The following is a 141,301-nucleotide window of genomic DNA, read 5'->3' as shown; positions in this document are numbered from 1 at the left end:
AACATATTCACAGGGATTAAGCTGTAGATATCTTTTTTATTTTCTTTTTTGGTGGTGGGGCTATTATTCAGCCTATCACCACAGCACAGGAAATTTGGAAAGCACAGAGCAGGTTAAGAACACCCAGGGGCATCCAGCCCTTGTTGTGGAATAGATTTTGCCCTCTGCTCCCACCTTTCTTCCTGAAGTCACTGGAGGAATAGGATGTACAGGGGTAAGGACAATTGTCTCCCCCTTTCTGCTGCCTTTGGAGAAGAAATACTTGTGGGAGCAACCCTGGACCCACTCATTCAGCACAACCTGAGATTCTTAAGTATGGTTTGATTACCGAGTACATAAGTTGGCGACAGACAGCACCTTAGAAAACACGATTTAAAATTGCCCAGGTTCCAATGAGCGTTGCTTTACTTCAAACAGATCGCTACCTTGGGGCCCCATCTCAGATTTGCACTGTATTTATTTAAATTGCTTTTGAAATGTTAATCACCGCATGTTAATAAACAAAGTAATTATTTTTGATTTTCTTATGGGTTCCATTTATCAAAGGAAACCGATATTATTCATGATTTCATGAGGAAGCATGCGATCTATAAGTAGGCTAATGTGCTCTTCTTATGAAATTACCGAAGACATTTTCGTATTGCATAATCAGTAAATTAGAAATGGGATTATCGCGTTTCAAGAAAAGGTGCTGTAACAACTTCTCGCTCAATATGATTATTATATTCACAGCCAGAGCTTTCTCTGGGGAGTTTTTCTGGAAGGAGGGTTTATCAACTCATGTAATTCAGCAAGTTGAGTTCAAGTGTGCCAATGAGGCGAGTGGGAGAGCTTTGATCAGACCGGGCCTGCTCACCCTCCCCCCCACGCCCACCACCCACCCTCTGCACATCTGCACTGGCCTATAATTGCTCTGATTCCAGTGGCACCAGCAAGTGATGTCTACTTTGGCCTAGCAGACAAGAGCAGACCAAAGGAGCTGGAAAGCTCTGAGAGAAAGGCATGCCAGCCTGCAGCTGGCGAGAAGAGGGAGCCAGAGGAGTGTTTAGCTCTTTCTCAGAGCAAAGCCCTCGGAACCTTGGCAGGGAAGCTTGTTCCAAGCACACCCAAAGGTGTGGCCTGACAACCCTTCTTCAACACTGCTCTTCTTCGGGCTCACTAGGGTGAATGAGAAATGTTGCCTCGGCTTCACAAGAACGGATTCCCATTAGTTTTGCACTCGGCTCTTGTTTCTTACTGATCCTGATTCAAATCTCACTATAGTGTCTTTTCCCTAAATGAAGTCCTTTTAAATAAAAGATGCACGCATTGCTAGAGAAGATGAAGTCTTTCGTTAAACACAGCACAGACCTCCTCAAGGAAAGAGAATGAAGTCAGACAGAGGCCGGCGTCATAGGTTTCAGAGAGATGGAGTTCCAGTCAGAGCTGGTCAGAGACTTGAGGGGAGGGACACCTTGCTGGTTTTGTTCACAGGACGTTTTACTGGTGACCGATAGTTAGAAGCAATAAAGAAAGGTGTCAAAAATAAAACCGAAAAAAAAAAAAAAGAGAGAGGAGCTTAAATGTGACTCCTAAGGGCCCTTCTGGTCCTCCAAAGCTGATTCTTTTATGATTCACTTACGCATTCTTTGGGGATGGAACCACAGGGTGGACAGAACGTGAGCCCTTGCATTAGATAGCCCTGGTTTGAATCAAATCCCACAACTCTTAACTGTGTGGTCTTGGGTTTGTCGCTTCTCTGGGTCTCTCGTCCTCATCTACAGAAATGGAGATACCACCTTCCTCATGAGACAGAAGGGCTAGGCTCCCAAGTCGAGCTATTCTTGACAAGTGGCTCCTCCCCTGATATTGGTCCACAGAGCAGATATTCCATCACTCCGATGTGTACACGGAAGCTCCTGGTCATAATCCAGCTTGAGCCTTCCCGTCCTTTCTTCCCGTTCCTGGCCTCGCTCTGCTTCTGCTTTGCTTTTGCAGGTGGTCACTGCCCCGGTGCATTGGGGCACGTAGGGTTTTAGAGGCAGGAATCCAACCAGAGAATTTCCACCATAGGGAGGGTGCAAGAGAAATCCCAAAAGAAGTCTGAAGCGACCTGGCCACATGAATCCAAGAGCCTTGGACCACTTTGCTTGTCACACCAGATATGCCTCCTGTCTGCGCCTGACATCAATGCGTTTCCTCCATAGGAATGGAGAGTGACCACGTGTGATCAGAGGGGAGGAATCCGTGAGCGCCCCCTAGTGGCCATCACCAAGGGTGGTTGGTGTCCCCATCTAGGCGCCCACGCCACACCCCTTCTCAGGGCCTTGTGTTCTCTTAGTCTGCATTCAAAACCTGGCCACTGCTCTTTACACAAAGGCAGAGACTATAAATTAGAGATCCATGGCTCTAATTTACTTGACCAGCATCATGTTAAAGAAAAATAGCAGTTTACAAAACAAGCAAACATCCCTGCCCTTGTGGAGTTTCCAGTCTAGAGGGGGTGGGGCGAAACAGCTACTTAATAAAGTCAATTATGATGCCTATGAAGACAGGGGTCAGACCATGCAGGACTTATAGGCAACTTACAGGACATTGGCTTTTCTTCCGAGTAAATAGGAAGGAGGCTAGGGACATAATCTTATCTACATTTGACTAGATTGTTCTGGCTGCTGTGTAGATTGTAGGGCACGGGAACATAAGCAGGAGGTCCCATTAGGAGGTTGTCGTTCCCATTCAGGTGGGAATTTAGGGTGCCTTAGACTGGGGTGGTGTTAGCAGAGGAGATTGGAAGTGGTTGCTACCATAGAGAATTAATGTCCCCCAATTGTGTACAGAAGGCTGTTCCCTTCTTCATTTCTCCCAATTTTCCACACAGATAGAGGGACCCTGGGTGCAGCCTCATCAGCTGTTGCCTGAGCCATTATCCACTGGAACTGATAGGTTTCCCTCCACTTTTCCACAGAGGGGGAGTCCCCACCCCTGTTCTTCATGGGTAGTCCATATTTTTATAGTTCCAGTGGGTCACTCACCACCCAGGAGAATACCAGTTCTGTATCATACCATTTAGAAGGCACGAGCAAATGCCAGACCCCAGTGAGACTAAGGGAACAGTCAGCAACCATTCAGTCCTGCTAATGAGCCAGGCTCTGTCAGGTCTCTGGGAGGTTCTACATTCTATTCTCTTTCCTTAGAAGACTTTCTGCCTCCACCTGGCCAGACGTCTCTCAGACATCTCTCTCTCCAAAGAGCTTCCTTGACCCAGAGGCTTTTGCTACTGTTGCTTTCCCAAATCAGGACGTAGTTCCAAATCCACCTTACATGGGACTGGGACTGGAACTGGGGAACAAACTTTCGGGAGGCAGTCCTCTCCGGGTTGTGCAAGTGGAGGGGTGGCTTGAGGGCGCCTCCTTAAATTCTGCATGCTAGGATCCTCCCTCACCTCACCGTAGTGCGGGCTCTGGTCACAATTCTACTTGTGGGGACACAGAGAAGGAGCCTCTGCCTGGTCCTTCACATCCCGGAATCCCTTGTCAGTATGGTTCCCTTTCCAGGATGTGTCAGTGAAAGGCACTGGAGTGAGATTTGGAAGAGAAAAGAGCAACAGACAGCATCACTGACCAACAGCACTGGACTCGTCCCGCAGCGACATTCCTTTTTCCCTTCACCTTCCCGAGCTCGCCCACTTGGGTGCTGCCAGCTGCTGAGAAGGTTGGTGAGACCATCCCCTGTAACCCCTACACTTGGGCATTTCCTAAAGGACCTTCCTTCCCACACATCTGTTTCCCTCTAATAAACTTTTTGGTCCCCTACATATCTTGAGTGGCTTCCACTTTCCAGGCTGAGCCCTGACGGACCCCACAGTCCCCCATGAGGAAGACAGTAACATTCTCACGTGTCACCTCAACGAGCCCCAGCCTGCCAGGCCTGTGCACTCTGCCCACCAAGGCCAGGCCTCCCTGGCTTTCCTTGAGTGGCTCCACGGGCACAGGGCTCTTAATCTCCCTCCTCAAGCAGATTCCTCAGGGAAGCCCTCTCTGGCCACGCCCACCCTGCAATGTGAGCCGTTCACTTTCTGCCCTGGTAAATAGTCAACTTCTAACTCCATGCCTTCGATCCCCCCTTCACAATTTATGCCATTGCATTTCTTTGATAATTCAGTAACTGCTGGCCTCTCTCTGTAAGCAATAGTGTCCATGAGAGCAGGCAATCGTGCCTACTCCAGTGTCCTATGCCTGACACAGTGATAAGTGCTAGGTTGTGCTCAGTGAGCAATCTGCAAAATGAATGAAGAGCAGGTACTGCATAAATAGTTTGTTGCATGGAATTGCATGAAGTAGTCAGCATCCACTGAGCACTTCCGGTAATGTCAGCTCAGTGACAGGCCCTGTGGGAGAGGTAAAAAAGAAATACTCAATAAGCAGATATGAAAGGCTAGGGTACTGTGATGGCACTTGCTCCAGTGCGGCCTTTGGCATCTCTCTCATCCCAGGAGCTCTTCTTACAATGTAACCTTGACTTTCCTTCCATCAAAAGGTGTGTCTGTGTCTCCTTCTCTTGCAATTAGGTGGGATTTGTACTGTTTTGATCACTAGAGGATGGCAGAAAGGTGATAACAAACCCTACAGCTATCATCTGTATGGAAAACTCGCTTCCGAAGTGTTCAGATATGAGAGGTGCCGCTGCCCTGAGGCTGCCATGCTGTGAGAAAGGCCAATGTCCCCAACATGGAGAGGCCCTGAAACTCCTGGAAGCAAGATGCCCAGCCAGCCCCCAGCTGCTCCTGCCACTGTCTGATTGCAATCGCATGAGACCAAGGCCAGCACTGCCCACCTGAAAGCTTCCTGAATTCCCGACCCACAGAAATGATGAGAGATAATAAAATGATGATTTTTATTTTAAGCCACTGAATATTGGAGTGATTTGTTATACAGCAAGAGATCTCACTCGAATAGCTCTTGACTTCAGGGAACTTCAAATCAAGTTGGAAAGCCAAGAAGTGAGTGAACTTAACCAAGTTTATTAGGCAGTGACAAAGGCTCAGGCTGTAAGGTCCCATCTTTTCTCACCCATCTATTCCTATACCTGTCCCCTCCCTCTGCCAATCATAATCTTGATTGGCCTTCCACATCTTTGATTCCCATGATATGTCTGCAATTCACTGCAGGGCTGACACTTTCTCAATTTCTCAACCTGCTAGAGCCCTAAATTAACAAGCTACCTGGTCTCCCCGGCTTCATTATGGATACACTGCAGAGAGTGGAGTCAAGGATGTTTAGACTACACATCCCTGGTCCTGGTTCTTGGCAACGGTTATCACATAAATTTTCCAACAAGAGACACATCCGCATAATTAGACCAAAGATATCGCAGACTCAGACACATGCAAAGAGGGCAGGGCTGGGAGAGGGTACTATTCATCAAAACCTCATCATAAATTCAAGTTGAAGGACTGAAAAGATACAAAACGTGGACACTTCCCAAACCCGGCAGCTGAACCTCTCACTGAAATCCTGAAATCAATGGGGCTCAACCCAACATCTGGGAGAGAATAAAAAATAATACAGATTTAAAAAGAACAGACGCTGAGCAATTACCAATTGAAGTGTGGATCGGGACTATAAATTCTCTGAGAGCCTAAAGACAAAAATATACGTTGGCACGTGGGTCTTGGACTGTGAATTTCATCCAGCTGTCACCTCCATTCTTTTTCATTATGGCTAATATTTAGTTAGCAAGTGCACGTTCTAAGCAATGAACATAATTATGTTCAGGTTGACATGACCTGAATTAGGGTTACCAAATTTTTACTCGTTCAACATTGGCAGTGGAGTAAAATGCCCATAAGGGTTTTGGTGCTGAGCAATACCACCAAAGAACATTGGGAAGAACATTGTATTTAGATTTGGGAGACCTGGATTCAAGTCCTGACTCTTCTGTTTATTAATTGTGTCCAATTGGCATTATTTAACCTTCTAAACTTGTGACGAAAACTGTACATAGAGATAAAACCTACCTTATAGAGTTTTTATGAGGATTAAATTAGGTTACATATCTTTAAATCTCCTGTCACATTGCTTTCAGCTTCTTCACCTGTGAAGTGGAAGCAATACTTCTGCCACAGGGCTGTGTTATGCTGTAAGGATTTCTTAGCTTACAATATTACTTAAGCTACTTTTTAAACACATACAATACTTTGGTTATAAGTAACAGAAACTAAAACTTATAGTAGCTTTAAAATGAGAGGTATTGAATTTGTCCTAGTTAAACAGAAGGCAGGAAGAAGGTGGTTCCAGGGTAGGATTACTGATCTCAGTGATCAGTGATACAAGGCATCGAGTATAAGTCTCTGCAATCCATGTGACTCTTCCCTCATGGTGGCAATAAGGCTGCTTCAGCTCCAAGCATCACATCTTTACACCAAAACACCGAAAGCGTGGAAAGAGAGGAATCTTTTGGCACATCTCTCTTATCAAGGAGGAAACATTTCTTAGACAACTCCCACAGATTTCTCTTTCCTTCTCATTGGCCAGAACTGGCCCATGGCTATCTTTTGCAGGGAGGGAGTCTGGGGAAATGAATTTCCAGCATTTCTGAAAGCTAACATGGGAAGCCACTTCTAACAGCAAGGAAGAAGGGTGAGAAAAACGACTTTGGGATGTGTGAGAGTGCTTGACATGATAGGACGCATTTATTTAGCACTTACTGTATGATAGGCAGCATTTTTTTTTTAATTAAAATTTATTGGGGTTACAATGGTCAACAAAACTACATAGGTTTCAAGTATACAATTCTATAATACGTCATCTATATATTGCACCCAGAATCCATTCTTCCATTACCATATATTGGATCCCCTTCTACCCTCTTCTACCATACCCCTTCCCCCCTTACCCTCTGGGAATCACTAAACTGTTGCCTGTGTCTATGAGTCATGGTTTCTTTATTTGTTTGTCTTGTTTCTTTGTTGCATAAGCATCCTTTTAAGTGTTTTACATGTAATCACCTATTCTATCCTCTCAATAACCTTTTGAAGAGGTAGCACTATTATCCTTGTTTTATTGATGTGGAAATTGAGGCACAGAGAAATGAATTCACTTGCCCAAGGCTACACAACCAGTGAGTGCGGGGGGGCCAAGATATTTGATCTGAGTCAGGGCAGACTGAGTCTTCAGAGAAGGACAAAGGTGGATGCTCGCTCACCTCTAAGGTCTTGTTTGTCCTGATTCTCACCTCAAGCTCAAGTGGGTTAGTTGTCATGTGGTTGTTTGATTGTCTACCTATACTCATCTATCTCAGTGATGAACGTGTTCATGAAGCACTACCCGGAAGTAATCAGATCTTTTAGATTGTCCAGAATTACATGTTCAAATTGTGGTGGTCGTTGGGGAATGGGGGCTTCACGGTCAGATTCACCAGGACTGTGAGACCAGTGACCCTGACTCATCCTAGGGCTGATTTGCGCCCATCACTTTACCCAGGGGCTGAGAAATTATCTCGAGACAGGACAACAAGCTATGGGACAACTGGGGTTTAGTTCTACCCAGGAGAGTCTAGTGAACTGGGCAGGTAGGCCATTGGAAGGAAGACCCTCGGCACAGACCAGGGGGCTGTGGGAAGAGAATCGGAGTCTGGCCTGGGAGCTGGGCTCAGCGACAGGGCCTGAAGTTTCTGAGTGCAGCACAGTGGCTCTTCCCTGAGGAAGAAGGTCATATGTGAACTGCAAAGAAGCATCTGTAACTTTGCATGACCCCAGAACGGTGAGGAGGAGAAGCTCTTTCCCAAACCAATCTGGAGCTGAGAAGCAACCTCCAGTGTACCAGGGCAGAGCAGAGCAAAGCCGGGGTAGCGCCTGGAGTGGGGCAGGGCCTTTCGTACTGACTGAGTCTCCTGGAGCCTGGAGAGAGACAGCCCAAGGCACATTGTGGACAAAGGACTTTCTCTGGCTTCCTTTTGTGTGTCAAGGCTGTGGTGGCTCAGTCTGTGCCCTCCACACATTCACTGACAAGGAAATTAAAATCAGTGCGCTAAGTTCCATGATGGTGGAAGTGCAGGGGGCCAAAGCACCCCCAGGAGAAGCAGGCCCCTAACGGGGCTTCTGGAAGCTTTTTTAATAGCTCCTTCTTTATTTATTGTACTGCTTTCAAATGCTTCTGCTCTCATTCTTTCCCACAGCACTCCAACCAGCACGGGGCAGCCAGATTTGTCATCCTGACACAATGTTTGCTCAACCTTTGTTTCTTTATCACCCCTTCCCTACCCCATGCAATTTTAATAGCAGATATATTGTGTATCTGTTTGAGTATTCTACACATATCTGTGCTTTCTACATAAAAAGGATACAATTCTTTTACCTCCCATGACCCAGTTGTTACCGCCTTGTTGGCAAAATTGCCCCCAGTTGAGAATGTACTTTCTAAAAGAATAAGCCCATTTCCCACTGATTGGCAGCGTAATCGCCCTCGGCTGTGCTCTAATGTATCTTTGTGTAAAGATGTTCAGTCTTTCCTGAGGAGCTTTTAGTAGAGACTTCAATCTGGTGCTGGCAGGGTAAGGCACAGAGGAAGGCTACACCTCGGGAAGACGGCAAGGCAGTGGTTGCATCAGTTACTTACTGAGTGTAACAAGTGCTCTGAAATGTTGTGACTCCAGTTGCTGTGAAGTCAGGCGTCCCAGTGAGGCTTGGCTGGATCCTCTGGCTCAGGGTGTCCCACGGACTTCAACCAAAATGTTGGCCAGGGCCAACGTCATCTCAGGTGCAGTAGGGAGAAGGTCTGCTTCCAAGCCCAGCCACTGATCATTGGCAGGAGATTCTGTTCTTTACAGCCTGTTGGACTCAGGGCTGAGTTCCTCGATGACTGCTGTCTGGAGGGAGCCCCCCCACCCCGCCTCAGTTCCTTGCCATATGGTCCTTTCCATAGGATAGCTTTTAATATGGGAACTTGCTTCATCACTGTGTGTGTGTGTGTGTGTGTGTGTGTGTGTGTGTGTGAGTGTGAGAGAGAGAGAGAGAGAGAGAGAGAGAGAGGAGGGCGAGGAGGGAGAGGGAGAGGGCAAGAGGGAGAGAGAGAGAGAGTGTCAACAAGACCAGTCACAGTCTTCTGTAACCTGTCTCTAGAGTGACATCCCACCACTTTGGCAGTGTTCTATTCCTTAGGAGTTGCTGGGTGGGTACGAGGGGGTAGGGTCCTTGGGAGCCATTTCAGGAGCTGCCTATTGCAGTGGTTAAGCTGAAATCAGGGAACATAAAGGTCACAAAAGTCAGGCCATGGATGGTCTAGGTAGGATGGATGGTCAACAATGAGGCAAGCAGCAGGGGACCTGTCATGAAGGGAAAGCCATAGGTTAGGACCAGGAGAATGGCAGGGAATCAGGCATCTGCAGGAGGCAGAATTCCAAGCAAGGTGTTAGGTCAAACCTGGAAGGATGCCCCTGACCCTGGGAGCCACCTTTGGCCAAGTAGCCCAGGCAGCGGAGATGGCTCACGGCCGCAGGAAATGTCTAAAACTCACTAATGGTTATCTCAGCCAAATAGCCTCTGATACACCATCACCCTGATAAAGGTTGACCCCAGATCTTAATGGGTCCACGGCCTACAGGTGGGAGCAGAGATACTTTCTAGGAAGGAGGAGAATTGGGCAGCCTAGAGGCAGAGCTTAGAGCAGAGAGGGAAGCAGCTCAGGGAAGGCTCTGGAACCGGACAGATGGCTTAGCATCCAACCTCAGTCAAGTAAATTGACCTCAAACCTGAATTTTCTTTAAGATAATACATAACTCATGGTGAGGTGGAGAAGATGAGGTGAGGTATTAGTACAGTGTCTGCTGCAGGACAAGCACTCCATACATCGTCGTCATCATCATCGTCATTGGTATTTAAAAATAATACATTCAGGAACGCGAATGAGTCCATTCCTTAAAATCAAAACAACAACAAAATGAACCTAATTTTCTCTGGTTGAGAAGATGCCAGTTCAAGATCTAACCCACTTTCCTGTTTCCTAATAAAAGGTGGCAGGCAGGGTGGGGACCACAGTTGTGGCAAGGCTAGTTCATGTCAGACATTGAGTTAGGTGCCTTACAAATCTATCTTTGTGCCATCCTTTCAGCCCATCTATAAGATAGGAGTGATTATGCCCATTTCACAGATAAAGCAGCAGAGACCCAGAAAGGCCAAGTATGCTGCTGATGGTTGATGCAGTTCAAAAGAGTCAGAACTGGGAATTGAACACAGGCCCCTTGGGACCCAAGCCCAGGGCTTCCTAAGACCACTGATCCTAGTTTACATTAAGAACCGGGCAGGGTGAAGATGTGAACAAGAGCCTACCTAGCTTATTCCAGGTACCAGGAGGAGCTGGTATGTCAGTCCATTGCTAAGGATATGACAAAAGAGATGATGAGACAGCCAACTCCCGAGGGCAGGAGGGATGATGATTTCACCCACGTCTATTCAGGGAAGGAGGCAGGTTCCTCTTCAGGGACTCAGACTCCGAGGGAGTCAGAATCCAAGACAATAGAGCACCATGTTCAACCTTATGAATAGGCATCTGTTCTTTATTATTGGGGCTTCCCCTAGGAAGGAATGCCCCCTCCTCCAATCCATCCTCACCTATGAACAGACTTAAATTTACACATGGTCTCCAGAAGGCTTCTGGGCTTCCCAGGAGGTTTTCATTAAGGACGGAAAATTCTCGGACACTATTTTTTAGACACCACAGCTCCATCAAAACACCTTCTGTGGATGACTACGCACTGAACGTCAATGCCAATTGTGGATACAACAGTTGAGATTCTTAGTCGCAGAAAAATTTAAGCAGAAAAGGATTTACTATGAGGTATTACGCCATTTGCAACATGCCCAAGAAAGCTGAAGAGCCAAGTTTGGATGCCACACAGCTAGGAACAATGCAACCAGCTAACCACACCATGGGATTTTTCTGGCTTTAAATTCTGTATTACGAGATGTCTGGGATCTGCTTCAAGATAATATGGGAGTAGGGGAAGAACACGTGAGAGTGTAGCTCCAAGAAATTGGCCTCAAATTAATAATTGTTGAAATTGGTGCAGACAGATGCGTGTTCTTTTCACCAGCCTGTCTATTTTAAAAACAGATTTATTGAGATATAATTTACATATCATAAAATGCACCCATTTAAAGTGTGCAATCTAATAATTTTTAGTATCTTTACCGAGTTGAGTAACCATCACCACAGTCTAAATTTAGAACATTTTTATCAATACCTAAAGAAATCCTGTGTCCATTAGCAGTTACACCCATTGCTATCTCTTTTCCCAGTCTCTGGCAACCAGTAATCTCCATTATGTTTCTATAGATTTGCCTAGTCTAGACATTTTATGTAAATGGAATCATACAATATGTGGTCTTTCATGACTGGCTTCTTTCACTTAATATAATGTCTTCTAGTTTCATCCATGTTGTAGCACGTATCGGTCTGTCATCTTTTTCATTGTCGAATAATATTCCATTGTACGTATACACCACATGTTGTTTATCCATTCATCTTCTCATGGACACTTGGGTTGCTTCTACCTTTTGGTTGTTGTGAATAATGCTTTTATGAACATTGGTATAAAAGTATCTGTTTGAGTCTCTGCCTTTCTTTCTTTTGGATATACACCTAGGAATGGAATTGCTAGACCATATGCTAATTCTATGTTTAACTTTTTAAGGAATAGCCAAACTGGTTCCCACAGCAGCTGCACCATTTAACATTTCCACCAGCAATGCACAAGGGTTCCAATTTTTCCACATACTTGCCAACACTTGTTATTTTTTATTCTAGCCATTCTAGTGGGTATGCAGTGGTACCTTATTATGGTTTTGATTTGCATTTCCCTGATGGCTAATGATGTTGAACATCTTTTCATGTGGTTATTGGCCATTGGTATACCTTCTTTGGGGAAACGTCTATTCACATTTTTAAAATTGGGTTTTAAAAAATATTTTTAATTGCGTTGTAATACTTTTTCATATATTCTGGGTACAAGTCCTTTATCAGGAAAATGATTTGCAATATTTCCCCCATTCTGTGGGTTGTCTTTTCACTTTCTTGAGAGTGTTTTTTAAGCATAAAATTTTTTAATTTTGATGAAGTCTAATTGATTTTTTTATTTTAATGCTTATGCTTTTTGAGTGATATTTAAGAACCAGGATATTGCTATCTGTTTCAGCATCTCTACATGTGGCATCTATCCTCAAGGTTGTGTCATGGTCACAAGGTAGGTGCTTGAGAACTAGCCAACACCTCTACATTCTGAGCAGGAAGAAAACAAGGCGAAGAGGGACTCATCCCTCTTTAAATAACTTTCCCTGAAACTAATTTAAAAACTTGGGGTTGTAATGCAGCTTTACAAGGGTTGTAATGTATGCTTATGGTAGGGAGATGGGGCATATCAACATTTTTGTCAATATCAGGGTTGTGACAGTAAAGTTAAATGTGTATGCGCAGATATCAATTACCAAAGCAGCAGGCTGTGCTGGAGAGTGGCAGTTGCCCACCCAATATCCATTCTTTAGTATCCTTAGTGGCAAGTAGGACTGTGGGATCGTGTTCCCAGAGCTTCCAAGTTTTAGAGGCTTGGATTTCACATTTTACATGAGCCCTCCAGATTTTTCATTGTTGGCAACCAACCAAAAAAAATATTCGACTTTTCCTAGGCCAAGCACAATACATCTGTGGCCTATGTTCCATCTCTGTGCTGCTTGTTGGCAACCTCTGCTTTCAGGTGAACATCAGAGCCCTGTAAACACCTGAAGGGCATGGGAGCGATATTACAATTCCTCTGTGTGGCTCTGAGGCAGCGGGTGGAAGTCAGGAGGAAGGAGGTTTTGGCTCAACTTGAGGAAGAACTCCATCCACGGAGCTGTCAAAAACAGAAGGAGCTGGCCGGGGAGGTAGGAAGTTCCCTGTCACTGGAGGTGTTTGAGCAGATGCTAGAGAACGGTTTGGCAATGACTTCTAAGGTCTCCCCAACCCTAGGAGTCTCTGAGGCTATAAAAAAAATTACCATGTGACTACCGCAGCTGAGATGACTTGCTGAAAGGAGACCCCGTAGGAGGTGAGAGGAAGGCGAGATGCTATGCATCTGGATTGTTAGGGAGCTCGCAGCCCACCAGCTGCTCCTGTGTCCCTCCTTTCCTTCCCCCAAGTGACAAGACAGTGGGAAATGGGATATGCCCTCAGCATCAAAATGACCTCTATTAAGTTTAGCCTTTAGGGACAGCAAAGATTTACTTCTTAAATATTCACAAGCATGATTTGATTTCTCTCTACTTAATGGCATAAGAGTACACACCAGATATGTGGCTTTTCTTATGAAGGATGATTCAGGCTATTCAATTCATTTATTTATTCACTTTCAGGGCTGGCTTCATGGGTGTGTGAGCTGTGCCGGTGCAAGGGATCTGCATTTAGAAGGACCCCATGTTTGGTTTAATGCTCTTTTGTCATCTTCTTAAAAGTCTTAATCGTTTTTGAACAAGAAGTCCTACATTTTTTATTTTTGTATTGGGCCCTGCAGATGAAGTAACGGGTCCTCCATACTTTTACTCAAAACTGTATTCAATGTCTAGTAAGTGCCAGGCATTGAGGATACAGAGCCACACCCAATGTGCTCACAGTCTAGCTGCGGGCAGGGGGATGGGTAAAGCCGAGAGAGAAACAACCACTGAGATAACTGCTATATAATGCACTAAGTGTTTGCAAGAGGGAGATCTAACCTAGACAGAGAGATTAGGGGACAGAGATGGCTATCCAGAAGACTCAAGGTCTGAACTTCAATTGTTTGTTGAAATTCATTCTTCCATTATAAGGGAAGTATAGGCAGCCACCTGGCTGCTTAACTAGGGACTACATTTCCCAGCATTCCCAGCAGTTAGTTGTGATCATGTGACTAAGTTATCACCAGTAGAATGAGTGGACATGATGTGGACCACTTCTGGGCCTGGACTTCAAAACATCCCAGTGTGCATTCTCCTTCTTGCACGTGGAATCTGCATGTGGTGGTGAACCAGCTGCAGTCCTATAGATGACCACGAGGGCCTGGAAGCTGGCAGAGCAATGACTGAAAGCAATCTGGGTTTCTTAATGACCAATAGAGCAGAGCTTCCCAGTCACCTGGGCTGCTCATCTCAGAACTGCTACGTGAGCAAAAAGAAACTTCTATTTTTTAATCCACTGCATTCTGGGATCTCTTTGTTAGCCTGCTCTACCCAATACAATGAATAAATGGGATTCAGCCATGTGACAAAAGGGAGAGAAGACAGACTCCAAAGCACCCAGCTGAGATAGAAGATGACACATTCAGGGAATTGGGAGTAATTCAAGATGCCTGAAGTGATGGCTGTGGGAGGGAGGGTGGTGTCTTAGCTCAGGCTGCTATAATAAAATACCTCAGATTGGGTGGCTTCAACAATAGACCCTTATTTCTCACAGTTCAGGAGGCTGGGTAGGAACTCTAACACCCAGGTGCCTGTAGATTCAGTTGCTGGTGAGACCTCTCTTGCTGGCTTGCAGATGGCTGCCTTCTCACTGTGTCCTCACGTGACAGAGAGAAAGCTCTGTTCTCTCTTCCACTTCTCCCAGGGACAGTAATACCAGTCATGGGGACCCCACCTTCATGAACTCATTTAACCTTAATCGCCTCCAAAAGACTCCACCTCCAAAAATAGTCTCATTGGGAGTGAAGAGTTTCAATATATAAATTCTGAGGGGCTGGGGGACACCCACATTTATTCCATACCAAGTAGGAAGAGGGAAGACTGGGCCATATTGTGGGCCTTGTGTGACAGGCAAGGAGCTTGGATGTCATCTTGTTGGCTGTGGGGAACCAAGGTGGGGAGTGACATGATCAGATTAGCTTTTTGGTTTGTCAATTTCAGTTGCAACCTGCAAACTTTTTAACTTATAAAGTATTTCAGAAGACCATCGAGTAATAAATACAATGAACACTCACATACCCACCAGTGAGCTTGAAAAATACATTACAAAGTCCCCAGTATTTATTCTTTCTAGACTGCATCTTCAGCTTAGTTACTTTTATTAAAACAAAACAAAACCAAACCCTTTTATTTATTTAAGTGTGTTTTTCCAGGACCCATCAGCTTCAAGTCAAGTAGTTGTTTCAATCTAGTTGTGGAGGGCACAGCTCACAGTGGCCCATGTGGGGATCAAACCAGCAACCTTGTTGTTAAGAGCACCGCATGCTAACCAACTGATCTAACCGGGTGCCCCCAAAAGAATACTTTTTTTATTTGTTTGTTTTTTAAAGATTTTATTGGGGAAGGGGAACAGGACTTTATTGGGGAACAGTGTGTACTTCCAGGACTTCTTTCCAAGTCAAGTTGCCCTTTCAATCTTAGTTGAAGAGGGTGCAGCTCCGCTCCAGGTCCAGTTGCCGTTGCTAGTTGTAGGGGGCGCAGCCCACCATCCCTTGCAGGAGGTGAACCGGCAACCTTGTGGTTGAGAGGGTGCACTCCAACCAACTGAGCCATCTGGGAGCTCAGAGGCAGCTCAGCTCAAGGTGCCGTGTTCAATTTTAGTTGCAGGGGGCACTGCCCACCATCCCTTGTGGGACTCGAGGAATTGAACTGGCAAACTTGTGGTTGAGAGCCCACTGGCCCATGTGGGAATCGAACCGGCAGCCTTCGGAGTTAGGAGCATGGACCTCTAACCACCTGAGCCACCGGGCCAGCCCAAGAATACTTTTTAAGGATACTTTTTAAGGATACTTATAGGGCAAGAATGCAAACAGGACATGCATCATTAAATATCTTAGAGTGTCCTCAGCACCATACCAGGTAATTTAGTGTATACACATTGAAGAAATGGCCACAACTGGGTGGGAAAAAAAATCCTTGTGCATTCCCTGAATGTGGTGACTCCCTTCTGAGACCAGCTGTGTTCTTGGAGGGGCACTGTGTTACTGGAGCCCAGAAATACCATGTGATGGAATATTTGCATGGAATCTCCAGCCATTGCCTGCTTCTTCTGAGTCACGTGCAGATAAATGGTGCCGTCAAAAGAAATCTGAGATATATCTCTGGAAGTTTTAAAGTTCTGATAAAGACTTTGAAGGATTCAAAGATACAGGTGGCATTCCATCTTTTCACCCAGCTAACGGCTGTGACTTTGGAAGAGAAAGGAGAGAATACTGGGAGTGAACAGCTGGTGATGTTGACGGTGTTGAAGAGGATTTCATTTCCTGGGAAAGAGCCCAAGATACCAGAATATGAGGAAACTGACAAAGGACAGAGTGCCACAAAGACGAGGAAGAATGTGTTTAGCAGGAGATTTCCGAATGGCATCAAAGGGCATTAAAAAGGTTGTAATGGGATGCAGAGTGGACAGCTGTACTTTTTGTTTGCTCAGCATCCATTGGCTCTCTTCTTTTAACAGCCTCTTTATCTTTGAAGGGAAACCATCCATCTTCTACTTATACTCTATGTGACCAAAGAGCGTGGATACCATCCTTTGGCTCCAGAAAGTCTATCAAAATCTCAATGACTGGTTCAGAGATGACCGCATGACCCAATCTGGACTAAGGAGAACTGTGTCTAGGACTTTGTTCAAATGATTGGGGAAAAGGTGTGCTTTCTTTCTTTATTAGAGTCGCTAAGTGATAGTTTATAAGCTTGGAGCTGCTGAATGCCACCCTGCCTTCATGAGAGTGACAATGAAATCAACACAGCAGAAAGCAGAGCCTAACGATGGAGAGAGACAAATTCCTGAAAACATTAGAACACCTGGATTTAGCCATGTCTGAAGCTCACCCTAGCCCTTCAACTTTCCATTATGTGAGCCAACATCCTCCCTCCTTCCCTTGTTATCTCTCTAGTTTATTGTAGTTTCAGTTGACTTACTACCACTGATAGTTGAGAAGAAAATGGAAAACAGCATCTGTGATAAAGAGAGAAACAGGATAACGGAGCTAACGCTATTATTCTTGAGTAAAAATAAAGACAACTGGACCAGAGCCTTATTTATGGTCTTACATTGTCTATTTCCAAATGCAAAGGGTATAAGGAATGGATAAGGAAAAATTTTCATGCTATTGGAAGAAGAAAAATATAATTTCATAAGCACCACTTGGAGAAGATTCATAACTAGAAAGTGACGATGAATTGATATATGTTATTTAAAGATGCAAATCTAAAGAAAGGGAAGATTATGTAACATCATCTGCAAAGAAGGTCTGTCCATTCGGTGGACGGTGGGGAGCTTTTGGGCCAGGAGTAATGAGGAGAATCACAGAAGCAAGACCCCACTCTACCCCCTGCCCAGTCCCCCAGGCCAGAGGAAGCGTCCAGAGGACGCTTTCCTAATACGTATCACAAAGCATGAAACTGGGTTTTCATGGGGAATTCCACACACCCAGACATAAGCGGAAATTCTCCTTTTGCTAAAATTTAGAACATCTGATAAACTATTAACTTACTTTGTTAACATTTTCTCGGAACACAAAAGTAGCGATGGAACAAGCTGTTCTTTTATTTTTTTAAAAAATCATTTTCCTCCTTGAATCAAAAAAGAAGACATCTCTTTTGTGGAAAATTGGATAATATGGTGGTGCAACAACAACCGCTTATAAATGTATTGCCCAGATATAAGTTGGGACTTATATTGTGTGCCAGGTGCTGGCTAAGTATTTCATAAATAGGCTCATTTAATCACCACAGCAATTTTATGATGTGCATTCTAGTATGATCCTCATGTTGTAGATGAGGAGACTGAGGTTAGTAAAGCTGAAAAATTTTCCCTAAGCCAAGTCGGTGTTATAGCTAGAATTCGAACTCAGCCATCTGGATCCTAACCACTATACTACATTCATTACATATTTCCTTCAAGTCCTATAAATTCCTCATTTTATTGTATATTTATCATTTTGTATCTTGCTTTTTCCCCATTCCACTTGATAATATGAGTTACTTACTTTCCCATGTTGTTAAAAACTCTTAATTTTTTCGTTAAAAAACTTTACTAGCATGTAAAGTGGAGAGACTAATCTAAAGGATGTCCATGAACCCATCACACAGCTTCAACAGTTATCAACCGGTCTTCTTTCCTCCATCCACTCCCCCAGTCCATTAACTAAAGCAAACCGCAAACATCATATCATTCTATCGGTAAATATTTCAGTATGCAATTTTAGTAATTCCTTAAAATGATCAGATATCCAGTCTGTGTCAAATTTTCCCGATGTAAACATTATTATAAATGCTATTCTAAATTTGGTTCTGAGAACACATCAGAAAGAATTGGTGGGTGATATGGAAGTATCAGAAAGCTTGAACCTGTCTTTTGGGAGTTTGCCATAGAAAACAACCAAACAAAGATGTGCCCCAAGTTTAGGAAACCAGATTTCCAAAAGTTCAGTGGAAAGAAATAGGTACAACTCCATCTCAAACTGCATTGTCCAATGCTGTAACACTAACTACATATGGCCACTTACATTTAAACTAATTAAAGTGAAATAAAACGTAAAAGTCATTCTCACAGTTGCACTGGTTATTTTTCAAGTGCTTAGTAGGCAGCTTAGAAGTAGTTTAGTGTGATGAGTGGCTATTATATTGGACAGTGAAGATACAGGATGTTTCCATCATCACAGGGATTTCCATCGGACAGCTGGTCTAGAGTCAAAGAAGGAATAGTATTTACAAGGAGCAGGAGATTCTAAACAATTAAAAAATAATTGTATTTATAATTATGGAAGGTCTTGAAAGAGTGCAGTATGCCTGCACAGGGGACTTGACCAGCTTAACATTCAAGAGGAAGTAGAATATATGCCTCAGGTCTCATTGCTCATTTATTTACAGCTTTAATTGAATAGACCCCACTTAGCCATGCACCAACAAGAGGTCTGCTTTATTTTTATAACTTACTTCCTTTTCTCTAAAAATCCCCTATTTGTGCTCAGCGGTGGAAAGACTGAAGTTAGCCCAATCTTATAAATATCAGTTGTGTTTGGCCACTTACAATTTAAAATAGTTTCGTTTCGAGGAAACATTCCATCACATTCACATGTTGTTATTTTCTATCACCATCCAGTTCAGAGCCCTTGCCCTGGGCTTGGGGAACAGAAGACAACTTTGTCTGTTGGTACCCATTCCTTTCCTTCTCGCAGCCCTCCATGCCTGTTCCAAGAGGCCCATTGTGGGAAGTGGAGAAGTCAGACCTTTTCTTTCTCTGCCAGGCCATGCTTCTCTGTTTGCCTAGGCTCTTAGGGTCTGTTGGTAGCTGCATAGTTGGCTGGATCCACCTATGTGGGGTTCTAGGTAGGATTCAGCTGCTCTGCCATGCTTGGTATATAGGTGAAGGCCCAGGCAGTCTGTCTCTGTCCAAGGTCCTAGGCTGGGTGGACCCTTGAAGATAGGTTGTCAAGCTCTCGGAGACTCAGCCATTGCAAACACAGCAGGACACTTGGTCAACTGGGATCGCTCTCCTGAGTCAGCCCACCTTTACCCAGGAGGGTGGGACTTTTCTGGGTCTCCTTTTATGAAATCCCAGAGGAGGAGCCACCATCCCCTCTGTGCCCAGGTGTGTCACCCCACAACAGTTTGTAATAGCACTATGCTGGGCCTCTCTGTGAGTTGTCAAATGCCAGTAAGTTAACTCCAGAAAAGGAGGGAGTACATGCTCCAGGTTCTAGAGTCACTCGCCTACCTCACGGGCACTTCTGAGACTATTTTTTGAACAGTCTCCCAATTTGGGAAGACAGGTCAAGAGTCTCCATACTACATGGGATATGGGGAATGGTTGAAGATATAATTACTTCATAAGGAAATCTGCTCCCTCCGAAAGATGTTCTCTTATCCCCTTTTGTCCCTTTACCCTTTTTCTTATCTCTTCCTGGTGCTAAAAGCCACTAAATAGTTTAGAAAGGTTTATTAGTCATCTATTGCTGCAGATCAAATTACCCCAGAACTCAGCAGCTTAAAACAAAACTAATATTATCTCACACAGTTTCTGATAGTCTGGAATCCAGGTGTGGCTTAACTGGTAGGTTCTGGTATAAGTTCTATCATGTGGTTTCACTCAGGATCTCGTCATCTGAAGCTGCTTCTGGGGCTGTATCATCTGAAAGTTTGACTGGGGCTGGAGGAGCTCCTTCCAAGATGGCTCATGCCCGTTAGCAAGAGGCTTTAGTGCCTTGCCACACGGGTCTCTCCATAGGGCTGCTCACAATATGGCAGCTGGCTTTCCTCAGAGCAACTGATACAAAAAAGGGAGAATGACCAAGATGGAAATGTCTTTTATAACCTAATCTCAGCAGTGACATACCATCTCTTCTGTGATATTCTGTGGTCTCACAGTCCAACTCTTACACGATGTAGGAGGGGAGCTACATAAGGGTGAGAATACCAGGAGGCAGGGATCCTAGGTGTTGATGGAGGCTGGCTACCATGATGAGGTCGTGGGTTGTGAGGATCTGGCTGGGACTCAAGCTCTCTTTTAATTTCATCTTTTAGAATTTAGCCAAGTTGTTTTCATCATGCATTAAATTTTCCAGGAAAGATCCAGGAAGTGTCTTTGCTGTAATTACCCTTATACATCTACTTATAAAATTACATTTTGTTTTTATTACACAAGTAACGTATTAATTGTAGAAAAGGAAAAAAAAATAGATAAGTAAAAAGGGAGATAAAAATCACCTTTTAGTCCCTCATTCAAAAGTAAGTTCTTTTTTTTTTTTTAAGATTTTATTGGTAACAGTGTGTACTTCCAGGACTTTTCCAAGTCAAGTTGTTGTCCTTTCAGTCTTAGTTGCAGGGATTGCAGCCCACCATCCCTTGGATGGGGGTCCAATCGGCAACCCTGTTGTTGAGAGCCCACGCTCCAACCAACTGAGCCATCAGTCCCCCCAGGAGCTGAGCAGCAGTTCATTGACTTCATTCTAGTTGCGGAGGGCGCAGCGTGCTGGCCCATGTGGGAATTGAACCGGCAGCCCTGTTGCCCAGAGCTCGCACTCTAACCAACTGAGCCATCCATCCGCCCTCATATGTAACTTCTGACCAAAAACAAGAAAATAAAAAGGCAAAAGATAAATTTAAAAAACAAAATAACACAAAAAGAAAAAAGAAAAAAGTAAACTCTGACACATGATTTTAAGAATTTTCTTCTGTATGAATGTTTACTTCTACAGAATTTTCTCTGTACATTCATGTTTTTTAAAAAAATTATTTTTTTAACAGGACTTTATTGGGGAACAGTGTGTACTTCCAGGACTTTTTCCAAGTCAAGTTGTTGTCCTTTCAATCTTAGTTGTGGAGGGCGCAGCCCAGCCCCAGGTCCAGTTGCCGTTGTCAGTTGCAGAGGGCGCAGCCCACCATCCCTTGCAGGAGTTGAACCAGCAACCCTCTGGTTGAGAGGACATGCTCCCACCGACTGAGCCATCTGGGAGCTCAGTGGCATCCCAGCTCGAGGTGCCCTTGTGGGATTTGAGGAGTCGAACCGGCAACCTTGTGGTTGAGAGCCCACTGGCCCATATGGGAATCGAACTGGCAGCTTTTGGGGTTCGGAGAAAGGAGCTCCAACCGCCTGAGCCACAGGGCCAGCCCCATTCATGCTTTTAACAACTATTTTTTGAACATCTATTATGTGTCAGTAATTCTACTTTGAAGAATTTGCTTAAGGAAATATTCAAGGCCAGGAGCAAAGAATCAATGAATTTGATCCAATACATTTGATCCAATAATCTTGATGTTGTTTTTCATTTGTTTGTATTTCAGATCTAGAAATCTTTTTATTTATGCTTTCTGGTTCCAGAAGTTCTTATCCTCATCGGAGATGACATAAATTAATATTTAAGCCGTGGAATTAAAAAAAACAAAAAACTGTTTCTATTTTTTTTGCATTATAATCAGAAAAGGTATAGTTATGGCCATTCAGTGTCCTCAATAGCTACACTTTTATTTCATCATTTTTTGTTTCTTTGTTCTTTTCCTCTGAATTTTGGAAGAATTCTTAAAACTGATCCCTACCACTAACTCTTCACTTTTTTATTTTAAAATTCCTTGAAAACATTTAATTAAATAATTAAAGCATGTTGTGGATGACAAAAAAGGGTTCTATGGAAAGGAACTTCCCAGGGTGATCTGATCAGAATTCCTAACTGGTAAGTCACGGTGGGTAGTCATGCCCCAGGCATATAACTTCTTCAATGAAAGTTTTTAAGCCAACCCTGCCCATTGTTCTTGTGCATCCAGGTTAACACACCTTTGAAATACCAGAAGTAATACCCCTCAAAGGGGGTACTAACCCTCCAGAGAGCAGTAATCTCATTAACTGTCCTGTAACCCAATCCTCATTTTGCTTTCTCCAATCTTCCTCAATCTCTACCTTAATTTCAAATGCATAAAAGAAGCTGCAACACTGTTATTCTCCAGCGCATTTGAAATTTTGCTCTCTGGCATATGTCATCAGTTTGGCTCAAATAAACGCTTATAAAAATTCTCTACAGGTTCGGCCATTCTTACATTGACAATTTGAAATAATATTCATAGCATGTGTATAAGATATAAGCTACCACCATTGGTTTAAGAAACAAAACAACACCAGTATCTTAGTCGCTTCGTCCTCCTCTCTGCTCATCACTATCCTTTAGTTTGTGGTTCTTATTCCCTTGCATTTCTTTATAGTTTACAACAAGCTATGTATCCTTATACAGTGTATTGTCTAGTTATGCAATTTTTCCCCTTATGTAAATGCAAGCAAGTTGTATATGATCTTCTGTGAAGTGTTTCCCTTCCCTCCCCAACCTTATGTTTGTGAAATTTATTCATATCGATGGGTGTGTCTGCAATTAATTTTCACTGTGCTGTAGTATTTCATGGTGCGAATACATCACATTGCATCAATTCTGCCCTTGGACAATGGGAAATTTCTGGATTCTCGCAATTATAAACAATGCTGCTGTGAACATTCTAGTAGAGGTCATCCAGTGCACACACACAAGGATTTCTCTAGAGCAGTCATTCCCAAACTTGGTTACAAATTGGAATCAGGCAGGGATCTTTAAAAACTACCAATGGGTGGCTCACAGTCCCAAGAAATTCGGATTTAATTGGTACAGGGTCTGACTTGGGCATCTGGACGTTAGAAAGCAGGTAGTTCTGATGTTCAACAAACTTTGAAACCGTTGTCCCAGAGTATCTGCCTGGGAGTCTGCATGTACATGTTCTGTGCTACTGGATATTGTCAAATTGTTTCCCATAAGAAATGTGCAAGAATTCCAGTTGCTTATTGCTTCAGGTCTTCAACAATATATGGTTCCAGCTGATTCGGATGTTTTTGTAATGTCAATTTTACCACTTGTGAAGGGAGTTGTGAATTCTAACTTGCTTTTGTTTTTAGTCTCCCTACATTCCTCCTTTATCACCCTTTTAATACTACCCTTATTTATCTCAGTTTATTGCTTTTTCATCTGAGCTTGTTTTCTCTCTATGACTTCATATTTCAGAAAAGCCATGTCTTCTCGAACCCTACGGTGGATGCAAGAAAGTTTTTTGACGTCTTATTGATCCAGCAATGGATGGTTGGTTATCAGTGGTTTGCTCTTGTTCTGGGTCTTCTTATTGTGCCTCTGCTTTTTTCCCCCTTCTGTATTTTTTCATAAACCCCATGCTGGTTTTGTTCTCTTAATTTGCTCTTGAACAAAATATGATCTGATGCTTGTCGACAGGTAGAAGGCGAATTCCCTGTGGTCTCATGGGGGCTGGCTCCCATTTCCTTCCCAGTCTAAAACTGAAGCGAGGCTTGATGAACATAGGTCCTGGTCCACTGCCTTGAATAAAATAGGCTCTCACTTGGGATGGCACTGCTCTATGATGTGGCATCTTCCTTTTGCTCCCATCATAGGCTCTGGGGAGGGGTCAGATTTAACCAATTCAGCACTAGATCTGCCATAATTAATGGTGAGGCAGGAGAAAATGAGTGTCGGTAGCCTTTCTGAAAAATGGAGATGATAATAACATCTGAGGATTTATTGCACAGAATGGGCTTAGCATAATGCTTGACAGATGGCAAACATTTAATAAGTAGCTGCTGCCATCATTATTATTTTATTATTGGTATATTATTTATATATTGTATGTTGTGTATATATTAGGGACATGTGGTATTATTACTATTCACCCCACTGAAATGTAAGCTACAACGAAGGCAGGTATTTTTGTCTATTTTGTTCATTTCTTTGTCCTTAGCAGCTAGAACAGTGCATGCCATATGGTAGACACACAAGAAATATTTGTTGAATGAATGAAGTTTGGGGAATTTAGAGAGGCTGTAGTAGGAATTACTCACCACATGCCATTTTGAATCAGAAGTTGGCAGTGTTATTTATAATAGCAAATAATTTGAATCTACCTACATGTCAAGTAGCAAGGGTTGGTTGAATAAATTACAGTATATCATAAACTGGAATGCCCTATCCCTATTGCAAAACATATTGTGCAATACGTTTTGATGGGAGAAATGTTTAGTTATATTGTTGGAATGAAAAAAGGGGAGTTATACAATAGTATGTTCAGTATAATCTGAAATGTATAAAAAGTGTGTGTGTATAGAGAAAGACTGAAAGTGATAAAACAAAACGTTCATAGTAGTTGTCTCTGGAGGTGGGATTAAAGATGATTGTGAATTTGTTTCTTTGAGCTTCCTGTATTTTACAAGTATGTTTATAATAAGCATGTATAGTTTTAAAGACAACAGAATGGGTGCTGGATCAGTCTGCATTCTCAATTGCAAGCAATAGAAATGAACTCTGGCTGATTTAAGCAGTAAGACAATCTAGTTATAGGATACAGGATAGCTCACAGAATCACCAGGAGGGCTGGAGAACCAATGTCAGCAGCTACCCAGTGAGAAACGAGGCTCCAAATCCCAGCACAGAACTGGCCCAGCTTCCCTTGCTGACATGGGGTGCATGCAACCCTGGTAACCCATTCTGTCTCCTAGGAACCACCATCTCATCGCCAGAGAGGCTGCTCTAGTGCGACTCAAAGTGTGGTCCTGGAGTCAGCAGCTTCAGCACCACTTGGGAGGTGTCACAATGCAAATTATCCTACCCCACCTCGGACCTACAGAATCAGATGCTCTGGGGTTGGACTTAACCATCTGCATTTCAATAGGACTTCAAGGTGATTCTTAAGGTCATGAAGGTTGGAAAAGCACTGCTTCGTAATTGCTGATGAATCTTTGCATTCAAAGTCCAAGACGCATGTGTCTGATTGGCAGATCCGGGGTGATGTGTGCGCATCCTTGATGCGAGAGAGCTGAGAAACTGTGTCAGCCCTGATCAGCTCTGCTTTGTACCAAGGCTTATGGGGGTGAGGAGGGCTCAGGACATAGAGAAGAGGTTCGGATGCTGACCCACCGAAAGGTATGGCTGGTGTCTACAAACTATCCCAATGTTTGGAGCAATCAGAGAAGCAAGGTGGGATAAGGTCACTGTGTCAGATGACCACAGAGACAGCAGCATTGCTTGATAATTATTTTGCTCTGGTCTTTGTCAGAACCAAGAACCAATCTTCAAACTGAAAAATGCACAACAAACTTCTTTAACAATAAATTATAAACAAAAAGTATTAGGAAAGAAGTTGTGGCCGATTCAATTCAATAACTATTTCCAGGCTGATTAAAGAACTAAAAGTACAAAGATAAGTTTTAAAACATTTAAATGAAAACATAGAAGACTATCTTTTTTATCACTGAGGCAGTAAAGGATTTTTTAAGTCGAATTCGAAGAGCTTAAACTGTAATGGAAAAAAAATGGTGAATTTGTTATATTAAATGTTAAACCTTTGTTATCAAAAAGCACCCTAAATAAAGTGAAAAGACAAACCAAAGTTTGGGAGAAGACATTTGTACCCATATCACTAACAAAAGATTAGTGTCAAGAATATATATATATATTTTAAATTGGGGAATATTGGGCAACAGTGTGTTTTTCCAGGATCCATCAGCTCTAAGTCAAGTTGTTGGTTTCAATCTAGTCGTGGAGGGCGCAGCTCACTGGCCCCTGCAGGAATCGAACCAGCAACCTTGGTGTTATGAACACTGCACTCTAACCACTGAGCCAACCGGCCGCCCTTGCCTAGAATATTTAAAATAATTTCTTCAAATCAGTAAGAAAGAGAAAAACAACCCAATAGAAAAATGTTTCAAAAATGTTTTAGTTATTTGTTGCTACATAAAAATTACCCCAAACTGAGCAGTTTAAAATAACAAATATTTATTATCTTCAGAGAGTCAGGAATTCAGGATTATCTCAGCTCCGTGGCTCTAGCTGATGATGTCCCCAAGGCGTCAGTCACCTGTATTCACTTCCAAATTCATTCATGCAGCTGTTTTCTGGGGGCTTCGGTGTCTCACTGGCTGTTGGCAGGACACCTCAGTTCCTTGCCATGTGGAACAGGGCTGCTCACAACATGGTAGTTGGTTTCTCCCAAATTTAGTGATCCGAAAGAAAGAGAATAACCGAGGTAGAAGCTGCAGGGTCTTGTATAACATAACCTCAGAAGTGACATGCCATCTCTGCTGCCAGGGTTTCATAGATGACCCACTGTACAATGTGGAAGAGGACAGCACAAGGATGGATTACTGGGGCCATCTTGGAAGCTGGCTTCCAGGTGGGAACACACAACTCACAGGTGAAGAAACACAAAATCACCAATAAACTTATGAAAAGATGCCCGCTGTCACTGATATCCAGGGAAATACAAATTAAAATATCGAGGAACTATTTCATACCCCAGAGTTTGGCAACGGTTTGTCTGACAATACCAAATGTTAGGGAGCATGTGGGAAAAAGGAACTCATGCAGTGCCGGTAGGAAGAAACGATGCAACTAACTGGTAGACTGCCTCGCAGAGCAAGTGGGTAACTCAGAGTTGAAGATGCTCACACCCCATGACCCAGCAATTCCACTACGTGACCGTCTTAGGGGAACTCTGGAATATGTCCACAGGGCTGGTGCTCAAGGTTCTTCATTGCACTGGCCTTTGTGGAAATCGTCCATAGTCCTTCAGCAGGGGATTTGTTTAAAAAAATGGATATTATAAAGCAGTTAAAATAAATGAATTATACCTATATATTATCAAGGTGGATACACTTCAAAAACAATATTGAGGAGTCTTAGGAAGACACATACATGTAATACTACGTATGCAAAATTTTCACATAAAAAGATCAGATATGCATTGTTCATGGATACATGTAAGTGGACTAAAAGTACAAAATGCAAAGGAATTACATAGTACTTCTTTTGGGGGTGAGAGGGGAATGGGACTGGGGCTTTAGCTATATTTGAGATATCTTATTTCCTCAAAAAAAGATATCTGAGACAAATATGACAAGCTATTAACCTCTGTTGCATGTTGGACGTGGGTATGTGGAGGCAAGGATGATATTGGCAATATTTAACTACTGACACACCCTGGGTATTGAGCAGCCAGAACAGACACTGATGGTAGTTTGAAGCCCCATCCTTCTGTCAACCATCACCTCATTAGTTGCTGGATTGTGGGTGGGTCTGAGAGGGATCGGGTGAGATGTAACCTGCCACCAGAGCTGAGAGGTAGGTGTGTAGACGATTATCTCTCAGGCTGAAGACACACCTAGTAGATTGCCCTGGGGCCCAGCTCTTGGCTCTATTCTATTAAACAATGTTATTTGTAATTCCGATGAAAACATGGCAGAGACATTAGTCAGATGTGCAGGTGATGCAAAACCAGAATGAATGAATAATCCCACACTTGACTGCATCTCAAGACTCTCAGGAGCAAGGCCGAGTCTCTAATGTAATAATCTCCGCAGGTGGAAAAGAGACATTACAGCCAATTAAAAAAAATGAAGGAAGTATAAATACAGTATTTCATTTAACTAAGAGTCAATTACTACTACAGGATGGGAGACACCTGGGTAGGCAGGTTTCCTTGTGAAAATTCCAGGAGTCTTAAAGCCTTTTATAATCCGCCATTGGGAATTTCAATTGGTTTCTGGATGGTAATTAGGTGATAGATAATTAAAAGCCTCAAAGAAAACACATATCCTTTGACCTAGCAATTCAACTTGTAGAAAATATTAAGAAGTATGCTAAGTGAAATAAATCAGACAGAGAAAGACAAATACTGTTTGATCTGACTTATATGTGGAATCTAAAAAAGCCAAATTCAGAGAAACATAGAGTGGTGCTTACCAGGGACTGAGGGTGGAGAAAATGAAATGGGGAGATATTGGTCAAAGGGTACAAACTTCCAGTTATAAGATTAACCAGTTCTGGGGATCTAATGTAGAGCACCATGGTTATAGCTAATAATACTGTATTACATGCTTGAAAGTTGCTGAAAGAAGATTTTAAGTGTTCTCCCCACAAAAAAGAAATAATAATTATGTGAAGTGTTATCTAAGGTGGTGATCATATTGCAGCATGTAAATGTATCCAACCAGCATGTTGTCCACCTTAAACTTATACAATGTTATATGTCACTTATGTCTCAATAAAACTGGAAAAATAACAAATCCTCAGAGAAACATACAAAGATGGATGTATAGCAATATTTATAAAAGCATTGTTTATCATAGCAAAAACAAAGCAAAACTGTAAGGAATCCATCCAGAGGGTACTAGTTATGCATATAACATACCTTGGAATATTATACAACCAATAGAAGAGGCAGTATAATAAATATAGAAAATAGTTTGGAAGATTTTATAAGAATATATTTACGGTGATTATCACTGGGTGGTGGGTTGTGAACGTTTTTAAAAACTTAGCTGTTGTTTGTTTGTATTTTCTAATTTTCAAAGATTATGTGCTGCTTATATGATGAAGAAGAATGAGTTTTAAAAATTAGTTTTAGTTGAAAATACATCTAATATAATCCAACAATGTCATGTTGGTGCTAAAAAAAAAAAAGTGGCCATTTATGTAATTAGTGATGAGGTTGAGAGAAATGACCCCATTATACCCTTCGTGTTCCCCTGATGGAGGTCACATTTTAAGTGCTCAGAGGACCCATGATGTTGATGGATTTGGAATTATGTTCTACAAGTAATTGTTGAGAAATCACAGCTCTTTATCCCAGAAAACAGATGACTGAAGGAAAACATACTGTCCTCCAATGTTTGAATGCCCATCGTAGGTAGAACATTGGTTCAAAGTTGCTCCGGAAAACAGGAAAGAGTTGCTCCAGAAAACAGAGACAGAGTAGAAGTTACATGGAAGAAGAATTGGGTTTGCTATAAGGAAGAACTTTCTAATAACTAGGGATTGTTACTATTGCTATAACGAGTTAGACCAGTTGTGGTTCTTTGGTTGCAAAAAATAGAGTCAATGAACACAAACAGGAAAAAATTATTTGAGGTTTTGGGGCATCTTATAGAGATAAGCCTGGGAAAACAGACTTGGAAAAATGAAGGAAGCAAGAGATGTCTAGGATTCTAGATAGAAGGGACAACTCATCAGGATAATACTGTTGGAATAAATTGCACCCCCTTCTTTTTAAAGGTCTTGGCAGCACCACTACATTCAAGATCTAAAGTTCCTGGAGTGAGACTCGAATAAGCCTGGCTTGACCAAGGGAAGGCAGGACATTTTCAGTGACAGTCCCCCTAAGGTCTCATACAATGGACAAGAGATCATTTCAGAGAGAGAGGAGGGGGCGGGAGAGAGAGAGAGAGGTGCTTCTGTAAGAAGGGAGGATGAATCCTGAATCTGAGGGATGAAAACAACCAACGCCAATACATCATTGTACTGGGCCGACCCTTTGCTTCATCACTGAAGGACTTTAAGCAGAGGCTGAATGGCCAGTGACTAGCTGTGGGGACAGAGCCCCAAAAAGCAGTTTCCAGGCTCTCGGCCTCACATAGAAAGGTGCTGGCTCAGGTAGTAAATGGCCACCGACTGTGATCAAATGGCCATCAGCTGTGGCTAGTTGGCCATCAGCTGTAACCAGTGAGCCATTGGCCATGAATATAACTGCCGTGGCTACGCTAGCAGAAAAAGGGGGAGCTAGCAAGAAGATGGTGGCTGAGTCTGCAAGCGGCACAGTGAGGGTTGAGAATTGTGTTGCTCCTGGTTCCTGTGTCTCCAACCCAGCCACCAGCGAGAGTATAGTGGTGACTCCCCTACCTATGGCTCCGTGGGTGTTCCTTTTTGGCCTCACCATGTCCTGCGTTCTTATGTGGGGAGCGGGAACAGAGACCCCGCCTGACACCCCGCACGACACTAGCTATCTGCTTATGCTGCTGTGGGGGGATTCTTACATTGGACTGGGGGGGCACTGTAGGCTGAGTTCTGTGGCCCCTCAGTAACCGGTCAGCCCAATACTCTATCTCGGAGTCATACTTAGAGTGCTTTGCGGCAGCCAGCGCCAATTTTCATTCAAGAATGTGAAGGATGTACTTCTTAGACTCCTCAGGGTCCTCTTGACCATCTGATATGATTTTATTACCCATGAATTAAGCAAAGCTTTCATGAACCCATATATTTTGTTATGCTCTGCGTCTTCTGGGTACTTAATTAGGTCCATCAGTTTGTGAAACCCAAAAGACCATTACCATGTAAAGGAGTACTTCTGTTTCTTTGTCCCTCGGATTCTACTTCTAAGCATTCACAGATGTTCCCTAGGGTCACGTTTTGGGGTTTGGTGAACAAGTTTATGTTTGCCCTCAAGACACCTTTTGTTTTAAAAATTGAGGGCAATTTAAAAAATTGCTCTGCTGTTCACTCCCTCTCCACCAGCCCCCACCCCCAGGTTTGCTTTCCTGTGAAATGAGCTTCCATGGGAAATAGTGAAGCAAATGATTATAGAATGGAGTGACTCCATGTTTTCTTTGCATGGGAGAGGTTCCCCCCCCCCCCCCCGATCAGAGCGTGATGTAATTAGAACAAAACTTGGGTGGACAGAAAGAAGCTGAGAATAAGGGAGTCAGAAGGGGGAAGGAACCAGTATGACCTTCCTACTCCATGTGGAGTCAGGACTCCTACTTATAATCACAGAAAATTACTGAAGCAGATTAAAGCAGAAAAGAAAAAATTGAAGCTATTAGGTAGTTCACAGAAGTCTCAGAAAGATTAGATAACCAGATGGAACAAATAAGCAGGAACAAAATGGGGCTTTGCAGTCAGAGAACAGCAAAAAGCATACCACAGAACTAGTTCAGTAGAAAACAAAACAAAACGAACAAAACAAAAACCTGCTGCCAGCACCATTTAATTCCAGAGGCCAGAGCTTGCACGGTTGACTGCTGTGGTTTGGACACTGGACACCGATGCTGGCACCATTGCCATTTGCACCTCACTGTCACCCCTAACCCCACCCTATTCTTCTTTCCTAGCTTCCATTGCCCTCCCCACCCTCATTCAAAACGTAGGAGCGTGTGCATCTGACTGATGAAATCTGGATCACCGGCCATGCCTGAGCTTTGGGGGAGGGTAAGAGGGGAGGGTCAGGATTTTCTACTTTACTGATTACAACAGGACTCTTCCTCTCATTTGGGCAGTCAAAACCCACCAACGCTCCATGTTAGCACCTGACGTATTTTTCTAATCCAATTCTCTTAGAAATTCCATGAGCTGGTATTACCCCCACCTTACGGATGAGTAAATTGAGCTTCAGAGAGGTGCAGTAATTGAACTAAGATCATACAGTGAGTGACCTAACTAGGGCTAGAACCCTTATGTATTATACCACGACGTCTTTTATATGCTGGGTACTATATTTAGCACTTGACACAACAACCCTATGAGCTATGCATTATTATACCCATTTTGCAGATGGGGAAATAGAAGCTTACTCAAGTTCTCAGCTCATAAGTGATGGGAAACAGGTAGCATGACATTAACGTCAGCCCTTCAACTGCTACGCAGTGCCAATTCTTGGAAAAAGAGAGAAGTTGGGTGAGTCCTCTCTTTCTCATGCTTTTAGTCTTTGTCAGGCAGGTCTTGTGGGGCTATGCCAAGCCACCACCCAGACACCCAGCTCAGGCAATAGGACCTGTCACCTAAGATTCACACTGTCATCAAAGATTCAAAGCTTAGAGCGTTCTCACCTCCTGGTTTGTCACTTCACTTACGATGAGTTGCCAAGTTCTTTTTCACATGCAAGATGTGTCTTCACTTTATCCTCCTCCTTCATGCCCACAGCCACATACATCTCTGGACCAAGTCTCATTACCTTATGCCAGTAATCTTGCACTATTTTTTCAATTGGTTTCCATGTCTTCAGTCTCCCCCGTGGGCCCATCTGCATGCTGGTAGCCAATGTCTTTGTGGTGGACGACGTGTTTGACTCTCCAATGTCATTCCATCTCAGATGATTGGTCTAGGCCAGCCATGTCAACTGCCTCTATCCTCTGACAGGGCCATGTGACCCAATAAGACATGGAGAGGGGTATCTGCTGGAAGGATGTTTTAGGATCTGGTCGTGCCTGAATGTGCAACCACCCCAAGAATAAAGTAATTTGTGTTTGCAGAGTAGAGACATGGAATGATCATGGGCCTTTGGGGAGCTGATTCTATAATGCCTGCAGCCTGCGTACCCCTAAATTTCCAGTTAGGTGAGATAATAAATGCCCTTATTGTTTAAGGCACTTTTAATTGGGTTTCTGTTATTTGCCATGGAAAGCATTGTCACTGATAGCCATTTAGCTGAAATACAAATCTAATAATTTCCTTCCTCTGTGGTTTTGCATTGCCTTTGCAATCAAGTCCACATTCCCTAAGGGGGTTCACAAAATCCTTAGGTTGCAATCAGACAATCCTGCTTCCTCTTCCCCAACACACCCTGCACTTCTATGCTGTTTCCTCCCTAGAATGTTCTTTTCCTCTTTCTCCATCTACGGGATGTCTACTCACCTTTCCGGGTCAGCTCAAGCGATAACTCTTCTTTAAAATTTCTCCTAATCCTTCAGGCAAAATGAAAGAGTTCCTTCAGTCTCTGAGTACTTTGTGTCTGTGTTACGGTGCTCTCTGCAGCCTCACACACAGTGATAGGCACTCCTGTTTCTGCTCCTTGGCCAAAATAAAAGCTCCTTGAAGACAGGGACTATGTTCTATCCATTTTGCACAGGACTTAATCTTTCTGTGAGTACTAATGAAATGTTTATTGAGTGTATTCTTATTTCATTTAGATGAACAAGAACTTAGCATATGGCTATTACTTTTATTCATTTTCATGAAAAATAAAGCAATATTACCATCAATAATAATGTCTTTAGGTCTTTGCAGTTTAAGAAGTTCTTTGCTATATACCATCTCAATGAAACCTCACGGTATTCCTTTAACACCAATATTATCCCCACTTCACAGACTAGGGAACTGCACACCCAATCAAAGTACGTTTGTTAAGTGCCTGCAATTTGCATAATGTTATACAAAAGGCCAGCTGTGGAGGGAGCTTGCAAAGACATAAAAACCATAGTCTCTCTTCACAGAGTGTACAATTTACTTGGAGAGATAAAAAATGCAGAATAGTTCAGTCGCAAGAGACAAGAGCAATGCACTACAACAGTAAAGAGATGTTGAAGGCAGTAATTTATTACATAAAGAAAGAGAGATACAAAACATAAGTACCATAACAATTGAGATGGAAGATAACATTGAGGGCTTACAGTGGAGCTCCATGTAAGAGCTTATAAAACAGAATTGACCCTGGATTTGAAAGATCAGTGGGATTTCCTAAAATGGAGAAGGGAGAAGAAAGGCATTCCTGTGAAAAATGAAGTCTTACAGACAATAGTTTAGTGGTTACCAGAGGGTAAGCAGGGAGCAAGGTGGTAGATGAGGGTAAAGGGGGTGAAATATATGGTGATGGAAAGAGAACTGACTCTGGGTGGTGAACCCACAATGTGATACATAGATGATGTAATACAGAATTGTACACCTGAAATCTATGTAACTTTACTAACAATTGTCACCCCAATAAACTTTAATTAAAAAAAAAAAGAAAAATGAAGTCTTAATAGGGTGAAAGCGCATCTCTGCTAGGCAAGGAAGAAAGGATGATAGTGAAAGCCCCAAGGAAATGAAGGAGTGTTGGATGAATGAATGGGTGAATGGGTAGATAGATGAATAGATAGATGAACAGATGAATAGATAGGTGGATGGGTGAATAGAGGCTGGGGCTCATTTTACTGAGAATGTCTCCAGACTGCAGTGTAATGATGAGTTGTGTTCTCTTCACAAAGCAACTTGGTATAACTTGCCAATATGAGAGAAAAACACTGTGATATCCAAAATCACTCGTTGAATTAAAACATTTGAATGTGGTAAGAGATACAAGGACAGACCTTGGCTTAAGATGTAATCACTCAGTGTGGCCTTTTTTTTTTTTTTTAAGATTTTTATTAAAATATAGCTAACATACAAAATTATATTAGTTTCAGGTGTACGCTATAGTTATTCAACATTTACATGTCTAAAGACGTGATCATCGTGGTAAGTCCAGCAACCATCTGATATCATATCATGCTATCATTATATTATTGACTATGTTCCCTATGCTGTACATTATATCCCCATGAATGACTTGTTTCATACCTGGAGATTTGAATATCTTGTTCCCTTTCACCTTTTCCCCCCTTTTTGAACTTTTCAATTACAGTTGACATTGAATATTATTTTTTGTTAATTTCAGGTGTACAGCATGTGGTTAGACATTTGTATAATTTAAGAAATGATCCCCCTGACTAGTTCTCACCTGGCACTATACATAGTTATTACCATATTATTGACTATATTCCCTTTATTTTATCTTACATCACCGTGACTATTTTGTAACTATCAGTTTGTACTTCTTACTCCCTTCACCATTTTCACCATGCTCCCAACCCCCTCCCATCTATCACCCAACAAATCTAGTACCCATCTGACACCATACATACTTATTACAATATCATTGATTATATTCCTTATGCTATACTCTACATCCCCATCATTACTGTGTAACAACCACTTTGTACCTCTTAATCCTGTCCCCCTTTTAAACTCATCTCTAACCCCCCTCCCATCTGGCAACTATCAAGATGTTCTTCTTATCTATGTGTTTGTTTCTGTTTTATCTGTTAATTTTGTTTCTCAGATTCCACATATAAGCAATATTTCATTGCATCTGTCTTTCTCTGTCTGACACTCCACTCAGCACAATACCTTCCAGGTCCATCCATGATGCCACAAGAGACGAGAACCCATTCCCTTCCCTGGCTGAGCAATATTCCATTGTATGTATGCATCACCTCCTCTTTATCCACTCATCCATTGACAGACACCCAGGCTGCCTCCACATCTTGGCCATTGCAAACAATATTGCAATGAACATATGGATGCACACATCTCCTCAAAGTAGCATTTGGGTTTCTTCAGATAAATACCCTGAAGTGGGATTACTGAGTCCTTGTTTGTCTCTTGTTATATAGCCTTTGTTATGAAGTCTGTTTTGTCTGGTATAAGTATCACTACCACAGCTTATTTTGTTTGTGTGTGTGTTTGTTTGTTTTCATTTCCATTTTCATGAAATATCTTTTTCCATTCCTTTCAGTCTGTGTGTGTCTTTCAATCTGAAGTGAGTTTCTTGTAGGCAGCATATGTAAGGGTCTTTTTTTTTTTTTAATCCATTCAGCCCTCCTTTATCTTTTGTTTGGAGCATTTAATTCATTTACATTGAAAGTAATTGTTGATAGATATGTAGCTATTGCCATTTAATTATTCATAATTTTGATTTCTTCCCCCAATCTTAAAGAAGTCCATCTAACATTCCTCATAATACTGGTTGGGTTGTGATGAACTCCTTTAGCTTTTTCTTGTTTGGAAAGCTCTTTATCTGTCCTTTGATTATAAATGATAGCTTTGCTGGGTAATCTTGGTTGTATGTCTCAGTTATCATCACGTTAAATATTTTGTACCAATCCCTTCTGGCCTGCAAAGTTTCCGTTGAAAAATCAGGTGACAGTCTTATGGGAGCTCCGTTATAAGTTACTAGTTGCCTTTCTCTGGATGCTTTTAGGATTCTCTCTGACTTTAACCTTTGCCATTTTAATTATAATGTGTCTAGGTGTGAGCCTGTTTGGGTGCATCTTGTTTGGGATTCTCTGTGCTCCCCGGACTTGTATATCTGTTTCCTTCACCAGGTTAGGAAAGTCTTGAGTCATTATTTCTTCTAATAGGTTCTCAATGCCTTGTTTTCTCTCTTCTCCTTCTGGTACCTCATGATGTGAATGTTGTTATGCTTGATGTTGTCCCAGCGGTCTCTTAAATTCTCTTCATTTTTTAAGATTCTTTTTCTTTTTGCTGTTCCAATTGGGTGTTTTCTGCTACCTTGTCTTCCAAATCATTGATTCAATCCTCTGCTTCATCTCGTTTGCTGGTGATTCTTTCTAGTACATTCTCCATTTCAGTCATTGTATTCTTCACTTTTGATTATTTTTAATGGTTTCTATGTCCATTTTTATGCTCGTTATTTCTTTGTTGAAGTTTTCACTAAGCTCCTTGAGCATCCTTATAACCATTGTTTTGAACTCTGTCTGGTAGGTTGCTTGCCTCCTTTTCATTTAGTTCTTTTTCTGGAGTTTTCTCCTGTTTTCATTTGGGACGTATGTTTTTGTTTCCTCATTTTGGCTGCATCTCTGTGCTTCTTTCTATGTATTAGGTAGATCTGCTACATTCCCCCAGTCTTGGTCAGGTGGCCTTATGTCACAGATATCCTGTGGGGCCTAGTGGCACTGTCTCCCTGGTCACCTGCTCTGGGTGCTCCAGGAGTGTCCCTTGTGTGGGTTGGTGTGCCATCCTGTTATAGTTGAGCCTTGGTTGCTATGGCACATCAGTGGGTGGAATTGACCTTCAGGCTGGCTGGTTGTGGAGTTTTGCTACATCCACAGCTTATAGGCTGCTGTGTGGGGGTTTATCCTACTGGGTGGGATTCACCCTGGTGGGCTCTGGTGCCTGTTCAGACTGCCCTTTGAGTGTGCCACCTGTGGGGCTAATTGGGCAGTGCTCTGCTGTGGTCTGAAGCCAACCTCCAAGTATGTTTGTTCTGGGGTCTCTTAGGAGGGGCTCCAGTGCAGGCCCAGGTCACCCACTGCCTTTGACCAGCTGGGGACTAGCTGGTAAGAGCTACAAAGTGATCTATGGTTTTTTGCTGCCTGTGCTAACCCTGCAAAGGTTAACCCTATGCAAAGGTGCATAGGTTAGGCCACACTGTGAACCTGGTGGAAGAGTCTGCCACCAATACCAGGTGTGGGGTAGTGCACAAATTGCCAGGACACCCTGAGGCCTGCTGCCCCTGCCAGCTCCTTTAAGGTTCAGCCCCTGATAAAGCAAGTTGTATGGTATGCAAGTTGGGTGATGCACGGTCTCAGGGAATCACTAGAGTGGGAAGAGTTGTGGTTAACATATTAATGTAGAGTTGGTTTGGTGCCAGTGCTGAGCCTGAAATTACTTAGCAAAAGTCTCAGAGCACACAAGGGCCAGTTGTAGCCTGCCTGGGTCTCTCAGACTCTGATAGGTTTCCAAGAAAGAATGCCATGCCACTGCTCTTGGAGAAAATGCCTTCAGTGTTGGGAGTTTGGGGCAGGGTCCCAGTGAGTGTGGAGCTGCAGAGGTCACCAGGCCAATCATATTCTTATTTGGGCATAAGCGTAGGGAGAGGGCTCAACAAAGGAAAGATGCGGCCAGCCTGCTGGCTGCATGGGAGAAGGACCTCTCATAGGGAAAATGCTAACTGTCTTCCAGCCCTCATCTCAAAGCCACACAACTCAGTCTGTCCCCCGTATGTCTCTGGCACCCTCTGAGTGACTGTCCCTCTGCTGCAGCCCAAGGTGAGTGCCTGGAAGTGAGAGAATGTGTGTGGGCCCTTTAAGAGGACGCCTGAGTTTCCTACGACCTTCCATGCTACCAGGAAAGTTGGAAACCTCTGTTTTTCACAGCCAGAGGTAGTGGGGGGGCTCCTCTTCCTGGCATCAGTACTCTGGGCTGGAGAGGTTGGTGTGTGGCTGGGGTCCCTCACTCTTCTGGGGTGAACTTCTGTGGCTGAGATATCCCTCCTGGTTCTCAACCACCACAGGGAGGTTTGGGGTTAGCCAGTTCCGTGTCTTTGCCTATCCTACCAGTCTCATTGTGACTATTTCATATCCTTAGTTATAAAATTTCTGTTCCACCAGACTTCTGCTTGTTCTCCAGGTTGATTGTTCTATAATTTAGCTGTAATTTTAATTTGTTCATGGAATGAAGCAGACACAGTGTTTACCTACTCCGCCATCTTTGATCTCCCAGTGTAGCCTTTTAACATTACATGTGGATGTGTTTTCTCACAAACACATGTGCAGAGACACACACAAAACTTTGGGTTTTTCTCTTTTCTCTTTTACTGTACCATGCCAAACTTCTGTTTTGACTGAATTGTCATTTTCCAGCTTCCCATGTGTTGGAGCCCAAAGCCCCAATGAGTCATCATAAATGAGATATTTGGACCCATTATAATGGTAGTAGCAAGTGTTTACATAACTTGGGTAAAGGATACAATTCAGCTGGCTAGAGAAAGGATATTCTCGATGGGAAAATGGACTTGACTCCTCAGTCCCATCCTTATTCCTGACAAAATCTTGTCCTAAATTGATGAGCGTATGTTATCACCATGAGGTGGGAGTTGCCCCCTCCTCTAGCTTTTAATCCCAACAACTGATAAAGCCATATTAATAACATCATATCTTTAATTTCTGCCTACTCTACAATATAACCCACCACCTGTATTCCATACAGATGGTATGGAATTCTTGTTATGCTGCAGAGGTGGGAGACATGCATCTGAGTACAAGGGCTTTTCCTCCAGCAGAGGGTCTTTTCAGCTTAGGGTTTTCCCTAAGATGTGCCTCGTTCTGGCCTAACTCACAATATTTGAGGTGAGCCTGAAATGTGTCCCCTTTTCTCAGCTTAAAAAAAAATTTCCAGCCTAATATGGCTTGAGCAACTCTCAGTCTGATGTCTTGTGGTTTCTCTGTGAAGACTTTTCTGGAAGACATTGTTGTTTGTGTACACAAGCCATTCCTGGCCCCCTTTTTTTCTCTTATTGCCTCCAATTATGGAAGCAGGAAATTCGAATACAAAATTTCCCAGTCTCCCTTGAGCTAGATGTGGCCATGTGCCTTGGCTTGGGGCAGTGATAAGAAGAGGAAGTCTACTTGGGGTTTCTGGGAAATTTTTTCTTTTTAATAAAAGAGACAAATTGAGAGCTCACTGATGTCACCTTTTCCTCCTTTTCCCATTCTTGAATGTATAAGTGATGTGTAGAACTGGGGTAGCCATCCTGGGACCATGATGCTACAAGTATGTGGAAGAAAAGCCAATACACTAAGAATGGAAGACTAGGAAGATAAAAAGAGCCAGGATGACACAGTTGAGCTGCCAGAAGTGGTTTGGAAGGCCACTTCCAAAACATGTTGCATTGTTTAAAGCTTTGTTGTCGAGCTCTCTGATACTTGTAGCTGAACACATTCCTGAACTGATATGGTCTGCCAGTTCTTGGCTGAAGGATGGTGGTAAGGAACAAGAAGGAGGGACTATGAATCTTAGAGACTGACTTTGGAAAGAACCAGGGGTGTGGGAAGCCAGAAACCTGGGGAATGGGTTGATGAAAGGATTCCTCTGGCTATCTTTCTACTTGAGTTTTCCCAATTTCTCCTATCCCAAATACCTCTTGACTTGAGTTTTAATGCATGAAATCCTTTATAAGAACTCCAAAATGTTGTTGCAAAACAACAACTATAGCAGTAGTGAGTGAAAATTTATCTTCCCCTAGAGTCAAGTTCCACAAGGACATGGATTTCTGGATGTTTTGTTCAGTGTTTTGTTCCCAAGGTTCAAAACAGTGCCTACGACATAGTAGTTACTCATTAAATATGTATTGAATCAGCGAATTGTTGAGACTTTGCCTTAAGAGGCTGTTGTTAGTTTGAAAGGAAGAAAGTTTGGCAAATTAAAAATGATGAGGCTTTTGATCTGATCACATGGTTTGACTGTATATTTTACTTTGCTTCTTCTAAGGTCTTTTTCATAATAGTCTTAAGGCCTGTCATGTCAATATATACTTTAAAAATAGTTCAAAAGGGGCGGCCAGTTTTCTCAGTGGTTAGAGTGCAGTGCTCATAACACCAAGGTTGCTAGTTCGAATCCCACATTGGCCAGTGAAAAGAAACAGCTTGAGCTTGGAGCTGGGCCGCCAGTGGGCAGCTGGTTGGCTCAGTGATTAGAATGAGATGCTCATAACACCAAGGTCACCAGTTCGAGTCCTACATGGGCCAGTGAGCCGCGCCCACCACAACTAGATTGAAAAACAACGACTCGACATCCTGGAAAAACACACTGTTCCCCAATAGTTCCCAATTAAAAAAAAAAAAAGTTCAAAAGGCACCAGTTTTGGAGAATGGCCCACAAAAAGAGACTATTTTCTTGCTCTCTTCCATTATGCTTTTGAAAAGAGGAAATTCTACTGGACCTTGAGAATAGTCTAGAAAAGGAAAAGTCTAGTTTAGGGATATTTTGAGGACAGAGTTTTAAACAACACATGTGGAAGGCTTCTTTTATACTATTTTAATTGTACTCTATGTATAATGTATGATATCTAGTCTCAAACAGTTCGGCCCTAAGCTATCCTTCCAGCCTTATCTCTGCTTCCCTCTTTACACCTCAGTCAAATGGTGCAAGGCCCTTTCCCACTTTTAATCTGACCATCTCCTAGTCAACCCTCAAGACCCACTGTGTTCTTTCCCAATCCCTCCAAGTAGTGATAACTGCTCTCATCCTGAAGGTCCTATAATCCCTCATTCCTGCCTCTCTGATAGTAGCTTGTCTGGCTGCCTCATGTGCCAGATCAGGTCCTTCCCATCTTTTGTCCCTTAGTACACACTGGGTGTAGAGTGCATAATGATGGTCCCAGCTAATGTTTACTGAAACTCATCTCATGCTGGACATAGTCCTAGGTGTGTTACATATAGTGATTCATTTACTCTTCCCAATAACCCTGAGGTAGGTACTATGGATAACCCCATTTTACAGATGAAGAAATTAAGCCATGGGGGTCTAAGTGTCTTGCCTGAGGTCATCCAGCCAGTGGGTGGCAGAGCCAGCATTATTACATCCTGCTCTCTTAATCACTCCATTATACTTGCCTCGGTGAATGTATTTATGTTGGGATGAAATTGAATAGTTAAGGGTGTTCGATTGGTGGATTTAACCAATTCTGCAGATTTTACTGAGCCATACTATGTGCTTGGTGCTGTCCTAGGTCTCAGGGGTACAGGGACAGGAAGGGAACTGGTCCTCATGAAGTTAACAGTCTGGTCCCAGGGAGCGTAAAGTCAACAAAGAAGTAAATGAATTGATGGACCAATATTTATAGAAATTGGGCAGGTCTGTGCATCAGAAAGGAACGTTCCAGATCTGGGGAGTGAGAAGGGGACAGATCCTACCACAGGGTGCTACTATTAAAATACCATAGATGAGGCAGGCTGAAGATGAAAGAATCATAGTAGGAAATTTCACAAAACCTACTAGGCAGAGATCAATCTGAACCATGAAAGGAAGAAAGAAAGAGGGGAGAGCAAAGCAGAAAAGAGCGACAGGGGTCTGAGTAGCATGTGTCCAAACTGCAGAGAGAGAAAAGCCTTAAAACACTGTCAGGACAGAAAGAGGGCCAGTGGTAATGAAAGGGACTCTTACAAGTGCCTGGAAATAGGCTGGAGATGATTGTACGGGCGAAGGCTTAAAGAGGCTTTGTTCTTCTGTCTGATAAGGAAAGTCACTGTGGTCCACAGGAAATAGGGAGCTCTGTGTGTGTGCCTGTGTGTGTGTGTGTGTGTGTGTGTGTGACAGAGAGAGAGACAGAGAGAGACACACACACAGAGAAAGAGAGAGACAGAGATTGAGGGGTGGGGAGCATTCTTTCACCCCAAATGCAGGATGATTTTCAGTGTCTATTCTGTATCTTGCACCTGCCTGAGTGAAGGAGCTGGAACTGCCCCCATGAGACATCCATGATGAAGCCAGGCCCAGGGGTAGGAAGGTGGGGATGTCACGGTGTGCCTGAATCATAGCACACAGCTTTCTGTGAGCAAGCACAACTCTGCTGGATCAGTCTCTGGGCACTGAGCCCCTGCTTTGGGGTCCCAGAGCTCACCAAGTGGGAGTGTGGATGCGACAGCGAGAAGCAGGGACTGACTGCAGCCCTTATATCCTGCCCCAAGGGCCTCTGGGAAAGACAGAGAACTAGTGAACATGGTACCCCAGCTGCCCTTAGGGAGCCCCTTGTGACCCTAAAGGCCATGTGGGTCCTATGGTCTGGCTCAAGTGACTTCTGGGGAGTGACCTGAGGGCTGCAGAGAACATGAGGCTGGGATATTCTGCCTCTCTTGCATCCCTGCTATGAGAGTGGCAACGTAATGAGGTGTTGAAGAATCTGGGCTCTGGAGTCACTTCCAAGATCAAATGCAGGCTCCCTCCCTTTTTCCAGGCTGGCTTTGGGCAAATTGTAACCTCTATTTCTGCATCTACAAAATGGGCACAGTAGTGCCCCCCATGGGATTCTAAGGGGAGTGAAAATCTTACAAGGTATAGTAAGCACTTAATAAATATAAATAATAGCTGTTGTTATTATTATTATTGCCCTTGGGGGTTGTTTGGCAAGGAAAAGTCACACATTCTTTGGAATATACCATTCCCCCTTGTTCCTTAGTTTCAAGGGCAATCAAAGTTTTTCAGTACATGATGAAGTCTAAGGACAGTCCTTAAAATGAAGTCCCAGAGCTCCCAGCTGTCACTTCCTTCCTCCTTTGTCTTGGGTAGTAGTAGTTAGCCTCTTCGGGTGGTGTAACCCTGGGTTAATAAGTGCCAGGAGGTGTGCCTGGATGTAAACAAAACTAATTTGCCACTCCTCTCCAGAATTCGAATAGCTGAGTGACATTAGTTGGGTGATCTGGGCTTCAGTGCCTCCCCCACAAAACCGACCCCCGCCCCGACCCACCCGAGGCACTTTATTATGAGGAGAAACTAATAGTTCTCCAAGTCCCTGCCCCCAGGACGTGCTGCCTTCAAGGCTCTGTCCAGCCAGAGCAGCCCTTCTCTTTCTCTGCTCACTGCTTAGTTTGTTCCTGGTCCTACAGAGGAGGCATGGGCAGGGGGGTTGATCTGCATAACATTTGAAAACAGAATTTGGGCAGCTTTTGTTAGATGCCAAGGGTTTTGTGAAGGGCACAGTGCTAAAGAGGAAAAAACAAAAGGAAATATTCTGGGAATTCCCAATTTGTTCTTGGCATCAGGAGCAATCCTAATGTACCAGGAAGTTTCTCTCTGCACCCCCACCCCCTCCACCCACCCGCCCCCTTCCTCCTAATACTTCCTGAACATTGCAAGTGCTCGGGGGCTGATGATCTTAACCTGAAACAAGCCCCAAGTGGTTCCAATTGTTAGTTCCCTTGGGTTCACCTCAGGAGATAGCTTTTGTAGAGCAGGTGAGTTCAGATGAGGAGCTCAGCATGTGTCTTAATCTCTTGGAATGTGTTGGCAGCCCGAGCCCTTTGGGGACCAGGCATTCCACTGTGGGCCTTGGCCTTCACCTTGTTCTCATTGATATTCCTTGGCTTTGCCTGCTACTCCCTAAAGATGTTAAATGAGGCAATAATGGTAGCTATGTCTTCGAAATGTTGTGAGGATTGAATGAGTATATACATAACAGGCGTAGCACCAGTACCTGGCACATGTTAGCACTTCATAGATATTGGTTATTTTCTTTCTACTTTCGTTGAAAGTAAACACATCTTTGTAAAAACACATTCTTCCCCCATGGATCCCTTTTGGAAGAACAAATCTTTCCACTTTATTCTTTGAGACTGCCTAGTGTTATTTTTGACTTTTTTTGCATTGCCTTATAAAATTTAGAATTAACAATTTGTTAACTTCTGCCAAAATAAAGAAAGGCCGGGGGGATGAGAGGGAGAGAGAGATAGAAGGAAGGTGGGAGGGAGGGAGTAAGGAAGACATTTAAAAAGCTGTAGAACTTTGGGAGGAATTGATACCTTTATACTATTGAGTCTTGTGATCAATAAACATACTATATCTTTGTTTTAGGTCTTTTTAAATAGCTCTAATGATAAAGTTCTTTTATCGGTTCAGGTCTTATATATGCTTTGTTTTATTTGCTGCTAGGAACTTGAATTTTTTATATTCAATTATAAGTAGTATAATTTAAAAAATCATTTTCTGCCTGTTTAGTGCTGGTATACACAAGTACAATTGACTTTTGTATTTTGATTTAAAAAATTTTTATAAATAATATTTTTGTTTTGGATTAATTTTAGATTTACAGAAAAGCTGCAAAGATAATACAGATAGCTCCTGTATACACCAATTTTCCCTGATGTCTACATCTTGCATAACCGTGGCACATCTATCAAAACTAAGAAATTAACATTGAGACATTATTAATAAATAAACTCCAGATTTTATTTGGATTTCACCAGTTTTTCCAATGGTGTTTTTGTTGTGGTTGTTGTTGTTACAGGATACAAGCAACGATATCTCATTGTATTTAGTGTATTTTGAGTTTTTGAAAATAGGTATCTTGCTAAACCCTCTTATTGATTTTAATTTATCGATTCCTTGGAAAATTTTATGTATATCAGCAAATAAATGCAATTTTATTTCCTCCTTCCCGATCCTGGTACTTTTAATTTCTTTTTCCTGCTGTATTATATTAGGTAGGACGCTGATTAATAGAAATAATGACGGTGGGTATTCATGTCTTATTCCTGATCTCAAAGGAAAAGTTTTCAACAAGTCTGATGTTTTTGTAAGCCTTTGTGTTAGAGACTCTTTATCAGATCATGGAAATTCCCCTTTACTTCTAGTTTAAGAGGGAGCATTTTTAAAAATGGTGAATGGATGTTGAATTTTATCAAAGTCTTTTTTCTGCAATGATCATATGATTTTTCTTTTTTAGTCTGTTTATGTAGAGTATTATCTGTTTATGTAGAGTATTCATTTTCTAATGTTAAATCAAATTTACAACCCTGGAATAAACCCAAGTTTATCCTAGGACATATTATCTTTCTTATACTGTATATTCAGTTTCCTAGTATAATTTTTAGAATTTTTTGCATTTATGTTCATGTTCATGGTTGAGATTGACATATACATATATATGAAGTATGTATTTGTCTATATCAAAGGTTGCTCTGGCCTCATAAAATCAGCAGGGTGGTGGTGGTGGTGGACCTTCTTTTTTTTGTTTTCTGGAACAATTTGGATAAGTTTGGAATCATTTCTTCATTAAATGTTTCACTCCCATGCGTGTCCATAGCCAAGAAATATGAGATCCTTGAGTGTCTCACAACCATCTTTACCACACTATTTCTTTTCTGAGTCTCAGAGTACCTTTCGTGAATTACACTAATCATTCACAGTAACCTGTAGAGCACATGTTTGTCTGGTCTCTCCTGGCTCTGCAATGCTGGAGGCAGTGGGGCGACCCCCGGTGATTTACTCCAGTATTTTCTTGGTGGAAAAGGAATTTTCGTAAGCTTGTGGGATAAGTGGTGGTTGGGAGAGGTGCCCTATGAGCTTGTTTTTTTGGGGCAGGGAGAAGATGGAGGACATACAAAGCCAAGGTATAGAGCCCCAAGCACCCAGTATGGGAGCTCAAACATCCAAAGCTATTCATTGGAGTATTGGCTAGAAGGAGAATCAACACAGAAGTGTGGACGACAAGCAGTGGTCTTTGTTCTCTAGCTCTGTGGCCTCCTTCTTTTCCCGACTGGCTGGCTGAGATGTTCTCAGCATTTTCCCTGATAGGGAAACCTCCACAGCCATTTGTTTGGGAGGACAGGGTGTGACATTCACAGGGAGGCTGGTCAGGGCACATTCCAGGAAAGGAAATGAGAGAAGGTTTCCTTTTCCCTTTTCCTATATTATGCCCTGAGGGTGTCTGCCTCACTGGGGGCAGGTTGAGGTTGTTCTAGGACAGGAGTGGAAGGAGCTATCTCCTTTCCTTTCCAAAGCTTTGGCCACAACAGGGCCCTTCGAGGTTTAGTTAAAATTCCATGTTAATGATTTTCATAAGTTTTGTTCTCCAGATCTCTTTATACATTAAAAATGATTGAGGACCCCAAAGGACTTTTATTTATGTGGATCCTATCTATTCATATTTACTGTTTTAGGAAATAAAACTGAGAAATTTAAAAATATTTAATTAGAATAACAATAATTAACCCCCCAAATTAACATAATCTACTTTTATGAAAAATTTATTTAGAATAACTATATTTTCCAAAATAAAAAAATTAATAACTGGCATTGTTTTACAAGTCTGTAAATCTCTTTAATTTCTGGCTTAATATAGCTGATTCTCATGTCTGCTTCAGTATTAAATCTGCTGAAACAAGCTTTTCTTTCTTTTATTTATTTATTTTTTTGGCTAAACTATGTTAAAAAAATTCAGGTTTACACATATATGTGGTTGGAAAAGAAGGAATATTTTAATAGCTTTTCAGATAATTGTGGATTTCTGTTTTGACTGTTCAGTAAAATGAAAACTGGTAAATTTCTAAAAGTTAGTTGCAATGTAAAATCTAAAACCATATCATTAAACGTTTCAGACTCTGCTACATAAAAGTCCATTGGTCTGTTTTGTACTTCGCTTTTTTTGACATTGAATATTATTTTATATTAATTTCAGGGGGACAGCTTAATGGCTAGATATTTATATAATTTAAGAAGTGATCCCTCTGACTAGTCTAGTACCCATCTTGCACTATACACAGTTATTACCATATTAGTGACTATATTCCCTATGTTTTACTTTGCATTTCCATGACTATTTTGTAACTACCAATTTGTATTTCTTAATCCCTTCACATTTTTCAACCTGCCCCCAAATCCCTCCCATCTATCACCCTAAGAAATCTAGTATCCCTCTGATACCATACATAGTTATTAAAATATTATCGACTGTATTCCTTATGCTATACCCTGCATCCCCATGACTACTGTATAACAACCAATTTGTACTTCTTAATTCCTTCCCCCTTTTCATCTACCGTCAAGTCCCCTCTCGTCTGGCAACCATCAAAATGTTCTCTGTATCTATGAGTTTGTTTCTGTTGTGTTTGTTTATTTTGTTCTTTAGATTTCACGTATAAATGAAATCACATTGCATCTGTCTTTGTTTGACATACTCTCCTCAGCACAATACTCCCCAGGTCCATCTATGACACCACAGATGACAAGAACCCATTCCCTTTCATGATTGAGTGATATTCCATTGTACCATCTCCTCTTTATCCATTTATCCATCGACAGACACCCAGGTTGCCTCCACATCTTGGCTATTGTAAACAATGTTGCAATGAACATATGGATGCACATGTCCCCTTGAAGTAGTGTTTTGGGTTTTCTTCAGATAAATACCCAGAGGTGGGATTACTGGGTCCTTCGTTGGCTCTTGTTATAGCCTTTGTTTTAAAGTCTATTTTGTTTGGTGTAAGTATTGCTACTCCAGATTTTTTTTCATTTCAATTTTCATGAAATATCTTTTTCCATTTCTTTACTTTCTGTCGTATCTTTCAATCTGAAGTGAGTCTCTTGTAGGCAGCATATGTACAGGTTTTGTTTTTTATCCACTCAGCCTTCCTATGTCTTTTGATTGGAGTATTTAATCCATATACATTGAAAGTAATTGCTGATAGATATGTGGTTATTGCCATGTTATTTTTCATATATATATATATATATATATATATATATATATATATATATATATATATATATATTTTGATGCTGGATAAATTTTTATTGAGCCTTTTAGTTTAAAACATGAGATAAAAGAAAAATGACTTCTCCTTAACCAGTATTTTACATAGTTGTAATAAAATATTTTAAACTTCAGGGATTTATAATGGATTACTGTTTTTAAAAGTTGAGGGATCAAGTAAACAATTTCTAACTTAGCTCCTTGAATCTTTCAGTTGACTTTTCCCTTACAACAATAACCAGGTGTAATTATTTACATAAGTTTCTTCAAGGCCATTTCTGATGTCTTTAGATCTGAAGCATTACTATTTCAATCAATATCCACCAATTCCACCTCAAAAATAAGTTTTGCATTTGATGGAATTTTGGCATCAGGCTGTTCTTATTTTCCATAAGCCCATTCTGGTTCAATCTCTAGTCAAGCCTTTTCTCCTTTACTTATTGTCAAGAGTGCTTCATCCCGTCCTCTGATAACTTTGTCTATTCCAACCTTAAAACTTAAAGGCTTGACATTTTTATTCTTCTTTCAACTCGTTTGAATATTTTATCAAAAACAGTTCTGTCCTGTAGTGTTCCTGTATACCAGCAGTGAACAACATCTCCCTTTTTGGGCTAGTTGGTTTTATCCCCTTTTATAAGAACAGATTTTGTGTATTTTGGTGGACCCTCATCCAGAGTCTCTTCAGACTTGGTTTCTTTGGGTTTATCTTCATTAAGCTTCACATTTTTCACCTGCTTGGACACTTTACTTATACTTTCAGTACTCTTGAAACGCTTACTTTAAAAAAGATGGTTATAGGCTATAACCAAATGGCTGTAACCAAATAGGACGTAACCTTGTTAGCTGTCTTGGCAACATTTTTAATGTTTCCTGATAACTTATATTCTGCAAGAAACGAATCTGAACCATGGTCCTGTAGAAACTTGATAATGTCCTTTTTGGGTAGCTGCTCTCTGCGCAGCTGCTCCAAGGTCCAGGCCTGCTGTGGAATGGCAGCCACCATCTTCCTCCGCTCCCTCTGCTTTTGTTTATACTTTTTATCTTAAGTCCCTCTAACATTCCTTGCAATACTGATTTGGTGGTAATAAACTCCTTCCTTTAGCTTTTTCTTGTCTGGGAAGCTCTTTATCTGTCCTTCGATTCTAAATGAAAGCTTTGCTGGGTAGAGTAATATTGGTTGTAGGCCCTTGCTTTTCATCAGTTTCAATATTTGGTACCAGTCCCTTCAGACTTGCAAAATTTTTGTTGAGAAATCAGTTGACAGTCTTATAGGAGCTCCCTTGTAGGTAACTAACTATTTTTCTCTTGTTGCTTTTAAGATTTTATCTTTAACCTTTGGTATTTTAATTATGATGTGTCTTGGTGTAGGCCTATCTGGATTCTCTTTGAGACTCTCTGCACTTCCTGGGCTTGTATGTCTATTTCCTTTGCCAGATTAGAAAACTTTTTAGTCATTATTTTTTCAAATAGGTTTTCAATTCCTTGCTCCTTCTCTCTTCTCCTCTGGTACCCCTATGATGCGAATGTTGTTATGCTTAATATTGTCCCAAAGGCCTCTTAAACTGTCTTCATTTTTTTTTGGGGGGGGGATTATTTTTTCTTTTTGTTATTCTGTTTGGGTGTTTTCTGCTACTTTATCTTCTAAACTGCTGATTTGATCCTCTGTTGCATCTAATCTACTGTTGATTTTCTCTTATGTATTCTTCATTTCAATTATTGTAGTGATTATTCCTGATTGATTCCATTTTATGTTTTCTATCTTCATTTTTATGTTTCCTATCTATTTGTTGAAATTCTCCCTGAGATCATTGAGCAGCCTTATAACCAGTGCTTGGAACACTGTGTCTGGTAGGTTGTCTCCATTTTATTTAGTTCTTTTTTTGGAGCTTTGTTCTGTTCCTTTATTTGAGACATGTTTCTTTGTCTCCTCATTTTGGTTACCTTCCTGTGTTTCTTTCTATGTATTAGGTAAGGCTGATATGCCTCCTTGTCTTCGTAGAATGGCCTTATGTATTAGGTGTCCTATGGGGCCCAGTGGTTTAATCTCCCTGGTCACCAGAGCTGAGTGCTCCAGGTGTGTCCCTTGTGTGTTGAGCCTTGGTTGCAGTTCGTACATCAGTGAGACGGATTGACTTTGGGGCTGATTGGTTTTGAGGACTGGCTGTGACTGCAGTGGAGGAACTGTTGTGCAGGGGCTGACCCTACAGACCAAGGTTTGCTTTAGCAGGGCTCTGGTGCCTGCCCAGTCTGTCCTTTGGGTTTGTCATCCTTGGAGGCAGCTGGATGATGCTCTGGCTGGATCTGAAGCTGGCCACCAGGTGTCCCAGCCCTGGGACCTCCTGAGAGGGAACCTGCTGCAGGTCAAGTTCAGCCACAGCCCGTGACCTGTCCAGGGCCACCTGGTGTGAACCACAAAGCAATTTGAAGACGGTCACTGCCCACACTGGGCTTGGAGGTCCTCAAGAGGCCAAGCCACAAACAGGCTGGTTTTCACTAGTGCCAGGCTTAGGGATGTTCAGTCAGAGGTGTGGGACATGCTGAAGCCAGATGCTGTTTGTTTGGGTTTTGTGAACCTTTGAGAGATTTTCAGAAAATCTGCAGCATGAGCCTAGACAGGTTGTTTATACGGGAAAGCCACCAGAAGTGGCATGGGTGTTTCTAAAGTTGGGTGGGGTAGGGTCTCAGAAAATTACCAGGGTGGGATGAACAAACAGTGTTAGCTTGGTTGATGGAGACTCAGATATGGTGGCCACTTACATCTGCACTCTGGGATTGGGGAGGGCTCAACAAAGAAACGATGGCTTCTGCCAGCTCCTCCATCCAGGAGAAAGCTTCCCCTCCAGACCTTACTCTGGAGCCAGACAACTCAGTTTCTCCCCATATGTCCCTGGCACCTTTCCAGCTGCTGCCCTAGTGCTGGAGCTCAGAGTGAGTGAGTCCATTAGCAAGTAAGTCCATGAATGTGTCCTTTAAGAGGAGTGCCTAGGACTGCAGTTTCCCCTTGACTCACTCAGCCACAATCTATGCTGGTTTGCACAACCAGAAGTTATGGGGACTTCCCTCCCCAGGACTGAAACCCTGGGCTGGGGAGTCTGGTGTTTTAGGCTGGAACCCTTGCTCCTCAGGGATGGGGACCTTCACAGCTGAGATACCCCTCCCAATTGTTAATGGTCACACATGGGTGCAAGACCAGGCCATTCCGCATGTCTGCTCCTCCTACCAGTCTTGAGGTGGCTTCTTTGTATGTCCTTAGTTATATGGTTTTGGTTCATCTAGACTTTAGGCAATTCTCAATGATGGTTGTTCTGTAGTTTAGTTGTAATTTTGATGTGGTCATGAGAGAAGCTAAGCACAGCATTTACTCTGCCATGTTGACTGGACTATCTTGCACTTTATATGGGTCTTTTACTCATGGATGATTTTGTAACATCATGCATTGGTCATTGGAAGAATATTGGTTCACGAGTTTTGCAGATATTTCAAATGTTAACACATTTTAATATACAGTATAATATAAAAATCGTTTATTAATATCACCACCATTCTCATCAGAAATGCCTTTAAGTATTGGGAAGCTATCAATCGCTACCATGGTAGAAAATGCAAGTTTTTCGAAAATTCTATTTTTTCATTTGAAAGCTCAAATTGTATCATTGGCCACAAATATTATTATTATTATTTTTATTAAATATCATTTGTTTTTCCTTAAGTGATCAACATGCTTCATTCACTTTCAAGACATGGTCTGCCAAATACGCAGTTTGTAAAATCTAGACTTATAATAAAATAAAAATGGTGTTTCATGAAAAAAGTAGCTGGTGCAGCTTGTAACTCAATTGTACAAGTGCTTTTCCTCGAGAAAATCATCATACTTCAGTTTGCAGAAGTCCTTTTGTATTCTTTCAATTTAATCACACAGAATATTTAAAAAATGTATTCAAGGATTGTGGTTTAATACAATTAATTATTTGTTCTGCTTCATTAAGGACTTACTTAAGTGAAACTGAATTTTGTGTTTTCTGAGAGTACCTGGCAGAGAGGAATACAACAAGTACGATGATGCCACTCATTGTTTGGTAGTACAGTTTGGTGCTACTGCCTTGATCTGGGCTATGGCATCAATAATTTACCACTGCTTTTGTACCATCAGTGCCAATGTCAACACAGTGAAAAATGGAAATGATGTCTTGGAATTATAATGAAAATGGTTTTAACCTTGCAGACCCCCTGAAAGGGACTCCAAGACTTGCAGAAGTCCCTGGAACACACTTTGAGAACTGATACACTATGATATCAACTCAACTGGACCTAAAAATATTTGGTAATTCCCAAAGAACAATAAGCCTTCAAGATGATGATGATGGTGGTGGTGATGATGATGATGATATCTGCCATTTATTAATGCTGACTGTATGCCTGGTCTTGTTTAATCACTCCATATGAATCGTCTCTTTTAATTCCCACAACAGACCTGTGAGATAGACTTTATTATTTTATTTCACAGATGGGAAAACAGGTTTGCTATACCCAAGGCCATAGCTAGTAAGTTGGGGACCTGTGAACTTTATGTCATTGGTTCTTCTGATCAACCTGTGGGGAAATGAAGGCAGAAGGGTTGGTCGTGGGAGAAGTGAACTGAGATGCAGTCATGGCAGAGGTCTCAGCTGATTCCATGGGCGTGGGGTGATAGGGGTGGGACTCTGGAGTTGGTATGGTTTTTAGCTTTGAGCAAGGGGATTGTCATTTATCTCCTCTTTGTCCAGTCATTGGATACAGACTGCCCTGGGTAAGGGGGTATGATCCTGGGTGAGGTGGTTTTCTGGGGTGGAGGGCAATTCCTGAGGAAGGACTTAGCTGAGAGCTATCAGCCACCAACAGTCCCAACGGTGGTAGTAATAAGTGCCTGGTTATCTCAAAGGAGGGCTTGGAGGAGTGCCACAGCACCCACTATAGGGCCTGAGGCTCAAGAAGTAGTCAAGAGGCTGGCTTTCAATTAAGGGATTCACTTCTGGGGAAGAAAGATAACTGGGATGATAGATCTATATGAGCTCCAATAAAGGCAGCTGGAATTCATGGAAGAGGAGATTCCAGCTTCTTCAAGGTAAGAGAGGTCTTAAAACCACCAGACCCAAGTTGTCTAATGCCGGGATCCCTTCAGCATCAGTTGAAGAGAGGCCCTTCACGTTCCATCTGAACCTACTAGGTCATGTGGACTTGCTTTGCTGTTTGACGTTGGGCAAGTCAGTTTCCTCATCTTTAAAATAGAAATAATAATATAACAACTCACTCCACAGGAGTATTGGGAGGTCGATGGGAGATAGGGAGGATTAAATCATTGTGTAAATAGTGAGCTCACCTGTTCCTGGGCTAGACGATATTAGAACATTCTTCTTTACATTGAGCAGGAATCTGGGTCCTGTAACTCTTACCCACCGGTCAGTACCCGTCTTCTACTCTACAGCAGTGGTTCTCACTGTATGTTCCCAAGACCAGCAGCATCAGCATGATCTGGAAGCTTGTTAGAAATGCAGATTCTCAGGCTCCTCCCCAGAACTAGTGAATCAAGACCTCTGGAGGTGGGGCTCAGCAGTCTGTACTTCAACAAGCCCTCCTGGTGATTCTGAGACACACTGAAGTTTGAAGACTGCTGATCTGGAATACAGTTTCTCAAACTGTGATGAGAGATTTTTTTTCTCCAACCCATGTGGACCTACTGGGCAGGACTACGTAGTACTCATCTCACACTGTATACCAGACTCCCAACAGCACTTCTGCAACACTGACGATGGGTCCTGTTCACTGGTATGGGACCACTGGATTCACAGCAGTATCACATTATTTGAAAAGCTCCCAAACACTCTTCTGTACTTATCCCGTGGGAGACCATTAACAGTTTAGAGGTGGGCACTGGACCCTGGACCACATCGTGAATAGAATTGCTCTGGATCTGTGCTCCTCAAATGTGATGTGCTCATGAGTCACCTGGAGATCTTGTTAAGGTGCGCATTTGGATTCAAGACGTCTGGGAGGGGCCTGAGATTCTGCCCAGGGGATTCTGTTGCTGGTGTGTATGTAGAATAGCAAGGCTCTAGACTAGAGCAATGTATAGCACATTCTATAATATCTCTCCTCTTGAGTGTCTACCTAAATATTTGAAGCTAGGAATTGTACCAGGCATTTCCAGGCCTCTTCTCAAGGCTAAACATGACCAGTTCCCCCAACTGTTCTTTAGGTAGCAATGTTTCCACACTCTTACCCTCCAATCCAGCCTGCCCCTATGCATCCTACCCACTTCCCGCCTCTCAATTCAGGCCTTTTCTTCTCTCTTTACCTCTTTCACCTCCTCCTGCCATTTGGAACTATTTCTTTCAGTATTTCCTGGGCTGGCTCCAGTCCCGGGGGGATTTTCAGATCAGTCCTGCTTCTGGAGAGCTCTTCAGGTTGGAGCAGGGAGATCACGCGAGAGCTGTGTATCTGCCCAACCTGGACTCATGTCTTGGTGAGCCTCCTGTTCTCACCTCCCCTCTCCAAACCCTCCTGCCTGCCCATCTGGTGTCACCTGAATTCAACATCAGTAACTTGGGCTTTCCTATCTGCATTGCCCCTTAAAGCCACCCTCGGGTATTTGAGGGACGAGGAGGATAGCACAGAGCAGAGAGGTGTCCTTCCTTGGCTGGGGGGAATTGTCTCTCTCAGCAGGCCAAGAGGAAGTAGCTTTTATGACAAAGTTGACACTTTTGTGACATCCTTCACCAGGACCCCTCATCCCCACCATCCCAAACTCTCCTCCTCCATCTCACAGGACTTCCCAGAGCCCATCCTACTCCCTCAAAGCCAGCCTTCAACCGAGGCTTTGTTTCAGAAGATCCCTGTAAAATGCATTTGCTGGAAGGAGTAGAAGTAAGCCAGCTGCAGGCCTTAACATCTCAGCAGGGATTCATCTATCAAATTAGTGAGTAGTTTGCCCAGCCTCAAGGGCATGAAACTCAGGGCTAGATAAGTTTAAAAAATTATACAGAGCCTTACAGGGAAATGAACACTCAAAGAGATTAGAAACTCCATTTCATTACCCGGATTGTGGGCTTGTCTGACACATCCATAGATTTTCATATGGCTATGATCAGTACGTATATATTAACTTAGGCTTTTTTCATTTGACTTTATTTAGTAAAGACATTAATATATACATCTCGATGTAGCCAAATGTTGTTTGTGCTTTTGCCTCTTAAAGTATATACATAACTCTCGAAGTATACAAACCCTCCAAGTAATCCTAGACTAGCATAGTGGTTGCAGGTTCGGGCCCCAACACTTACTAGCTGTGTGACATTAGGCAAATTCCTAACCTCTCTTAACAGCTATACCTGGGAAATGAGATAAAATAAGACCTTCCAGCATAGAGGTTTTGTGAGAATTAAATGAGATGCTATGTAAAGTTCTTGAAACAACACCTCGCACATAAGAAATGCTCAGTTAAGGCTAGCTGCTGTTATTATAGTTATTACCAGAAGACATTCAGGCAGTCCTCTATTACTAAGCACTTGAGTTATTTGAATTATTTTATTTTCAAAATACCATTATAAATGTTCATTCTTTCCAGAAACCTCTAGGGACTGCCTCATCAATGCTAGAGGATTCTAAGGTGATGAAGAGAGTGTCCCTTGATGGAGTTGGCAGTTGAGTGGTGGAGAGAAACCAGGAAATGAACGGGCCTAGATAGGAACTGTTGTGTGTCTGCAGAGGGATGGGAGAGAGCAAGCGAGGCAGGTGAGAATCAGGAACGCCTTGAAGGAGCAGTTGACATTTGAGGTGAATTTGGAATATCTCTGAGAGAAAGGCACGGCTGACACTTGTTATTTACTTCACTCCTGCGTTCCGAGTGCTTAGAACTGCTCGTGGCATGTCACAGGCCCTCAGTGAATTCACTGTTCAATGGATGAGTTGTCTGCTTGTTCCTCAGAGGGAGCAATGGCTCAGCAGTTCCACCAGCCTGCTGTGGGCTGGCCCTGGGTTCAGATCCCAGCCTTGTCCTGCTTTGGGTCCAGATGTTTTGTCTGGCCCCACCCAGACCTCTCCTTCCTGACTCATGGGACAGGAAAACTCTGACTGTAGGGCAGTGCTTCTGAGCCATGATTTCTCCCTGCTCCTGTCAGCAGTGAGAGGCCCCACATGGAATTCAGGTCATTGTGGGGGAGGAAATGATGTTATGTTATGAGAAGTAAGACTCTTAGGAAGTGTTGAAGGATGAGGGGTGTCTGCAGGGTCTGAGTGCCAGCTGGTTCAACAGTGAGTGAAGAAAGATGTACCATACGTGATCCTGTATTTTAGAATCTTTTGTTCACAATGCTGTCTCTTTTGTGGGAAAGAGGCAAGTGAGAATAAGTATGGAAGGAAGGGAAATGCCAACTGGCATTCCAAGATAGCCCACTTTGCGCCGGGGAGTTTACAGACGTTGTGTGGATTTGTCCACACTCTGACTCGGTGGGAATGCATGGCCAGCCCAATTCCAAAAGTGAGAAGCCGACTCGACAAGCCCACAGAAACATGCTAGTGAGCCCCAACAGTGAACAGTTGGTGCTTCCCTGCCCCCTCTATGCCTCGCCCCCGCAACTGGTTCTGGGAAGAGAAACTTGACCTAGTGGGAGGAAGTGGAAACATCCCTCTGAACTCTCAGTTCCTGGAGTTTGGGTGGGGTTGGTCCCTCATGACTCAGACCTGACCTATTAAAGATCCAAACTCTCCTACCACCTCCTGACCATGGGCCCAACCATCCCGGGCAGTCAGAGCCAATGAAAAGCAGCCCTGGGACTTTTGCTGGAACTCCTACAACAGAGAAGCTCTTTGGTTTAGGCTGCTAGCATAAGATGGTAAGACATGGGACCTAAACTGGCCATTTTATAATCCCAAAGGGGCAGGCTTCCTGGGAATAAAGTTAATATAGAGGAAAGAAAGCAGAACTGTGGAGGAAAGAAAGAGAGAAAAAAGGAAATCAACCACATATTCATGGGTCCAGTCAGCCTCAAGATTGACTACTCTGCAATTTTCATTTGGGTGAACCAATAAACCATCGTAGACACTTGAAACTGAGTTTCTACCACAGCTAAGTGAGTTCTTTTTTTTTTTTTTAAAGATTTTATTTTTTATTGGGGAAGGGGAACAGGACTTTATTGGAGAACAGTGTGTACTTCGAGGATTTTTTCCACGTCAAGTTGTTGTCCTTTCAGTCTTAGTTGTGGAGGGCACAGTTCAGTTCAGCTCCAGGTCCAGTTGCCATTGTTAGTTGCAGGGGGCGCAGCCCACCATCCCTTGCGTGATTTGAGGAATTGAACCGGCAACCTTGTGGTTGAGAGCCCACTGGCCCATGTGGGAATCGAACCGGCAGCCTTTGGAGTTAGGAGCACGGAGCTCCAACTGCCTGAGCCACTGAGCCGGCCCTAAGTGAGTTCTTATAACCAGGGTATAGCAGTGGAATTGGGACTTGGATGGCACTTTCCTTCCTATCCTTGCCACTTCCCGGCACTTTGCAGGATGTAAATCCCCAGCCCTGAGAAGTCCTCTCAACTTGTTGCCTTGAATAAGCTGATCTAGTAGGACTGGTAGGAGGCTGGGGGGTGGGCTTGGCCCTGCATGCCCCAGTACCCCTATATACGGAATTGCAGATTTGTTTTTACTTGGATTTCATTGGTTTCACTTAGTGCCGTGTGCTGGTAAATGTTTAACGAGCAAACAAATAAAAAGCCTTGTTTCATAGTGTTTGCCAGTTTCTCTGGTGTGAATATTTTCATCATGGTGTGTTTCAAGCTATCAACATGACATCACTGAATGGGGAGATGGCACAAGAACGAGAGTGGCACACGATGAGATGGTATTTCCACCACACATATTTATTACTTGTAAACAATCTCAAGAGCAGAAATAATAATAAAATGCAGTAAATAATTAGGAAGGTATGAGTTTTGAATTATTATTCCCTTTGTTTTTAATATAATTTATCTCATTGTAAGTTTATATAAATTAGCTTTTAATAATGTTTGTGTATAACAACTGGCTTACAAAACTTTTTTTTTTTAAAAAGATTTTTATTAAAAATATAGCTAATATACAATATTATATTAGTTTCATGCATACACTATAGTTATTCAACATTTATCTACCTAAAGAAGTGCTCACCATGATAAGTCCAGCAACCATCTGACCCCGTACCATGCTGTCACAATATTATTGACTATATTCCCCATGCTGTACATCACATCCGCATGACTTATTTGTTTTATACCTGGAAATTTGGACCTCTTATTCCCCTTCACCTTTACCCCCCCTTTAAAAATTTTCAATTACAGTTCACATTCAATATTATTTTACAATAATTTAATTAATTTCAGGTGTACAGCATAGTGGTTAGACATTTATATAATTTAAGAAGTGATCCCCCTGACTAGTTAAGTACTCACCTGGCACTATACATAGTTATTACCATATTATTGACTATATTCTCAGTGCTTTACTTTACAACCAAATATGAATCTGAATTGATCTGGTGACCTCTGTTGGGACCCTGACCCACCAAACTCCCCCAACAACAGTGGCACTTTCTTGGGGAGCAGCGAGCCCTGCCCACGTTGAACTCTCTTGGAAAACTATTGGAATCCATGGACCCCAGGTGAGTGGCAACTGGCCTTAGTGTGCTCTGAGACTTTTCCTGAGTAACTCCAGGCTCGGCACTGGTGCCACCCCAGAGTCTACATTAACCTGGTAAGCATGACTCTTCCCACTCTAGTGAGTCCCTGAAACTTTGCCTCACCCAACTCGTGTACCACATGAGGCTTTATCAGCAGTTGAACCTTAAGGGAGCTGGCAGGTGGCAGCAGGCCTCTGGGTGCCCTGGCTTTTTGTGGAGTTCCCCCAGATCCGGTACTGGTGGCAGCCTTTCTCAGTTCGCAGCATGGCATCTCCCACCATCTTCCAGGTACAGCACAGGCAGTGACTAGCCATGGATTGCTTTGCAGCTTCTACCAGGTAGTCCCTGGCTAGACTATTTTGTAACTACCAATTTGTAGTTCAACTTTCACCCTTTTCACCCTGCCCCACCAAGTCCTGTCCATCTATCACACCAATGAATCTAGTGCCCACCTGACACCATACATACTTATTACAATGTTATTGACTGTATTCATTATGCATACCCTACATCCCTATGACTACTTCATAACAACCAATTTGTACCAATTAACCCCTTTCACTTTTTAAACCCCCAACCCTCCTCCCATCTGACAACTATCAAAATCTTCTCTATAGATCTATGAGTTTTTTTCTGTTTTGTCTCTTTTGTTCTTTAGATTCCACATATAAGCAAAATCATATTGCATCTGTCTTTCCCTAGCTGACATACTCTACTCAGCATAATACCCTCCAGGTCCATCCATGCCACCACAGATGGCAAGAACCCATTTCCTTCCATGGCTGAGCAATATTCCATTGTACCAGGTCTGACAATTAAGTTCACAAACTTGTTGCAACGATGTTGCTAACCTTTTATCGATGTCAGAGGGATTATTCATTAAGAATTTGTACCAACTGGACTGTTAACCAAGTTTACTATTTGGAAGTGCTGAAAAGGCTGTGTGAAAAATGTAGACAACTTGAACTTTTGACCAACAATTCATGGCTCTTGCATTACAACAATGCACCAGCTCACATAGCACTGTCTGTGAGGGAGTTTTTAGCCAGTAAACAAATAACTGTATTGGAAAACCCTCCCTACTCACCTGATCTGGCCCCCAGTGACTTCTTTCTTTACCCAAAGGTAAAGGAAATATTGAAAGGAAGACATTTTGATGACATTCAGGACATCAAGGGTAATATGATGACAGCTCTGATGGCCTTTCCAGAAAAAGAGTTCAAAAATTGCTTTGAAGGGCAGACTAGGTGCTGGCATCGGTGCATAGCTTCCCAAGGGGAGTACTTCGAAGGTGACCATAGTGATATTCAGCAATGAGATATGTAGCACTTTTTCTAGGATGAGTTTGCGAACTTAATTGTCATATCTCGTATATCTGTAACACCTCCTCTTTATCCATTCATCCATCGAGACACCCAGGCTGCCTCCACATCTTCACCATTGTAAACAATGCTGCAAGGAACATATGGATGCACAAGTCCCCTTGAAGTAGTGTTTTGGATTTTCTTCAGATAAATAACCAGAAGTAGGATTACTGGGTCCTTTCTTTGTCTCTTGTTATAGCCTTTGTTTTAAAGTCTGTTTTGTCTGGTATAGGTATTGCCACCCCAGATGTTTTTTCGTGATATATCTTTTTTCCATCCCTTTACTTTCAGTCTGTGTGTGCCTTTTAATCTGAACTGAGTCCCTTGTAGGCACCATATATAAGGGTTTTATTTTCTTATCCATTCAACCCTCCTATGTCTTTCAATTGAGGCATTTAATGTATTTACGTTGAAAGTAATTGTTGATAGACATGTAGCTATTGCCATTTATTATTCATATTTTTGATTTTTTATTTTCATCTTAGAGAAGTCCCTCTAAAATTCCTTGTAATACTGATTTGGTGGTGATGAACTCTTTCTTGGCTGGGAAGCTCTTTATCTGTCCTTCAATTTTAAAAGATAGCCTTGCTAGATAGAGTAATCTTGGTTGTAGTTCCTTGCTTTTCATCACATTGAATATTTTGTGCCAATCCCTTCTGGTCTGCAAAGTTTCTGTTGAGAAATCAGCTGACACTCTTATGGGAGATCCCTTGTAGGTGACTAACTGCTCTTCTCTTGCTGCTTTTAGGATTCTCTCTTTGTCTTTAACCTTTGCCATTTTAATTATAATATGTCTATGTGTGGGCCTGTTTGGGTTCATCTTGTTTGGGACTCTCTGCACTTCCTGGGCTTGTATGTCTATTTCCTTTGCCAGGTTAGAAAAGTTTTCAGTCATCATTTCTTCAAATAGGTTCTCAATCCCTTGCTTTCTTTCTTCTCCTCCCTATGACGCAAATGTTGTTATACTTGATGTTGTCCTAGAGGTATCTTAAACTCTCCTTATTTCTTTTGTCTTTTTGTTGTTGTTGTTCTTTTCTGATGGGGTATTTTCGCCACCTTGTCTTCCAAATCATTGATTCAATCCTCTGTTTCATATAATCTGTTGGTGATTGCTTCTAGTGCATTCTTTATTTTAGTTATTGTATTCATTTCTGACTGGTTATTCTTTTATGGTTTCCATGTCCTTTTTTATGCTTGCTATCTCTTTGTTGAAGTTCCCACTAAGTTCCTTGAACATTCTTATAACCATTGTTTTCTACTCTGTATCTGGTAGTTTGCTTGCCTCTATTTCATTTAGTTCTTTTTCTGGAGTTTTTCACGTTTTTTTCATTTTGGATGTATTTCTTTGTTTCCTCATTTTGGCTGCATCTCTGTGTTTATTTCTATGTGTTAGGTAGGTTTGCTATGTCTCCCAGTCTTGTCTGGGTGGACTTATGTATTATGTGCCCTGTGGGGCCCTGGCACAATCTTCCTGGTCACCTGAGCTAGGTGCTGTTGGAGTGTCCCTTGTGTGGGTTGTGTGTGTCCTCCTGTTATAGTTGAGCCTTGATTGCTTTGGCATGTCAGTGGGTGGGATTGATCCTCTGGTTGACTGGCTTTGGGGTTTTGTCAGATCCACAGCTTATGGGCTGCTGTGTGAGGGGCTTACTCCACTGAGTGGGATTTGCCCCAGGGGGCTCTGGTGCTGTTGAGACTGCCCTTTGGACATGCCACTTGTAGGACTAATTGGATGATGCTCCACTGTGGTCTGAAGTTAATCTCCAAGTGTTTTGGTTCTGGGGCCTCTTGCGAGGGGCTCTGGTGCAGGCCTAGGTCAGCCACTGCCTGTGACTAGCCAGGGACTACCTGGTAGAAGCTGCAAAGCAATCCATGGTTAGTCACTGCCTGTGCTCTACCTGGAAGATGGTGGGAGATGCCATGCTGCGAACTGAGAATGGCTGCCACCAGTACCGGACCTGGGGGAACTCCACAAAAAGCCAGGGCACCCGGAGGCCTGCTGCCACCTGCCAGCTCCCTTAAGGTTCAACTGCTGATAAAGCCTCATGTGGTACACGAGTTGGGTGAGGCAAAGTTTCAGGGACTCACTAGAGTGGGAAGAGTCATGCTTACCAGGTTAATGTAGACTCTGGGGTGGCACCAGTGCCGAGCCTGGAGTTACTCAGGAAAAGTCTCAGAGCACACTAAGGCCAGTTGCCACTCAAATGGGGTCCATGGCTTCCAATAGTTTTCCAAGAGAGTTCAACGTGGGCAGGACTCGCTGCTCCCCAAGAAAGTGCCACTGTTGGGGAAGTTTGGTGGGTCAGGGTCCCAGCAGAGCTCACCAGATCAATTCAGATTCATATTTGGTCATGTGGCCAGATTCAACACAGGAAAGATGGTGCCTGCCTGTCAGCTGCATGGGAGGACCTCACACAGGGAAAATGGTGACTGTCCCTCCAGTCCTCGCCTCAAAGCCACACAACTCAGTCTCTCCCAGTATGTCTCAGACGCCCCCTGAGTCACTGTCCCTCCACAGGAGTCCAGGGTGAGTGCCTGCGAGCGAGTGAGTCTGTGTGTGGGCCTTTAAGAGTACGTCTGGGTTTCCCGCAACCTACCACCCCACCTACACGGTCAGAATTCCCACTGTTTTTCACAGCCAGGTGTTGTGAGAACTCCTCTTGCCAGAACCAGTACTCTGGGTTGGGGAGCCTGGTGTGGGGCTGGAGTACCTTGCTCCTCTGGAGGTGGACCTCTGCTACTGAGATATCTCTCCCATGCTCACCACCATACGCAGGTTTGGGGCCAGCCCGTTCCATGTCTCTGCCCCTTCACCAGCCTCAATGTGGCTTTAAAAAAACCCCAAACATATCCTTGGTGAGAGAACTTCTGTTCTGCTAGACTTCAGATGGTTCTCCAGGTTGATTATTCTATAATTTAGTTGTAATTTTAATGTGTTCAGGGAAGGAGGCAGGAACAGTGTTTATCTATTCCACCATCTTGGATCTGTAAATCCAGTTACTATCTTAAATGAATGATCTGTAGGGTCAATAAGGACCTATGTCAAACAACCTCTCCTAGATCACCAGCTTATTATAAAAGGATCTAATTCAGGAACATCCAGATGGAAGAGATGCATAGGCAAGGTATGGAGAAAGGGCTCTGAGCTTCATGCCCTCTTCATGTGCTCATAAACACAAAAGATCACAAAATTTCATCAAAAATATAATTGGCTTTTGTGAACTGGTATGAGCTGATTCCAGTACACCACTGAAGCTACATAGATCTCAGAGGAAATGACTGCTTCTTCATGGGCTCAAAAGCTATGAGTGTGAACCCTGCTTTAAATAAAATAAGGGACTTGGAAGCAATCCTAAAATCTTGATTTTGATGAAGGTCTGTGCCAAACTGAAATGTACAATGAAACTGGATGTGTCATCAACTATCTGAATGGGATTTATGACATGGAATTGTTCACATGCTGCAGTGAGGTAGCACTCTTACTTTGCATGGTTGTCTGGTCCTGCTCCATGGGAGGGGACATGGAGCAGTGAAATAGATGTGCTGGACAGAGGTCCCATATAAGTCAGGGTGTCAGCAGGAAATAGATGGCACACCTAGAGTAGCATAATATAAGGAGTGTTTAAAGAAGGGACTCTACAAAGGTGTGGGCATGGGGTGAGGGGACCAGTTACTGGAGGTGGAGAGGGCTGGGGAAGTGGGATGCCTGCTAGGAAATGGAACCTTTGACTGCAGGGAGGGACACGGAATAAACACCCTTGACCTCACTCTCTTTCCCTCTGTTCTTCTATCTCAACTCCTCACTGGCTGGACCCAACCAAAAGCCAGAGGGCAAGGAGGCCTACTGCTGTCAATCTCTTGGGGCACTGAAAAAAGGTGGAAGGGGTCTGAAGGGTCAAATGGTGCAGGTCCTGACCTTGGGTATCTCTCTGTGGAATGGACACCCTGATCCTTTATCTTGGGTCTTTGTCTTGGGCTTGTTGGAACTGCCATGGGCCACCTTCATCTCAGGGACGTTTAGTTTTGGCCACTTTCACTGCTAGGGGCAAGAGGCAGTTTGTGGAGGTGCACTGCCTTCTCTTCCATCCTGGCAGAAAATCCTAGGATGAGGAGAATGAGGTCTGGGGAGGAGAACCTTGACCATGGTCCCACCTTCCATTACCAGGGCCATCCTCTCTGCCCAGTTGGTCCTAGCCCACCATCTTGAGATTATGCAAGGTCCTCTTTCTTCTATGGACATTCAGCTGGGGGAACCCTGGCCTGGAAGCCAGGAGACCTGGGTGTCTAGTTCTGACACTATATCCTGAGGGTTACCCGATTCTATCACTAATCTGAATTTTCTCCTCTGCAAAACCAGGGGCCTGGACCTGATGATTATGATTCCCAAACATCTCTGTCTAATGTCAAGACTTTAGGAGTGTAATCTCTAGGTCATTTGCATAATGAAAAGCATGTCTTTCCACAGCCAGGAGGTGGCAGCAAAGCTCCGCTTTGAAGGGGCCTGTAGGCCAGGGTAGGTGCTGCTCTCCAAGTCCCCAGAGCTCAGGTCCAGTTTTGAGCCTAGGTTTCACTGCTGAATAACAACAATAAAAATATCATCATCAGTTTTCTTATCACTGTTGTTAGTAAAACAACCAAAATGCCATCTCCAGTTTGGGCAGTATTGCACAGTATCATAGGAATCTTTCAACAACCCCATTTGTGTAGACAGGTACTCAGCTTTCAGCCCCATGCTGAACCTGAGACATTCTCTGACTTACCGAGGCCTCCTGGAAAGTATGATGTGCCAAGGCAGGAACCTGAGCTTTGGTCCTGTGTACTCTCTATCTCACTGTGTTGGAGATCCCAGGCAAGATCCTCTCTACCTCCCTCTTCAATTTAGAGGGGCCAGGGGTACCCCACCAAAGAGCCTAAGGGCTTGACTTTGCCTTTCAGCTGTCAGCTGGAATTTGGCTCGCAGACGCTGGGGAAGAACACACAGGATAGGCATCTCATGTTCACCCCCTTCTCTTTCTTCCAGTCCTCAGGAAAAACAAATTTTATTCTCATCAGGGCATACTTGATGTCTAGGTATGACATCAAGGGTTCTCATTCATTCATTCATTTATTCATCATCTCCATTCAATAATTGGGATTCTTTTTTAAAAAATTTATTTTCTAGTTTAATAGGGAAACAGGATATATTTGTTTCCACCTCACTATTCTTAAGCTGTTGCAAACTTCAGTTTAATGGAATCCTGGCTTCCACCTTCTGTTTATTTATTTATTAAATTTTATTGGGGAACAGTGTGTTTCTCCAGGGTCCAAGTTGTTGTCCTTCAATCTAGTTGTGGAGGGTGCACATCAGCTCTAAGTCCAGTTGCCGTTTTCAATCTTTAGATGCAGGGGACGCAGCCCACCATCCCATGTGGGAATTGAACCGGCAACCTTGTTGTTGAGAGCTCGCGCTCTAACCAACTGAGCCATCCGGCCGCCCCTCCGGAAGCTCGGTGGCAGCTCATTGTCTTCAGTCTAGTTGTGGAGGGCGCAGCTCACTGGCCCATGTGGGAATTGAACCAGAAACCCTGTTGTTCAGAGCTCGCGCTCTAACCAGCTGAGCCATCCAGCCTCCTCCAATAATTGGGATTTTGATGTGGTGTAAGACACTGTTATGAACTGTGAAGGGTACAGGAATGTTTTTTCTCTTTTAACTCAGAGATCTGGGGGCTCAGGGCTGGGATGTGGAGGGCCAGGTAAGTGCAGAGATACTTGGGGGTGGCTTCTTCCTCGGGATCCATAGGTAAATTGGGGGGTACTTGAGCAGATGGAATTCAGATCTGTTTTTGTCCGGGAGGAGTGATTCCATAGGAATTTTTGTATTTTTTTTAATAATCTTCAATTGCCTGGTGTATTAACTCCTCAAACCAGAGGAAGTCCCTTAGAGACACAGCAAAAGCCCCAGACTGTTGTCCATCTGGACCCCTGTCTTAAACTCTACCTATGTCCTGAGGTCATGTCTCCCCTTCCCCATTATGATAACAGGTTGCCGGAGTGCTAAATATATGCCAGGCTCTAGATCAAGCGCACTTCATGCATATTCTTATTTACCTCTCAAAACAACCCTATAAAGTACATTGTTATACACCATTTCACATGCGTGGAAGCTGAAACTTAAAGTTGTGAAGTAATTTGCCTCAAATCACAAAGCTAGTGAGTGATGGGGCAGGACTGGGACCCAGGCAGGTTGGCACCCAGGGATTTTACCAGTACAGCACACACCACACAGAAGGAAAACCCACCACTGTGAGACGCTGTGCTGTATGGCAACTCTGAAGTGCTGCCCTCTAATTCCCTGCTCAGCATTGGGTAAGCTGTACCCTGTCTGCAACATGTCTACAAAACGAGGGTACTAATACCTGTCTGATCCCCTGGTGGATTTGTTGGGGGACTGAAATGGAAAGGAGAAAAACAGACACGGGACTGCTTAACATCGTCCACAATTGTTCTTTGTATACGAAGTGGCATTGTCACTCTTATTGGGAGAGCAATGTGGAGTGGCAAGAGGGCTGGACTAGGGACTAGTATCTGGGGACTTTGAGAATGGCTTCAGTGTCCTTGCCTGTAAAACTGAGGAGAATAAGATCATTGTTAACAGACTTTTTCATTCCTAAAGTTTAGCAATGGTGATGATGCTGGTGGTGGTGGTGGTGCCCATGGTGGTGATGATGGTGATGATGGTGACATCAGACATCTGAGGTCACCTGACCTCAGAATCATTTCCTGCCACCATCACTGCTGCCAGCACTCCTCAACTTTCAGCCCCACTGTGTCAAAGGCACTTTGTATGGGCTGGCGATGAGATGGAAAAGGCAATCTAGAAGGCCAGAGAGAAGGGATGATCCAAGATGTTAGAGGACAGTGTACTTATCGCATTGCCTAGTACATGGTAAGCCAGTACTTACTACCAGTCAGTGATTTTATTGAGATATAATTCCCATGCCGTACAATTTGCTGGCTTTGAGTTTATACACAGTCATATATCCCTCACCATAATCAATGTTAGAACATCTTCATTACCCCCAAAAGAAACCCTGCATCCTTGTCACCCACACCCCCCATCTGTCCCAGTGAAGCTGTAATTTTTATGGTTATTTCTGCTTTACAGAATAAGAAAATAGGGCTCAGAGAAGAGACTAACTTGCCCAAGGCCACTGAGTTGGCATGTGACCTCAGGATTCCACTCAGGGTTCTAGAACCCACAGCCCATGCTCCCGACCACACAGGCCAGTTTGAGGCACCTCAGGTTCAGAGAATATGTGTAACCAACCGAAGGCCACACAGCTACAGCTATTAAGTGATCAGCCTGGGACTTACATTTAGCCTTGCCTCCCGATCCTGTCCTTATTCCAACCTGCCACTTTCCCACCCCTACAGGGGAAGTGAATCAACGTAATGAGTATCAGTTGGATCTTAGGGTCCAGGAGTGAGCCCTAAAACTAGCAACTTCTTTTTGAGCGCCGGGGCCCAGCCTCAGTCCAGACTTTGGAAGTGAATGGCTCCCCAGGTCCAACTGTTCCCGTCACCTTTTGGCCCTGAGCACCACGAGATGGATCCATGTAGGAAGAGAGGAGTGATCCCAGCCAGAAGGAGAAGCAAGGCAAGGTAGGCAAGCCACAATCCAGTCTTTCCCCAAACACCTGCCCTCCGAGGAGTGCATGCATTTGAAAGTACCCACCACCTGCTCAGATGTTATGGGAGCTGTGGGTGGATCTCAGTGCAGACATGGTCCCTAAGAGGGGTGGGATGGAAAATCAGAGATGTTTGGTGGAAAGAGCCCTGTCTGGGAGTCTGGGATATTGGGGTCTAGTCTCCACTCGGCCATGGACAACTACAGCCAGAGTACTTAATCTGTCTGAGCCCAGTTTCCCTATCTGAAAATTTAGGGAGAAAATGGGTAACTGAATTTGAAAGAATCGTGAGTTCCTAGGAAGAAAATGTGCTATAGTTATCTGACAGGTTCTATATTTTTAAATGCCTTGGAAGCTGGTACTTTATCTGGCAATGGGCTGGATTTCCACCTTTCTGCGTGCGGCCGGGAATCTCCACTTTCATATTCCTTACTTTCTTTGCAGGAATAAGAGATCAGGCAAGGATCTAAAAACCACCCCATGGAAGGGGAAATGGACCACAATAATAAACACAGTAGAGCTGAGTATCTGAGTAGTCAGAGGAATTTATTTCTCACAACATCTTCCCTCCACTCTCCCGGAGGTGCCCATGGCAACGGGCATCAGGAGGGCCTCACTCTTCCATCTTCTGTGGGAGAAAAAAAAATGTACACAGGGTATGAGTCAAACAAAGGCAAGGCTGAATATCATCTTCAAGTGGGGCAGCAGGAAAGGCTGCAACGTCAGACAAATATTAAGGAATGCCATTGTAAAAACAAAGCAGGTAAGCCCCCGGAGAAGGGAAGAAGCATGCCCGGAAAGCAGGGCCTTAGTTACTGGGCAGAGCCTCCTGCAACAGGGAGGGATGAGAGGATAAGATGTGTGGCTTCTGGTCCCTCTCTGTTTGTTCTCCTGTGAGCCTAGAACCACAGGGTCCTGGCTAAAGTAGTGGCATTTGTGAGCAGATGACCAGCATCAGGGAAGAGGCACCCACAGACACCCTCCCTTGGTCCTGGGCTCAGGACTTCTGGGGAAGTAGTCTGCTCTCACCTGGCCCCCCACATCTCGGTTCTTGACTCTCAGCTTGTTGACCTGGGACTCAGCAATGTCGGCCCGCTCCTCAGCCTCCTCTAGCTCGTGCTGGACTTTCCGGCACCTGGACAGCTGCGTGTTGGCCTGCTCCTCCTGAACAGAAGATGAGGGGTAGGAGGCTGAGGAACCTCTACTCTGTCTCTGAGGCCCTCAGTCCCTGCAGGCCTCTGGGGAACTGGAGAACAAGGAGAGCTTGGGCCCCAGACCTGACTGTAGAGGACAGAAAGCTGAGCTCTCTGCACCTGCACCCCTGTTCCCTTACAGCCCTCCTCTATGCTGTCTTTCCCACTGGAGCTCTTTGAATGAGACTCAAGTCCAGAGTCTTCCCAAGGCACTTGGAGATGTCAGGACATATGGCCCAAGTCCCCTTTGCCTTATTTCTGCACCCGTACCATCTGCCTGTGACCAGGGCATTGTATGGGTCTATTTCAGCATGAACCAAGGGTTCCTGACAAAGGTGGCCTCCTAGGCACCTTCCAGGCTGGCCAGTCCTACTGTGACTGTACTAATGCAATGGACATGAAACTCTCCCGACATGCAACCAGTTTAGGTCTGCCTCCCTGACATCAGGATGGAACCAACCAGCCTCCTGGGCAGGGAAGAAAGGACAAGGAGAGAAGCCATGTGCTGTCACTTATCTAGGGCAGAGTCCCCCAGTTTTGTTCTTCAGAACACTAGTCCTATGGGATGCTCTGCATATAATAAAAAGGTTCCCAGGTCCATTAAGGGTAGGAAATGCTACATTCTAGAATGTCTCTTCCACTTTGAAGAGTCAATGACATATGCCCTACAAAATCTGAGAAATCCTTGAAGGAAAGCAGTCACTTCAGCTTTGTTTGACCCAGCATTTCCCAAACTATTTCTTTTCTGTAAAAGAAAACAATGTTCCCCCCCCCTCGCCTCCCCGCCAACTCCCAGCCCTGGTTTCCTGCTAACATAACCTCAGACCTAGTGTGTCCAGAAGATTCTTTGGGAAATGCTGCTTTTAGCTGAATCCATTTTCTCCCTGTTGGTTTCCCCTATTTGATCAAGGGCAGATGAAAAAGGATGGACTAGAGTGGTGGGAGTTAGGGAGAGCTGGGGAAGGCTGAGGTGGTGGGGACCAGGCAGGAGGGGGTGGGCCGGGCTGATGTGAACTGGGATGGGGTGTCTAAGGTCAGGTCATGGGGCAGGGAGGGCTGGCAGGGTGTGCTGAGGAGATCTGAGTCGGGGTGAAGCGAGGCTGGCAGGTGGGCTGAGATGCTTTGGGGTGGGTGAGGTGAGATAGAGGTGGGCTGCAGGAGAGTGAAGGGAGCAAGGGGGTTGGGCCATGTGGGATGAGACAAGCGGCACAGAGGAGGCGGAGATGAGGCAGAATTGTGTAACACAGACCAGGGGAGAGAGGAGGGCAAGCATCCTTGTGTTTATAGCCTGTGAACACTCAGGCCTCAGGTTTTGTGGACTCCAGGAAACAGGAATGCACTCCTGCTCATGGCTTGGGGACACCCAGGCTGGCGTGGGCTCCTGGGGTTTCCAGTACTCACGGCCTCCTCAGCCTGTCTCTTGTAAGACTTCACTTTGGCCTGAAGCTTGTCCACCAGATCCTGGAGCCTGAGGATATTCTTGCGGTCTTCTTCAGCCTGCAAACAGAACAGCAATGCCAGGGCCCCCCAAACCCACTGCTGAGTCTGACAAGGTCTGATTGAGAGACAAAGTGTTCACTGAGGTTTTGAGACCTCTACCTGGTACATCATTTCCTTCACTTTTCTCTCGTATTTGTGGGCCCCTTTCAGAGCTTCAGCCCCTCTCTTCTGCTCAGCATCAAGCTCATTTTCCAACTCCCGCACCTGCATGTGGTGAAGAGAAGGCAGAATTCAAGTCAGATCTCCCAGGCTTCTCTCATGGACTCATGCGTCCGTCATTTTAGGGTGAACTCAATATCCTCTAATTATAGTTTGCAAAAGTGTCTCCTCCTAGGGCTCAGAAACCACATTTTATTTGCCAGACTTCTTAATAGTGGCTTTGCACAAATGAGAACAAGATGCCTTCTTTGGGCTGGGGCAGCCCCAGGCGCACACAGCTTGGCTATTGGGTCGGGCTTTGCAAAAGATGTCCCTTCCTCTCGGGCCACACAGCATGGTGAGGCTGTGCTTCAGCTCCGACTTCTCCCCACAAGTGAAACTTGCACAGCTCTTCATGGGGGCCTTGATTCCTGATTAAGTAAGGCAGCAGGGGTCATGGAGAGAACCTGGGCATGAGTTTTTGTATGTGTAGGCTGGAGATTATAATTCCTGCCCAAGCTACCTCAATGTGGGGATCAAATTAGACAAAGGATGTGGAAGTACTTTTTAAGTGATAAAGCGCTACACAGGTGTTAATTTCATAGCTGCTTCCACCTTTCCTGAAGTCTTGAGGGGAGAGGATACCACCGAGAACTCAGTTCACCAACTCTGGCCCCAACTCCATAATCCAGAGAGAGCCAAGAAATGGGGGTGGCGGCCAGCCACCCAGAATCCCAGCCACCACAGATAGGGCATGGCTCGGCACTCGCAGACTCACCAGGTCAACTTTGAAATCTACTAGTGGAACAGGTTAACTCTGGGCACTCTTTCAAATAAGACTCCCATCCCTCACCCCCTGCCTCATGGGTCCTGGGAAGCTTCCTTCCATCAGGTTCTAGAAGACATCTGTTTCCCTGGGAATTCTCTCTAGGCCTCTGTAAAGTTTATGAAACCAAGGTAACTGGGCAGCTGGGAATGTGAGGACTTTCAAGGTTCCTCACCATGCAAGGGGGAGGCTGGCTGAGGGCTCCCTACCAACCCAGAAATCATAGAGGGTGGCATGGGATCTAGTCCCTCCCTTGAGGGTGAGATCCATGAGAAGGACAGGCCTAAGCTCATTTTAATAGACTAGGACTGGGAATAATTAAAAATAAGCATTTAAATAAAATTTTTTGGTGAGCTCTAACTTCCCTGGTGTTTGCTTATTACTCAGACCTTGTAGTTTTTAGCCTTTCACATTTAAAGTATATAAGTACTGGTGAGCAGTCCTTGGGAGACTGGCATAAAGAATGACTGTATTTGGGTCTTTCCTGATGGGAAAAGTGGTTTCCTTCTCTTTGCCTCCTCTTTCCCTCCCACTCTTTCATTTCCTCTCTCCCAGTTACAACAGAGACATTCGGACAATCTCCTCTGCAGAGCCCTTCTCCAAAATGTTAACTGGTAATAGAGCCCATTCTGACAACAAATGAAATAAACCATCACAGGTCTAAAGGGAAAAAACAAGGGTAACGGAAAACAAAGGGAACGATCAGCAAAGAAACTACACAACTACAAAATACCTCCCCAGGTGAAGCAAAAGCAGGACAGTCCTGTGTGACGCATTGACTTTCCTGGTGAATTGCACTAGCCTGGAGGAGGTGTCAGTCACTCTCCATTTAGGATGCAGTGAGAAATGTACCGAATTGCAGGTTGTGTTTAGAGATTAGGAGACCTGGGAAGGGAATAAGACCCAGGAGGGGGAGAAGGAGGGAGACTGCAGATTTCACATCTGTGGATTTGTGTGTGTTGGAGAGTAGGGGCCCGCAAAACTGAAATGGGTGGGAAATCTGGCTCCCAGGGAGTTTTGCAAGTAGTCCTCAAACTAAGTTTTCAGTCCACTCCGTCAGTGGCCACTTTCCCACCATCTAACTTTCCGGACTGTGGTTCTGCTTGAGGCTGCTGAACTGGATACCACTTTTAGAGTAAGAGTCCTCTGTAGCCACTCTACCCGGTTCTCCAGTTTCTGGATCTGCTTCTTCCCGCCCTTCAGTGCCAGCTGCTCAGCCTCATCCAGACGGTGCTGCAGGTCCTTCACCGTCTGCTCCAGATTCTTCTTCATCCGCTCCAGGTGGGCGCTGGTGTCCTGCTCCTTCTTCAGCTCCTCCGCCATCATGGCCGCCTGGCAAAGTTCACAAAAAATACCAGTGGGCTCTCCGCCCGTCCCTACCCAGACCACACGGGAGAGGCTCTTAAGGTTGGCACTGTGCATGCTGACATGCGCCTCCCTCCCTCCGCCATCATGGAGCACGCCTAGCCCTCCTCCCCACTTTGCCTCTGCTCATTTCACCTCTCCAGGAAGCCACAACTGACTGCCTGTGGGTCTTGTGGAGATATAACCTACTCGCCATGCCCTGGGTTAGAAGCCCCTTTCATATCTCCCAACGGCATCTCTGAAAAGAAAGAACAGAGCTCACGTCCGTGATAGCTTTCTTGGCCTTCTCCTCTGCATTTTTGGATTCTTGGACAGAGTTCTCCACCTCTACTTGGCACTGGGCTATGTCAGCTTCCAGTTTTTTCTTGATATTTATCAGGGTTGTGTTCTACAAGAAAAATTAGAGACCAGAAGTGTAGGTTATATTTGGACACTTAAAACAATTGGAAGGGAGAGAGTTGGGTGGGGAAGGATATAAATCACGATCATGTTTCATTTCTTATTTTTCACAGGGGGGGATTTGCTCTTATAGATATTGTTTCATTTTTGACCAAATTGAAAGTCCTGAGACAGACCCAAAAATTGCACATAACATAATTGAATAAATGATCAAGGTAGACTTTCAAATATTTGAGGAAGAATAGATCATTCAACAAAAGGTGTTGGAACAAGAAAATGATTGATAGATATAACTATATCAAATGAAAAATAATTCTAATGATCAAAATATACCATAGACGGAATGGCAAGAGTGAGGACAAACTGAAATATATTTGCAGTGTATATTACTGAAAAAAATATTCCCTTCCTTAACATATAAGACAAATCAATAAGAAAACAGGGCAAAAAGGACAAATAGATAAGACACACTAGAAGAAATACAAGTGGCAAAAAAAAAAAATATGATGAAATGTTCTGCCTCATTAGTAATCAAAGAAATAAAAATTTTTAAGATGTATTTTCAACAATAAAATTGGTGAAGATTAAAATAATAATAGCTCAGGTCTTTGAGCATTTATAGGAAAGAGCTCTTATATACTTTCCCAATGGGATTAATTATTGGGACAACCTAATTAAAGATCAGTTTACAATATATTACAAATGTCTTTGCTGTTTTGACCGTGAAGTTTTACTTCTAGGAATTTATTCACTTACAGGAATATTAGGAAAATAATAATGGATATATGTGAAAACTTAGTTATAAAGAAGTTCATCATAGCAATCTATTTAATTGTGCGGGGGAAACAATGTAAAATATCCAACCAGAAAGAATTGATTAAATAAAAGTGCCATAATACACAACTGTAACGGACTACTTTTCTGCCATTAAAAATAGTCATAGAAGATTAAAGATGTAGAAATACGTTCATGACACACAGTTCAATGAAAATAAGTTGCAAAAACTTTGATCACATTTTTACAAAAAATATATTTATGCACAGAGACAAGGGCTTAGAATGAAAGATCTCAAAATGTTAACAATAGGTTTGGTATTTTTCTTCTATTTGTTTGCTTGTATTCTCCATTTTTTATAACAAAGAATTTTTTAAAAACTTGGATAAAAGTAATTCTTTGGAAAGACAATCCTAATTTTCTAAGATTGTGGCTTAAATGTTACTTCCTCCATGAAGCCTTTTCCAGCCCCTTTATGCAACAACCCACCCTTTCTTGCTCTGATTTCCCCACAACATAGGAGACCTTTTATCTTAAGATGAAAGAAAGCTCAGAAACCTGTCCATCTAGAGTCAAAGTTACTCCAAGTACTAAACTAAACGGCACTGTCCTGACCGCGAGTCTGGGAGGAACAGTGGGTGCTCTTTTCCACTGTGCCGCTGTCCTACCTGCCCCCAGGTGGACCTCAGGTGGAGGGAGGACGGACGCACCTGGGAGTGCAGGAGCTGCACACGGTCGCTGGCATCCAGCAGCTCCTGCTCGGACATCCTGCGGGTCCGCTCCGTCTGCTCCAGGGCCGCCTTCATTTCCTCCAGCTCCTCCAACAGGAGCCCATTTCTGCGCTCCGTAATGGCCAGCTGCTCCTTGAGGTCGTCATTGTTCCTCAGGGTGTCATCCAGGTGCAGCTGGGAGTCCTTCAGGGAAAACCAGCAGTGAGGCCGGAATCCAGGACAGGCGGAGGGCCCAGCCAGACCCGCCCGAGGCCACGCCTCACCTTGAGCTGGCCCTGGACTGCGCGCAGGTGTTTCTGGGTCTCTGCCAACTGGCGGCTGGAGTGGCTCAGCTGTACCTCCATCTCATTGAGATCTCCCTCCATCTTCTTCTTCAGCCTCAGCGCGTCATTCCGGCTCCGGATCTCAGCATCCAGCATGCTTTGCATGGCCTCTGCTGCTCGCTGGCTGTTTCTTTTTAGCTGCTCCATTTCTTCATCCTTCTCAGCGACCTTGCGGTCAACCTCGGATTTTGCCTGGCTCAGCTCTAGTTGGACACGCAAAGTCTTGCTTTCTTCATGTTCCAGGGAACCCTGATAAAAGCAAAGGCGCGATTTGGAAGTGCTGAGGATAGCCATCTTCTTGAATAGGTATTTTCATCTCCATTATGATAACAGGTGTATGACAATAATACCCATTTTACAGATGAGTAAAACAATACTCAAAGAGGTCAAACCATTTGCTTCCAAATGTCCCTCCAAGGAATGAAAGTGGAACCAAAACTTTATTATTAACAATAATGTCTTGAGAGGGATAGAGCATCTTTGAGAACTAATGAAAATTTTATCGAGTGTGTCTGTTTATATGGAGCCATAAGTCAGGAGCCAATCTCTTCTCTAAAATGACAGGGCAATTGCTCTTCCGTTATCCTGCCTTATGCAAATTTCCCCAGAACCATCTCAGTCACCCGCCCTGCACTGGCCACAGTAATTATGACATCAGGACACGGCACTATTTTGACTATGCAGAATTCCCAGTAGCCAGACAATTGTGTGCAATTGAAGGCTTCGGAGCCAGCTCTTGGGATGTTTGATGAGTGATTTCTTGCTTTCTGAGAGGAAGACATTGAGGACATAATGAACAAATTTATTTTTAAAAGGGGAAATATGGTTGACTAGAGGACACCAGGAAATGAAGCAGCAGAACAAAGCTGTTTCCCTCAGGGCAGCTGGATGTTCTTCCCGGTGGAGCCTCAGTGCTCCCTGGAAGGAAGGGCCCCCAAACGAGTGTTCTGGTTCCCCCTCCTTCAGGGTCCTGCCCTCCTGAGCTCCTGTGTGTCACATCTAAGACACTTGCCTCCGCCTCTTCTAGGGCAGCCTGGAGATCTGACTTTTCTTGCTCTACTTGCTTCTTGGTCTTTTCCAATTCCTGAAGATTCTTGCCAGTTTCTGAAATCTGCTCGGTTAGGTCAGAAATCTCTTCTGCAAAGGACAGGCTTGGATTAGGCTGTCGCAGTGGGTTTCATTTGACAGCACAGGCATTGGCCAGGCAGTTTAGGGACTGGTGATTCATTCTCGACATTTATATAGGAGACAGTACAGTGTGTGAAGTCCTTTGGGTGAGGTGTCGGCAAGACCCAGGTGGGTTGCTTCACCTGAACTATGCAGAGAGATGGGTGACAAGAGCACTGTGTGGCCCCAAAACTTCAGAAAATATACAAAATGGTCCAGAGAGGACCAGAGAAAAGAACTGTGGAGAAAATACATAGAATCGTAGTCTTTTGGAACTAGACTTTAGGGGCTTTAGGGGGCATCCGGTCTGGTTTAGTTTTGAAGGTCAGGAGTCTGGGGTCCTACGGGATTTACTGACATGCCCAAGAACACAAAGCTACATCGAGACAATCCACGGAAATCTTTTTTCTTTAACAGTGAACTTTGCAACCCACAGTGCTCTCCATTTTCAACAATGGGACTTTGCTGCTCCTATGCCTGATATCAGGAGGGTTCAGGCTCGGGGTAAACTGAGTAGAGGTGAGGATTTTGTGGGGTAGTGGGAAGGAGGGGCGGTTGGGAGGTGTCTGGGGCCACATGGGGGAGGGGTGGCCGGAAGAGAAGGGGAATCCCCCACACCTGGGGTGGGGAGAGAACTCACCCTGCAGATTTTTATTCTCCCGCTTCAGCGTCTCTAACTGATCCACCACCTCCTCGTAGGCATTTCGCATCTTGAAGATTTCAGTACTAAGTGACCTGGACTCTTTCTGAGCTGCTTCCAGTTCAGCTTGACTCTCATCCAGCTTTTGCTTCCATTCTGCAACGACCTAGGAGATGACAAAGGGGTATGTGAGAAGCAGACAGGGCCAGGGGACGATCAGGAATGCCGAGGTTTTACCCTTCTCTCCTTAGGGACAAGAAGAGGCCTCATTCTAGAGCAGGGGCTCTAAACTCTGATATCCCTACAGCGATCTGCTGTCTTATTAAAGATGTTTTAGTCTCAATGTAAGCTGACTTAGCTTTAACCAAAATTAAAATTCCCTTTGTAGGGAGTATCACAAAAGTAAAGAGACATTGCAAATCCCCAAACCTCCCCAAACTGGGACTTGAGGCTCTGATGGTGTGTGCATTTCACACATGTATGTGGGCGTGAAAGACTGTCACTTTCATTTCCACTACGATCAATCGATCGGTAGGGAAGAACCTTGTCAAAGTTCCTCTGCTTCTTGTCCAGGGTGGCACAGGCTGCGTGGGCCCGTTCCAAATCCAGCATCAGGTCATCCACTTCTCCTTGAAGCCTCTGCTTGGTTTTCTCCAAGGAAGCACACTTGGAGGTCACCGCCTCCGTGGTTTCCTCTGCTTCCTGGAGCCTCTGGGCCAGTTTTTTCCTAAGAGAACCAGATTTATTTTTCTTGGCGAAGGTGGACTATTTCAGAAGTGTCAGATGAGAAGAGAAACAAACAGTCTACAAGGGATTGGCACTTGATAAGACCAAGACCTAGAGTTGGATGAATGGAGAGGATTTAAGTAGTATCTGAAGAATCCCAAAGTGCTTAGTGGCAAAGCAGGCCACCAACGAGGCACCAAGGAAACCAGGTGAATGGACAGTACCACACAGGAAGGACAGGGAGACCCTATCTGAATGCTTAAAAACCCCCAAAAACCTGGGAAGCGAGATGCTGTAGGAAGAAGTCCCTGTTCCTTCACTTGTGCGTTAGGGTCCCCTCTCCTACCGTAACCTGGGAGCCCGTACTTGGCCTCCTCCAGCTCCTCTGTGCGCTGGATGGCGTCCGTCTCGTATTTGGTCCTCCACTGGGCAACCTCGCTGTTGGCCTTGGACATTGCCCTCTGCAGCTCGGCCTTGGCTTCCTGCTCCTCCTCATACTGTTCCCGCAGCAGGTCACAGTCGTGGCGGGCGGACTGCAGGGCGTGGGCCAGGGCGTTCTTGGCCTGCGGAATTACAGTGGTGACAAATTGCGAAAATGTTTGGCCATTTTCCAAGTTAAGGTATTTTCAGTTAAACCAGCATTTCCCAAGTTGCATCACTCCCGTGCTGCCTTCACAAATTCTGCTATTGCTACACAGCATATCACTTGTTTTCTTTACTTAATTTTTTAAAAAGTTGATTCCTTTATTATATTTAAATATATTTATTTAAAAAGTAAGCTATTACATTACAGTAGATGGGAAACCATTAACATTTGCCACAAACACAGGTAAGCATAAGAAGAAATGCAATGGGGCCGGCCCCGTGGCTCAGGCGGTTGGAGCTCCATGCTCCTGACTCCGAAGGCTGCCGGTTCGATTCCCACATGGGCCAGTGGGCTCTCAACCACAGGGTTGCTGGTTTGATTCCTTGAGTCCCGCAAGGGATGGTGGGCTGCGCCCCCTGCAACTAAGATTGAACACGGCATCTTGAGCTGAGCTGCCGCTGAGCTCCCAGATGGCTCAGTTGGTTGGAGCACGTCCTCTCAACCACAAGGTTGCTGGTTCCACTCCCGCAAGGGATGGTGGGCTGCGCCCCCTGCAACTAACAATGGCTACTGGACCTGGAGCTGAGCTGCGCCCTCCACAACTAAGACTGAAAGGACAACAACTTGACTTGGAAAAAGTCCTGAAAGTACACACTGTTCCCCAATAAAGTTCTGTTCCCCTTCCCCAATAATAATAAAAATCTTAAAAAAAAAAAGAATAAATGCAATGGAAAAAGCAACGTTATCACCTTTCTAACTAGGTGCCTTGCTGCTGTGGCTCTGTGCCCGAGACCTACTCTCTCTGTCTTAACAGGGAAAATAAGAAAGTGCTAGAGAGATGGTATCCAAATCGAGTCTGTGTCCTTATGTAATGAGAAGAATTGAAACAAAATTAGAAAGGGAACAATTCTCTCACTATTTGATGCAATGTTATGGAATGCTGTGGTTATGAAAAACCCAGAAGCATCTTTTGGTGTCAACAGTGGGCTGTGTCCCCACACTGGCGAACTCTACGGGAGCTGTGCCATTTCCACGGCTCTGCCTCCTCTTCCTGAGCAGGGCAGGACATGCCCAGACGCCTCCATCACATACTCTTATCTGTCACGACAGACACGTTAGCTCTCATCATTATGGTCAAAAAACACTTTCTGGTGCCACCATCAAAGAAAGAGTTTTGTCAACTAAAGGAAGTAATTCATACGCTTCATCCTTTTTAAAGACACAAATAAACAACAAACTTTGCCCAAGAAGGAAAACTTAGTCACGCCTGTATCCTGGCCGAGGACACCCCGGCTCCTATAATGGCCTTCTCATTACTTGATGAGGATCTGGTTCTCACCACTCTCCAAGCCTCCCTGCTCTCCACGTCCACCAAAGAACCTTAACACATAATAGAAAGATGGGAGAGAAACATAGCACTTGCTCTTTTTTACGTGGAGCTTGGGAAAAGTCCAAAAGATTGCCCTGGATGTCTTAGCTAGTGCATGCCAGCCTCAGAATTATAATTATACACTTTTGTGGACTCCTGGATTCTCATTCTAATGCTTGAACACACACCTGCAGCATTCACTAAGCCCCCACTGTGTGCCCTGAGGTACTGGGCATTGTACTACCTGTTTACTACTACAGTGGGGAAAAATTATTCTTGCCCGGTAGGAGCTTACAGATCATCGGGGAGACCTAGACGATAAACATAAATATCTAGATATTCCCAAAGTTCATGTTTATGCAGATGTCCCAAGGGTGCCCCTAAAACCAGGAGGTCTTTTTGGAGGGAGGGAGCCTATCATTGGGTGTTGTAGCAGGTGACACACAAAGTGTGATGAAGAAGAAAGAGGAGGACTTTTTTAGGGGCTGGGATGAATTTCTGGGCAGAGTGAAAGAAAACACAGGGGCCAGAGATGGGCAAACTTGTGCAGCGATGGGGGTGGGTCCGCCCGTGCCCGGAGTGGGGAGTGTATCAGACCATCCTGTGGGGGACAGAGGAGGCCAGAAGGTGGAGCACCCTGAAAGAAGTTTCCTTCTCGGAGGAAGGACATCCAATACCAAGGTCCTCTAACCTCAAGACTAGGTTCCTACCACACTCCAAGGCCGAGAGGAGAAGCATCAGACTTTGGGATGTAGCACTGCCTCCAGGCAGCTTCTTGGGTACTCTCTGACTTTGCCATACCAAGAAGAAGTGTCCCTACCTTGGTTTCTTCTTCCAGTTGCCTCTTAAGCTCCTCCAGCTGCTGGGTGAGGGCCTGCTTGCCTTTGGTCAGCTGTGAAACCAGAGCCTCCTTCTCTTCCACTTGGTGGCTCAGCTCCCCTAACAAACAGGGGTGGCCCCAGGTCAGGCTGCCGCTTGCCCTCTCCCACGGTCCCTGGCCACAGCGCCCTGCCCGTCCTCACCATTTTGGGTCTGCAGTCTTGCCTTCTGCATGTTCAGATCTTGGATTAACTGTGTCTGTTGGTCTTCCTTGGCTTTGATTTCATTAAACTGGTCTTCCACAGTCCGGCACATTCTTTCCATGTTACTCTTTCAAAAGAAAGTCAACATGAATGAGAAAAATAGGTTCCCGGTGTCCAGGATTGAACCGGACAGTTTGATATGTTAGCTTCTTGTCAGATAAAATAAAAACAAAAATACGAAACACATAAAGGTCAGTTTAGAAAAAGACTCATTTCAGGTTTGCTTTATTGTTATTTGTGTTTGCTCCTTAATGCCCAATAGCCTGGAACCTCAGCTTTTGGTAGATAGTATTTAATGATTGGTAAACAAACCTTTGAGAAGATGCCACTCAAAGGAGCCCCAGGATCTTCTTGTCATACAAGTAATTCTATTGCCACGTGAATAATATTACCTTCTGATGCATCTGTTTGCAAGCAATAGATTCAGGTGACAGTGTTGAGTGTTTCATTTAATTATTCAAAAATTCCCTATGGTGATGGTGGCATGTAGCGTCCCCCACCGTGACCTCTAGTTGGCCTGTATTTTCGTGACGTTTGTTTAAAAATCTTGTATATGTTATAGACCTTTTCCCTCTCCCTCCCACCCCACATCCCATAAACTAAATATATTAGGCTTATTTGTCCTTACGCTGCAAAGTGAGATGGTAGCAGAAGAGACAGGGCTACTAGATTGAAAGCAAGTCCTCAAGGAGCTTAGGATATCTTTGAGAAGGTAATCTATGGACATGAAATATATGGTGATGGAAGGAGAACTGACTCTGGGTGGTGAACATACAACGTGATATATAGAGGATGCGACACAGAGCTGTACACTTGAAACCTATGTAAGTTTACAACCATTGTCACCCCAATAAGCTTTAATTACCAAAAAGAAATAATTCAATTGGGGGGTGTTGCAAAAGGGATGGGAAGACTCAACAAAGAGAAAAATCAAAGGATACAATGACTTAAAAAAATATAGGGCAATATGAAGTACTTCTTCCGTGGGATTTTAACAGTGAGAGCGGAGAGCATGAACCAGTGGTGCAGACAGGGAAGTGGTAGGGAGGCCGGGTTATAGGCGCAGCACGTGGGTGATGCTGGGTGTCTTGTAACTCAGCCAGCCCTACAGCCTGTTTTGGCTTGGCGTGCTACAGGGGGGAAAGGCGTTGGGGAAAGGGAGGAGAGAGGGAAGGAAGGAAGGAGGGAAGGAGGGAGAGAGGGAAAAAAGGACGGGGGAAGGGAAAAGGAAGGAGGGCGAGCAAGAATACATACAGACATACTTCTTCGGAGAAGGAAAACATGAGACAGCCAGAAAAATAAACTATAAAGCAAGAGAAAGGATTTTGTAGCCAGGGAGTGAGGAAGAAATCAAAAGAATGAATGAGCACTGTGAACCCAGATGCTAAATAAAGACAGAAAGAGGGTCCACGGAGACCAACTTAATCCTCTGATCCATGCCTCTCATTCCTTTTCTCCATGGACACCCTGACCTTCTGGGCAACCTTCTGTAGGAAGTGCACCGCCCCGCATCTGGGGTCTCCACTTCTTGCAGCCCAGCTAAGCAGCCCCAAGTACAACTCTGAGCTCCCCAGAACAAAGGCAATGCTTGAATGTAGGAGCATACAGCACAATCTTTGCTTAGACGTCACACACGGAGGCCAGTTTACCCAGAAGCTGGTGCAGTTGAAGCTTCTGTGCCCTCATTTGCATGAACCCCCGTTATGCTGGGAACTGTAGCTTCCAGGTGGGGAGGGGCAGCCAGTCACAGAAAGAATTTATTTCTAGGTGGGCGTTTCTGACAAATGGCCTAAAGAGGTCTCAGAAGACAGGAACCACCAGTCTCCAAGGTGCCAGTAATTTGTGACTTATTTTTCTCATTCTAAATGAATATTTACTTACGTGCTTAACTTTGTATTCATATTTTATGTATATTTTCTTAAAGAGGCCCTCCCCTCCTAAGTTTTACATGTTTCAAGTGCCTCAAAACCTGGGTCCACCCCACTGGCAGCTATAACCTCATATCGGCTATGCCTCGCAGGGACTAATATTGTGGACTTAGAAGGTTCCGTGTAGATAACCACACCCAGCAAGGCCCGTTGGTACAATCCATCCGCAGGTTTAGTTCTAGAAAATGCCAGATGGATTGGAAGCTTTCTGAAAGCCTCTGGAAGGATGACGAGACCTCGAATCTTAGCAGATCATTACATCAAGCTTGACTGACTTGCATGAATTTGGGGAACTGGGAGTGGGGAAAGTTTCAGGTTGGAACATTGCGGTGAGTTTGGGGCATTGAATGACACATGCCCGCTGGGCAGCTGGATACGGCGGCTTCACATTTGCCAAGTGCAGAGCGTCAGGTACCTTCGATTTGGAGATGGTCTCGATGTTGCTGGCCAGGTCATCGATCTCCATCTTCATCTCGCTCTTCTCCTTCTCCAGCTTCTGCTTGACCCTCTGCAGGTTGTCTATCTGCTCCCCGAGCTCAGCGACGCTGTCCGCGTGCTTCTTCCTCAGGGTGGCCGCAGTGGCTTCGTGCTGCAGGGTGGCCTCCTCCAGGTCCCTGCGCAGTTTCTGGAACTCAGCCTCCCTCTTCTTGTTCATCTCAATCTGGACTGACGTTGCTCCGCCGGCTTCTTCCAGCCGCTCGCTGATCTCCTCCAGTTCTCTGGCCAGATCTGAGCGCTGCTTCTCAATCTTGGCTCTGAGTGTGTGTTCTGCTTCAATCTCTTCCTCCAGCTCCTCTGTGCGGGCCTGAAAGGGTCATTGTATCAGAAATGTTATGGGGACAACAGCTCACCTTGGGGAGGGGAGGGTGGTGAGGGATAGGATGCAGGCATCATAAAGTAAAGAATACATTGTAACATTAAATTAGTGAAAAAAACTTGGCAGCAATCTAGATGTCCATCAATAGGGGAATGGTCAAATTAACTGTGAGGGAGCCATGCTATCTAGGAGTCCGTGAAACAGTTAGATGTCAACCCATGTCTGCCATGGACAGCTTTGCAGGGCACAATGCTACATGAAAGGAGCAAGCTGCAGAATGACAGTCTCAGTGTGATAATATTTTTATATCCGTATATTTATATATTTTGTTTTTGTTCCTTTATATTTTTATGTATATATATAAACATACCTGTGTGTAACATATATATGTGACCCAAAAATGTATACACATTTTAAGAAAGGAAAAATCTATATTAAAATTGTAATACTCAATATATGCTAATAACAAAAGATGAATACAAGTCACGTTTGACTTCTGCAATTACAAGAGGTGCTCAAAGTGGTTACCATCAGTGTCCATACACTGTCCATGATGAGCTACTGCTTGAGTAATGTTGACCATCTTAAAATGTGTATACATTTTTTTGGCACCCCCAGTATATATCATATATTTTGGGGGTGTTAATTGGGTGCATAAATCCATAGCAAAATATCCAGAAGAATCCACATCCGACTGAAACTGGTAGTGACTTTTGAGTAATGGTGAGGGCGCTGGGCTTAGGGGGGGAGATCAAAGCACCCTTATCAATAATATTCAGACTTATCGATAATATTTTAATTATTTTCAAGGAAATCTATTTATGTGTTACTTAGAAAATTAAGTTATTAATTGGAAAAAAACAAAAGGAAGGACATGGCATTCTCTCCAGCTCCAAGGGGAGGTGGAAAGGAAGAAGCTAAAGAAACAATAGAGGGGAACAGGGACAGGAGGGCTGGCAAAAGGGTTTCCAGGGTCGGGAAGGTTCCACACTTTCACCTGCAGTTCTTTAATCTTCTTTTGTAACTGCAAACTGTGAACTTGTTCGTTGTCAATTTTGGTTTGTAATTGACTAATTTCAAACTCCTTCCTGCAAAAAGATATATATATATGTGTATTTAAAATAACATGAATTACAGCCTTTGAAAGGGGAAAGTTGGTTTTTGGGCTCAAACACAGAGGTGAAAATAAAAATGAAATATCTACTTCTTCAGCTTCTCCTCTACTTGCTGCTTGTCATTTTCTAGATCCATAATGGATTCCTGAGACATTTTCAGATCTCCTTCCAGCTTCCTCTTCACTCTCTCCAGGTCAGCCCGCAGTTTCTTCTCCTGCTCCAAGCAGCCCTCAAGCTGGGAAGACATGGGTGGGAAGGTTGAGACCCTGTTGGTGAAATGAACTTGCCCGTCAGCCCATTGCTTTCTTGTGTTCCCTTAAGGTGTGACTGCATGTCTTGGCCCCCAGGAGGGAGCAAGCAAGTTCTCCCCTGTCTCTTCATTCTACTCTCTTCTAGCAAAGGCTACCATAGGGGGCTGGAGCCCTCAGGGGCTTTATGGTGCCTCTTTCAGCTGATTCCCACTTGAGCTGTCCTGGGCCATATTCCCTGTAGAAACATAATGCCCATAGGTGCATGCTCTTGGGCTTCTCGGGACAGGCACTGCTACAATTGTGCCTAAGAAGGTCCAGACAGCACGTGATCGCTCCTTTCCTATTTTCCCCATGCAACTACGGGGAGACTTAGGCAATGAATGTGTGTGTGTGTGTATGTGCGCGCACATGCATGTACACACATGGAGGGGGGATGGGTGTAGGGGTGGAGCACACCTGCTCTGACCTCAGGAAAATTAAGGCCACTCGGTAAAGTCCTAGCCACAGTTGTCAGTGAAACCTGAACACTTTGAACCTGCCTCTTACCTCAAGAACAAAATGCAACGTGAAGGGGGAAGGGACGATAATGTTCACGGTCACAAATGGAACTCATGTTGAACAATGTTAGAACAGGCCCGGAGCTTTTGGAACCCAAAGGACCTAGAAATGGATGCTACTTGGGTGATGGTGATGACATTAGCTGCTAACAGTTCTACTAACACTCTCTACGTGCTGAGCTTTCCCGGGGAACTTCCAAGGCAGAGCTGGCTGTACCCCCATTTCACAAGGTGGAAACTGAGGTTTCAGAGTTTAGGTGGCTCGCTCAGCGTCCCAGATGTATTTGGAGTGGGCTGAGAGCCCAAGTGACTGACTCTGATTCCAGAGTCTGAACGCTCCACCCCTGAGCCTTGTATAGACGCTGCCTTGCATGAGCTCCCGCAAGCAATGCGTGTTAGAGCACAGCAGTCAAATATCCTCACGTCATCTACTTGCTGCTCCAGCTTGACATTTATTTTGATGAGACCATTGACTTTGTCTTCTTCCACTTGAAGATCATCCAGTGTTTGCTGATGGGCGTCCTGCAGAGATTTCTTCTCCTTGCTTAATTTGGAAATGTTTTCTTCAAGGGCTGTCATTTCTTCAGAAAGATTCTTTACCTGGGAAAATACATGGGACGTTGAAACAAGTAAACCGGAAGTTTCCAGCAGAGGCTGTTGGTTATTTTATTGAAGGACACTGTTGAATGCAAAGTTGCTGGCTCTGAAGAGCAACACATCCATCTATACGCATCATAACACATCCACGGGCATTTGTTTATTGGGTTGGCTGATTGGGGTTTAGAATGAGGCAGGAAGGAGAAGGAGAAGCATGAGATACTCTCAAGAAAATCCAGAATGGGAGTCCTGGTTGTCAGGAAGCAGGACAAGGGCATCAGACACAGAGCGTGAAAGCCTTAAAATTGAACTTTCCCCGGGTACAGCATCCTTCCAGATCAGAGATTGCTAACTCCTTACCAAACGCTGAATCTGGCCACAGACACCTTTTCTTTCGTCCTCATAATGGTTTACAACGTTAGAAGAAGTTATCAACCTTGAAAAGCATGAGATTTCACATAAAATCTGGATTTCTGGCTTAGAGAAAGTTGGAAGTTCTGGCAATGGGGATTCCCATCCCCACCTGGCGACAGTTGGCAGGAGCTGAGTCCTGGCTGCCACAGTGGACGGGTGAATGCTCTACAGTTTGCCACAGGCCCCGCCCCTCCCTGTCGTCTCTTTCCACCACTCCCAGTGGTCCATCCAACACTGACTGAGTCATCTCACCCCTGGCCAACGTCATCCTTTGCTCCACCTCATTGGCAACCATTATAAAATGAATCATCTATTGTGTTCTTCATTTAGTTTTGTAAAATATTGACTATTTTGTGTGCAAATCATTTTAGTCTACATGTGGTATCATGCTGTATATTTCGTTTTCTTACTATGCCCCCCCACTCAGCACTAGGCCTTTTATGTCTATCTTGTTGCTTTGCGTGCACACACCTGTTGCTCTTGATGGCTGTGTAGTACTCCCTGGTGGGTATCCACATCTCACCTCTCCACTCCCAGTGTGGACCCCCATACTGCCTCCAGCTCTCCCTTACCACAAGGAATGCTGCCATGAATACCCTTGTGTATGTCCCCTTACGGCCTGGTGGGGAAATTCCCTCGTCTATACCAAGGAGCAGAAACACTGAGTTGAAGGATATATGGATTCTCCTTTTGACTAAGTATTTCCAGATGGCTTTGCTGAAGGCTGCATCCGTTTATAGTCTACCAACACTGCATGAGGGCCCCTTTACCCCCAGCTCCCTGACAGGCCTTACCACTATCTAGCTTTCTGCCTCCTTCACCACCCACCTCCCTCATCCGTCTGGCCCCTGTAGGCATTCTTGTTTACTCTTCCTGTGTCAAGGGTGGTGAGAAACAAAGATGAATAGGACTCAAGGATCTCCTGCTTTGTGGGGGAAGGGCTGGGACTGGAAGTTTGTGGTACAACCAGGCAGGCAGGAGAAGGATGGAGCAAACCTGCGTGGTAGAGAGGAAAGCAGAGGACAGAACTTGATGTGGCCTAAGCACCCACCTACCCACTCTTGCCCCTTACTTCACGGCCATGTTGGGTTAATGGGGGTCCTGCCATGGCTGTCTCCTCCTTACAGAGAGGGAGTCAGGATCATTCAGGAAACTGTGGGGATCCCTTGGGTTTGCCCACCTTGTTCTCTGTGGCATGCTTCTCCTTTTCCACTTTCGCTAGGGTCAGCTCCAGGTCGTCAATGTCTCTCTTGAGAGAAGAGCATTTATCTTCCAGGTTCCTCTTCTTGGCAACCAGTTCAGAATTTGCTTCTTCCTCCTCTTCCAATCTCTCATTCAGCTCCTTGACTTTTGCTTCCAGTTGAATCTTGCATTTGATGAGCCCCTCACACCGCTCCTCGGCATCCATCAGGTTTTCCATCTCCTGAAAGAAGCAGAGCACTATGTTTTGATCAGCCTTTTGACCAACCTTATCTCGGAGGGCAGGGCTTTACCCCCCAAAAGCCCGTGAACGAGACCTAAGGAGTGGTCTAGTATGCACAGACACGTACGCATACACTTATATGTCATCCACATACTTGTTTTTTTTTAACCACGAAGGACATCATCTACTTAATAAAAATTCACCCAAAATAATTTCAAGCAAAGGCATTCATGAAGTTTATAAAGCCTCTGCAATCTGGGAAGTCTGGACATCCGGCCATTTCTACCACCACCAGCTGAAAAGTGACCCATCTCCTCTATGTTATCAAAAGCTAACTAACATTTTCAAAACATTACTACCTTCTAACTTTCAACAGAAAAGTGCTGCCTTCATCTCCTTAGCCCTGCCTCCTTGAGCCACAGAACAGAAAATTCAAAGTCAACAGGAATAAGTGATTGAATAAATACATATCCCAGGAGACTCTGTAATGAGTCTTTAGGGCAGACTGAGATTAGTTCTGACACTTAATTGGGTTATTGCTTCTCATACGAGAGTATCGTGAGAACTGGACACACATTTCACGGTTATGGATGAAAAGATACTGGCAAGACTAAGCATGTGTGTACTGATCCTGTGCTGTGTGCCGGGCATTTTACATGCATGGACTCCTCCGATCCTTTCAGCAACCCTGTGAGGTGGGTACAATTATTATGCCCGTTTTACAGATGAGAAAACAGAGGCACAAAGAAGATAAGTAACTTGCCCGAGGTCACACAGCTATCAAATGGAAAATCTGGGATCTAAACCTAGTGATCTGGTTCTAAAAGTTGTTCTGTTGCCCGCTATGCTTGGGAAAGTACTCCTAATAAGCAAACTATACTGACTGGGAAAGTGAAAAGGGGAGGATAAAATGCTTTGCACACCAGGCAAAAGGTAAAGGTATTAGGGAGTTTATTAAAAAGGGCAAATGATAAATGCCTTAAGTCTCCGAAATGATACTGTTACACAGCCAGAGTGTTACACACTGTATATATGGCTTTGTTTCCTCTATTTCTTTGATTGAAAATGCATATCTTTAAAGCGTTTTTGACTATAAGCATGTTACTGAAAATCACGTATAGAAAATTACTCTTCTAATTTGAATCATTTAATTTTATGGTTTACTTTTATTTACATGATTTTTAAAATACTTGGTGCATTCCTGACAGCTTTTATTATGATGACCCATACCACTCATACCCACAGCAAAATAGATCTAACTCTGGTATGAAAGACAGGGAGAAATCAGGGCTAACAGAAATTGACTTAGAAGACACATGCTCTGCTCCCCCTAAGCCAGGGCCAGGTCTTCCTTTTACTGGTAAGGTGGTGAGGCAATACTCTGTATGACCACTGGGTGGCACCAATGTCCCTTGAATAGACACCTGATGAGGCCTCAAGGTTGCTCCTCCTTTTCTATTCTCAAGAAGAAGGTACTTACAGTCTGGACCTGCAGCTGGAGGTCATTCTTTTCCTGCAGCAGGGACACCATTTTCTCCTCCATCTCCTTCCGACGAGTCTCAGACTTGGCCAGTTCATCTTTGGCCTTCTCGAAGTCTTCCTTCATGGTGGCCATCTCCTTCTCCGCCTCTGCGCTCTTTAGCAGGGGCTTGATTTTGAAGAATAGGTTCATCCAGGGCCAGTGCTTGACGTTCATAAAAGAACGGATGTTGTACTGGATACAGAAAATGGACTCCCTGTACACCCATTAGGACTGGGATTAATGAACCACAGCAAGGTCTCGTTTCCACCCCCACCTCCCCATGGACCTACACCCTGCCCGGGTGGGTGGGAAGGAGGTACAGCCAAGCTGTGCAGACCCTACGGGCTCCAGAGTAGGTTCTGCAATGGGGGCAGAGGAAACAGCACATGCAAAGGTTGGGAGGTGAGAGAGGCATGGCCCATGTGTGGCTCTCCCATTTACCTAGCTTCCGTGATAAAGCAGTGTTTATATTTCACAGTATTTTGCTACATGATCTCCCTCTTTCTGCTTAAGTGTTGGTGTGTACCGGAACCTGTCTTTGGTCCACTGGTCATCTCCCAGACTCTTGCCCTAGTAGAACTGATCTATTTTCTTCATTTTGACCGTGGCCTATGTCCCAGGGACACCCATACACGGGTTCCCAACTCCTTATCCTCTGTAGCTTCATATCACATAGCTCATGTGTACCAGAAAACTTACTTTTCTTTTCTTTAAACCGGCCCCTTCTTTGGGATAGTTTTTATTTCTGCGCTGGCTTCCATTCACTCCACCAAGCTAGTTGCCTGGGACTAATACATATTGACTAATACGTATTGGCGGCCCATTACGGCAACGACAAGGTTCGAGCTACACAGGGTATCAGGGCACCGTAGAGAATGGGTGTCCGTCCAAATTCCCCTCTCCTCGAAACTCCCACACCTGACCAGCCATCAATGCTGCTATTCATGCTGCTGAGTTATTGCAGGAATAAAACTCTTAAATATTCCTTCAACCCATCCCCTCCTCTCTTACCCATTGACTGGTTCCTAATTTAGGTCCTGTCGTCTTTTATTTGGACTTTTGCAACCACTTGGTCTCGGCCTCTCTTGTCCTCTCAGTTCTGCTCTCCTGATAGCCCGGGTGACTTCTCTGAGCTGCAAACCTGATACTCTCACTCGTCTCCTTGTACACCTTCCACAGCTCCCCCAGCAACCAGATGATCCAATACGGAGCTCATTAACGTGGTACAGGGCTGCCTTCACGGCCTGCCTCTCGATCCTTGCTCCAAACACTATGACCTGCTTGTCGTTCTCCCTCTCTCAGGCCATGCAAAGCTTATTTCAGAAAGTTCTTTTTCCTTGCTGACCCCTTCATGCCAACTCCAAGCCCCAGCCAGGTTGGGGACTCATTCTCAATAGTCCTCCACTGCCCTGAATATAACTCTGACATTGTACTGGTCACGGGCCTTAAAATTCACCATGTACTTGTCTGCGTCCCACTCACTGTGAGCTCCTGGAGGGCAAGGTTCATTTCTAGTATATCCCCAGTGCTGAGCAGAGTCCCCAGCACGGAAGTTCTGCTCCGTAAATGTTGGTTAAATGGCTGAACAAGAACATTAATATCCCAAGACTAAAATCAGGAAGTGACAATGAACTCCTAAGTTGGAAGGGCAGGGTGAGGTGGAGGTGAGGGTCGGCATCACCTTCTCTCCATCATCTTCTTGAACTCCACCCGCATCAGGTACCCCCGGCACAGGGCCTGCGTACGCGTCATCAGAGTCACCAGCTTCTCGTCCCTCATCTCCTCCAACAGTCCCAAGAGCCCAGCTTTGAAAAACACCTGTGGAGAGACAGCCCTGCTTTGTTCTCAGCAGGTGTCCAACACGGGGCTCTCGCGAGAGCCTGTTTCTGCCCAACCCCAACCCTTGACCTTTGAGCCTTGGGTTGGGACTGGCAGCCATCTGGCTCCCGGGACCTGCTTCTCAGTGTTCTGGTCTCTGCAGCAGCCCCTCTTATGTCTTGTTGCAAAGCATGTTCCAGGCCCTACCAACCCACATGGACATAGTCTGACAGAGCTCACATGCAGGAAGCAAAGTGAGTCCAGAAAGTGACCTCAGACTCAATTGTGCCCACATTAGGACAGATCCACAGACTTATGCCTTCCTGTCCTCCTCCTTCTCTGCCCACCTGAGAAGGCTGGTCCCACCTCAGGCCTATTCACCCATGTCCACACTGGCAGAGCTTCCTCGGCTCCCTTTATGTTCCAAAGAAGCAGGGTACCCTTGGTGGCAGCAGCCTCCTCCCGGAAGGGGTGGATGCCCCCAGCCCCAGCCTGTCCCTTTCTGGGACGTGGAGCTTTGGAATCAGAACAGGATTAGAAGCCGGCCTTTGCCACTCACCATCCCTGTGACCATGAGCAAGTTTCTTGTCTCCTGGGAGCCTCCATTTCCCCACCCTCCCAACAAGCTCCCGAGGTCAGTACCACCTTTATCACCATCAGGTTATTGCGAGGATCAGTGAAATGTGTATAGAGAGCATGTCACAGAGCTTAAATGCACACATGCTCAATAAATGGTAGACATTGCTATGGGTTATAATTATTCTTCTCAAGTCCTCACTGTCCATGGAATTCTGTGTTCTCTCTCTTCAGCTCTTTCATCTCCTTTGGAGTGTCTTTCCTTTGCTCCCTCCAGGACACCATGTTTCCCATTACTCTCTTTTACGGCTGGTGAGGCTCCGCCTTCCCGTTAAGCCTCTAGACTCTTCAAAACCAACATGGAGATGGAGCTCTCTGTACCCAGATATTCCTCTACCTGGGCTACTAGGCAAGGGGTAGCCAGGTTGACCAGACAGGGAGAGAGAGGGAGACCCGTTTCCTCCCGTCAGCTAAAAAGCAGCACAGGGCTGTGGTCACATGGGGTTGGGGGTGTCCCTGCGTCACCAGCTCTCACCTTGGTGTTGCCAAACCTGTACTGCTCCCGGTCCACATCGATGGAGTTCAGAAGCGTCTCAGAAGCATTTTTACTATCAATAAACTGCCCCTCTGGAATGGCACTGGCATTGAGGATCCGGTACCTGAGGAGGGAGCAGGGGCGGGTCACTGCCGGGCCCGCGGGCAGCTGGGTGGGAGGGGCACAAGGGCCTCTGGCTGCACAACCCTCTCCTGCGGGCTGCACCCTGCTTCTCACTGCTCACACCCAGGGTCTCAGAGCCCTGCGAGAGCCCAGGCCAGTCCTCCTGCAACGCCCCGGGCCAGGAAGGCCACGTCCTCCCTTTTCCCATGGGTAAGACTCCCGCAGGAGGAGTGGTGTCAACTGTGCTTGGGGCGGGAGTGGGAAGCTGAAGGAACACAGACTCCAGAGAGCCACTGGGGCTTGGGTGACGAGTCTGCCGACAGTTGGCCTGGCACAGAGGAAGCTGAGCTGTCACCCTCATGAGAGCCCTGCACTAGGAAGCTCTCAGGTCTCACGTCTACATTATCCCCATATCGGCCGGCAGTGCGGGCGAGGCTGGCGGTTTCAGTTAAGGGACGCAATTCCCCGAGCGGATTCACCCCCTGAGAAAATCCCCATACCCGACGCCAGGCCTTCTAGAAATTCTCCCTCTCTCTCCTTAGGAGGAAATGGCGTGTTGTACAGCTAGTTGGACAGAAGGGGAATCTAGGGATTGCTTCTAGACAAGCAGGTTGTGGCATGAGAGAGAGAAACATAATAGAAGGAAGTCCAGCTGAGTGCACAGCTGGAATTTTGCTTTCAGAGGAAATGGCGCTTGTCTGACTCAGCAGAGCCTTGAAATCAGTTGTGACCTGCAGACTTCTAGCCCTCCTGCCTTTGGAGGGTCCGCTCCCCTCCTCCACTCCAGACAAAGCCTGGGTTTGTGGACCCAGATAGCAGGTGGGGGGAGATGTGGTCTAGAACAGTGGGTCTTCATGGGGGAAGAGGGGTGATTTATCCCCCGAGGGGACATTTGACAATGTCTGGAGACATTTTTGATTTTCACAGCCTTTGTGGGAGTGAGGGGTGAGGGGGAAGGGTATGATTTGCTACTGGCATCTGTGGGTAGAGGTCAGGGATGCTGCCCCAATCCTGCACAGCTCCACAATAAAGGACTATCTAGCTCCCAAAGTCCATAGTGCCGAGGTTGAGAACCTCTGGTCTAGAGTCTCAGTCAGGTTAGAGGGTTTGGGCTGTGACCTTGGAGCCACTTCGGCAGGCTTAGCACTCACTCTGGGCAGGGGATCACTCCCCCTCCCACAGCAAAAGGTGAAGCCCGTGACACCCTGCGGGGTCTGTGGACCCACCACACACCTAGCCCAAGGAGCTCCTGTGGGGAATGCGAGACGTGCCCTCAAAAGGGGAGACTGACAAAGACAGGTGACCTACCGCTGTTTGAAGTCCGCATAGAGGATCCGGCTGGGGAATCCTTTCCTGCAAATCCGGATGCCCTCCAGGACCCCATTACAGCGCAGTTGATGCATGACCAAGGAGTGGTCCATCACGCCTGGGAAGAGAGGGGCCCGGGGTGTGTCGGTGGCTCTTTCATTGTTTTCTTTGATGGTCAGGGCACCCGGAGACACTCTGACACACCCAGACTAGCGTGGAAAGGGTTAATGCCAACTCTATGGTTGGGAATGGCCGGAGCCTGCCTTGTCTGACAGTACAGACAGTCACAGCCTCTTGAGGTGACTCTAACACCCCATCACCATGGGAATAAAATCCAAAATATTGATCTTTATCCTTGACTCTGTAGCTAGGCGCCAAGGGAGGGCAGAATGAGTGTGAAGTCCCCTTTGGGCTTCCCATTAGATATAATAATTTGAGATGCCCTCTGCCTCTACTCAAGGATAGGGACGTGAAATCTGCAGGCTGTGCCTTTCGTGGTAGAGGAGAAACAGAGGGAATAAGGAGGGCTGCGGTAGGGGGTGACTGTTGAACACCTGCTGTGGAAAGCTAGGAGGGCGCACTGTAGCTGGGGTGGAAGAAGAGAAGCCAGAGAGACAAACCTCCGTGGGGGGTGTAACATGGTCACTCTTAGTAACCATCGTGGATCAGGCACACATCAAAAGCAGACTGAGAAGATTCTGTCTCGTGGCTGTGTGAGGGGCTGGAGGAGAGGTCTGTGGCTACCTAATGACTTCTCATTTGGGGTTTCCTAAGTTGCTGGGGAGGGGCTAAACCTGGCTTTGATTTAACCTCATGGAAACTTCTAGAATGCTCACAAGTTCCCCTGGCTACTGTGAGGAGAGATGATTATATGTTTATACGTTTTTCAAGATTCTGCTAAAGCTGCGCTACTGTCTGATCCAGTAGGTGTTGACCACATATGGCTATTTAAATTTGAATGCATTAAAATGAAAGATTTGTTTTCTTAGTTGCACTAGCCACATGTCATATAACTAGACGCTACCATACTGGACAGTGCAGACATAGAACATTCTCATCATTTCTGAAAGTTCTAGTGGACAGTGATTCTCTACAGGAAGAAATAATTAAAAGCAAGGGGGAAACTGCATCAGAAATTCAGAGAATCACTGATGTGAGAGAACTTTAAAATTCATCTAGTCCAGCTCCCATTATTTCTCGGATGAGGATTATGAGGGTTTCAGACCCCAGCTGTGCCATTTACTAGTCATGTGAACTTGCACTTTCTATGCCTCAGTTTCCTCATTTGTAAAATAAGGATAACAACAGTGCCTACTTCATAAGACTGTGGAGGATTAACTGAGTCAATCTGAGTAAAGAACTTAGCCCCTGACATGCAGTACAAAGTGTATTAGATTGTTGTCCTATTGTTGTTCTTTGTTTGATGTATCAGGCATGGTTACAGACACGGCAGAGGCCTCTATCTCCACAAGGGCCAGGAGCAGAGAAAAAAAGGTGTAATTAGAGGACTATTGACCATTTTAGAGACAGAAGAAAACTTAAAGACTATCATTTTATGATGGGGAGATTAGAGCCGCCATTCTGCTTGCCCAATTTGTACACTCAGAGAGGAGAATTTTTCTAGTTCCCGCAAAGCCATCCTACAACATGGAAGGACGCTGAAGGAGGCTGAGACTAGATAGGTAAGTGCCTTGCAAGGAGTAACAGAGCTGAGACTGGACATTCTTCCCTTCCAGCATTCTTCCTGTTCTGCAGAATTCTGGGTTGAGTTCTCTTAGTGCTCTCTCTACATCCCTCCCAACTCAGGCTGAGATGGTTTCTAGAAGGTTCACAAAAAATTCTCCTTTGCCTCCGTACCAACATGCAAAACTTCTAAAAAGTTGCCTCATCTTTCTCATGTTATGTTTGCTGTAGGAATTTTTTCCTCTTTATTGCCCAATTATTTATCATCTCCATTCCACTCCTTTCTCCAGTTATCTCAGCCTTCACGGGCAGTTATACTAATCATGTTTTTTATTTCCTGTATTTTATGAGGCTTTGATATCTTGGGACCTTGCTGGCCCGGGAGAGACTGTCCTTCCCAGAGCTGGCCAATTCCTCGAAATAGCAAACTACTCGCCTGCAAACACACAGTATTTATACGCAAACCAAACAACCCAGAGCTCATGTCCGCCAACCACTACCTGTATCAGGATCTCACACTCAGGGCCAATATTCCTATGCACTGATCACAACAGTGCCAGGTGCCAGACAATAAGAAGAGCCGCTGCTCCCCAGAAGCCACTGAAATGATTCACACTAGCCAATCTTAAACCTGCTCACACCGCCTTGCCCATCCATCCTATGGAAACTACAATAAAGGCTCTTGTCCACGGTTCTCCTCATTCTCTCAGCCTTCTGACCGACACTGGCGCTTCTCCAAGTGGCCCTGCATGGTATGATGGGCCTTTTCCTTTTGGGCATGATGAATAACTATCTTTTCAATGGCAGTCATCTCCTGATCTGTTGGCCTCACCATACCTGAATAATAAGAAAACTTATATTTTAAGGCAGCAGTGAGTCAACCATTGGCCTGTCAACAGCATGCATTTGGCAGGACCCAGGTTGCCACAGAGGAGGTGAGAGGACTGGAGTCTGAACCCTGTTCATGAGGGGCTCCAGCTGGCAGGAAGAGAACCTGTACATGTGAACCCTGGAGGAGAGCGGGAGAACAGCTACAAAGCACCAAATGTGCCGGTGGGTGGGACGGGGGCTTTGCAATCTGACCAAGGGGCCATGATTCCAGTCCCAGCTCTGGGTGCTCTGTGGCGAGGCACTGAAGTCTCCATAGTCCCAATTCTGCCTTCTAGAAAATGAGGAGGTCCTACTAGGTCCCATCCAAAGGGTCACCCAGGCTCCTGTATCAGTGTGTTAGTCTATTCCCAGAAATGGAAAAGAAAATAGAGAGAAGCCAGAGCAAAGAAGACACAAAAGGGGCAGGAAGAGGAAGGGGCAGAGATGTCACCGAAACGTACCTTCCAAAAGGAAAAGCAAACCAGTGGATGACCAAAAATGCTGAGGCCCCTGGAGGCACAGTTTGAACCCACAGAGGTCCAATTTATCCTCCTGTCACCTGATACTCGCAGGCCATGTACCTTATATTCGTAGAAGAGTCATGTGCATGCACGTTTGATTTGTGCAAATATATACTCAACAACAGTAATGGAAATTGATTTTCTTTATGACAAAACACCGCCATACAAGCCATCGATGTTGTCTGATGTTTAACCAAAGAAACACCTCTGTTCCTACACCGAAGGAGAAATTGGCTGTGCTGGGATCACCGGGAGAAAGTGCAGCCTGCCCCAGACATTGGGGGTCAAAACAGCGCAGCTGGTTTTTGCCTTTAACTTAGACTTTAGAACCTAACTTCCACGGAGAATAAATCCCGATAAGTAAAGTAGACCAGGTTGTTTGGAGAATGCAAGTTTCTGGTTTCAAGTAATAGTAACAATAATAATAATTCCCATATGATTATTCTCATTATTATTATACATAATATTATTCTCATAATAATAATTACTATTATTACAACTGACAGCCAACATTCACTGTCGTTCACACAATCGCCCTGTTTTAAATGCTTGATATGCACTCATTCATTTAATCTTCACAACCTCCTAAGGCGGGTTAAATGCATTAATATTTACAAAGTGAGTAAACACTTTATAAGCACTCATTAAATAAATGAATGAATAACTAAATGAATGAATGAATGAATACGAGGTTTTTGCTTGCTTTTATAGAGCAGAAACCTGAAGTACCTGGCTTAGGTCCCCTGCGTAGGAACAGGTGGAGCTGGGATTTCTTTCCTTGACCACCTAACTGCTCTGCTCACTTGTAATGTTGCCGAGGCAGGACGTTGACTCATGGGCCAGAACCCCATGACTGGGATAAAACAGCTTGGCCGGGGAGTGAGCTACTTTGTAGCCGCAGCTCTGTGTGACAGTTTGTCCTTCTCGTTATGACAAAAGACCCTGAAACACAGCTGCGCTCTAAGAATACGTTTGAATCCAGGACTGGGTGGTGGTTAAAGTTCTACTGTACTGCACAGTGTTCTCTCTATATGTGGTCTCATTCTCGGTTTTCTCATCTATAAAATGGAGATCATTACTCTTAGCTTGCAGAGAACTATCGTAGACAGTAGAGATAATATGATAAAGTGACTGAGATACAGTATAGGCTCAGAAAACAGTTGTTATTGATGTTGTTTGTCTTATAGAATACCTGAGACAATTATTTGCCAAATCTAGTGGTTCTTCATTTTGGGGGCAAGCGAACCACAGATTCTTTAAGAACCTCATAAAAGTTATGCATCTAATGTGTCTACACACGTACATACAATATTTTGGATAAGATTTCATATTAGGGGTGCCAAATAAAACAAAAGATGCCCAGATGAATTTGAATTTCAGATTAACAGTGAATAATTTTTTAGTCTAAGTATATCCTAAATATTGCATAAGTCACACCGAGACCTGTTTCATTGTTTATCTGAATTCAAATTTAATGGGGTGTCTGGTATTTTTATTTGCTAAATCTGGCAGCCCTATTTCATAGACTTCTTGGAGAAATGATAAAGACTATAATGCTTTTCTCGGGGAAACACACGGGCATATGCACACACGCACACACACACGCATGAGTGTATGCACACATTTCAGAGAGTCCTGTTCTGACGGATTCTTACTCACCAGGAGTCTTGGTTTCATTGGGAATCAGACATCGTACAAAGTGAGGGTGAGTGCTCCTTAAGTTGGTCATCAATTTGTTTAAATTTTCCTGGGACACAAACGAGAACAGGCATATTTACCTTAGCAAATGCCATTTCACTGGGCAAAAACACAACTGAACACGGAAGCTGCCAAAATACGAACCCTGAACACGGCCGACACGGTCTGGAAAGAGGAGCCCTTCTTCTTCCCGCCCTTCTTGCTTCCCCCAGAGTCACCTGGAGACAGACAGAGTGGGGGTATCAGATGTAGCCCCGGGGACACAGCCCCTCTTCCCAGCCCCGAAAGTTTTGGTTTGCTTTTGACATAAGAGACCTTAGGGTTGTTTACTTTTTGTTCTAAGTGCCTCCAAACTACTCAGATTTAGCAACACTCATCTTTGTCACTGTGGAAAGGGAGTGGGGTGGGACGTGGGTGGCATTTAACTGGGAGTATAACTTTGATTCCAAGGAGAATCTTTTCCTGTAGAAATCAGACATGAAGTCCCACTGAATAGCTGACAAGATCCAGACAGTCCTCCTGATGACTGTAGTTTCTTTCATGAGGTTATCTCCTTTTAGGCCTGAATCCCTTTATCTCCTAATAAGGAAGCGACTAACAGTAATACAACTGAAGTTTCTCAAGAATATTCTATGAGTTTTTTTGTTTGTTTTTTTCTTTTCCAAAAGAAACAACTGAATTTGCCAACTTAATTTGGAGTCAGTGATATTGGGTCTACTTTTTCTGAACGGCTCCGTTTCAGATTTAGGCTCTGATACATAATCAAGATTCACTCCTGGGGGAAATGTCATGTCTCAGTTTCCCCTATACTCCCCTCATTCCACTCTCCTATTCCCAGGGTCTAGCATGAATGTGTGTTTGGGGGCGGGGGTGTGGAAGAGAGGCAGGAAAGCCACTTCCCCAGATCCACACCGACATAGGGACTTGTATTTAGAGTCTTGGTGTTATCCCTAAGTGAATTTATGCAATACACTTACAAAGAAACCTTGATTAGATTCAAACAGGATGGTATTCACCATTCAAGTTTAAACTTGTGCCGTTTTTATATTTCACCGCTCAGAGTACACTAGGTATTAATTTTTTAAAATGATCTAATTTAGAATGAATGATTATATTGCATGTATTTTCAAATTAAAGATAAATGTATTAAATTTATGCGTTTAAGATAGTCCACGATTTTTAAACCCTATTTGGTAATTATTTAAAAATATGTATGTGAATAACCTTAAAAAGTGACACTGGCTTATGCCGTCACCTCGGAAAACAATCTAGAAGTTCCTCAAAAAGTTAAACAGAGTTACCATATGACTCAGCAATGCCACTCCTAGGTACATACCCAGGAGAACTGACAATGTATTTCCACATAGGAACTTGCATACAAATGGTCATAGCAGCGTTATTCACAATAGCCAAGACATGGAAACAATCCAAATTTCCATCAACTAATGAGTAGATGGACAAAATGTGTAAAATCCATACAATGAAATATTACTCATATATAAAAGGAAGTGAAGTACTGATACATACTACAACACGGACAGACCTTGAAAACCTTAGGTTAAGTGAAAGAAGACAGACACAAAAAAACCTTACAGTATATGATTCCATTTACATGAAATGTCCAGAATGGGCAAATCCATAGAGACAGAAAGCAGATTAGTCATCGCCAGGCTGAGGGATGGCGGAGGGAGAAGTGACTGGTAATTCATAAGCGTGAATGAAAATGCTCCTGAATTAGGTAATGATGACGGTCGTACATAAAAGCCATTGCATTTTCTAAAGGATGAAGTTTATGGCACATGAATTATATCTCAATTTAAAAAAGCTATTAAAAAATGTGGTATTGGTTATCATGTCTACTGAGAAGTCTGGTTAACTCCAAAGACCTCAATCTCTTAAGGAAAAGGAAGACTAGGAGAAAGGAAAATGGAGCTCAGAGACAGACAAATAAATCAAGCTCAACCCAAAGCTTGCGTTTGACTACTGGTTCTTTATAAGCAGCTTTGGGTTATGGGTAATTCCACAAAGATTTCCACAGGTTAAGAGAAAAATAAAAGACTTTCACCTGGTTCTGCACCAGCATAGTTGGAAAAAAGGAAGGACAGCAGTTTCAGTGAAGACTTCTGGTACAGCCCGACCACGGTCTCGTTCAGGGGGTCTTTGTTCTTGTCAAGCCAGCCGGCGATGTTGTAATCCACGGTGCCCGCGTAATGCACCAGCGAGAAGTGGGCCTCAGCCTTGCCTTTGGCAGGCTTGGGCTTCTGGAAGTTGTTGGACTTGCCCAGGTGCTGGTCATACAGCTTGTTCTTAAAGGAAGTGTCTGTGGCCTTGGGGAACATGCACTCCTCTTCCAGGATGGAGAAGATGCCCATAGGCTAGAAGGAGGATAACAGACTACACCTCAGCATTTAATACCAGAACATTCCAACGACTCCATTATCTGCAGGAACCAAAGACAACCTCCTTGGTGCTATTGCTCGGTTACTAGGAACATTGGAATGGAATGCAAGTGCTGTGAGAGCAAGACTCCTGGTCTGTTTGGTGTGATGACAGAACAGCGCTACATATAATATGTGCTTAAGTCACATTTGTTGAACAAAAGAACATGGAATGAAATTATGTACATATAAATGTGGCTCACTTTGAGCAATAGGTTTACAAAAATGTAAAGGTATGTACACAGACAGAAAGTAATATTTTAAACAATAATGTCTGGATTTCTCAGTAGTCACCTGAGGAAGATACGCTCATTCCAACATGACCAGTGCTCAAAACATTATTGGAATTCCTTTTTAAAAAGTTAATGTCATCTGTTGTTTTTATAGTAACATTTCCCCAAAACCTCTACTGCTCCATAATCCCTCCTCCTTGGGTCTTTGGACAAGTCAGAAAGGTATGAAATGCCACAGTACCCGCTCTGTTCCCATCACATTCTTGGGAAAACTGATCTTAACCACCCATACACCTTTTTAGGTGACTGAACAGATTCTGGGTGTTTTCCAGACACTTACCCTGTATGCACAAGAGGATCTCTCTATCTAAAGGCTCACAGCCTGGGAGCGGGGTTAGAGGCAGCAATGATGGTTCCAACCAAGGAGGAGCTGTACCTGGGAGTGGCATTTATTTCTCTACCTTCTCAATGAGCTCGATGCAGGCAGCCAGGTCCATCCCGAAGTCGATGAACTCCCACTGGATGCCTTCCTTCTTGTACTCCTCCTGCTCCAGCACGAACATGTGGTGGTTGAAAAACTGTTGCAGTTTCTCGTTGGTGAAGTTGATGCACAGCTGCTCCAGGCTGTTGAACTGGGTGTTTTAAGTACCAAACAGTTTGAGTGGGTTTGGAAAATGCAATGGGGATTCAGCAAAGCAGATACACAGTGGAAGGGTCTTTTTAGGCCAGCCATTTAGCCAAACAACTCACATCAAAGATCTCAAAGCCAGCGATGTCCAAGACCCCGATGAAGTACTGCCGGGGCTGCTTGGTGTCCAGCTGCTGGTTGATACGGGTGACCATCCACAGGAACATCTTCTCGTAGATGGATTTGGCCAGAGCGCCCACCGAGTTGGTCACCTCGAATTTGAACTCTCAAATTAGTGTTTGTATGGTTATATTAAGTTGAGACATACGAGTAGACATCTTGAAGGTTTGAAGCAGTTGGAAATCAACAATTTCATATAGCGCAACCTCACGTTAAGTATTTCTCGAGGCATTCACCCAGCTCATGATGTTCCCCTTTCTCTGAGAACTATCCCATTTACAAAGATAGTTTTCTAAGAACCATGGTTATAGCACATGACTCTAGCCCCTGGCCACACTTAGTTGAACCAGAGGTGGACATTCGATCCAAGTTGGGTTCAAGAGAGTGTCTCTCCTAACAATTTGGAATTGGGCTCAAAAGACACCGGCCTCAGTCGCAGAGTAAGGCTGGAGCCATAGAGATATAAACTTGGGAGCTATAGGGTGGCTGTGGGCAGGAGAGGTGGAGAACGTTTATCTGCCTAGTGAGGACACACAGAGAAAAAGAGCGACGATGTCCTATGAAGCCCTAGAGAAGGAACAAGCGAGAGGCTGCCTGGCTCCAAGGACTCTTCAGTTCCTGGCTCCAGGCCCTCCTGACACCCAGGGACACTCCATGCTTTACATCTCTTGGTTTACCCTGGAGGCCTAAGAATGAATTCCTTCTTAATGCTGAAGCCAGTTTCATTCGTAGCTCTGACACCTGCAACCCACAGAGCTTTAAGATGATGGTGAAAACAACAAAACACCTGAGTTGACTGGATTCAGAACATCTCCATTACCTGCTGGACATTTTGCCCTTTTGTGACGTATTCATTCCCAACCTTCACCCTCGGACAGCACAGGCCTTTGAGCATTTCTGCAGAATTCAGACCCATCAGGTACCCAGCTTTGTCAGCCACTAAAGGAAGAAGAGAAATGGCATCACACAAAACCAGCAGTTGCTAAAGTGTCCAGTCAGGCCCCTGTGTTCTCTCAGGATTGTTTTCTATAACCCTTTTGTGCAGCAGGCTTGCACTTGTCCAATGAAGCTTCAATAACATCGTCTGGGGAATCCAGGTTTTCAAGAACTTTAATGTACCTTTTTGAAGCAATCTTTAATTATAGGTTGATCTACAGATGTTTTGTTCAAAAATACACTTACGCAGTCATATTGTGGTCTAATTCTGTAACAAAAGGGTAGAAAAGTAAAAGCGGCATCATTTGGACAATTAATATATGTTAGCACTTTCCTAATTTATGCAAGACTGTGCTAATAGCTGAGAGAAAAGTACAAAACCTTGACTCAGCCCTCCAGTGTTCGGAGATGGTTAAAAGTCGTTGAATGTTAGCAATTTATAGTTCACTGGGAGTTCAGTTGACTTTGGGATGAACCTGGCTCCCTGCATTGAGTTCATTAAAAGGTAGAGAAATGCTGCTCCCAGGGCAGCTCCTCCTTGGTTGGGAGCATCACCTTATTGTTGGTTAGGGAGACAACTTAATAAAAATCCAAGGCAGTATTTATTAAGTACTTAATAAGAGGTCAAATGAGTACTTTACTCTTTGCTCAAATTAATCCCTTTTACTTGCGATGTTCATTTTGGTGGATGGTACCATTATTCTTCTACTCACTTAAACTTGAAAGTGTGGTGTGATTACATCTGTTCTTCTCACCTCTGACTTGCCTGCATTCATTCAGGCCCCAGATCCTGCTCATTTCACCTTCAAAACAGCTGGCATCTCTAATGTTCCCAAGAGTTGTAGAGTAGTATAGGGGCAGAGAGCCTGGACTCTGGAGTCAGAGTGCCTGGAGTCAAATTTTGGTTTCACTTCCTTATGCCTCAGTTTTGTCATTTGTAAACTGGGGGGTAGTGGCAGTACCCTATTGCATGGGTTGTTGTGAAGTGGGCCTGGTGCAGAGAGAGGACTCAGAGAATATTAACTTGGATTGGTGTCATCATTGGAGGAGCTCAGGCCTGGATCACAGCCCTCTACTTCCCCTTTTCCAGGCTCTTCCTGCTCCTAAACCCTGAGCACAAGGCTGCCAGGTCTGGAAAAGAGCCTGGGACCCCGCTGTGATATAGATCAATATGGTCTGATCTTGCTGAGGAGCCTGATACATTGTTTTTCAAGGTTCCACGCTCTGGTGAGCCTGACTGCTTACGGATTAATTCCAGGTTGTCCCACGTACTTCTCCTGCTACTTGGAGTGTCTGTGGCTTTTGGTGCCCACCACAGACATTCTAAACCATTTATCCTGGCACTTGAGGCCTTCCCGAACTGATGCCAAAATAATCACTTTTTATTCTCATCTTTTACAAATCCATTACACATATCCTCTTCTGTAGCCAGTGGACCACTCTCTGCGCCTCAATCCCCATCACATGCCTTCCTCTGCTCCCTTGCTCATGACGTTTCTTCTGGCTAGACTACCCTGTCACTCACACCTTTCAGAATCCTTTACTCATCCATCAAAGTCCATGTCAGTGCCCCCTTTCCCCAGGAAGCCTTCCCTGATTACCCCAATCAGAAGTGCTTCCTGCTCTGACACTGAGTTTCTCTCCTGTTACTGAGCATGCACCATGGGGATAGGCAGGATTCCCAGACAGTCCCCAATATTTGCACCTCCTGGTGTACATACCCTATATAATCTTTTCTACGTGTGCGCACACGCGCGCGTGCCTGTGTGTGTGTGTGTGTAACCTGTCAATGTGAAGGGATATTACTCCTGTAATGAGGTTACTATTCAGTCGACTTTGAGTTAATAAAAGGAGATTATCCTGGGCAAACCTAACCTAATCAGGTGAGCCTTTACAGACAGTAATAGAGTCATGTATGTTTACCAGGCCTTAAATTCAAGGCTCTGGTTTCCTTTTACCATATGGGGTTCAAGACACACTGCTTCACACAGTGTGGGGATATTATAAACGGTGGAACTATTAGGGACAAACCAGCCCTGTGAAAGTCAAATCCCATTTTACTGATGGAGCTTGTAAAATGCAGTGCGAGAGACATGAAGCCTGATGAGCAGGGCATATGGTGGGTGTGCCCTGCTGCTGTAAACCCCTCCCACTGCCCTCTGCCTTATTTCCAGGCCTCTTGGGGATGGGGCAGAGGTGGATGGTGAGATCATCCAGACGAGAGTTATGGGGAGGAAGATTTGTGTACCAGGCCTTGGTTCAGGGTCAAGTTCAACAGATATCAGAGTGAAAGGGAAAGCATTGGGAGGAAGAAATGTAGCTGCCACTTTACCAGAGGCTTCATCTTAGGTCTGGGTGATTAGGCACGTATAATGGATATTAATAATGATATACACAGAGAGAAAGTGAAGTTCACTTAACCGTATCCTCGCATGAAAGTCCACCTTAAAATAACAGGTAAACTGTGATGGTTGAGAAATAGACATGTGGATGGTAATCATTCGTTTATGAGGACTAGGCCTTTTATTTTTCAAGGATTCACCAATATAGGATTCCTTGGCAGAGTGAATGAACTTCCCCGGAGCACGCACAATGAGCTTTGGACAAACCAAATTCCGTTTGTACAATTTTCAAAGAGCAGCTCTTGAGATGAACACCACATTTATCTCACACGTGAACACAGGTGGAAAGTTAAATCCCACTCCCCTTCCCAATGTGCTTACCTTCGGTGCCGTCGGGCTCTGCCTGCTCCTCACGCTGCTTCTGCTTGAACTTCATGTTCCCGTAGTGCATCACGGCTCCTGTGAGCTTGTAGATCCCAACTTTCTCCTCAGAGCTGAAGCCCAGGATGTCAATGGCATTCTGAGAATTTAAAAAAGCACAGGTATCGCAGCAGGACTCAGGGGTCCACATGCAGCTTTCCCTGGCAAAGACCTCATCATTTTTGTGTATCACGGGGGATAGCGTTTGTCCAAATAAGTGGATGACTGGTGGGGTATGGTAAGATAGGGGTTAAAAACTATTTCTTTAATTTAATGTGCTTGTATGGGAGGGTGGAGATTATGGGAAGAAAATGGGAATAATCTGTTTTCGTCCACCTGATAAGAACTGATTTTAATCCTTCCCCACTGTACGTAGATTTGGGGGCTGTTTCCTGGATGAGGCCGTTGGGAGCCATTCTTTGTGTGATACTGGGAGAAGAAAGTCTCATGGGTAGTGTCTGAGAAATAGTGTCCTACAGCTTGATAGGTTGGCACCGTAATCCAGGAATTTTAGTGTTGTTCAGAATCGAGACAATATGGCATTGTAGAATATTAGAACTGAAAGGAAAAATCATCGAAGAGAATACCATCATTTTTCAAACGAGAAAGGAGCAAACTTCCTTCCCCTTTTCTTCCCCCCAGTTTTTAATGAGAGATAATTGACATATAGCACTGTGTTCATTTTAGGTGTGTAACGTAATGATTTGATAGATGTATATACTATGAAATGATTGCCACAGTAAGTTTGGTTAACATCTATCATCACATGTACGGTAATTACAAATTTTATTTCTTGTGATGAGGGCTTTTAAAATCTACTCTCTTACCAGCTTCCTTTCTTAAAATATATTAAAAAAAATTTTCAATGACAGATGACATACAATATTATATTAGTTTCAGGTATACAACATAATGATTAGATATTTATATAACTTATGTAATAATCACCCCGATAGGTCTAGTATCCATCTGACACCACACATAGTTATCCTAATATTATCGACTATATTCCCTATGCTGTATTTTACTTCCCCATGACTGCACAAACTGGATGTACAAACTGGCAGTTTGTACATCTTAATCCCTTCCCCTTTTTCACCCATCCTCCCAAACCTCCTCCCATTAAAATGTACTCTGTATCTATGAGTTTGTTTCTGTTTTGTTCAATAATTTTGTTTTTTAGATTCCACATATAAGTGAAATCATGTGGTGTTTGTCTTTCCCTGTCTGACTTATTTCACTTAGCATAATACCCTCTAGGTCCATCCATGTTGTCATAAATGGCAAGATTCCATTCTCTTTTATTTCCAAGTAATATTCCATTGTATATATGCATGACTTCTTTATCCATTTGTCTATTGATGGAAACTTAATTGCTTCCATATATCAGCTATTGTAAATAATGCTGCAATGGACATAGAGGTGTATATGTCTTTTTAAATTAGTGTCTTGGTTTCTTTGCATAAATACCCAGAAGTGGAATTGCTGGATCATACAGTAATTCTATTTTTAATTTTTTGAGGCACCTAAAAGAAGCAAACTTTTGCACACCCACTCTGTGTGTTAGGCTTGGGGTTAGGCACCATCCACGTATTATCTCATTAAGTCCCTATGAAGACATTATAGGTGTACAGATTTGTCCAAATTTCCAGGTGAAGAACTGGGGTTCTAAGAGAGTAAGTAACCTGCCCAAAATCATACAGGCAGGATGTGATAAGACTGGGACTTTTGCTAGCACTGGTGAGTTCAAAGATTACAGCAGTTGCTGATTTGATTTTGTAACCACTTGGCCCATCTTCTACTACAAAGATTTCAACTAGAAAATCCTTCTCTGGAGTATATATATTGATTATGTAGTATGGTTTGCAGCCTGAGCCTAAGCAATGTCCATTGGTGGAGTTGAAACCTATCTGGACATGTCTGGTGAGCTGGTGGGGCAGACTCAGTAGGTCAGGGTCAGCAGGATGGTATTGAAGAGTGAGGCACTCTTGGGCATGGTGCCCCCTTTTGGGGGTGAGGGGAAGAGTTCATGCCAGGAAGTGACCAAGGGGAGGAGAGATTCTGAGGCTTGATGGCTCCCCTGGAATCCAAATCCCACCCCAGCAGATGCATATCTGTGTACTAGGGAGGGGTGGCTGTAAAGAACTGGGCGGAAGCGTTACTGCCTGGGAGCCTCTTGGAGAACACTCCCTTGGAGGGAGCAATCCCTTTCGGCTTGACCTTAAACCATCGCTCAGAAGAGGCCCCATGGGAGGAAGGAACAACAGCAGACCCTGACAGCAGAGGACCTACAGGGAGGACCTGAGACAACTCTGAGACTTTTAGAATTATGCAGGAGGGCCTTTCTCAAGGGCTGCAGCCATGCATCGGTCGTTAACCTGCCCTTTCTGTACTCATCAGTCGGTAAAGGCTGGGGAAATCTGTTAAAACGTATAATGGCTAGACTGAAGTTGACTGAAGTTTATTTGATCATGAACGTTTTCTGCCTGCTTTAAAACAGCATCACCTGGAAATGTCACAAACTGAAGGCCAAGAAGCTGGGCACTGGGCAATGCCCCTCAGATGTTGGAAGAGGCCCCTTTCCAGAAGGTCTTGCAGCTTCTGTGAGGGCAGAGCTAGCAGGGGTGGAGATTAATTGCTCAGAGATGATGTATTTTAGTTAAAAATGCACACTCTGGGGTTGGGAAGAGCTGGATTCAAACACTCTCTCTGTCATTTACAAACTCTTCGAGCAAGTTAAGTAGTTTTTCTAAGATCCCATTTCCACTTTTGTGAAGTGGGGGCCATCGTGGTACCTATCCCAGAAGGGTCTTTGAGGCTAAAACGAGATAGTGCAGTTGTAGGCACCTATCTCAGTTCCTAGCACGCGTTAGTGTAATAACTCAATGAACTGAGTTATTGTTATTGCTATTATTGTTATTATTATTGATACTGCCCAGAGCTAAAGGCCAGAGGCCTGCCAGGCCTGCCGAGCTGGGAGTCTGATATGAGCCTTAGGTGGGAGGCAGCAGGAAGGATATGTAGCTGCTACACAGTGGGCTGTTTTCCCCCCTTTATATGTTTCCACATTTTCCACATTTTCTTAAAGAATCGTGCAGATGGTTTTGTAACCTGAAAACTTCCAACAAAACCTTTAAAAACCTTATACATGCAAACATTTGCTCTAAAATGCTAGAGAACAGAAGTCTTGTTTTGGAGAACCCGGGGAGCGGTGCAATCTGCTAATTCTCTGAGAGCTTGGGTCTCATCCTGCAGAGCCCTGGATCCTAGTTTTCTCATTAGATCGCTAAGGGGCCTCTCAGTTCATAAACGTGATAATTCTATGCTTAAATAAATAAGTGAACACAATGCTTACATCAGTTGCCAGCAGTTCTTCACTATCATCAATGCCGGCCACGGTGACCTCTCCTTGGCTCACAAAGGGAAAGTCAAAAGGATTGGTGGAAATCAGAAGCAGGTCTGTGAAACACGAAGATCCGTTTAGTGCCATAGGCACAACTTGGTCGTTTTTTCCCAATGTGACTGCTTCGGAAGATAAGAACGATGTTCTAAGATCTTACCAATTAGTTCTGGCTTCTTGTTTGACATGATTTGGTAAAAAATGTGGTAGCTTCTCTCACTGGATAACTGAAATGTCACTCTGGATTTTTCTAAGAGATCTAAGGTAACAACAACAAAAAAATAATGTGATTTCAGGTTCCAAAGAGATGCATGCCTTTGTGGACAAATACCAAGGTACCAAATAGAGTGTTCGGACTCACAGGTTTCAATGTCTGCCGATGCCAGTTTTCCTGTAGCTCCAAAATGAATTCGAATGAACTTCCCCTGTCCAATGGCAGGTTGACAAACACCAGTTATTTTCTTTAGATGGCACTGTGGCTAGCCTCTGCTAGGTGCTACCACAGATGGGTGGGAAGTGTAGGGTAAGGGAGGAAGTGATGCCAGATGTGTGAGGACTTCCTTCCTCTCCATTTGCCTAGCTCCCAGAGTCCTCAAGCTTCGTCAGCCAACACTCAGGTAGCTGTACCCAAAGCTCAAGGCCCTGTTCCTGCAGCTCTGGGGATGCCCCCATGCTCCCTCTCTACCTCTCTGCTTGGGGTCGCCTCACTCCTGACTTTCTCCTTAATTTTTATCTTCCTCTCATGTATTTGGATTCTCTAACTCTCCATAACGTCCTTTGATAGCCTGGTCGGACCATCTGTCTGACTTCTTTTTTGCCTCTGGGTGTTACTTCGGAGGTTTCTTGCCTCTGTTTCGCTCACCGCTTACTATAGGCAAACCTGTCTCCCAGGTTCAGGCTAGGCTCTCTGGCTCCGAAATGACCCACTCAGAGTCTGATTACCCCCTTTTTGGGGTGCAAGAGGTAAAACTGTGTGTGTGTGTGTATGTGTGTGTGTGTGTGTGTGTGTGTGTGTGTGTATTCCCTTCTTACCTTATCTGCTTACATGGTCTCTACCACACTGGGAACAAATTTGAGGGCAAAAATGTTGCCTTACTTATTCACCCACAATCTGGCATGTAGTCAAAAGTCAAAAATATGCTGAATATTTTATGAATGAAGCTTATGAAGAGTTAGCAAAGGGTTCATGGAGGTATGTGTGAATTGTAAGCATTGTGTCTTCAGTATTTTTATCTGCTTAATGCAAGACAATGGAAGTTTTAGCCCACACATGCTTGTTTGGAGGGTGAAAAGTGGACAGAATGACCAGAATGATTGTGACATCTGGGTCAGGGCCAAGAGGAGAGGCTTTTGGTCTAAACAAATGGGAGTGAAAATAGGGAGTACCTGAAAATAGGCTGGTGCTCGAATAGTGCAATAACTAACTTGGTCCAAGTACGTGTAATATATCTCTGCTGTTTAACACGCACCCAGATCCCCTACAAGGAAGAGTTTAGTTGTGCCCTGGGAAGACAGATGTGCACTGCGCAGAAGAGCAAGGGAAAGAAAGAAATGTCAGGGCATGGAGCCGCAGTCTTTGATTGATGCATCTGCTTTCATCAAAGACCATTTTAAATTTGAGAGGTAACAATAGAATGCAAGCTTGAGATCATCCAGATATTGTGATGTGTGAAGTTTTGATGTACTTTTGCATTAGAGGCATACATGAAGGCTTCACCTTGGGGTTCTTGCTCCACTGGCTGACGTTCGTTTATTTGCCAATATGAAAGTAAATGTCTTTTTGGTTGAGCTAATCCTAAGTGAAATGTTGAAGGACGGAACATATCCTTCAATATCTTCAAATATCAACTTATTCCCAATTTGTAGGCCCTTCTGCCTTCATCAGCTTTTCCCTAAATCCTAATGCCTCCTGATGTGGAGGAGTTCAAACCTGCTAACTTAATTCACACTAAGGTTTCCGTGGCTAAGAAGTCAATGGGTGTTGCTCGATGGACTTCTGCATGTTAAAATGTTTCCACCTAGGGAGACTGATTTTAGCATAAAGGAATTGTTCTCTACTTGTGGAATTTGAATCACTATGACTTCCAGATGCTCTGAGGTGATGTTGACCAGTTAGAGAAGGACAGCTAAATCCTTCCTCTGCCAGGAACAAGCCAACACGGTCTTCAAAGTGTATCAGACTATCCCAGTTGGGTAGAATGATCTGAATCACTTAGATAGAATAAGGCCAAATATATTCTAGTTTATGTGGCAATTTTTCATATCCAGCATTAGAGGAGAAGATTTGGTTTTCGGGGATAGTTGACAATTGGACTGGAACTTACAAATCTTGAGGAGTTGTCATTCCTCACTGTCTTGGCGTTTCCAAAAGCCTCCAGCAGGGGATTGGCCTGGATGATCTGATCCTCCAGGGTCCCCTAATAATAAACGAGAAGAAAAAAAGAGAAGACGTTGGATACCTTCTGAAGTAGCCCCATGGTGACTCAAAAGTATGGATGCCCTGGGCAGGGTCCAGGGAGAGATGTAGACCAGCCCAGCCTGGTGGCGAGTGCAGACCGTTAGAGGTTTGGAGGTACCCACAGAACCACCCCACCCGAGGAGTCTTCAAAGTCCCATCCTAGAGATGGTCTTGTTAGCACAGCATGAAAATGTTTTCTGCTACACCAGATGCCAAGCTCCATCTTGATTTCTCAGACTGACTTTCTTCTCTGATAACATTTCATTATAAATCATGGATTTTTAGAATATAATGCATTATGACCCATCTAATATAGACATCGGGTTCAGAAATATAAATAGAATGTGAGCAATGAAAGTGACCCAAGAGATCATAGGATAGAAATAATGATTCTCAAAAAAAGTTTTAAGCTCCTGGTTGCTATAAAGGGAAGGCGGGCTGTGAGCACTTGAAGCTTAGTACCGCCCTTTGCATCCACTTTCATCGCTTCTTGCTGTCGTTCGTCAGACCTCAGCCGCCAAAATGGTGAAGCAGATCGAGAGCAAGTTGGCTTTTGAGGAAGCCTTGCGCAGTGCAGGAAATCAGCTCGTAGTCGTTGACTTCTCAGCCACGTGGTGTGGGCCTTGCAAAATGATCAAGCCGTTCTTTCATTCCCTGTCTGAAAAGTATTCCAATGTCGTGTTCCTTGAAGTAGATGTGGATGACTGTCAGGATGTTGCTTCAGAGTGTGAAGTCAAATGCATGCCAACCTTCCAATTTTTTAAAAATGGACAAAAGGTGGGTGAATTTTCTGGAGCTAATAAGGAAAAACTTGAATCCACCATCAATGAATTAATCTAATTATGTTTTCTGAAAACATAACCAGTCATTGGCTCTTTAAAACTTGTAATTTTTTTTTTTTACAAAAGAAAAAATCAAGTCGAAAATTATGTTCAGTTGCCATCCAATTATAAATGAGAATAAAATATTAATTCTACTGTTTAAAAAAAAAAAAAAAAAAAAAAGTTTTAAGTAGCAAAATATATTTTATGAGAATGATTGTTCAGAAGTCTGCTTATAGAAAACAGAGTTTTCACCCTCACTTCCCTGCATAATTGCTTATCCTCTGGCTCCAGAGCAGTTTGGAAACTGCTGTCCAGCCCAGTGATTCTCAAGGTGTGATCCCTGGACCAACAGCATGAACAGCGGGAACATGTTAGAAGTGCAAAATAGCAGGATTGTGAATGTGAAATAGGAATTTCAGTCAGAGATTCTGGGCCTGGGTTCCAGCCATGGAGTTGTTACAAGCCCTTCTTAGGATTCCGATGTGCACTCCAGTTTGAGAACCACTGGCCTAAACCATTCCTTCTCCAGAGGAGGATGTGGAGTTGCTCAAGGTCACTTGGCTGTTACTGATGGAGCCGGTGCTAGAGCCTGAGTCCACTAGGTGGAATCCCATAAGCACTCTTGGACCACAACCTTTTGCTGTGTATCTCTGCTGAGCACAAAGCCCTGCATTGCTCTCTCCCAGCAAGGCTCCGGGTACAGGGAGCATCTCACCTGCATTTTGCCTGGCTGCTGCTCCTTCTTCTTGTCTCCAGTGACGGCAATTGTTGCAAAGTACTGGATGACACGCTTGGTGTTCACCGTCTTCCCAGCCCCGGATTCTCCACTGTTGATTTAAAAGTAAGTGAGGTAAAGGAGGGTAGAAGAGGCAGCACGGGCTTCCGAGCCGTCATAGTACAAACACGGGTGACTCACGTGATGAGGATGGACTGGTTGTCCCGATCTAGAAATGCAGAAGGAAGCAACACAAAATAAATAAACAATAAAAACAGGATATAAAAACTGGGCAATGTCGGGGTTGGTGAGGGTCCCTGAGTTCTAGCTCTGGCTTTGCCTTGAACTAGCAATGCAATGATTTGGGCATGTCTAATCTCCTCTGAGACAATGTGTGCACATTTCCCAAATGTGGGATGTGTAACGTGGGCAGCATGGGACATGGACAGTGAATCCCACAGTGTGAAAGTTATTCGTGTTCCTAGGTCTTTGACTTCTCTGTAGCACTTTCTCATCTCTCCTTCTAATGAAGAAAGTAAGTCTCAGACTCAGAGCTTGTGAAAAGCCACATCTTCTGATTAGCATTTGGGACTACGGATCTGTTTCACTGCATTTTTCTTTTACCTTTATCTTCTAATTGTGGGAAGTGACGGTTTTCCGTTTACAAGAGTATTATGGGTTGAACCGTGTCTCTCCCTGTCTCCCCAACTCATATGTTTTTAAGTATATTTTTTAGATTTTTATTAAAAATATAGTTAACATACAATACTATATAAGTTTCAGGGGTACACCATAGTTATTCAACATTTATATACCTAAAGAAGTGATCAGCCTAAGTCCAGCAACCATCTGACGCCGTACCAGGCTATCACAGTATTCTTGACTATATTCCTCATGCTGTACATTACATCCCACGACTTACTTGTTTTATACCTGGAGACTTGAACCTCTTATTCCCCTTCTCCTTTCTGCCCTTTAAAAATTTTTCAATTACAGTTGACATTTAATATTATTTTATATTAATTTCAGGTGTGTAGCATAGTGGTTAGGCATTTGTATAATTTAAAAAATGATCCCCCTGACTAGTCTAGTACCCACCTGGCACTATACATAGATATTGCCATATCATTGACTACATTCCCTATGCTTTAATTTACATCCTTATGACTATTTTGCAACTACCAGTTTGTACTTCTTAATCCCTTCATCTTTTTCACTCTGTCCCCCAGCCCCCTCCCAACTATCACCTCAATAAATCTAGTACCCATCTGACACCATACATAGTTACTGCAATATTGCTGACTATATTCCTTATGCTGTAACCTACATCCCCATGACTACTGTGTAACAAGCAATTTGTACTTCTTAATCTCTTCCCCTATTTCCCCCACCCGCCCAACCCTCCTCCCAATTGGCAACTATCAAAATGTTCTCTGTGTCAATGAGTTTGTTTCTGTTCTGCTTGTTTATTTTGTTCTTTAAATTCAACATATAAGTGAAGTCACATTGCCCCTGTCTTTCGCTGTCTAACATACTTCACTCAGCAAAATACCCTCCAGGTCCATCCATGCCACCACAGATGGCAAGAACCCATTCCCTTCCATGGCCAAGCAATATTCCATTGTATATATGTACCACCTCCTCTTTATCCATTCTTTCATTGACAGACATAAGACTGCTTCCACATCTTGGCCATTGTAAATAAATGCTGCAATGAACATATGGATGCACACATTCCCTTGAAGTAGTGTTTGGATTTCTTTGGATAAATACCCTGAAGTAGGATAACTGGGTCCTTCATTGTCTCTTGTGATAGCCTTTGTTTTAAAGTCTATTTTGTCTGGTATAAGTATTGCACCCCAGCTTTTGTTTTGTTTTGTTTCCATTTTAACGAAATGTCTTTTTCCATCCCTTTACTTTCTGTCTGTGTGTGTCTTTCAAACTGAAGTGAGTCTCTTGTAGTCAGCAAATGTAAGGGTTTTGTATTCTTATAAATTCAGACCCCTTATGTCTTTCGAGTGGAGCATTTAATCCATTTACATTGAAATTAATTGTTGACAAATATGTAGCTATTGCCATTTTATTATTCATAATTTTGATTTTTTTTCTGTCTTAAAGAAGTCTCTGTAAGATTCTTTGTAATGCTGGGTTGGTGGTGATTAAATCCTTTAGCTTTTTCTTGTCTGGGAAACTCTTTATCTGTCCTTTGATTCTAAATGATAGCTTTGCTGTGTAGAGTAATCTTGGTTGTAGGTCTTTGCCATTCATCATGTTGAATATTTTGTGCCAACCCCTTCTGGTCTGCAAAGTTTCTGTTGAGAAATCAGCTGACAGTCTTATGGGAGCTCTCTTGTAAGTTACTAGTTGCCTTTCTCTTGCTGCTTTAAGGGTTCTTTCTTTGCCTTTAACCTAATTATAATGTGCCTTGGTGTGGGTCTGTTTGGATTCATCTTGTTTGAAACTTTCTGCACTTCCGGAACTTGTATGCCTATTTCCTTTGCCAGGTTAGGGAAGTTTACAGTCATTATTTCTTCAAATTCATTTCTCTCTTGCTTTCTCTCTTCTCCTGGTACCCCTATCATGCAAATATTGTTATGCTTGATGTTGTCCCAGAGGTCTCTTAAACTCTCCTAGTATTATTGTTTTGATTCCTTTTTCTGTTCCAATTGGGTGATTTCTGCTACTTTGTCTTCCAAATCATTGATTAGATCCTCTGCTTCATCTAGTCTGATGGTGATTCCTTCTAGTGCATTCTTCATTTCAGTTATTGTATTCTTCACTTCTGACTGGTTCTTTCTCTATGGTTTCTATGTCCTTTTTTATACTTGCTATCTCTTTGTTGAAGTTCTCACTAATTCCTTGAGCATCCTTATAACCATCGTTTTGAACTCTGTCTTTAGTAAGTTCCTTGCCTCCATTTCGTTTAGTTCCTTTTCTGGAGTCTTCTCTTGTTTTTATTTGGGATGCCTGTTTTTGTTTTCTCATTTTGGCTGGGTCTCTGTGTTTGTTTCTACATATTAGAGAGTTCTGCTATGTTTTTCAGGCTTGGCTGGATGGCCTTATGTAGTAGTTGCCCTGTGGGCCTTGGCACAGTCTCCCTGGTCACAGGTTCTGGGTGCTCCAGGAGTGTCTCTTGTGTGGGTTGTGTGTACCCTCCTGTTATAGCTGAGCCTTGATTACTATTGGCACATCAGTGGGTGGGATTGACTTTCAGGCTGATTGGCTATGGGGTTTGGCCACATCCACAGCTTACCTGCTGCTGTGTGGGAGGCTTACCCCACTAAGTGGGATTTGCCTTAGTGGACTTTGGTGCCTGTTGAGGCCACCTTTTGTGTATGCTGCTTGTGGGGCTAATTGGTCGGTGCTCTGCTGTGATCTGAGCCAACCTCCAAGTATGTTGGTTCTGAGGACTTTGGGAAGGGCTCCAGTGCAGACCCAGGTCACCCACTGTCTGTGACCAGCAGGGGGCTAGTTGGTAGGAGCTACAAAGTGATCTGCAGTTGTTCACTTCCTGTACTAAACCTGGAGGCACGCGGAAGAGGCCATGCTGTGAACCGAGGACATCTGCTACCAGTACTGGGCCTGGGGTAGCTCCACAAAAAGCCAAGACACTCTGAGGCCTGCTGCCACCTGCTGGCTCCCTTGAGGTTCAGACACTGATAAACCCTGTTGTAGTATACATGTTGGGTGAGTCAGGGTCTCAGGGATTCATTAGAGTGGGAGGAGTTGTGTTCACCAAGTTAATGTAGATTCTGGTTTGGTGCCAGTGCTGAGCCTAGAGCTACTCAGCCAAAAATCTGAGAGCACACTGAGGCCAGTATCCACCTGCTTGGGGCCCACGGACTTTGATAGTTTTCCAAGAAAGAATGCAGTGCAGGTAGGTGGGGCTGGCTGGCTGCTCCCTGACAAAATGCCTCAGGCATTGGGGTGGGAGTTGCATAGGTCAGGTTCCCAGTGAGTCAGCAGGGTGGAGCAGCGTAGTTCTCCAGACCACATTTGGCCCTGTGGGCTCAGCACAGGAAAAATAGTGCCCACCTGCTGGCTGCATAGGAAGAGGACCTTTCACAGGGAAAATGGCAAGTGTCTTCCAGATCTTGCTCCAAAGCTACACACCTCAGTCTGCCCTCTGCATGCCTCTGACACCCCCTGTGTTACTGTCCCTTCACTGGAGACCAGGGTAAGTGCCTGTGAGTGAGTGAGTCTGTGTGAGAGCCTTTTAAGAGGACATCTGTAGGCTTCCATCCCACCCAGATGATCAGAATCCTATTTTTCAGAGTCTGATGTTGTGGGGTGCTCTTCTTCCCAGCACCAGTACTCTGGGCTGGGGAAGTCAGTTTGCAGCTGGGGGTCCTTTGCTATTTCATGGGTGGAGGGGACATCCGTGAATGAGATATCCCTCCTGATTCTCAATGGCCACATAGAGATTTGGGCTCATTCCGTGTCTCCACCTCTTCTACCAGTTTTGATGTAACTTTTTTTCTTTATATTTTTAATTATAGAACTTCTGTTTGGCTAGACTTTAGATGACTTTTCTGTAATTTAGTTGTAATTTTAATATGTTCATGGAAGAACTCAGGCACAGTATTTATCTACTCCACCATCTAGGATCCAGCCCCAACTCTTATATTGAAGTCCTAACACCCTCTATGAAAAAATGTGACCTTATTTGGAAATAGGGTCATTGTAGATGTAACTAGTTAAGATAAGGTCATACTAGAATAGGTAGACCCCTAATCCAATATGACAGGTGTCCTCATAAAAAGGGGAAATTTGGAGAGAGATGCACACAGGGAATACACCATATGAAGGTGAGAGTAGAGACAGGGTGATGCTTTTACAATCCGAGGAACACCAAAGATTTCCAGCAAACCACCAGAAGCTAAAAGAGAGTCATGGAACAGATTCTCCCTCTCAGTTCTCAGAAGGAATCAATCCTGCTGACACCTTGATCTCAGACTTCCAGCCTTCAGAACCGTGAGACAATACGTTTCGGATGTTTAAGCCCCCCAGTTTGTGGTACATTGTTACAGCAGACCTAGGAAACTATTATAAATGGTGATACTAATCTTCCTCTTAAAACTCATGTAACTTTAGTCAGTTTGAAGAAAATATTAAGTGTGCAGAAATGGCTAGGATTATGAATATGAGATAAGAATGACTAAAGTTTGGACAACATTGTACTAGATGACTTTTAAGTGTCGTCAGATCTCAGATGTTTCTACTTATATCTGGCCCAAGTCATGTCAGGTGAAAGTTAAACAGACAGAAGTGATATTAGGCTTCACGGTGTGACAGTATTACCACATCTCTATTTCCTGTGCCATTCTGGAAATTTAGTGAGAAGAAAGAGAAGCCCGAATTTGGGAAGGAAGACAGGTGAAGGCACACTGCTATGTCTCTTTCTCCAACTTTGCATTCTTACATGGCTACTAATATAGACTCTCTTCCAAGTGTGCCCATGTTGGGGGGTTCTTTGCATATGAGGGCAGGGCATCTCCTTGTATTTCACATTCTCCCAAATAAGACGTGCTTAGTGTCCTATGGCCTATGTACCATGACTGGTAATGAAAGATATTGCATCCCTGGCTTTCCATCATGAAAGCATCTGAATCTCCCAAGGTTACTTTGATCATTGCACCATTCAGATGACTAAGGCCTGTGAAAGGCTCGAATAATTAGCTAAGAACCAGTCCAGTTAAAGGAATTGAATAATTAACTAAAAAATAATTTTAAAAATATGGATTGAAGAAATTACTCACCAGTGAGCATGAACTGGTAGGCGTTGTCAGAGATGGAGAAGATGTGGGGCGGGGCCTCCTGGCGCTTTTTGCCTCGGTAGGCAGACACCACCTCGGGGTTGTACACCGGCAGCCACTTGTAGGGGTTGACAGTGACACAGAACAGGCCCGAGTAGGTCTGAGAAAATCAGAAAATGCATCATGTGCATCTTGTTTTCACTCAGAGGGATAAACGGAATGCAGACACGCTGAAGGGCACTCACATAGATCATCCAGGCTGCGTAACGCTCTTTGAGGTTGTACAGCACCGCGGGCTCGTGGAGATGGGTCATCATGGCCATGTCCTCGATCTTGTCAAATTTGGGAGGGTTCATGGGGAACACCTGATCACTGTTCAGAGTGAGTGTCTGGATATTGATAGGAAGAACACATGATGAGTGGGAGAGCTGATGGTCCATACCGCACTCTACTGGTGTGATAGAGGCAGTGAGAGACGGTGGTACATTTACCCCATTACTACGGATAAATTTATGGATCATTTCCATGCCCAGAGATGAGCCACAAATAACTATCCTTGATTAGGTTAATTCCGGTCAGTCTGCATAACCCATTCAGGTCCGATGCTCGCAGTTGGCAGCCATTCTGCGCACCAGGAATTGCATCACTGGTGTGCCAAGCGATAGAGCTCTCCAACCCTCCGGGGGGCCAGGTGGGGCTCAGGATGGCCAAGATTGCCTCTATTTACCCCATTTCCTGTGAGTGCTGAGATGAGACAAAGGTTGGAAGGTTGGAAAGAAGTACTCTAATGTATTCTGTGCATCTCCACCTCAATACCTCAGCTCACATGGGTTCCTTTGTCTGGAATATCTTTATTGAAATGATGTCTAGAAATCTTCAAAATTCAGCTCAAGTGCCATCTCTTCCATGACCTGTTTCCTCTCCCCCCTGTCTTTTCAAGGCTTGCATAATTTTGTGCACCTCTGCTCTAGTAGTTCAAACACTTGCACTTGCAGCATAGTCCACGGCTGAACAATATTTTGAGACTATCACTTAATTTTTCCCTCTCTGTGTTTTCCCCACTTTCCTCCCCCATTCAAGCATACCACTGGCTCTGCACTCCACTAATCAGGAGAAGTAGAAAGTAGGGCAGAAAAGAGAAAGAGCCTGTAAGTCTTTCTGGCTTTTGATTTCCCAAAGCCTAAGTCCTTAGGAAAACTTTGAGAGTTTTACCGAAGAGATAAAAGGAAGGGGATTTGTGGGTACATATCAAATCTCTTGAGGAAAGGAGACTCTTCCGCCTTACCACCCTACATTAGAAAGAAACACCCAAGGTAGCACAGGGGAGATGGAAAATTTGTGAATCCTGAAGCTTCAGGCACTGGGACTTGTTTCTTAGCAGATCTTTCAGGGAGGCAGTGAGACCCCAGTGGGGTTCTGTGTAAGGTTTCAAAAATGTGGCACAATCCTGGGGGGTGGAACCTCAAGAATGGTTGAAGAAAATTTACTTTTTAAATTTATAATTTGCCCGTGAAAAGAGGCTGAAATTAGAGATTAAGTTCAATAATTAAAAAAAAAAAAAAAGAAAGATCTATTCTGTATGCCTGAGTTTGTGAACTGAAAGTCATACCTACCATGTACACCTTAATTCCTAACTAGATGGTAAAGTTTGGGAAAACAGGTATGCTGAGATTTGCTTATATTTGCCAAGTGACAGACACTGTGACCTAGACGTGGTAGGTGTCCAGTAAATATTGAATTGAACAGTGCACTGTAATTCTCTACATTAAACGAGGCATTGTCTTCGGAACTTCCTCTGTAAGTCTCTCTGCAGCCTGGAGAGCTATATTTAATCATCCTACCCAGTAGTGATCAGCACGAATCTCTCCCTTAAATAGTCCAAGTCTTCCACCCTCACCTTGGCCTTTCTCCAAAGCAAACATCACAAAAACTCTCAAAGCCCGCGTCTTTAGAGAAGGAAAGATTCAGGAGCAAAGGTGTATGCAATGGTACTTTTTCACCTGCTACTTCACTACAGAATAGATAAAAATGTTGTGGTGCCTTCAGATTCCTAGGGGCTCATGCAATTTCTAATATTCCACTCCAAAGGAAAATGAGGACGCCCTTATTATCAAGGACATCTGAGATCAACACTTACCCGGTCATCGAGGGTCTTGACTGTGACTTTGTCATCTTCCCTGCTCTGAATCATACCTTTCACATATAATTCCTTATCATCCACTGCAAAGCAGGCTCTCTTAGAATCGAATGGGCGATTTTGAGCTTCGATTCTCTCCTTCTCTGGTTTCCGCAGGTAGGGAGCTGCTTCTCCAAATATGGCCATCTCTGCATCAGAGCTCATGACTGCAGGGGGCTGGGAAGACCAGAGAGGGACTGCCGAGTCTAGAGTCTGGGGAACAGCTGAATCTAAAGGGCCCCACCCAGTGATTTCCATTCAGACGGGGCCAGATTCAAGAGGTCCTGGGATTTACCTAGGTCCTGGGGAATCTAGGATCAGGTCTAGGGACTTAGAGTGGGCAAATGGAACGAGCTCAAGGGAATATTTTACTCTAGGAAAAGGTTTGAGGGGTTGTTTTCATCTCTGGTGTTGATTTTGGGAAACTCTCTTAGTTCAGTCCCTTGAGTGGAAGTCCCAATTAGAGGAAGTCAAGGTGAGTCCAATAAAGGAGACTTTCCTTAATTACACAGCAGGTTTGAACCCCATAACCTTGGTGTCATCACCAAATCTTAAGGGTGTCTGAGAAGTATTACAGGAGTGTTGATAATTGCTAGTAGAAATTTCAGACAGCACAGTGAAAGGTAATGAGTTGCACAGAAAGTATTGCCACACTTGTATAGCTAATTATAGGTAACTGTGATGGGAAGCATCCCGGCCTAGTGCAATGCCTCCAAACCTTAACATGCACCAGAATTACCTGGAGGGCTTGTTAAAACACAGATCTGTAGGGCCCAATCCCGGAGTTTTTGATTCAGTAGGTCTGGGGTGGGGCCTGAGAATTTACATTTCCAGCGCTTTCCTAGGCGATATTGCTCGTGCAGGGAACACACTCTGAAAACTGCAGGCATAGAGCCTTCCTACCGCAAGTGTGGTCCTTGAACCTGTTGCATACGCATCACCCAGCAGTTTGTTAGAAATTCAGAATCTCAGACCCAGCCAGGTTACAGAATCAGAAGCTGCATTTTAACAAGGTCTTCAAGTGACCTCTATGTATAGTAAAGTTAAAAAGTATTGGGTCTAGTGCAGTGGTCTTCAAACTTTAGTTGTGTGTAGCAGTGTCAGGGTGTGACAAGCAGTGTTTAATTAGATTAATGCATGCCTTAGAACTCACTGCCTGGTTAGTGTGTGTGTGTGTGTGTGTGTGTGTGTGTGTGTGTGGTGTGTGTGGTGTGTGTGTATGTGGTGTGTATAGGTAGGAGTCTTTCTGCCTCTCTCTCTCTCTCTCCCTCTCTCTCTCTCTTTCTCTCCCTCCGTCCCTCCCCAACCTTCCCTCTTATCCTTCTTGTCACTCTCTCTTCAAACCACCTCCCTCCTCTTCATGTATTTTCCCTGCTTAAAGCCAGAAAATCTGGCTTAAAATCAGAGCACTAAACTTGGTCAAATCAGTTAACTTTTCTGGGCGCCTGTCTATTTCCACTTAAAATGAAGAAGCAAGCCTAGCTCATTTCTAAAGTTCCCTGCAGGTTGTATGGTTTTGTGATTCCTTCTCATCTGCTTTTGCTTCTCCCATTCCCTCTTTTCCTACCCTTCCTGACTCCTATACTCCTTACCCCACATTTCTTCCCCCTCCCTTTCTTTCTCTCTTTTTTCTTTTCCTTTTCTTCTCCTATAATTAACCATAAGGTGGAGTTAATTTTACACACATGTATTCCCATACCTTTCTTAAGAAGAGTCTATATCTTTTAACAACGCCTTTTATATTCCCTATTAAAATTGAGAAAGTTGAACATTTTATAGTTCTCTCTTGGAAGTTGCCCTCCCCCATCTTACCCTTTATGAAATGGCTCTTCACTGAGAACTGCTGCTTCAATATCCCTTCCTGCGATTTTGTGGGTTCTGTTCTTACAGAAAGAGAAGCATCCGCTTCCCTCTGTGCTCTATTTTGATAAGTTGTGTTTTAATTTTACTTTGGCCACTGGGTCTGCTGAACCATCTGTGGCTCGTGATTAAGTTTTCATAGTGACAGGTTGGAATTCAATATAGCACCTACAAAGAGGTCCCCTGGCCTGTGTCCATGATGCAGGTTTAAATTTCTTCCTCCTGGGTGATGAGGAAAAATTCACCCATACTGCCTGCCCCTTCACTTAAACCTTGCATTGTGGTTTAAGTGAGTTTTATTGTAGCAGCAGTTCTCAAAGTTTGTGTTCTCAGAACCCCTTCATATTCTTAAATTGAGAATCTAACAATACTTGCTTTATGTAGATCATACCTACTGATACTTTCTATATTCTAAATTATAATGGAGAAAATATATATTTATATTTTCCAAAACCCCCCAAAAAATTAACCAGAAGAGTAACATTGTTTTTCATTTTTGCGACTTTGTTTAATGTCTGCGGTATAAAAGACAGCTGGATTTTCATGTCTACTTCTGTATTCAGTCTGTTGCTGTAAGTTTTTTGTTGTTGTTAAAGTAAATATAGAAAATTGGCTTTACACAGTTATGTAATTTGGTGATTTTAATCACCTTTTCAAATAATTGTGGATATTCTTCTTAGATATCATACCAAAACTTGACAAGTGAGAGTTTCATAAAGGTTGGTTGCAATGTGAAATCTGAAACTATATCCACAACTATTTTGTACTCTATTACATTAAAATCCATTGGTCGGCATTTGAACTTTGAGTGGATCTTTTTCCTATGTATGAACATTGTATGTTAGTCATTTGGAAAATATTGGGTCACTGAATTATACAGAACTTCCAAATGTTGAAACATTTCATTATCGAATATAAAACAGTCATAGCCATTAATATCACCACTGATCTCATTTAAAAATTCTTTAAGTTTTAGGAAGTTGTCAAGCTAGTGGTGACAGATGAAAGTTTTCCAAAATTCAAATTTTTGCTTGAAAGCTCTAGTATATTGCTAGTCACAAATACTGTCAGTTGTTTTCCTTAAAATGACAAGAACACTTCATTTTGTTTTGAGACAATGTCTGCCAAATACCCAAATCTGAATAGCCATAGTTTGTCCACTAGTTGTTCTTTCAAATAAAACTGATGCTTTGTGAATAAAGTGGCTAGTTCATATTGCAACTCAAACAACTGTACATGTGCTTTTCCTCAAGATAACTATCCAACTCTGGTTTGCAATTGGAGTGCCTTATGCGAACTTCCCATTTCATCACCTAGAATATTATAAAGATGTGTATATAAGAATTGAAATATAGAGTTGACCCTTGAACAACGAAGGGGTCAAGAGTACTGAACCCCCATACAGTAAAATATCCGCATATAAATTTTGACTCCCCCAAAACTTAACTACTCATAACCTACTGTTGACCAGAGTCTTACTGATAATGTAAACAGTCAATTAACACACATTATATATATATTATATACTGTATTCTTACAATAAAGTAAGCTAGAGAAAAGAAAATGTTATTAAAGAAATCATAAGAGAAAATACATTCACAGTTCAAACCCATATTGTTCAAAGATCAACTATAATAAAATTAATAACTTTTACAGCTTGCTGCAAATTTATATCATTTTTAAATGAAGCTCTTTTTAAATTAAAACAAACAAACAAACAAACAAACATGTTTTTCTGTACCAGTGTATGACATGAAGAATACAATGACTACTAGTACAATTTGGTGCCATGCCTTAATTTGTAATTAGGCACCAGAAGTTTTATCTATCCTTGCTTTTGCATTATTAGGTCAACACAGTGAAAAAGGGGATTAGCACTTGGGTGTTATGAAAATTGTTTTGACTTCCTGAAAAGGTCTCAGGGCCACATTTTGAGAATGGTTGCACTATATAGTATGAGGGAATCTTGTCAGGTGACACATTTACGATCTCACATTATTTAACTTGGCGTAGTGTTAAGCATGGTACCCAAAGTGTTGGAAAATGATTCACATCAAAATCAACAGAATCTCTGGGGTTGGGACCGGGGAATCTGAATTTTTCTCAAGGGCTTTAAACACAGTGATGTTTGGGAACCACCGGTTTAAAGCATTATTTTGTTTCCTATAGCCACTTTTTCCAAAACTACGGCATGATCCTATTGGTCATACACAAAATGGGTTTAGGCAAATATTTCTTAATTTTAATTCAACTTTAGTGTGCATTTAATTCAACTGTAGTCTCCAACTGGGAGTATTGTTGAAAATATATTCTGAGTCAGCAGGTCTGGGGTGGGGTTTGAGATTCCGAATATCTAACAAATATCTTAGCAGATGCTGATGGTCCACACTTTCATAGAAGGCATAGAGGGCAACTTAAAAAAAAAAAATCTAAGGAAAAAAAAAAGGAATCAATGTAAGTGAAAATATTAAATGAATTAATAGTACTATTGTTAAATGGATATTGCAAAATCTGTGATTGTAGTATAAGAATATATACCACAAGTTATGAATTGTAAGCAAAAGAAGAAATGTTGTGGAAAAACTACAGTAGCTCATGATCAAACTATATTTTTAGGCATCTTAGAAAAACAAGACTTTCCATCTGGATTTCAAGTCACTACCAGTTTTGAGGTGGAGATTTTTCTCCTTTCGTCCACTGCCCTAACCATGACTCAGAACCCTGTCTCTCCTAACTTTACTACTTAGATGATGCAAGAGTTGTCTCAGCAATAGTCTTGCAAAGGAGTTGTCCAGCCTACTCAACACCTTCAGGGACAATTCTTCTTCATCTGGGGCAGGTTTCACAGGCCAAATATCTGTCTTGCTTTAAACTAAAATCTGGCTTTCTGTAATTTCAGCATGACTGCTCCTTATTCCAGCGTTGGTATCAGCAGGAAGAGTTCAAACCTTCTTCCTACAAGCAAACCTCTTCACCCACCTGATGGCTGTTCAGCATTTTTCATTGCTTTATGTTGTCCATGTTAAATAGCCCCTGCTCCATTTTCATCTGCTTCTTCCGTGATGTGCTTCTGAAGCTCCTCTGTCATCATGATGAACCCACTCCTGTTAATCTCTTAAAGTGTGACATCCAAACCATATGTCATCTTCCATCATCATCTGCCCTCACCTCTCCTGACCTAGGTGTAATGACTGAGGTGGTGACTGCCTTTTGGCAGCCTCGTCACACTGCTGACTCACCGCTCACTGTCGGCCAAAGCCCCTCAATCCCCTGCATACGTGCAGTTGCTAAGTCAAATCTTCTCCTCGTATTTATGCAACTGTGTTCTGGGACCCGAGGGTAAAATCATTTATTCTTGGCCGATAAACTTCACCTTGTTAGGTCTGATCCAACTCTCTAGGTGTGATCCATGGTGTCCTCCGAAAGTCCCCTCATTAGCCTTTTCTCTGTTCTGAGAGCTTGACTTGCTTCAAACCCTCCATGGCAGTGTCCCTTTAACCATCAACTCTGCTCCTGTCTTTGGTGGGTCTTCTCATTGAGATGGCCGTACCAGTCCACCTAACCTCCATCACCACCTTCTCAGTGCTTCCCTCTTCACTGCCCCCAGTTGCTGTCCGTGTACCATGCATGACACTGCTCTTGACTTTCATCCCTCTCCTGGGAATTTCTCAGCCACTGTATCTTCTCAACAATGGTGTGGTCATGACTCAATTAACTTTGGCTTTCTTTGTCCTAATTCATCTGGAATTGACTTTAACAAACACAAATTTTTCAGGGGAAAGGGTAGTGGCAGGAAAGGATTTTATTACCACACTAGGAATAAGTTTGAATAGATTTCTCTTTATTCTCTCAGCATTACTTGTGAGTAAAGGCACAGCTGGGTGGATTTAGAGGTGCAGACTCCGCTCGAGGAACAGCAACGTTCGCCTGTGTGTGAAGACTGAATCTTGACCTTCTGAAGGTCATGTTCTGGGCCAACTAAGACCTGGGCTTGCATGTCAGAGCTCTGCACTGTATTTTTTAAGGAAGGCGCAGCTCACAGTGGCCCATGCGGGGATCGAACCAGCAACCTTGATGTTATCAGCACCATGCTCTAACCAACTGAGCTAACTGGCCGCCCCCTGTATTTTATACTTATCAGCATAATGAGCAAAGTTGGGGAACCATTCTTCTCTTGGTAAAATCTGTATATTTTGTAATCTTCCCTTAAGAATACTTAAATAATTCATTTTCAGCTCCTTATGAATGCAGCAAGAATGAGGACATGTAAAACAATATTTGCTAATTTCACTGATTTCATTCCCAATCAAGCTGAAAGTAACTCTTACCTTCTTACTTCTCAAAAGTGATGCTGAGTGTCCTTCAGGAATGAAGTGTCCTCTTGGGGGTTATTTCAGAAATAAAAACACAAAGAACAAATGACCTACAAAGAGTTTAAATAAAAATAAAAACTGTGATTCTTCCAAGTTTAGCGATATTTAAATAGATACACCATAGATTGTGTGGGATGGAAATAAATTTGCCATTTTTCCCTTTGGGTAAATCGTCATTCTTTAAATAATTGGTTAATTACAACATTTGATTAATGCTTTTTGTTTGAGTATCTTCTGTGTATGCAAAGTACCATGTCAGCTCCCTAAGGGGGAACAAAGTAGGAAAAACACAGTCTCTACCTTACAGGAATGCTGAATTTAGTAAGGGTTAAGAGAAATACTCAAATAAATCTTTGAACAAAGAAGAATAAGACAAGTTCTGTAAGAGTCTAAATGAAGTGCGGTGAGGACTTAGAGAGATGACGTTATTGGCTGAGAGTAGGGGGCTCTGAGGGGTCAGGGAAAAACGAAAGGAGGGAGGAGAATGATCCAGATTGTAACCTGGATGCTTAGAGCCAATAGTGGTGAATTGTAGGCACAAGAAGAAAAGCTGTGAATTGTGGGTAAGACACTCTTTAAGAGGACTAGGAAGAGGACACTTAAATATCCTCAGATTCCCTGGAGAAGATGAAGGTAGGTAGGGCAGCTGAACACTCATCCAGCACCAAGGAATCTTAGGTTTAGGAGTTTATAACCTATGTGATGATCTCAAGGGACCATGAGAATCTGAAAAATTTCAATATCAAATTTAATTTAAACACACTTTCCATTTACTATGCGCTACCTTTATGGAACCCAGGGAACATGTCATGAAATACCATTTAGGCAGGAGGACACATTTGAACACTTGGTTTACTAATTTGGTTGCCTCCTTCCGTCTTTTTCTGACTCTCTAATAGTCTCCAGCTTTACCCTAAAATTCTCACAAATTTCTCAGGAAAAAACGAAATGATTACATATTATATTCTGAATTTTTAGCTCAAAAGAAATCAGACTTGGAGGCAGACCCTCAGTTTTCTAAAACCAGTTTTGTTAAGTAGTTGTTGTAATTTCTTTGGGTGTTGGTTTCCTTCTGTAAAATGAAACAGACGGACCAGAAGATGTCTCCAAGAATTCTCCTAGCCCTGTCAATCTATGATGGACAGTACTCTGGTTGAAACAGCCTGAAATCAAAGAGTCACAAATCTTCCAAAGCTGGAGTCCCTCTGAGGGATGCTACTGATGTATCAGACATGACCCAGCGCAAAGCCGTGCAAGACCAGTCTGGAAACTAGTCAATAACAAGCAGCCTATGACGGATAGGATGGATAAAGTGCATGGGAGAATTTCTTCTCGCAATCATCTCCCAGAAATCCTGACATGGGAAAAAAAAAATTAAGTAATATAAAAATTTCAAATAATAGTTGAAGGCAATTACAGAAAAGATATCACAAATTAACATGTTTATTGCTAACTGCCTGGTTAATACCGACCTAAACAATTAGTGGGGTTTATGATCATATTCAGTTTTATTCTGCAGGTTAATTATTTTTGTCTCATGATTGCTTGTATTCTTGTCCTTTTACTTCTTGTAAAAGCTTATTGAAAGGTAATTATCTGTCTTGCTTTCTTGTCCCCCATATTGCTTTTAACATAAGACCTTATGCTTAGTAGGCCTTCAGTAAAAGCTACTGTGTTGCCTTCCCTCCTTGACTGATAACTTGATCAGGTTTAATCACAACTATATGGAACAAAAAAATGGGCACCTGTGAGCACCTCACTTACCTTGAGATTCTGTGGTCAGAGCGGTTTCAAGAGTGTGACCCCCCAGCGCTCTTTATACTCCCAAATCTGCCAGCCCAGCACTCTTACTTGGCTGTATTTTGGGGATCACCATTTACTCCTTAGATGTAAATGCGTCGTTGTCCTGATCTGTCACTCTTGTTAAGTTACTTGGATAAATGACCAGCGGAGGCTGTATAATGCCAAGTCAGCTGTGTAGGGATTTTGATGCTGGACACAGATCTTTGAGACTTAGAGAGTCCTAGGGGCTAAGTGGAACTGGGGCAGAGTGTGCTAAGAAGGTCAGTAAAGGGCAGAGGCACAGGATGAATTGTCAAGCAATGAGTGATCAATAGCATGGATAGTACCTACATCTCATCTACCCGACACTGATGTGGGAGATGGGATGGTGTTGCCTCTTCTCAGAAATTTCCGGAAAATTAAAGATTGACCGTTTAACATAACCAATGTTATTGACTGATTCAATGTCAAAAAATCCATTGATGAAAGAAAGTTTTCTAAAAATGTATTACACGTTATCTTGTTTCATTTACTCTAGTATCTTGAATGGAACTTAACTTTTTCTTGATCATTCCAGGATCTGGGAGGTGATGTAATGAAGTCATCAGGAATATTAGTTTTTTAGTGGGTTTCGCCCTGCACTAATTGCTCCTAGATTGCTATGAATTTTTGTGTCTACTATTTAATTTTTTTTAATTAAATTTATTGGGGTGACAATTGTTAGTAAAATTACATAGATTTCAGGTGTGCAATTCTGTATCACATCATCTATAAATTACATTATGTGTTCACCATCCAGAGTCAGTTCTCCTTCCATCACCACATATTTGATCCCCGTTTACTATTTAATTTTTATATATTCATCTTCATGGCTAGCCTCTCAGGTGTGATTCTTTCTGTAGTTAGTATGTTCCCTCTAATAGCCTGATTTTGTTTTTTCTAATCTGTTATAGACTGGGAAACAGATTACAAAGTTAACATCAGGCTAACGTAAGAATCAGTAAGTTCCAAGTGAAGTTCTAGAGTGTTCTAAATACATTGTCTTTGTGACAATTCATATGGTTGCTTGGGGTACTTTTTTTTCTCTAAAACATAAATATATTTGATGCAAGAACAACCATACATGTACAAGTTAGAGCCATTTAAGCAATACAGTCTGACCTGTTCAAATCGTACACAATCAATGATTGCTGAATCAAGATTCTCTATCAAGTCCTCCCGGGGATAGTTTCATGTAAGTGAGGTATTTCTAAAGGTTGCATTGGTCAAAATGAAATATGGGCAGAGGAGGAATAGATAGGAACAGGACTTCCATGTATGTAGCATTTTCCAAAGTAGATTTCACAGAATGCTGATTTTGAGAGAAAGTAAGAAATAAATGGTCCTGTGGTTAAATGAGTTTAGAAAAGTGGAAAATTTTATCCCCTGATGTTAAAGATTCACCATAAATATTAGCATATTAAGGGATCTGAGGCGATCCCTTTCTTTTTGTACCTGGTGATTTGATGTTGGAACACCATCTCATTCTCTGCTTCAGAAACCAAGACGGGAAGCTGAAAGCTGTAATCCATATAGACATTGCCTCTGTTTCTTAGCACCAGAAGAAAGCAACAGAGAGATATCAGGCATAAACACGACTGCTTTTATTCAAAAGCTTTTTGTATGTAGCAGATACTCAGTGACTGTTTGCTTGGTGAATAAACGAATCAAGATGAATCATGGGGAATCTGTGTTGACAGAGGGCTGAAGTGATAAAGCAGAAAAGAACGGAATCAGACTCAGTCTCACTTAATAGTAATAGTTTACATTTATTAAGAACTCACTACTTGCCAGGCTTTATCCATATTGGCCAAATGAAGTTTCATGACAGTTCTGTGAGGTAGGTGCTAATATCATTCCCATTTGATAGTCGAGGAAACTGGGTCACTGAGAGTTTACATAACCTGCCCAAGGCCACACAAACTAGTAAGTGGCAGAGTGGCAAACACTCTCTGGCTCTAAATCTTATGCCTATAACCTTTCACTTTTGCGAGCACATCACTTTTGAGTGCCTACTTGGTATAGGGCTCTGTGCTGAAGAAGGGGGATGGGCATATGAAATGGGGTCACTGCCCCAAAGGAGCTGACGGTGAACAAGGGAAGACAGGATATAGGCAAGGAAAGGATAGTTCACTTTTTCAAGGTTAAGCTAAGTTCCAAGATGAGTGGGGTGCACTGGATTAAATGTGAGTACAAGGTATTTGAAACTCATAAAGTATGCTGTGTGGGTAAACTATTATCAGAATTGTTATTAATGATGATTATACTGCTTTGGAGGAGAGAAGAGGTTAGTGTGGAGATAATAATGGCCTTTTAAAAATACCTTTCAGTTTATATAGAATTTTTGTATATTTCATTATGTTTGTACAAGCCTCAGGGCTCTATACTATTATTCCCATTGTCCAAATGGGGAAACCGAGGCCTAAGGGGGTTAAGTGGTTGGCCAAAGGCCCCACAGCTGGTAAGCCACAGAGCCAGAATTGAAATCCAGGGTTTTTGAATCTAAAGCCTCCCTTTTTCCTCTATCCTCCACTTTCTCTTAAAGGAGGCAGACTTTTACATGGGTAAGAGGAACAGGGAAGAGGTTCTAAGCTTAGGGAGATGAGGGATTGTCACTTGGAAAAAAGGCTTCCCAGGGTGTGTTTCAGGAAGGTTGACCGGGCAAGCCTGGAGTTAAGGTTTGGGGTGGGGTAGGGGATAGTACGGAGGTAAAGGCTGGAGCAATGCGCCAGGCTTGTTTGTGAGGGGCTTCCAATGCCCCGTGAAGGAGACAGGACAGTATTCTAAGATCATCGGGAACTTTTTGAGGTTTTTGAGCAGAAAACTGTGTGAGTATATATATATATGTATATATATACATATACACACACACACACACACACACACACACTTGTCACTTGGAATATATATAATCATGTAATATGATATCCATGATAGGATATACTGGAGAAGGGAGAACCTGGGTGCCTAGAATCATTTATCAACTATTTTAAAAATCTCGGTGTAGGGGCGGTTGGTTAGCTCAGTTGGTTAGAGTGCGGTGCTTTATCAACAAGCTTGCCGGTTCCATCCCCACATGGGCCACTGTGAGCTGCCCCCTCCACAACTAGATTGAAACAACTACGTGACTTGGAGCTGATGGGTCCTGGAAAAACACACGTAAATAATAAATAAAAGTTAAAAAAAAACTTAAAAAAAAAATCTTGGTATAAACCTTTCCAATATGATTACACAGGCTCTGATGAGTTATGGACAGTTAGACGGTTAGAATTAATCTCTAGATGCTTCTATGAATTCAAATCTGTGTTATAACTCTCCATAGCATCAGAGGACTGGCTTTCACAGTGGTTGTGCCCTGGTGTCTCTGAATTCACCCTGCAGATTCAAAGAGAAGCGTGTTGTGTGGGCTCAAAGTTTTCTGCCTCATTGTCCCATTTAGGCACAGCAATAAAAGAAAACTGTTAAATCCCAGGAGGTGAAAAGACCTCTGTGAGCTACAGCTTTCTTTTTTTGAGGCCCTATCCCACATTATATTAATATATTAAAAATCCACTCAATATATATATACATATAAAAATCTACTTGGATTGAGTATAAAAAATAATCATGGCATAAGACAAAGAAGGCCTTGATTAAGTAGGATAGAAATGAGATTTAAAAGGAAAGAGAAAACCCAAGGTATACCCCAAAGGCAGGATCCACAGGACTTTGATGACTGCTGTGTTTGAGGGGGAGCAGGAATCAGAGAATCCTGCCTTTCCTCCAGCCCTCATTTTAGTCTGGGAAACTAGGAGCATGAAACCAGTTCAGAGGAAATACTGAAGCCGGGGGAAGGCGAGTTTAGATTTTAGACACGTTGAGGTTGAGAGGATGGTGATGATCACCTAGAAGGGAGAGGCAAGGGTTCAGAAATTTAAAGCAGAAGTCAAGGCTAGAGATGGCTGCGTTGGAGGGAGTGGCATCACTTGAAATCCTTAAGGAGGATGAATTCTCAGAGGAAGACTGGACGTCCAGTTTAGGAAGCGGGAAGAGAAAATGAAGATGCAGAGTGGAAGAAAAAAAAAAAAGAAGGTCATTTTCCAGTAGCAAATACCCGCGTGAGATCTTGTTGGAGCCAGAAGAGCCAAATGGGTCCATATTTTACTTCTGCCATTTACCAACTGTGGCAAGTCACGTCACCTCTCTCAGCAACTGTGGTGATTTTTCCGTCAGCTGAAAAATCAGAAAAATAATTCTGTTTCTGCCTGTCATGAGGACGGTGTGGGCATCAAATGAGACACTATCTCCACCATCTAGATGTGGTTGTCCCTGCACGCAGCTGTTTCCAGATCATGCCAAACAGTGTGTTTTGATCTGTATCAACCTTGACACAGACTCCAGCAAATAACTTTTTAGCACCAAAACATAAGAGAGCAACATGGACTTCACTGAGGATTTTGTGGGGGAGACATAGAAGAGGATGATATCGCATCCCTTAGAGTATGGAAAGTTTCCATCAGAAATGTCAGTTCTACAAAGTCCATTTTCTTTCACACTGATGCTGGTGGTTTATTGCCTTTCTGCCCCCAAGTTGTCTTCCCCACACCTACTGGTCCTCAGTTGTTCCTCTATTATGGGGAGCCATATAGCTTTGCCATAGACCTGTATTTCTACACATCTGGTCACATAATAAAATAAAAGACCTCAAGTAAAGAAGATCATTTGCATCCTTAGACAGTCCAGTAACCACCTATTTTTACTCACCTCTGCCCTTTTGGGGGGGGGGGTCTCATCTTTATCCCGACACTATGCCCTTAATTTATAGGTCATAGCTCATACCATCATCCCATCTCTCCCAAACCTGAAAGGAGTTCTGTGAATGATGGTTTTCTCCATTCATGTTACAAAATAATTTTCGTGAATTCTAAAGTGAAGGCAACTTTATCACTAATGTCAAAAGAAGTCAAGTGAGGTCATATTTTCAAGAGAGAGGATATAATGAAGAGCACTACGCAGAAGATGAAGAAAAAGAGGACGATGAACAGGGCATTGATCGGTCAGGGAGGTGATCCTGACATTAACATTAGCCAGTTGGTCGGGGTGGAAGCTTTAAAGGTGAGGGATTAAGCAGTGAGCAGATGTTAAGGAGGAGGACAAGTTTTCCTGATTTTCCTAGGAGCAAATGTCTCCACCAGTCATTCTATCAGCTGCACTCAGAGGGAATGTAGCATTGGATGGTGCAGGAAAGAGAAGGAAGGAGCGGGACCAAACAGAGATCTAGGAAACAAGTGTGATCAAGGTGATTCCTCAGAGGGCTACTTGAGAAGAAAAGGCAATTAATTGTGCTGCTAGCGGATCATACCTTACCCCTTACAACTATCTAAGGGCTTATACAACAGATGAAATTTTAAAATGCAGCAGGAGTTCCCTAGCCAGGAACGGAAATTTCTGGGTGAAAGTCATAGGATAGTTACAACCACTAATTCATTTTATTTATAAATATATATATATATATTTATATGTATTATATATATAATATATATATATTATATATATATATATAATATATATATATATATATATATATATATATATATATATATATATAGTTCAGGTGACACTAATTCATATTTGAATTGAATTAAAGATTTAAGTGAGAATATTAGATTTTGCAACTGGAGTGGACCTTGAATTTTATCTAACTTTACAGAATCAGAAATTGAGGTTCTGGAAAGGTTGCCTAATAACGTTAAAGGTAGAAACAGACCCCTTCCCATTCTATTCTCAAACCTAAGGGAGCTAGTTCAGAACTTTTTCAAATGCAATACCTAATCTCCTTCACTGCTGGCATTTATAAACTGAAATTTTGCAAAGCAAACAGTTGATAAGGAATCATCAAGAGAGTTATTTAAATTGATTCTTCTTAAATCTCAATGAGGAGATAGATTTACCAGTCCTACATGTGGGAAAACTGAGGTTTGGCATGGTTAAGTGACAAGCCATACAACTAGTAAGTGGCAGAGTGGGAACTAGAATAAACATCTTTGACTCCAAGTCCGGTTTGTCTTTTCATTACAAGACAGCTGCTTCTGGCTTTGCAAGATCCTGTAAGACAGTAATGTTCTCAGAATTATACACACTTCTCAGAGTTACACGCAAACCAGGCATCCTTCTCCAAAACAACACGGAGAGGTTGTGTGGATGGCCTGGGAACATTGCGTTCAGAGAAGAAATCCTATCAGCTAGGGCTGCTCGGTAAACTGAGTACTTCCCTGCCTGCCCTCATAACCTTAACTGATTCCTTCGAGAGTTAGGGTCTCTGTCAGATGCCTTTTTCTATTAGCTGTGTTTTAGTTACTTTGGTTGCTTAAAGCCTCGTTAGGACTAAGAAATACATGACTAATTACTTTTAGTTACTACTATTGGGATCTTAAATGATGTATCCTACAGACACATACATACACACACACACACGCACGCACACATTTCCTTTACCGGACATAGCCAAAACATGCATTTATATTGTTAAAATTTGCATGATAGTGTAGTAACTAAAAATGGACCTTGAGAATCAGACTGCTGGGGTTCGAATCCTGACTTCACCACTTAAACTATGTGCATTTGGGCAAATTATTTAACTTTTTTGGAGCCTCAGTTTCTTCATTGGTAAAATGGGGATCATAACAATACCTCACTCATGGGTTCTTGTGACAACTGAGTTAATGAACACATGGCAGGGTTCTATCTGGAAGTGGCATGATAGTTTCGGAGAAAGGAGAGTGGTGGGACCACGTCGAGAGTCTGAAATTTAGAAACCAGGAGCTTTCTCTAGAGAAAGCACCAACCGCTGCCAGTGCCAGAGGGCCCTGGAAGGCAGGACAACATCTTTTACCGTGTTTCCCTGAAAGTAAGAGCTAACTGGACCATCAGCTCTAATGTGTCTTTTGGAGCAAAAATTAACATAAGACCTGGTATTACATTACATTGTATTATATTATATTATATTATAGCCGGTATTATATTATGTTATATTACATTACATTACATTATTCCTGGTATTATATTATATTATATTATACCCAGCCTTATATTATATTGAAATAACACCAGGTCTTATATTAAGTTTTGCTCCAAAAGACGCATTAGAGCTGATGGTCCGGCTGGGTCTTATTTTCGGGGAAACATGGTATGTTGTTCTTTCATGTGTTCTACGTTGCTGTTTGGTGAGACCTGCCCGCTGACAACAGTCTGACCACTGTCCATCCAGTCCTCACTGCATATGGCCACTTTCCTGTTCAGATGGCTCAGAACACTCTTAAATCAACTCCCCAACCCCCCTCCCCCACCACACACACAACAATAAAAGAGAACAAGGAAGATAGAACCTGGATACCTGAAATCAGGATGACCAACCATCCTAGTTTGCTTGGGCTTGCGTTTTGAAATCAGGAGAGTCCTGGGCAATCCTAGATAAGTTCATCACCCTACCTGAAATGTTGTTGGGGATAGGATGGCAAAATTCTCAAATCTGACCAAGAGGAGGCTAGATGGAACCAGATAGAGATCTCCCACAAAGCCAAGCCGGTGACAAAACTCAGACCTAGTGCTAATTTAGAAGCTGTAATGCACAGAGCCAGCAACATAATGAGCAAGCACTCATTCAATTGTTAATTCATCACGCATTCACTGAGTGCTGCTGAGAGGATTTTAAGTGCTAGGAGACAAAACAGGCAAAGTCTCTGCCCTCATGGAAATTCTAGTCTAGTGACTATTTGGGACAGACAACAAACAGATATCTAATGTCAATTAGTGATAAGTGCTCTAAAGGAAAGGAAAAACAGGATAAGGAAATACTGGCTGTGTGGTGTCTAAATAGATTAACCAGGGAAAATTTCTCTGAAGCGGTGATATTTGAACCAGCACTGAGTGAGGTGAGGGAGTAAACCATGAGAATATCAGTGAGAGATTATCAGTGTCCCAGGCAAAGGAAACAAATGCAAAGGCTTTGGGAGGTGTACCTGCAGAGGAACAGAAAAAGGCCAGTAGGGCAGGGCTGAAGGGAGTGAAGGAAACTGTGATAGGGAATGAAGCAGCAGAGGTGGTCAGGTGCCAGCTGGTTGGAACCTCGCAAACTAAGGTAAGGATTTCGGGTTTTAAATGTTGGCTGTTATTATAAAGTCACCTTTATTCTTCTCTATTGTGTGTTGAGTGGTGGCCCTATTATCCAGTGTTTCTACTCAGCTTTGCTTCATTCTGTCAAAAAAGGAAAAAAGAATTTATTGAGTGTCTGCTCTCCATTCAACAAGTAACTTGTAAAGACACTGTTCTAGGTATTCGGGATAAAAATGTGGTTCTCTCAAACATTTTAGGAATTAATTGGGGGTGAGTGGGTGGATCACAGTGCGGACCACGCAGGAAAAGACAGCAACCTTGAGCTTTGATTACTGGAAACAAACAAGGTTTCAATTTTCCAGAGGGGGAGGAGTCACTTTCGGTGTGCCCCAGGGCATCATGGGAGGAGCAAGACCAAGGGAAAGAAAAGCAGGACCAGTCAGCCTGGAGGCGATGGTAGGATTTGGCTGGTAAGTGTCATTTGCCAGTTTGTGAGTGAGGAAGGCCTTGATGGTCCTCACGACTTTTTACGGTTCTGCGATTCCATAGAGTAACTGCGTGAAACTGATGGGGTGGGTGAAATTGGACATGGAGAGGAAATTTGAATGCAGGGCTCTTGATGTGACTGGGGCAGAAGGAAATTTTTGAAAAATTTCTGCAGTCACCAATTCCACTTGAAATTTTTCAATGCATATGTAGGCATGTTATTACATTGCATATACATATATATCACGCTAAATCCATTTTAAGTACTAAAATCTGTATCAATTGAATTCAAAAGATACTACCTTTCCCGTTCATGCTCTTAACAAAATTTCTCATAATTTGAGCCCTTGCACTGTGTGGTACCTCAGTTCCCCCAAGAGAGAGCTATGAGCCATAGTTCCTGTGAAGAGCTGAGAAAATAGTTCACCCTCTTACTAATCTAAGAAAAGCCCTGTTTTGGGTGTGTTCTCCAAGGAGAATGATTTTCTCCTTCATCACAGGAGAGGCTTTCTTTTTCCTTGTGGGCTCCGGAAGCAGCAGCGTGGGTGCCCTGGGAACCAGGAGGGAGGCGTCAGGCCGGTAAATTCCATCCTTAAGTAAGGTTCTTTCCCTCTGCCCACAGCTGATTCTTCTGCTTCCCACTTAAGAAAATGTGACCTATGAAGTCTGCTGTGAAGGTGCCTGGGGACACTGGTATGTGTAACATGTGCCCAAAGCTCTGCCGCAGCCAGGAGGCAGAATTTGTTTGCTCACTGACAGCTGCTGTGTTAGCTCTGGAATGTTAATCCTTACTGAAACCTTGGATGAAAGGCAACAGCTTTTAGCAGCTGTGCTAATGGTCTCATCCATCAAATGACTCTCTCCTCTTCACTTTTCTGTTGTCAGTTATATCCATGTCTATGATGAGAAGTGGATATGAAATCTTCTTAAGAAGCAGGTTACTTTTATTTATTGAAAAAATATGAGCCTTTAAAAAAATTCCAAAGGTAATGTACACATTGTAGAAAGATTAAAAATGTAATCAAACATACTGAAGGGATTTTTAAAATCACTCCTAATATTTTAGCTTAGAGCTACTTAGCTACCTAAATTTTGGTTTAAGACCTTTCACACCTTTTCCCCCTGTGTTTCCATAAATGCATACACAATTTTTTAAAACACAGGTTTCTAAACACATACACAATTGGGGTATCAGTCTCTAAGCATGGTTTTGTGTTCTGCCTTTAAAACTTAACAAATTATGAAAATTTTCTCATGATATTAACTCTTCTTTTACATCATGATTTTTTCATAGTTACATAGTATTCCATCCTATAAATGTACCATGATTTATTTAACCACTTTTCTATTGTTGGGAGCTTAGGGTGCCCTAATTTTTTTCTTTTAAATATTCTAGTAAACATGTGCATAGAAATGTTTATGCATATCTTTTATTATGAAATTTATAGAATAGAATTTCTGGGCAAAGGCTATGAATGTTTTAAGGGTAGCAGTAGTGGAATTCCTGTTTTTGGAGTCCCCACAGTAATGATGTTGCATATGAAAACATAAAGTGTTCACCGATGATTGTTCTGATAGTCAGATGTTGTAAATATGCAATAATCAATGCAACATGACTGCAAAATAAAATGACAGATCTTGCATAAGTTGCAGAATTTAATGAAGTTGATGAAAGTGGTGTTGGAAATCTGCTTGAATTTTGCAAAGCCATTGAGCAGTGTGGATACAGCAATACTGAAGAACTGAAAATTGACAAAGATGATGATGCAATAAGTGTTTCAAGAGAACGAGTTCAGGATCAAAGGATTAGGAAGACCTTTAAAAATATAGATGAAGCCATCATACATTTTTTTTTTTGCAAAGAAGGACATTCTTTATGATTGCATTGCAAAAAATTAAAAATAAAAGATGTCACATCATACAAGATTGCGGGAACTGTGTCTCTTTCCTCCCAACTCCACTATTGATTCATTCTTGTATCTAAGAATTAGCAAAGAGTTGCAATTGTTACTTAAATGTTGTGAAATAGAATAAAGTTATTTTAATACTTTTGCTGCATTTTTAAGATAAAAATCTCAATCAGACTTCCCCCCCATTACTTAGTATGTAATTTTGGACCTCATTTTAATTTAGATTCACTTTAAATGGCTGCTTTCCTAGATTACATTTTGTCTATGTAGAAAATCCCAAAGAATTTACAAAAACTCAAAACTATTAAGTGAGTTCAGTAGGGTTTCAGGATATAAGATAAACATACAAAAATCATTTGTATTTCTATATGCTATATACTAGCAATGAACATATGGACATCAAAATATAAATAAAATACCATTTACAATCACTTAAAAACAAAAAGAAAGAAAGAAAAAGAAACATTAGGTTTAAATCTAACAAAACCTATATAGGACTTGTATGCTGAAAACGACAAAACACTGCTGAAAGAAATCAAAGATTTAAATAATGGAGAAACATACCGTATTCATAAGTTGGAAGAATCAACATAGTAAATGTCTTAATTCTGATAATAAAATTAATCTAATTCTATAAAATATTATAATGCCAGCTTTAACGTCTGACATACAGTATTCTAATTGCTATTTTCCTAAAGCACTGTAATTGCAGTATTTCTTCCACTGAAAAAGTTTAAACAGCTCTATGGGGTATAACGGACATATAATAAACTACACATATTTAAAGTGCATTGACATGTGTATACACTGTGACACTATCATCTGAATCAAAATAATAAACATGTCCATCCTCCCCCAAAGTTTCCTTCTGCTTCTTTGTAACACTGCCTGCGGTCCCTTTGCGCCTCCCATAAATCATACCTCCCCATGCCTAGGCAACTACTGGTCAGTTTTTGTCACTATAGATTAATTTTTATTTTCTAAAATTTTATTATAAATGGAATAATAGAGTCTACACTTACTTTTATTTTCAATTTTTGGTCCGGCTGCTTTCACGCAACATAATTATTTTGAGATTTGTCCATCTTTTTTTTTTTTGGGTGTTCATGGTTTCTTTTTTATCACTGAGTAGCATTCCACTGTATGGATTTTACCATACTGTGTTTATGCATTTACTTGTTGATGAACCTTTGAGTTGTTTCCAGTGTTTGGCTATTATAAATAAATATTCTGTGAATATTTGTGTACAATTCTTTGTGGAATGACTGGAACAAAGGGACAATTTCATAACTTTTTAAGAAGCTGCAACTTCTTTCCAAGTGGTCGTGCCATTTCACATTGTCACTAGCAGGTGTGAGAGGACCAGTTCCTCCGCCTCTTGGTCAACACTTGGACTGTTAGCTATTATAATTAGTGCATGGTGATATCGCATTATGCTTTCTTATTTTAAAATATTGTTTTATTTTTTTAATTACAGTTGACATACAATATTATATTAATTTCAGGTGTACAACATAGTGACTAGACATTTAGATAACTTATGAAGTGATCACCCCAATAAACCTAGCATCCATGTGATACTGTACATAGTTATGAACCGTATTATTGACTATATTCCTTATGCTATACTTTATATCCCCATGACTATTTTGTAACTAACAATTTGGAGTTCTTAATCCCTTTCCCTTTATCACCCACCCCTTGAACCCCTCTCCCATCTGGCAACCATCAAAATGTTCTCTGTATCTATGAGTTTGTTTCTGTTTTGTTTGTGTATTTTGTTTTTCAGATTCCACATATAAGTGAAATCATGTGGTATTTGTCTTTCTCTGTCTGACTTATTTCACTTAGTATAATACTTGGTTATCCTGTCGGTCCCAGTGGCACACTCTTCATGGTCACCTGAGCTGGGTATCCAGATGTGTGCCTCTTGCGTGGGTTTTGTGTGCCCTCCTAGAGTAGTTCAGCCTCTTAGTCCATCCATGTTGTTGCAGATGGCAATATTTCATTTTTTATGGCTGAGTAATATTCCATTGTATATATGTACCACTTCTTCTTCATCCTTTCATTTATTAATGGATACTTAGGTTGCTTCCATATCTTGGCTATTGTAAATAATGCTGCAGTGAACTTATGGATGTGTATGCCTTTTTGAATTAGTGTTTTGGGTTTCTTCAGATAAATTCCC

The 141,301-nt window shown here is 43.3% G+C and overlaps 2 protein-coding genes and 1 pseudogene across 2 annotated transcripts; 1 reads left to right on the top strand and 2 right to left on the bottom strand.

Moving 5' to 3' along the window:
• Nucleotides 1-48,094: 48,094 nt before the first annotated feature.
• Nucleotides 48,095-48,797, bottom strand: LOC117014014 (peptidyl-prolyl cis-trans isomerase FKBP3-like; annotated as a pseudogene).
• Nucleotides 48,798-68,018: 19,221 nt separating this feature from the next.
• MYH13 (myosin heavy chain 13) lies at nucleotides 68,019-128,597 on the bottom strand. The gene is made up of 41 exons (XM_033091359.1): nucleotides 128,566-128,597; nucleotides 126,761-126,810; nucleotides 120,534-120,749; nucleotides 118,642-118,785; nucleotides 118,400-118,556; nucleotides 112,842-112,869; nucleotides 112,641-112,752; nucleotides 110,968-111,060; nucleotides 109,005-109,068; nucleotides 108,804-108,902; nucleotides 108,599-108,702; nucleotides 105,205-105,343; nucleotides 102,366-102,484; nucleotides 101,488-101,637; nucleotides 101,199-101,369; nucleotides 100,132-100,441; nucleotides 98,211-98,284; nucleotides 98,028-98,115; nucleotides 93,295-93,412; nucleotides 91,864-91,987; nucleotides 90,616-90,752; nucleotides 88,893-89,148; nucleotides 87,170-87,412; nucleotides 85,402-85,578; nucleotides 84,260-84,405; nucleotides 84,053-84,143; nucleotides 82,654-83,043; nucleotides 80,251-80,377; nucleotides 80,049-80,167; nucleotides 77,640-77,836; nucleotides 77,091-77,274; nucleotides 76,548-76,713; nucleotides 75,753-75,877; nucleotides 74,681-74,989; nucleotides 74,397-74,600; nucleotides 72,776-72,901; nucleotides 72,310-72,480; nucleotides 70,284-70,388; nucleotides 70,086-70,181; nucleotides 68,521-68,655; nucleotides 68,019-68,119 (listed from the first exon to the last, which is right to left on the bottom strand). The coding sequence occupies exons 3-41, from the start codon at nucleotides 120,735-120,737 to the stop codon at nucleotides 68,105-68,107; spliced, it is 5,817 nt and encodes a 1,938-aa protein (XP_032947250.1). The 5' UTR covers nucleotides 120,738-120,749; nucleotides 126,761-126,810; nucleotides 128,566-128,597; the 3' UTR covers nucleotides 68,019-68,104.
• LOC117013851 (thioredoxin) lies at nucleotides 111,517-112,077 on the top strand. Its single transcript, XM_033091365.1, has one exon. The coding sequence runs from the start codon at nucleotides 111,624-111,626 to the stop codon at nucleotides 111,939-111,941; it is 318 nt and encodes a 105-aa protein (XP_032947256.1). The 5' UTR covers nucleotides 111,517-111,623; the 3' UTR covers nucleotides 111,942-112,077.
• Nucleotides 128,598-141,301: the final 12,704 nt, after the last annotated feature.

Source organism: Rhinolophus ferrumequinum, chromosome 21 (assembly GCF_004115265.2).
Source record: "Rhinolophus ferrumequinum isolate MPI-CBG mRhiFer1 chromosome 21, mRhiFer1_v1.p, whole genome shotgun sequence".
NCBI classification, from domain to species: domain Eukaryota; kingdom Metazoa; phylum Chordata; class Mammalia; order Chiroptera; family Rhinolophidae; genus Rhinolophus; species Rhinolophus ferrumequinum.
The sequence above is the reverse complement of the archived record's forward strand: the minus strand, read 5'-3'. Positions and strand labels throughout refer to the sequence as shown.

Excerpts from the sequence above, each read along its gene's own strand:
- LOC117013851 (XM_033091365.1), top strand. The coding sequence starts at position 111,624 with ATGGTGAAGCAGATCGAGAGCAAGTTGGCTTTTGAGGAAGCCTTGCGC.
- MYH13 (XM_033091359.1), bottom strand. The coding sequence starts at position 120,737 with ATGAGCTCTGATGCAGAGATGGCCATATTTGGAGAAGCAGCTCCCTAC. Across the intron at positions 72,902-74,396 it reads TGCAGCTCCTGCACTCCCAG|AACACAACCCTGATAAATAT; the intron begins GTGCGTCCGTCC and ends TTTTTCTTGTAG. Across the intron at positions 70,182-70,283 it reads TGAAGGAAATGATGTACCAG|GCTGAAGAAGACCGCAAGAA; the intron begins GTAGAGGTCTCA and ends TTCTGTTTGCAG.